Here is a 121896-nt window from a genome sequence, read left to right as displayed (position 1 = left end):
GCCGGGGGGCCGCGTCCGGGACGGTGGCGGCGCAGGAGGAGGGCGCTAGCGCGGGGCCGGCTACCAACCCGGAGAAAGCGGGCGGTGAGGGGAGGGCTGGCCCGGGCCCTCTCCGCCCCACATCCGGTTACGGCGCGGCCGCGGGACGTCCGCGCTCGGGCCGCCGGGAGGGCAGGACCCGCCCCGAGCCGCCGCGCCTCCTCCCGCGCGCCGCCAGCCTTAAGCGCCTCCGCGCCCCCCGCCGCCCGCGCCCCCCGCCCCGCCCGCTCGGCCATGGGCGCCGCCGGCTCGTCGGCTCTGCGCAGCCTCGGCCTCCCCGCGCCGCGCCTCCCCGCGCCGTCCCGGCCCGCCTGGCTCGGGGCGGCCGCGCTGGGACTGGCCGCCGTGGCGCTGGGGACGGTGGCCTGGCGCCGCGCGCGCTCCAGGCGGCGCCGGCGGCTGCAACAGGTGGGCACCGTGGCGCAGCTCTGGATCTACCCGGTCAAGTCGTGCAAGGGGGTGCCGGTGAGCGCGGCGGAGTGCACGGCCTTGGGGCTGCGCTGCGGCCACCTGCGGGACAGGTAGGGCCGGGCCGGGCCGCGGCTGCGCAGGACCTGCCCGGGACGGGGTGGGGCGGGGGCCGCTCGCGGGAAGCGATCTAGAGGTTTGCCTCTTGCGTTTCCTGGGTTGTTGGTTGGATGCTTTGCCTTTGATCCTTTAGCTGGGAAGGTCAGTTCATGTCTGGTTCAGGTTTGGAAAATTAGGTAGGGGCAAACCCTACTTAAAACCTCTAGATGAGACTTTCCTCCTCTGTAGAAGGACGGGGTCTGACCTGGTTATCTTCAAGTCTCCTGCTAGTTCTAAACTTTCTGATTCTATCTTAGTCTACGGCACAGTAGTAGAAAATAAAATGCTGTGAGCACACGTGGGCAGAGAGCGGCAACGCTGAAAGCAAGTCTCGTTCGAGGACACTGGCTTTGGTCTTGCTGGAGTTTGCTCCTTCCACGTCTCTCTCCAGTCCTGGAGCAGGTGCCTAGGAGACTCGGGGTGAGGGGGGCGGAGACTTGATCCACTTTCATAAGTAATGAGCAGGGTGAAGTTTTGTGTTGGGAAGAGGGGATATCTGGGGCACTGCAAATGTAATATTTGCCATTAAGAGAATAGTGTGTCCCCTCTCCCCAGAAGCAGAGTGGTCCTTAATGAAGAATTCTGGGGAAAGTCTCTACCCACATAAGTCCCCGCATATGTAAATTCCATTCATCTCCCTCAGAAAAGAAAAGGTGTCCTGTCATTTAACTCATCCCAAAGGTCAGGCTACAGACATATATTCACGGACACAGAATTATGCAGCTGGATATCTGGAAGACTCACTTGATGGTGAAGAATGCAACATTCTAGAAAGAGTGAACAAGGAAGAACAGAATCCCCTTCTTTGGTTCGTTAGGGTTAAGATGCCTTCCTATCTGTCTGGGGTGGTTTTGTTGTGGTTCTTTGTATTCAGAGGGAGGGGACGTTTGCCAGGTGGTCATTCAAAGAATCTTCTAGCAGAGACTATCTGCTGCCCCGAGTTACTCCAGGACACATGTATTCACTCTTCTCAGCTGTCTTCTTTAAAAAATGTGGACTCTCACAGCTTTGAAAAACTTCAACTTGTTTTAGAGAAATGTTGTGTATGCAGACCATGTAACTCTTGGGCATTTTCCATCCTCCGCTCCAGATATCTAATCCTGGACGGATTTTTGTGTTTTGTTTTTGCTTTTAGTAATCTCTGCCCCCAACGTGGGGCTAGAACTCAGGACCCTGACATCAAGGTCACATGCTCTACCAATTGAGCCAGCCAGGCGCCCCTAATCCTGGAGAGGTTTTTATTATTTATTTATTTATTTATTTATTTAAATCTATACTTTATTCAGATTTTCTTGGTTTTCCCCTAATGTCCTTTTTCTATCCTAAGACCCTAACCAGGGTACATTTGTAATTATATTTGGATGTTGTGACTCCTTGGGCTTCTCTAGACTATAATGCTTTCTCAAGCTTGTATTGTTTTTTGATGATCTTGAGAGTTTTGAGGAATCCTGAGTGGACATTTTGTAAAGTGTCCTTCAGTTTGGGTTTGTCTGATGTCTTCCTTATGGTTGACAGGGATTATGGGTTTTTAGGAAGAAGAGCACAGAAGTAAAGTTCCATTATTCTTGTATCATATCAGGGGTACACAACTTATCAACAGAACTTTTTTTTAAAGTTTTTATTTAAATTCCAGTTAGTTAACATACAGTGCAGTATTAGTTTCAGGCTTACAATACAGTGATTCAGCACTTCCATACAACACCCGGTGCTCATCATGACAAGTGCCCTCTTTAATCCCGATCACCTATTTAACCCATCCCCCCACACCCTCCCCTCTGGTGACTGTCAGTTCTCTATAGTTAAGAGTCATTGTTTCTGAGAAACAAACTGAGGGTTCTAGAGGGGAGGGAGGTGGGGGGATAGGCTAGCCTGGTGATGGGTATTAAGGAGGGCACGTATTGAATGGAGCACTGGGTGTTATATACAAACAATGAATCACGGAACACTACATCAAAGAATAAATAGGAAAAAATATTAGGATTTTTAGGGGAAAAAATTTAAAAAACAGACATTATGTATATAGAAAATTAAGATGTCATTTCAAATTAGATGTCTTTAAAAAAAGGGTGTATAGTGATATGTTACCCATTTCTTAAAATATCAAGTTAGATCTCTATTTCAAAACTTCAGATGGATTAAAAGCCTAAATGTAAAAAATAAAGCTATAAAATTAAAAAAAAAAAAAAGAGTCATTGTTTCTTGGGATGCCCGGGTGGCTCAGTTGGTTAGGTATCTGCCTTCGGCTCAGGTCATGATCCCAGGGTCCTGGGATCCAGCCCCGCATCAGGCTCCCCCTGCTCTGTGGGGAGTCTGCTTCTCCTTCTCCCTCTGCCTGCCACTCCGCCTTCCTTTGCTCTCTCTCTCTCTCTGTCAAATGAATAAATAAATTCTTAAAAAAAAAGTCTTTCTTGATTTGTCTGTTTCTTTTTCCCTTTGCTCCTTTGTTTTGTTTCTTAAATCCCACCTATGAGTGAAATCATGTGGAATGTGTCTTCCTCTGAATGACTTATTTCAGGAGAGGAGTGAGTGACCAGAGGAACTGTAACATTTAATGAGCCACTGATTTTTAAAACTTGAATTTCCTGAGAGTCCCATCCCAGACCTATGGAATCAGAATCACCCAGAGTGAAGCCACCTTGTGTAGTATTAAAATCTCCCCAGGTGAGTCTGTTGCTATAATTAAAGGGTGGTATCTGGGGCCATTAAGAATGAGAAGAGCATGTTTAGAGCTTATTCAAGTATGAAGGATTAGAAAAGTCTTCCTACTGCTGGGAAAACTTTAGGCACAGGGGTACTGGACACCCTCCAAAAACTGGGGGAAGCAAATTCTCATGGTGCACATCTAGAGAAAGTCACCTTGTGCTACTTCCTTCCCCACTTGAAGGATTGAAGTTATTTCTCAGAGAGATTTCCAGTTTTTTTTTTTTAAAGATTTTATTTTTTTTATTTGAGAGAGAGAGAATGAGAGATAGAGAGCATGAGAGGGAAGAGGGTCAGAGGGGAAGCAGACTCCCTGCTGAGCAGGGAGCCCAATGTGGGACTCCATCCCAGGACTCCAGGATCATGACCTGAGCTGAAGGCAGTCGCTTAACCAGCTGAGCCACCCAGGCGCCCAAGATTTCCAGTTCTTATCTGTGTCTCTTCTGATCATCTGAATGACTATTTTTCCACTTCTCATTGTCACTACTTTGCTGTGATTATTGCTTTTGTGGAAAGAAAGGATTTGTCCTTTGCTTTTCTGCTTCCATGGGTATCTTAAAATAAATGGAACTATATCCAGTAACCCTTGTTTTGAACACTAAATGCTTGGGATGGGGTGGTGGGGCATGGAGATTGGAAGGAGGCCGGGCAAGGCCGTGGGATGAACACGGATTCGGTGCCTCCTGTGCCTCGGGCACTGAGCGGAATCCTGTCACGTGGATGACCTTACACAAGCCTCAGCCCCGTCCTGTGGGCTAGATGTTATCTCCACTCTGCAAGTAAAAAACAGCAGGATCAGAAAGGGTGAGTGTCTCACCCAAAGCAGTTATATGCTGGAGGGGCGTGAACTCAGATCTCTGTGGGTACAGCAGTCATGCACTTTTTATGAAGCCAGGGTGATTTAGAAGAGTGAGGATTGCACGGAGGATCAGGAGACCCACGCACAGTCATCGAAACTTTCTGAGCCTCATTTTTTTTCATTTACAAAAGAAAGGGCTTGGACTTGATCTCAGAGACCCTATTTCATCTAGGTTTTATTTATTAAAGGATAATTGAAACTCGGAAGCAAGCTAGAAAGAACTCTGCTAAATGACTGCTATTCTCTCAACTTAATAATGAAACTACAAACAGCCTGGAATGCAGGAAAAGGCCCCTCGGATTTAACTCCATGTCGAACCATTCTTTGGAACCATTCTAAGAAGCTGGGCTCTTTCTTCATAAGGGCTCTGTCCTCAGATTTCTAGAACTATTTTGTCTAAAGCTCTTAACAAATTTGTGAATGTTTGGCTTGGGCACCCTGGACTTTGAGCTGGTTCAGAGTCCTCCTGGCAGAATGCTGTATCGCCTGATTGGCACAGAAGGTGGGAGGGTTGGCTGCCCTCCTTGACCTTGTAAATCCTGCTCTTCTTAGTGGGTATATATTTGACTCCATGGGTCCTAAATCTGCCCTATCCCTTCCAAAGGCAGCCCTTGATGTTTTCTGCACCGACTATGATCTCCTGGAGAAATGAGTTCTCTAAGTTTATCATCCTGAGCACATTACCTCTGGCTGTCTGTGGTGGGTTCCCTGCTCCCCTCTCCCCTTTTCAGGCTCCAGCACTTCTGCTTCCCAGACCAATTTCTGAGTTTAAACATGAGGTTTTCCAGCTGTCCTGGGCTCTGCTCCCCCACCCCCGTGATCACTCGGAGCACTGTTTTTCTTTTGGAGGACCTGAGCCCTGGCCTCTGCACTGATTCTCACACCGCACACTCCTGCTTTAGGGGTAAAAGAAAGTTTGGGGACTACTTGGTCGTGAAAAATCCACACTCCAGACTTACTTTCTTTCAGATCTGGCAGAACAGAGATAATTATTCATTCACTGGGCATCATTTGTATGCAAGAGATGGAAATGCCATGACCCCATTGGGCAAGGTAATGACAGTGGTCGGGGTCTATTATAGGCAGCAACTTTTTATCTTTTTTTTTTTTTAAAGATTTTATTCATTTATTCATGAGAGAGACAGAGGGAGAGAGAGAGGGAGAGAGAAGCAGAGGGAGAAGCAGGCTCCCAAGGAGCAGGGAGCCCGATGCGGGACTCGATCCCAGGACCCTGGGATCATGACCTGAGCCGAAGGCAGACGCTTAACCATCTGAGCCACCCAGGCACCCAACTTTTTATCTTTCATTGGTGTCTCTGTCCTATCCCAGTGTTAGACCACCTGCAAGCTGCCACTTGACTTTCCACTTGTAGCAGCTAGCACAAAACATCCAGCCCCCTCCCCTTCTCGCTGTTAAGGCCCAGGGGTTAACCCCTATGCTATTAAACAGCAGACTGGAGCTCAGGGCAGGGCGTGTAAGCCCCAGTGAAGGGCTGAGGTGGAGGTGGATGGGGACAAGGAGACTCAGCCCAGGGAGGGACTCAAGGTCAGAAATAACATGCAGATTCCTTTTGGGACATGTGTCTGGCTGGGTGCAGATCTCTGAGGGAGTCCTGTTGGGTACTAGGGCATGTTGGAAGTTTAGGGTGCAGGCTTTGGGAGGATGAAGCAGAGCAGGGTCATCCGGAACTCTACCCAGGGATGAGGCTGAAAATAGGAACAGGGCCCAGCCCCGAGGGAATGGGGCAGTAACAAAGTTACAGGAATGCCCTTGGTCACAGAACCCCGTAGGCAAGCGGGCCAGACAACCCTGGGAGGCAAAGGTGGCTTCTCAGAGAGATGGGGGCCTGCCACTGCCCAGCATCACCAGCCCTGGGGTGGGAAAAACCAAGACGATGCCCGAGGTGCCTTTGTACTGCCATACCTCCACCGCCATCCCCTGACACCAACACACCTACCGGTTAGCGGGCCCGGTGGCAGGGACGGGACACCTCCCAGGGTATGGTGAAGGCCGAGACAGAGCTGCCTGTCCTCTGGAATCAGACAGCCTCATCAGCTTAGGGCAGGCGTTCCCACCTGGTTCCAGTCGTAGTTGGCAACTTCTCCCCTAGAGGAGGCGCCCCTCCTTCAGGAAGGGCCTGCGGTCGGTCCCTTCCATCCTGCTCCCGTTTGGGAAGCCCGGGCTTTCGGCAGCCTCTCGTAAGCCAACGCCTACAGCCTTTGTCACGCGCCGCTCGTGTCCTGTCTCAGATGGTGGCATCGAAACTTACTTTCTCCAGGGGGAACAGCGCTTTTTAAATATCTTTTAGTCGTCAAATCGTGCTACGCTCCGCTGTAGATAAAAGCGTAACCGACCTACCCCGGCCAGGCTCCTTCCCCTTCCCGGGAAAGCTCAGCCCTTCCCCCCTCGGGATAGGATGCAGCGTGACAGCTGAGCCTGGAACAGCGGGCTCTCTAGAAGTAAGCGGAGTTCTGATCTAACTCATGGTGTGTGGGCATCTTCGTTCTCTGAGTCAGAGCATGCGCACGAAGAGGGGAGGCTGTGTCGGGGTCTCCTGATGTCAGACCTGCGAGCCACAGCAGGTTAGATGGAGTGGAGGCCTGTTCGCATCCTCCGGCCTCCCGAACATCACAAGACCCCGTCCAGGGTTCTAGTGCCCTTGGGCCGGGAGTTCGGGCCCCATCTTGTTCCACAGCAAAAAGACCTGGAAGACGTTTTGCTGTGGGTTTAACAGGCGCGGGGAAATTTCTGACCGCAACAAAGCCGCACACTAAGCATCAGGATTCCCTAAGCAGCGAGGGAAGGTCCTTTAAACCAGCCTCATTTTCCGCATTTTCGGAACTGGGGATTTTCATACATTGGCCAGATGTTTTCTCCGAGGGCTGTTTCTTCCAAAGAAGCTGCTTTTAGGGGCACCAACTTTTGGATCCGAAGAATTTGACCAGATCGGGGTAATTGTCTAGAAAAATATTGTTGGATCCCGAGTCTGGGCAGGGGAGAGGGTCTGATGAAATAGGAAGCTAGAGGGAAGCCTTTGAGAGGGTGGAAGAGGCTTTTCTGAGCATGTTCGTGTTTGTTCCTCGGCAGGTTTTGGCTGGTGATTAAGGAAGATGGACACATGGTCACCGCCCGGCAGGAGCCTCGCCTGGTGCTGGTGTCCATCACCTGTGAGGGTGACCGCCTGATCCTCCGGGCTCCGGGCATGGGCCAGCTGGCTTTGCCCAGCAAGCTGCCTTTCTCAAACAAGCTCCGTGATTGCAGGTGCTCTGCTTGGGGCCCCTGGGGACCTGACGTGATTTTCCTGTAGGCTTCTCCCTGCACCTGTCTTGCTCCAGTGTGTATAGTAGGTGATGCGTTTGGTAAAGGAAGTAATTCAGAGAAGTCTCGCCAGGGCTGGGATCGATCCAGTGGTGGGGGGTGAGTGGGTGAGGCAGAGTACTGTTTTAAGGGTCCCTGGGATTTGTTTTACTCAGGTATGGTTAAGGCATGCAGAGGGGCAAATGACCGTGATGAAGAAAGACGGACGTTTTCTATATTCACGGGTCCCTGGGAACAGGAGGCTTGGCGTGTCATGTGGGGCCACACAGAGGAGCAGCAGGGGTGGGCTGGGGTGGGGTGCGGGGTTGGGGAGACGTGGAGGGGGGAACGAGAGCCTTTTTTTTTTTTAAAGATTTTATTAGAGAGAGAGAGACCGTGCACATGAGCAGTGAGGGAGGGGCAGAGGGAAAGGGAGAAGCAGACTCCCTGCTGAGTTGAGCAGGAAGCCCGGTGGAGGCTCAATCCCAGGACCCCAAGATAATGACCTGAGCCGAAGGCAAATGCTTAACTGACTGAACCACCCAGGTGCCCCTACAAGAGCCTTTATTGTGGTTTCCACAGGAAGTCCCAGGCAGGGCGGTTAAACAGCTTCAGGGTTGGCTAGTTTGAGTAATTTCAGTGGGCTCTGGGGCATAGAGGCTGTCTCTGGGTGCCTGGTACCTGGCCCTGGGCGATTAGGGCCGGGGACAGTGGCCTGGCATGACAGAGCCCAGAGAGGAGGTGGTGGAGGGTGGGGGCTCTGGATTGGTTGTCGTGCTGTCTAAAGGTGGGTGGTTTCCTACCTGTAGGAATTGATTAGCCCTGGGAGGGGCAGTTCCTTCCACATCAGCAAGGCCCCAGGATGCCAAAGCATCAAGAATACAGGAAACGCAAAAGCATGATTAATACCTATAGAGAGAGGGGGTGCCAAGGGCCAATCTTTAGTTTGTCTCTGTTTATTCAAGTTGGATGGACTTCTATTCAGCATTGCCAGCCCCCAAGCCAGGCAGACAAGGCAGTTAGTGGAGACTACCAGCCATATCTCAGGGTTGTGTGAGAAGGCCCTAGAACTTTTCAAGGTGACTGCAGCCTCTCAGGTCTCTGGCCCAAGGCAGATTTAGGAGATTCCCACCTCTGGCCTGGATATGCCTCAGTGCTGGGCTTCCTTTCAGTCTGTAGGACCCCTGCAGGGCCGTCAAATTCTCTGGCTCCCTGGGGGTCTTGTCCTGTGCTATGGGGAAGTCCTAGAGGCCTGGGTACCTGTCTTGGGGTGCCCTGGATCCCTCTGTAACACCTGAGCATTCTCAGCTTGTGGAGATTGGAGTTGTCCGCTGGTCCCAAGGCTCAGAGGAAGGCCACAGATTGTTCCCTGTGCCCTGATTGTATGCTTTTTTAAGCAGAGTGTCTGAGCTGAAATCCGTCATTCAAGGTTCTGAAATTTCAAAAGCCTGAAATAATAATTCATCGAATATAATATTTTAGCTAATTATCTCCTCAAGCTCATGAGGTGGATATCATTAATTCTACTTCACACCAGGAAAACAGGACTCGTATCATGTCATGCAAGGCAGAGCTGGGATTTGAACCCTCCTGCCTCCCAGTGTTCGCTCTTAATGCCTTTGCGCAGGGAGAGGAAAAGCTTTGCTGTATAGGATTTGATTAATATTTATTCTTTGAGAACTTTCCAGCAAAACTGGATTTTCTTTGTAAAAATCCATTCAAAGGGGCGCCTGGGGGGCTCAGTCAGTTAAGTGTGGGACTCTTGGTTTCCGCTCAGGTCGTGGTCTCAGGGTGGCATTGGGCTCTGTGCTCAGCGGGAGTTTGCTTCTCTCCCTCTCCCTCTGCCCCCCTCTCTCTCTCAAAATAAATCAGTAAATCTTTAAAAAAAATCCATTCCAGGCTTTATGTCTTAAGTATCTTAAATTTTAAACAAAATTTTACTTTTTATGCTTAGTAATTATCAAAACTTATAACTCATTTTGTTGTGACCCATTGTACACAAATAAAAATTGTCATGATAACTCAGTCCTGAAAAAATTTCTTCTCCTTTAGAGCCTTAAGAAACAGAAAATTTAATTGGTTAAAAAGTGATCAATAACCATAAAATTATGTAAGAGAAATAACGTGTACATCTGTATTCAAGAATAAAAAGAGGAATGACATAAAAATGTGGGCTATTAAAGTAGACCTTAACCGTAACCATATATTTTATTTATTTTTATTTTTTCATTTTCTAAAGATTTTATTTATTTACTTGAGTGAGAGAGAGAGAGACCATGAGTGGGGGGAAGAGCAGAGGGAGAAGGAGAAGCAGACACCCTGATGAGCGGGGAGCCTGATGTGGGCCTTGATCCCAGGACCCTGAGATCATGACCTGAGCTGAAGTCAGATGCTTAACCCACTGAGCCATCCAGGCACCTTTTAACCATATATTTTATTTTATTTTTATTTATTTACTTTTTAAAAGATTTTATTTATTTGAGAGAGTGAGAGAGAGAGCATGAGCATGGGGAGGAACAGAGGGAGAGGGAGAAGCAGACTCCCTGCTGGGCAGGCAGCCCAATGTGGGGCTCGATCCCAGGATCCCAGGATCATGACCTGAGCTGAAGGCAGACGCTTAACCGACTGAGCCACGCAGGTGCCCCTTAACCATATATTTTAAGAAATGAAGAGGAGTGGGTGTCAAACCACCATGGCATTTAGATTCCATTGCATACTTAAAAAAGTATAATTTTATATATTTGTATATTAACATACATAATATACTTTATAATTATATTTTAAATGTTAATATTTATAATTCAATGGAAATTATATCTTTTACAATAAATTAAACTTATGATAAAAATAGTTTACATGTCAACTTGCCATTCTGTGAGGGGTACATAGCTTTTAAACATTTTTTTTAGTGGTATTCAAGCAGAAAGACTGCTGTGTTATCTGACTGACTCTGTGCCTACCTTGTGGGTAGCTACCATACTACACTGTCCAGTTTACAACCGGAGACACAAGGTCAGGGGAGTTCAGTGGTTTGTATAAGGTCACAGTCTTTATAGAGAATGGTGGAGTTCCAGTTTGAACCAGTTCTGCCAGACTCCAAGCTTAGGCTGCATTGACCACACCATAGTCCCTGTCCCCTTCGAAAAGTATCATGAATCCTTGCTACTCAAAGTGTGGTCTGCAGACCAGCAGCTTAGGCATCCCGGAGCTTGTCAGGCAGGCAGAATCTCAGGCTCCAACCAGACCTTCTGAAGCAGAGTCTGCATTTGCAGGCATGTTAGGGGTTGAGAAGCTCTTCCCTGGAACGTTCTACTGCCTCCCTTCTGTTTCTGTCCGGCTTTGGCCCTTGGCCCGAAGACCACTTCCTGGCGCTCCGGGATAGTCAGGTCCCAGCGGTCTAGCTGTCCTGTCTTTGTCCCGTCTCTCAGCGTGTTGAGGCAGGACAGTAACTTGGCGCTCTCTTGTGACCCTTCCAGGCTCTTTGGTATGGACATCGAGGGCAGGGACTGTGGCGACCAGGCAGCTCAGTGGTTCACCAGCTTCTTGAAAACAGAGGCTTTCAGGCTGGTTCAGTTTGAGAAGCACATGAAGGGAAGACCATCGAGGGAAATTTTCTCTACTTCAGTACCGAATTACCAGGTGTGCTTCCAGAGAGCTGCCCTTCACTTCTGCCAATCACCCCTCTGTCTCCAGCTTCCTTCCTGACCCACAAAGGAGGTCCCCAGTTAGGAGAGTGTAGGAACGGCCCAGGTGAGGGGGTTTGAGGGCATGTCCCGGGCAGGTGTGGGGGATGGAGAGGGAAGTGGCTCGGAGTGGAGCAGGCTCTCCAGCATGCGTGGTGGATAGATCGTGTCTGGACTGTGGAGGGAGAGGCCGGGGGTGACCCCCAGTGAGATGGGGACTCAGGAGACACTCACGTTGGGAAGTGAGAAGTTCATTTGGAACTGAACCAAGGCTCTTAAAATTACCGAAGCTGACTTTCTCCTGGGGCTTCCTTGGCCATCAGGCTGACTTGGCTATTTCAGGCACCAAAAAGTCACCTTCTCAGGAAGACCGCCCTGTGGGGCAGCTACAGCGCAAAGCCTTCGATTCTGCAGCGAGTTAGGGTTTAAAATGCCAGCACCTCCCTGAACCACAAGCTGTTTGAATGCAGGGATTTTCACACTGCCTTTTGCCCACCTAGTACAGTGCCTGGTACAGAGTAGGTGCTTCATACATAGAGTGAATGGGTGCCATGTGGAGAAATTGGGACCAGAGCATAGCTGATTGGCATCAGGTCCTTCCCCTGTGTGACAATGATGTTGTGGGAAGGGGGTCAGGGCTGGGCGCTGGAGTGAGGCCCAGGGAGAGTCCCAGAAAGTGATGTTGGCCCCTCAGCCCTCGCTGCTGTCTTTTCCGAGTGGCGGGAGAGCCCCTGCGAGGCTCAGCGGCAGGAACCGGCCCGGCCCTGACCTGGCCGGATGCAAGACCACCGTGTCCCCTCCCCTCCCCGAACACCACTGGCCCTCCCTGCACAACTCTTCTGGCCTTTGCTTCGCTTTCAGCTGGGCTAGGGCATTTCACGGGGCAGGGAGGCCTGAGGGTGCCATGTCCCTGGCACAGGTGGCCTACCCAGACTGCTGCCCCATCATGATCCTCTCGGAAGCCTCCCTGGCGGATCTGAATACCAGGCTGGAGAAGAAAGTGAAAATGGACCAGTTCAGACCCAATATCGTGGTGACAGGCTGCGATGCTTTCGAGGAGGTAAGAGGTTCACCGCTTTTGTGCATGAAGCTCAGATGTGCTGTTCAAGATGCCCACAGGATGGTTGTCCCCTTTACCTAGCCCCAGCTCAGACCCTCCATGGTCAGCTGTGAGGGAGACTCTCCTCCCCCAAGAGTCATCTTAATCTGATAGAGCCGGCCACTTACTGCTACCCCTGTCACCCTGGCCTCAGGAGGACGCCGCTCACCCGTTCATGCGTGGGCCCCAAAGCAAGCAGTCAGAACTCCAAACTAGATCGAGTCAGGAACTAGACAAGAATGTATCCTTATGGCTCAGACATAACTAAAGGGAAATGAAAATGAAGAGAACAGCCAGGAGTGCTCAAGGATTTGAGACTCCTGGAAGGCCCAGACCCTAAAGCGGAGGCCGAGAGGATACAGGAGATCTGCCTGTGAACAGGGCCCTCGGGAGGGTCCACGCTGTGGCCGAGTTCTGTCCCAGAGGACCCACGTGCTCTCCTGTGTGGCTGATGGCAGGAATTTCTACCCTCTCCAGCCACAGCCCCTTGTAGCCCTAATAGGACACCCACATCAAAACCCAGTTGTCCTGCGATCTGTACAGAAATACGCAACTGGGTGTTGCTTTGTGCTGAGAAACATCGAGAGTCCTGTTAAACATTGGTGGTGGGCTAAACTTTATGAGCCTGGAAGTGACCAAGGCAAATCCATTCATTGCATGTTTACTGGGCACCAGACACAGAACTAATGTATTACTTCATACAAATTATTCTATTTGATCCCGATGACAACCCTATGAAGTCTGTATTACCGTCTCCTTTTGATAAGGAAATTGAAGCTGGGGGACCTTACGCACTTGTTGGACATGTGATTGGCAGTTCTGGGATTAGAACCTCAGACTTGCACCTCTGGCTCCTGAGGGGGTGAGGGCATGCTTCCAATTTAGAAATCCCAAGTAGCTAACTCTTGAGGGGAGAGGCTCTCCATTCTTTGCTCCCTTGGGTGGCCACCTTTCCTTTTGTGTGAGTAAAATGTGCCCTTATTTGCTGATAAGTGTCGTCCTTTAGAATAAACCTTTGCACAGGCACCTGGGTGGCTCAGTCAGTTAAGCATCTGACTCTTGGTTTCAGCTCAGGTCGTGACCTTGGGGTCGTGGAATTGAGCCCAGTGTGCCGGTGTCTATGGAGGAGGCAGCACCGGAAGGGGCCCCGACGTTCTGGGGCAGTCAGCACCTTGAGGGAAGAGACTTGATTTTTCTCCCCAGGAATAAATTCCAGATTTGGTGGGACTTAATATAGTGTGGGGAGGCCTCCTTCAGAAAAGACAATAACGCAGGTGCAGGGCCTAGAAGGGCTCAGGTGCAAGAGAGGGGACTAGCCTGCCCATCCCCCCGCCCCTCCCCACCCCTGTGGTCTACTGGTGTGCATAAGCATGGAATCCTTAGATGCTTGCTAAACACAAATAAAATCGGTGCTCGATGTTGTTGATGCAAGTGGCTGAGATTTGGATTAGAAATTAGTCCATGAAGCAAAAACACCTTCACAGGAATCCTGTAATTGCTCCACTATTTTCTGAGAAATTTTCTTTTAGGGAATACAATTTTTCTTGATTTGTCTCCACTGAAGGTCCTAATTTTAGTAAGATTTTGAGCCAAGAGGAATAAGAAGAAAAGCTATTCTGTAGCCAGATTCCTGTCGAAAGAATTTTTGCTTTCTTGGAATTTGCCAGCTAAGAGTTTTTGCTCTCCTGTAACTTGTCAAAGTAAACCTAAGGCTAAAACCTCACATTAGTGAGGCATTGGCATTGGCATTGTTCATTTAGGCAATTTGAGTGGGTGGAGTCTTTTTTTGTTTTGTTTTGTTTTTTAATTAAAAAAAGTTCAGTCATCTTGAGCTCTGTGTTTTAATTCCTGCATCATGATGGGCTTACTGAAATAGTAACATAAGTAAGGCAGAATACTCTTATTTTTCCAGAAAAGTCCTCTGGTTGTATACTTTAAAAAAAAAAATCCTTTGTATAAAATGATGCTGATGTTGCATCAATTTATCCTCCCTGATATTAGGAAGGCCAATAGTTAGGGGCCTGATGCATTAACCTGTCTACCAGGCACTGTTGTACAACTATAGCCTTTTCAATTAGTGGGACTCTATTAAATATTGATGTAAAATGTGAATGTATGTAAATATTTAGTAGACCAACTAATAATAAAAAAATAGCGTATCTAAGCATGGTGCAGAGTCTGGCCATTTTTTTTATTGCAAAAATATAGAGCAATAGTAGAATGCATTGTGCAACATTTGCTCTTCATGACCCAAAGTACTTGGTACTTTTTCCATGTAACTCAGAATGTTAAGCAAGTTTTTAAAGGTGGCTTCCCGGGCGCCTGGGTGGCTCAGTTGGTTAAGCGACTGCCTTCAGCTCAGGTCATGATCCTGGAGTCCCGGGATCGAGTCCCACATCGGGCTCCCTGCTCAGCAGGGAGTCTGCTTCTCCCTCTGACCCTCTCCCCTCTCATGCTCTCTATCTCTCATTCTCTCTCTCTCAAATAAATAAATAAAATCTTAAAAAAAAAAAATAAAGGTGGCTTCCCTTGGGCCAGTGTAGTGTGTGTGCATTCGGGGAATGCAGAGCAGTGGAGTTTAAAAATAATACAGTTGACCAATGCTTCTTGTCTGTGTGCTTGGCCATTGCAGGAGTCAGGGATCAGGTGTTTCCCGAACTTTGCTCAGTTTCCTGGTATGCAGGACTTTTTTGTCTTGACTTTTTTTTTTTTTTGGAATATCTTGTTTGTATCATTTCTCACTCTGCAGTATGAAAGAACTGTGGAGAAGCTTGCAGAAAACCTTGAGTGTGTTATTTGTCACTCAGGAAGTGATTCTTCAAGAAGCTTCTAGAGAGGGTAGATCTTAAAGCCAGGCAGCTGTGGTTGGACTCCCAGGCCCCTCACTGGCTGTGTGCACTGGGTCCTCTCAGTCCGATCCTTTGCAGCTGTTGAGAAAGAAATGTTTTGCAAACCATTATGACCAAACTCTCAGTCCCCCAAATCGGAGTGGGGTCGAGTTCGGATTTTACTTGGGTGCATACATGCGTACATTAGAAGTCTCTGTCCTGGAATAAGAACATCATCTCTGCCTGGGCTTCAGGGATTTCTGAAGAAGCAATGCCAACGACAGCATATAAAACAATAACAAAGTAACAGTAACAGCCAAAGCTCCCAGTTGTCAAATGTGCATTATGTCCCAGGCACTGTGCCAGGCATTTTGGTGCAGGATCTGACTTCATCTTTCTCCTTAACCTTTCCAAACTGCAGGTCATAACCCATTATTGGGTTAGAATTTCAGTTCTATGGGTCCTGACCAGCACTACAAAAACCAAAAACAGAAACAAAAAACAAAAAAAGCAAACTAGAATAAAAGGTATCAGAGTTACATACATAAAAGGTATGTAGTAAGGTGAAGACTTGTTCTGTGGGCTCCTGGGGCTGCAGCAGTCCTCGGCATCCTCCGTGCTCAGTGAAGTCACCATCTGTCACCATATGGCATTATGACCATCTTTTTTTTTTTTTTAACGATTTTATTTATTTGAGAGAGAGAGAGAGAAAGAGTATGAGTAGGGGGAGCGGCAGAGGGAGAAGCAGACTGCCCGCTGAGCAGGGAGCCTGATGTGGGGCTCGATCCCAGGACCCTGGGATCTTGACCTGAGCGGAAGACAGATGCTTAACCAACTGAGCCACCCAGGCGTCCCTAAAAGTAATTTTTTAAAGTACCACTTCCTTTGTGTAAAGAAAAACTTGAAGGAATAAAAATCCTTCCCCATCCTACCATCAAAAAGTAGCCTATGATAACATTTTATTGTGTTTCCAATATTATTTATGTGATATTGTACAAGTAGTATTGAATTCCCCCATTTTCACTTAATGGTAGATGGCTCACAGCTCTGTCTTTACAAATTCTTCGTTAGCATAGTTTTTGTGGTTCCATATTAGTCCATCTTTGAACTCTGCCGTCACTTACTTAGCCATTCCCTTATAATTGAGCATGTAGGCTGTCTTCTGTTTTCCCTTACATAAATAATGAACAGCTTTGTAAAGCAGTCTTTATCTGCATTTCTCAACTTATTCTTAAGAAATGCAAAGTCAGAATTTTGTGGGCTTTTCATGTATATTGCCAAATGGATTTGCAGAAACCTCATGCCAATTTATGTTCCCACAAGTTGAGCAGAAACGCGCCCTTTGTCTGGTCCTTGGCCAGCACTGATGCCTAGCATCTTTACTAAATCCAGTAAGTGAAAAGTCCTGTCTCCTGTAAATTGGTAATTCTTAGTGTAAGGAATCTTGTGTTAGTCAGTCTGTGAAGGAAGTTTGGCCTTGAGGCAGAGTTTTACTTCAGCTAAGGAAACTTAATTTCAATGTATAAAGTGAAAGTTTATATACTGGCCAAGGTTCTAGAACACTCATGCTTGCAACAGACGTTTATTGAGAGTTTGCTGGGTCCTAATCTCTGAGATAGATGCTAAACTTACAGAAATGAATTCACTGTGTCTGCCTGCAAGGGTCTGAGGGTGAAGCAGGTTTGAGGGCTCAGTAGCTGGAGGGTTGAGAGACGTAACCTCACTCATGGGAGCCCAGAGAAAGGAACGCTTAGCACAGGGTATGTATGTGTTTGTGGGAAGAATGCCACAGGGTTTGTTGAAACAGAGAGCATTTCAATTTTGGAATAGGGATTAAAGAATAGTGTTTTGCATGTATATCTTAAAAACAGAAAAACAATTTTTGGCTTTGAGATAGTTGAACTGTGTGGTGTAATGGGAAATACATATTTGGCACTTGTCCCCTATTACAGCCCCTAAAACCCTTGGAATTTCCTGAGTGATAGGAGTACTTTCTATTATTAACAGACTCCTATCAATCATACCTGAGTTATGCTAATGAGGTGAGTGGTAGGGGTGGGGGGTAAGTAGGTTCAGGTTGGAAGTAGGTCACCAGTAAGACCAAGCCTTGACTGGAAATTTGGAACTTTCAGCCCCTCCAGGCCTCCAGGGAGGGGAGAGGGGCTGGAGGTTGAATTCAATTGCAAATAGACAGTGATGTGATCATCGTGCCTAAGTAATAAAACCTCCATAAAAACCCTTAAAATTAAAAAGACTGGTTTTGGAGTGCTGCCTGGTTGGTGAAGAAGTCAAGGTCCTGGGAGCTGGGACCATGGCTTGGAAGCTCTGTGCTCCTTCCCTCATACCTTGTTCCCCGAATTTCTTCCGTCTGATCCATCTGACTGCTCCTGAGTTATATCCTTTATAATGAACTGGTCATAGTAAAGCACTTTCCTGAGTTCTGTGAGCTCTCCTGGCAGAATATCCAACCTGAGGGGGGGGTTCCTGGGAATCCTCGATTTATAGCTGGTTGACCAGAAGTACGGCAGAGCTGTACACTTGGCATCTGAAGTGAGGGGTGGGGGGAAGTCTGTGGGACCGAGCCCTTAACCCAACATAGGGAGTGTGTAACTCCAGGTGGTCAGAAAGGGGTGAAATCACAGGACCTCTCTTGGTGTCAGGGAATTGCAGAATTGGTGTTGGAAACACACCATGTGTTTGGTGTTGGAAAGAATCTGAGAAACTTCCTAGATCAAAATGATTTTAAAAATGTGTTGTCGGGATGATAATGCTTCTGATAAAAAAAAAAAAACACAGAAAAGGAAAACAAAAAATAAAACAAAATTTATAAAAATACTGTTTAAACTTGAGGAGACTTCCAAATATATTGCTATAAATATATACACATAGCTGTACGTACAGGTTGTTTTTTTTATATAAACAGACTTATTCTCCATATAGTGTGTATATATATGTGTGTGTGTGTTTTCTTCACTCAGCAACATCTTGAACATTATTCAGTTGATAAGGAAAGACTCACATCCTCCTTTCTGCTGCCCAAACAGTAATCACTCTCCAAATGGGCCACATATAGTTAGCCAGCCCATAGTTCATGGCTTCCCAAGCCCACGGTAATCATGTGGCCTCCTTGATACCAAGGATTTCTAAGCAACAAACTTGTTTATTTACTTATTCATCCCCTCAGTTTATCCCAACATGGCTTAAATAATCATTGAATGTGTGACATAATCTATTAAACTTAGGAGTAGCAATTAGAGAATCCAGAGCAGGGTACGGGGAGGCACGGATCTTGGGACTGAGGTTCAGGCCGTCGAAGGACTCCAAGGATGGCAGGAGACCCTGGCCCAAGGTGCAGGTGCCCAGAAGCTCTGTAGCTGTTGGTAGGGTAGGACTGCTGATCCAGTCTGTGTTCTTCAGGATAATTCCTTTGATAGCCCATGGCAACAGCAGAGAGCTCCTGGTTTTTGTCTTCTGTCTTACGCTCAGATGTCTTCTTGTCCATCTGTGGTGCATGGGCATTCAGGAGCGTACCTTGGCCTCCCTTCTCACCTGGTGCTCTCCCACCATGTTTGTGTATATATTATTATATGTATATAATATGTATAATATGAAATATATGTATGCACACATATACAACATATATAGAATATATATACAAAGATGGAATATATTCTATTCTCTCTCTTTAAATATATGTGTACAGACTATATGTGTGTGGTGTGTGTGTGTGTGTGTGTGTGTGTGTGTGTGTGTGTGTGTGTGTGTGTATACAGAGAGAGAGGGAAAGGGAGGGGGAGAGAGAGACTTGAGAGGGTAGAATCTCCTGTCATACATTTAATTTATTGCTTGGCAGGTGCCTGTCTGGACTCTAGTGAAGGTCTCAAAGAAGCAAACACCCTCATCTGCACTATTCTGTGTGCTCCACAATAATTGCCCCAGACTCTTAATTAATTAATTAGTTAATTATTTTTTCCAGACCCTTAATTTATGTCTTTCTTTGGATGCTACTTGTCATGGGAAACCATGTAATCTTAATGTAGTGTTTGCCAACGTAAATGGCAAATTCATAGTAATTTCTTAGGGTGATTCCACGGAGCTGAGCCCATTGTGTACCGTGATCCCTCCTTTCTCACTGCCTTTCTTTCTTCCTTTCCTTTCTTCTTGCCCCTCAAAAACTCCCTGGCTTTACCCCTTCACCGTAAATAAATGTCTTAGGGGCCTGGATTTTGCCAGACTGCAGAGAGGTTGCTCGGCATCAGGGGGAGCAGTCAGCTCTTCTAGCTGTTTTCTGTGTTTAGGGAAGGCACTGGAACCTTGCGTGTGTCTGGTGGAACCTAATGGAAAATTGAATTTCATGCATTTTTAATTAAAATGAACTTTTAATAACTTAAGGTATTTTATTATCTTCCTCTAATAACTGAATTAATAATTACATTTAAACTTAATTCGCGTAGTGTTTTTTACTGCAAATAACGCTCTGCGCCAAAATGCCAACTGTGATCAGATTAGGGTGAGTGACGTTATTATATAAAGTGATTAATACTTTTGGAGGTTGTTAGAGCTGCAGTTTGGGGAGCTTCAGACAGTTTCTATGAATGCAGACAATTTGTTACTCTAAACGGTACTCCCGTTCCCTGAGAGCGGAAGAGCAGATTACCTCTGTTTTATTGAGCTAGGACACCTAATCGAACTTTTCAGACTTTCCTGCTTCATGCCACAGTCACAAGGCAGAGTTTCCGCAGATCTGTGGCTTTGAAATGTGAAATTCATGATCATTTGTGCAGACATTGAAAGGCAGGTAGTTGGAGAGCTCTGGGGCGCGGATGGGCTCGCATTCCTGTGTCCGCAGCGCCCTCGTGTGGCAAAATGCATCCAGCCTTTGCCGCCGCCCCCAGGCCAAGGCTGCACGGGACCCATCACTTCCCCCTGCGGGATCCCTATTACTGGTCACGCTCGGGGGAGGTCCCATTCCGCCGGCTGAGCCACCTGCTCTGGTTGTGCTGCATATTTTTGCCGTTTGCACAGGGCTTGTAGTAAGTCCTGACTGGGATATAGAAATTTCGTTTGTTACATGGGGGTCCTTGACTTTTACAGGGGCAACACAGTCCGTCCAACAACCGGTTTGGAACACAGATTTTATTTCCACACAGCAGCGGTTTCATAAATGGTTGTTGGGAACCCAGCGCGTCCACAGAGACCTTTACCGCGGTTGTGCTCCTGTTCCGTAGGAGATTTGTGAGCTGGGAAGACCCAGTTAGGGACCGGAGTATCTTTCCTGTGTTGGCTAAATCACCCCTGTAGGCCCTGGGGGCTTCGTGTACCCCTGGGAGAGAAGCAGGTCATCAGAGGTGGAAGGAAAAACATTATGTGTTAGCTCCCCCCCCCCCCCCCCCCCCGGTCCCCCGCTCTGTCTGGCCTCTCCTGTCCCTGGGGGTGGGGGGGGTCAATAGATGGCTCATTTCCTCGCTTGCGGACTGACTTCTCACCAAATCGCTTAGACCCGCTCCAAACCTCATTTGGGTTGAGATCAGGAAACAATTTTTCAAGGGACACTTTTATTGCACCTGATTATAGGTACTGTTGTCGGTTTCTGAAGCCTGGAGTGAGGACCCTCCCCCACTACCTCTCACTTCTCCCCCTGAGGCCTGGATGGGGGTTGTCCTGGGAAATGCAGATCCCACAGAGGGCTTCCCTATTAGCAAGAGAGTCCTATAACATACCCTCCCTCCTTATATATGTGTGTGCATGTCTGTGTGCGTAGGTGTATGAATATGTATATCTAGGCCTATGTAATGTAATCTATATAATCTCCATATATGTGTGTATGTTTATATATATGTGTGTGTAGACAGATAAATAGAGACAGAGATAGATTTAAAAGCTGGGTGGTTAGAAGTCCTGCCTTCAGAATCTGAAGTTTTCAAACCTGCTATGACCCTGAGAAAATTTTGTAACCTCTCCAGGTCTTGGTTTCTTTGTGCAAAACAGGGATCGTCATAGTACCTTCTAAAGAGTTGTGAGGATTTATTGAAGCCCCAAGGTGGATGTTGGCAGTGCCCACCGTTTGAGGGTGGGAACCCAAAGCACGGCCAGGAGCTGTGGAATGCCAGCCCCCCCCCGCCCCCCCGCCAGGGCAGGCTACCAGTCGTGGCGGTGGGAGTGTTGAATGTGTGAATCTCCTACCTGACTTCCTGTGGGTGATGTCCCATTCATCAAAGAACTATCAGATTTTAACTTGGCTTCCATTGTAGCTTAGGTATAAGAACAAAGTGGGCTTGTCTTGCAAGCTATACATTTTTCATTATATATCAGTAAATTGGCCTTGTAGTTAGTGTATGATTCGTACGGCAAACTGCCCGGCGGAGAAGGTCTGTTCTTGCTTTGCTGACAGAGTCGGGTTTCTGAGACAGTGAGTCAAGAGGTGGATGGATCCTGGACTCACCCATATGCCGTCTCCCTTTGTGTCCCTTTGGGAGATACTTCTTGGGGTCTGGCTGTCCTTTCTTCTGCTAGCCTCATTGTTAGGACCAGCTAAAGAGTAACCTGCTTTCAAGACTAATGAAGCCTTGATTCAAAAGATAACTTTTCCTTTCCTCCTAGGATACTTGGGATGAACTCCGAATTGGCAACGTAGAAATGAAAAAGGTTTTGTCTTGCCCCAGGTAAGGATTCTCTCAGAGTCAACCTCTGAGGGGTGGTGGTGTGTTCCTTGGCCCCTAACCACCACCTAATCATTGGTTCTTGAATGGCAGGTGCATTTTGACCACTGTAGACCCAGATACTGGAGTGATAGACAGGAAGGAGCCACTGGAAACCCTGAAGAGGTAAACAGCAATGTGTCCACTGTGTTTTTAATACTATCCCCATCCCAGAGCTACCTGTGGGGGTAGGTGCCCCGTCCGAGCACCTTTCACTCTGCCTTCTGGTTGGCGTGTGTCTGGGGGTAAGTTGCTTCCTCTTTTTTTAAGGATGGATCTTCGAGTGCTTTTGACAGATTTTTCATTGTCTAATACTGTGTTTTGAAGTTTTCAGATCTCTCACATCAATTTTTAATAACATTCATGTGTGTATGTCCAAATTAAGACCTCAAATACTGTAATTATTATTGCACCTCAGATTTCTTTATTAGACTCAACATCAAGGATTATGAGACTAATTGAAGTTGCATAATGAAATATTAGAAAAATGGAAATGTAGCCAGTTGTCAAGAGTTTATTTGTTTGGGAGCTTCCTTTGGGCCCAGGTGTTTTGTTTTGTTGCTAGCTGACTTTAGTTATCCATAGAGAATGTGTTTTTAAAACTAAGTCAACATTTTTGGGAGATATATTCTATTTTATTTTCTTTTTCTCTGTTTTGCTATTTGTTTCCAATCCTTTTGAGTTTTAGAGAAGAGGTTATTTTTTGATAACCTTCGGATATGCAAATATGTTTTGTTTTTTGATTTTTGAGATGCAGTGAAGTTAATTTTTTTCTCTTTAGACAGGCCTTTTGAAAAACATTAACTTCATCAGTAGTTCAGCCCCATGCCAGCTGCATCTCTGTCTTCATTTTTGTTCATCAAGAGCCTCAGCTTTGGGCTTGTAAACCGGGGGGAGGGGGGAAGCGTATTACTTACATGGTTTGGACAGAGGGTTTGGAGGGGCGCCTGGGTGGTTTAATGGGTGAAGCATATGACTCGATTTCAGCTCAGGTCATGATCTCAGCATCCTGGGATTGAGTCCTGCATAGGCTCTGCGCTCAGCCTGTCTCTCAGATAAATAAATTAATTGATTAAAAAAAAAGAACTTGGTGAGTTCAGGCAGTTCCATTTTGAGATTGTATGAGCATTTGTTTCAGGGAGTTGTGAAGTTAGAGGTATACATGCAAACATATACCACTTACTATTTTTTTTAACATACCACTTATTTTTGTTATTTTTTAAGTTTTTATTTATTTTTATTTTTTGAGTAACACAGTTTTTTCAAACTGAAGCCATGGAAAATTGTTCAGACTCTCAGGATGCTCCTAGAAAAACCAGGATTATGTATAGTTTGCCTACTTGCGCACAGATTTCTCTGTCCACGTTGTAGAAGAGGCTTGCTATTTATGATAGGTCATCTGAGAATGAAAACTTGAATTCTCTTGAGAGCCCTTAAGTTCTTATTTCCCGTTTGTGCCTGATGATGAATTTTTGCTTCTTTCAGCTACCGCCTGTGTGATCCTTCCGAGAAGGCAGTATACAAGTCGTCCCCACTTTTTGGGATCTATTATTCAGTGGAGAAAATTGGCAGCCTGAAAGTTGGTGACCCGGTGTATCGGCTGGTTCAGTGACGTGGTACGGTGAAGGGCAGGCTTTGCTGCTGGAATGCATTGCTTCAAGGCCACTGCCACGTTTTCTTGCTTTGAGATGTTTTTATGTTTTGCTGCTTTAACTCCTGGGAGAATGAGCGGTTTGTGTTCTGCTCTTTGGAGTTGGAAAATGCCTTTTATTTTTCTTTCCTCCACAATCTGATTTATTTCACCTAGGCTTCTCTCCCACTTCCCATTCAGTTATAAAAGGCATCTGATGCAGGAGCCCCAGCAAAAGACAGGTAGATGTTCTCAGTTCATTAAGAAATAAGGAAATGAAGGTGAGCAGGTCTCAAGAGTTCTACATTGATTTTTTCTGTCTCTGATAGAAAAGTGAGGGGAAATGTTTAAATTATTCAAAATCAACTTGAGAAAAACATTAAATACTTTTTATAAAATTTATTTTTAAAATATGATTTAAAGTTTAAGAAATATTAGTGTATCAAGGTGCCAGGATTCTGAATCATAAGGTAGAAAATAATGCTCTCACCTTGATTTCATCAGCCCAGAGACAACCCTGACGCCTGTAGCATAATGCCCAACCCCCAAATTATAGAAATAAAATCATTTGGAAGACTTCGAAGTGAGGTTTATTAAACAACTCTTTTCATAAAATCTATAACCCCAGTTCTGAAAGTCACCTCATGTCTGTAACTCTTGACCATTGTTCTTTCTGATCCTGGGCTGACCTTCTCACCTTCCCGCTTGATCAGCCTTGAGGACAACATGGGATACTGGTCCAGACTGTCTAGATCCAGCATCAGATAGACTTGGGTTCATGATCCTAGCAGCTCCTTTTCCTAACTTGGTTGAATTATTTAACCTCTGAGCCTTACTACCCTTATCTGCAAAGTGTTGGAATACGGGGGTACTCAACCAAACAATCATCACAGTTATTTTGAGGATTAATTTATATAAAGTTGCAGCATTGCAACAGAAATGTGAGGTGTCCCTATTGGGTGGGGGTGGGAACCATGGGCAGTGAAAGAATTCACCCAGGGCGGAGCAAAGGAGGGAGTTTATTGAATACACCGCAGGGGAGCTGTACGGCAGGACAGAAAAGAGACAGTCAGCTAGGAGGCGGTGGTGAGGGACTATAGTAGTTATAGGGCAGGGTGAGGAGGTATGGAGACATCGGGAATTTTACCATTTTTGGTAATATTAGCAACTGTGCCTGGTTGTAAGTAGCCCATTGGTTAGGTAGGGCCTGTGGGTTAATGAGCCTGCCTGCATTCAGTTTTCTTGTCACTGGGGCCCTTTTGTCGTACTCAAGCTTCCATAGCTCAAGCCTGCTGCCAAAGAACAGCCTGTACAAGGAACACAGAAAATGCTCAATAAATATTAGCCATGATTTTTATTGTTGTCATTGTAGAGGGGCTCCTAGGAAAACTACGCGGAAGCCAGCAAAGGGTAAACAGTTCTTACGAGAATAAGCTCTTGTTAATCTCTGGCTATAGTGCCCAGTTGAGAGAGAAAACTAAAAGTTCACGTTGTCCCTTCCTTTCCAAATCCAAACGCATTGTTTATGGATCTTTTCTCTCCCAGAGGAGCTATTACCTCTCTGCTTGTCTCGTTTTGCGTAACTGGGCTTGGCTTTCTGCCTGTTTGGGACTTGCAGGTTGTTGGTTCTTTCTTTTGTCTGTCTTTGGGAGTGACTCCAGCTTTGGGGAACTTAATAGCCTCTGCACCCTCTTTGAGGACCTGTCATGCCCAAGTGGAGGTTATTCAGTACTGTCAAAAACCTTTAAAATCTGGCGCGCCTGGGTGGCTCAGTTGGTTGAGCGTCCGACTGTTGATTTTGGCTCAGGTCATGATCTCAGGGTCCTGGGAAAGGGCTCTGCGGTGAGCGCAGAGTCGGCTTGAGATTCTCTCTCCCTCTGCTTCTCCACACACCCCCCAGCCCCCTCATGCTTTCTCTCTCTAAAATAAAATAAATAAAATCTTAAAAAAAATATTTAAAATTTGAACTATATACGAGGAGGGAAAGAAGCAAATTGAGGCTAATGTAGTTGGATGGGTGGATCAACCCATAATGTCATATAAGTTACAATCCAAATTCCTTAAAGAATTAAGAACAACTGTCCTTATCTGACAGATCTTTTGCAAAATAAAAGTCAGCTCTAGAGGCAATTAAAAATTCATCCCGGGCGCCTGGGTGGCTCAGTTGGTTGAGCGACTGCCTTCGGCTCAGGTCATGATCCTGGAGTCCCGGGATCGAGTCCCGCATCGGGCTCCCTGCTCGGCAGGGAGTCTGCTTCTCCCTCTGACCCTCTCCCCTCTCGTGCTCTCTATCTCATTCTCTCTCTCAAATAAATAAGTAAAATCTTTAAAAAAAAAAAATTCATCCCGCTCCTTTTCCAATCCCCAAACTTCCCTTATCTGTCTCAAAAGGCTTGGAAAATTATTTGCCTTAGGGAAATAAAAGTCCTTCTTGGAAGAACTTCCATTCCTTCTGTGTCCCTTAGTTATACATCTTATCATGTCTTTGAAATTTAAATACAGCTCACAATCAGATATCTGAGACTAAGGGAGAAGAAGAAAAAGGAAGAGTCCTTTTTGAAAATATGAACTACTTGTAAGGGCACTTGTGCCTGAGCTCCAGCAAGCCTCCTTAATTCCAGAGACAGAATATTACTCAGTAATATTGTAAGGTTTTTATATCTGTGTGTTTATGTGTTTGTTATAAATGTGAGGCATTTTTTTACCTCTGGATGGTATTGCTAAAAGTAATTTGTGAAAGAGCTCTATTTTATTTAATTTATTATGATGATGATGTTATGTTAATCACCATACATTACATCATTAGTTTTGGATGTAGTGTTCCATGATTCATCGTTTGCGCATAACACCCAGTGCTCCACGCAGAACGTGCCCTCTTTCATACGCATCACCAGGCTAACCCATCCCCCCACGCCCCTCCCTTCTAGAACCCTCAGTTTGTTTCTCAGAGTCCATCGTATCTCGTGGCTCATCTCCCCCTCCGATTTCCCCCCCTTCATTCTTCCCCTCCTGCTATCTTCTTCTTCTTCTTTTTTTTTTTAACATATAATGTATTATTTGTTTCAGAGGTAGAGATCTGTGATTCAGCAGTCTTACACAATTCACAGCTAAAGAGCTCTATTTAGTTGGTTGGAAGACAAGCATTTGTAAAGCTTGGACATTCTAGAACTCTGAAAAAGATAGAAACTAACCGAAATGTTTTCCAGCTTCATGAGATCTGAGAAAATGTTTGGTATTAAAGCTAATTTAAGTTTGTTGGTTTAGGGTGCCCTGGTGGCTCAGTGGGTTAAGCGCCTGCATTCTGCTCAGGTCATGATCGTGGGGTTCTGGGATTGAGCCCCATATCGGGCTCCCTGCTCAGTGGGGAGTTTGGTTCTCTCTCTGCATCTGCACTTCCTCCCTGCTTGTGCTCTCTCTTTTGCTTGCTCTCTCAAGTAATAAATAAAATCTTAAAAAAAAATAAAGTCATAGAAGGTTTGTAGAAAAGGAATCCTTGAAAAGGAATTTTAATATGTAGTCAAGCTGGCTAAGATTAAGATGAATAGATTTTAAAATAAGGTTTTTTTTAAAAAAGACTTTATTTATTTGAGAGTAAGAGCTAGAGAGAGAGAGCACAAGCAGGGAGGGGAGGGAGAAGCAGGCTCCCCTCTGAGCAGGGAGCCCTATGCAGGGCTTGATTCCCAGACCCCGGGATCATGATCTGAGCCAAAGGCAGACACTCAACTGACCGAGCCACCCAGGTGCCCCTAAAAATAAGTTTTAATATCAAAAGTAAGCTGGTGCAAAATTAGAATTTGGGCTTTTGGTCTGCTTAAAAGTCTTTTTGACCTGGAACATTCCAAAAGATATGCTCAACTCGTTAGGCTTATTTGATATATCAAATTACATGAGAAGCATTGTCAAATAAGAGGTAATACTAAGGGCGCCTGGTTGGCTCAGTCGTTAACCATCTGCCTTTGGCTCAGGTCATGATCCCAGGGGCCTGGGATGGAGCCCCGTGTCAGGCTCCCTGCTCAGCGGGAGGCCTGCTTCTCCCTCTCCCACTCCCCCTGCTTGTGTTCCCTCTCCCACTGTGTCTCTCTCTGTCAAATAAATAAATAAAATCTTTAAAAAAAAAGAAAAAAAGAGGTAATACTAAACCTTCTTCATGTTGCATTGTAAAATTGTGGCAAGTGGATTAAGTCCATTGTTCTTCTGAGGAAACAAAAAAGGAAGGCTGCCCGTTGCCAGGCTTTTGCCATACGGATGTCCTTACAATGTGACCACAGTCTGCTCCTGACTTACAAAAATTCAGGTGGGCAAACAACGCCTGTAAATGAACAGTCGGGGTTATAGGAACCCCAAGAAGGCTACTTGGTTCTCCCTGGCTCCCTGGCAAACCCCATTTTTCAGGTTTTGCATTCTTTCACCCACCACAGTACATTTAAGATATCTCACTCAAGTTATGAACAGACATCAGTGGAGAGACATTTATAAAATTGCAGAACAATCTACCAGGGATGCCTGACCTGTTAGGTCCATAATCCTGAAACAAAATGAAACAAAATAAAACTGTTTTTATTCCCAGAGGCCTCAGACCTCCCTCTCTCTAGACCCTTCGAACGCCTGCACCTGGACTTCATTCAACGGCCAGTTAGTAGGGGTTATCAATATGTTCTTGTTCTTGTTTGCATATTTTCTGGATGGGCTGAAGCCTTTCCCTACTGCAAAGCTGAGGTCCCCATAGTAGCAAAGAAACTGTTAAAAAGTGTGTTTCCCACTTGGGGTCTACTTCCCATGATTTCCAGGGATCGAAGCGCCATGTCACTAGACAGATTATAGGAGCCTTAACAATAACCTTGCAACATTTTTAGAATTCCAGCAGCATAGAGTGAAGCAACCTTCGGATCGTCATGAGGTTGAAGAAGCTTCCCAGATCCCCGTTCAAAGGATCCTGACAGTCGTACTTTAGAGCCTGGTGACTAGGTATTCTGGAAGCGTCATCAGTGAAAGACAGCCCTTCTAGCTCCATTAAAAAGAGACCTTTCCTGGTGCACCTGACCGCTGACACTGCTGCAAATCTAGAAGGTGTTAAGTCCTGGGTACACATCACAAAGCAGAAGAAGGCTCTATGTGACACCTGGTCCTATTCAGACCCTGAAGACCTAGAAATTAAATTGAGGAGGAAGAGAAATCGCTGACATTGCAGTAGACTGCGTCCACCCAAGACCAAGATCAAGACTTCATATTTGAACATAAAACCCTTCTTTTCCTTTCCTTTAGTCTGGCCTTAGCTTGGAAAGATAACACACTCGTTCTGTCTCACAGGCCATTGCTAAGGCTACATTTACATTGTTGAGTTAAAAGGGACCTACCAGTGGGGTTTCATAGTTCAGGATTCACTCCTTTTGACAGGCCCCTGTTTCCCTAGTTAGGATTAAATGTAAATGAGGCTAATTTTCGGGGTGCCTGGGTGGCTCAGTTAAGCATCTGACTCTTGATTTCAGCTCAGGTCATGATCTCAGGGTTGTAAGATTGAGCCCTGCATCCAGCTCCTCATTGAGGGTGGAGCTTGCTTAAGATTCTCTCCCTCTTCCTCTGCACCCCCCCCCCACCCCGGTTCGCACACTCATGTGAGCACACTTTCTCTCAAAAAAAATGGGGCTGATTTCTTAATTCTTAAAATTATTACAGAATCTGCTGCTAAAGCAATGCTGCCCAACGAAGATCCTTAGACTCTGCCAAAGTAGTTTTGATAATAATAGGACAGCTCTTGATTATCTTTGAACTGAGCAAGGACGTGTCTGTGCTGTGGCCAACACCACTTGCTGTACCTGGATTGACACTTCTGGGGAAACTAAAACTCATTTACCTGAGATCACTGAGCAAGCCACTTGGCTTAAAGGATGACCCCTTCAGTGGGGTCTGTGATCTGATTTTGATTGGTTTGGGTCTTGGGCACCAAGGCTTCAAAGTGAACTCTAAATATCGGGGATTATCCTGCTTATGTGATTATAATCTTCCTGGTACATTGTATCCTCTCAAAACCTTTTTCTTTTTCTTCTTCTTTAGATTTTTATTTGAGAGAGAGAGAGTGTGTGCACGAGTGTGGGGAGAGGGAGAGGGAGAAGCAGACTCCCCACGGAGCAGGGAGCCTGATGCGGGGCTCCGTCCCTGGGACCCCGGGCATCATGACTGAGCCAAAGGCAGACGCTTAACTGACTGAGCCACCCAGGTGCCCCTGTATCCTTTCAAAAACTTTGACTGTCTGATCACAACCACTAACCACCAAGCACATGATCTCCTTAAGCCTACAATGGCAGAAAAGGAACAGAGAACAACAGACTTAAGGAACGCAGACCTTGTCGTAACCCGTGAATTTCACAGAGATAAAGCAAAAACACCATGAACGGTGAATGCCACACAGAGGATCAACAGAAGCTTCAAGCACCACAGAACCAAGCTGAGCGTGACGCTGATGGCTTAAATTTTGAGCACAACTCTCAGTTCAGCTGAGAGTCTGATCAAAAGGGGGTAATGTTAACCAGAAAACCACAGCCCTAAAATGGCCTAAGTTAAGGCTTCGAGTGAGTAAACCAAGACTTAAAACCTAACCTGACTGCAGTTTCGATTCCCCAGGGATGTAAGCTTTAACCAGGCAACATGGAACTTCTTGGTCAAAACTAGGAAATTGACTGGTAGACCATTCTCCAGAGGAGGGCAACCTTGCCTAAACAGTGCATTCCTTGCCAATCAAGTCCGTTCTTTTTATGTCTTTTCTCTGCCTTTAAAACCTTTTGTTCAGCTCAGTGGAGCTCCCCTCTCCTTGCTAGATGGGATGCTGGGTGATTCATGAATCATTTAATAAAGTCAATTAGATCTTTCAATTTACTCAGTTAAATTTTGCTCTTTTAACACATGTGTGGTGGGATGGACTGGAGCTGGGAGGGGACGTGAAAAGCCAGTCAGGGGTGACAACATGTATCTTAAGCAAGGTGCAAACGGTGGGCATGGCGAGGGACGTGGCAGTGCCCAGATCGTGCACCCGGCCGAGATGCTGTTGGCCGCTGGGCCCTGAGCAGTCCCCCACACAAACCCAGGGCGCTTGTCCTGCTGCCCGCGCCCTAGAAGCATGGAGAAAGTTCCTCTCTGGTGGGCGTTGCTGCTGGGCTTTAAAAATCACGGTAATATTACTCATCTACTTGGTGAGCCTGGTCTGGTTTCTGCGTCCTGGATTCTTTATATGGCAGGTTGGTTAAAGCTGTGCAAAGGTAGCAGTTAATATTTGCATGGGGTTACCTATTCATTTAAAATTCAATTATGTAAAAGTTCATCTGTTCCATTGTAGATGCAGCACATGTTCCTCATGGTGAATTTAGAAAATACCGGCCACGTTGGGGAAAGCAATCACCCATTGTCACTGTTTAAAAATTTTATTCTGGTTGGTTTTTTGTTTGCTTAATGTAGCCATAGTCTGTATGATATAGATAACATATACATATATATAATCATATATACTATATACAGATATATGTTGTATATCATATGATATATATACAGATATATATCTGTGTATCATATGGTAAATATATGCAGAAGTATGTATCACATATACTTTCATAGACCTCCAGTCTTTGCAAAGGTCTTCTTTTTTTTTTAATTTTTTTATTGTTATGTTAATCACCATATATTACATCATTATGCAAAGGTCATTTCTGATGGCTTCATAACATTACATGTAGAAATATACACCGTGTTCTAAACAACATTTTATAGTATTTGACACTTGGAACATATCCAATTTTGTTGCAAATAATAATACAGTGTATATCTTCGTGTGCAGAATCATTTTATTATTTTTTTAAAAGATTTTATTTATTCATTTGAGAGAGAGAGAGAGTGCACAAGAAGGGGATGGAGCAGAGGGACAGGAACAAGCCGACTCCCTGCCAAGCGGGGAGCATTTTGCGGGGTTCGATCCCCGGACCCCGAGATCACAACCCCAGCTGAAGTTAGACGTTTAACCAGCTGAGCCACCCAGGCGCCCCCAGGGCCATTTTACAATTGAGTGTTCTTCTGAAACTAGATTGCTAAAGTGGAGTTATTGACTCGCAGGATACAGGCATATATTACGGCATCCTGGCCAGTGGCCTTCAAAAGCGCTCCTCCCCTGTGCACCCCCTTGTGCCGCGTGGGGGAGATCCTGGCTCTGGGCTCTTGCCCAGACCTGGGTGGGCCTCTCAGTCTTAACAGGCTGCCTTTTCCCATGGAGGTAATTTGGCACAGGACATAGTTTATGTTTCCTGCATTTTAACCTCATCGAGGGACTGTTTTGTGAGTGTTTGAGCTATTTATGGCCTGTAGGAGAAATAACCAAATAATCAGAAGTCCTTGTCATTTATTCAGTTTCCAGAGTCCGGGAGGCTTTCTTTAGGATTTTTCCCACAGCAGCAACACCACCACCTCAGCGCATCCTTGCTAACCAGCCTGTGGCCATCTTCACCCTGGGAATGAATCTCCATTTTTAACTTTTTGAAGTTATGCATGCTCCGGGGTTAATGCAGGAAAAGCATTAGAGGCGATTCAGAAATAAGATAAATAGATTTTAGGTATTGAGGACTTTTGAAATAAATAAAACCGTCTATGAAATTGTTTTGAATGTTACTATAGCAGTTACACTTCTCAATCCCTGATGTTAATATTGACGCGTAAAGAAAGCTTAAAGAATGAGTTAAAAAGCTACAAAACTTTTTCTAAGTGTTGACATTTTATTACCTATCCTTCGTCTTTTGGGAGGAATAGGAAATGAGATCACTGTTTTCTGATGTGCCTTTTACATGTTAACACAAATTCCTGTTCTTGGTCTTTACATGGCTGTTGAATCCTGTCAACTTTGTGCTCATGGGTTTTGGAATCAGGTTGTACGTGAGTATGGAAGTTATTTTATAGATCTTGTTTTTATATTCGATTAAGCCTCCATGAAGCCATATGGAAGTAATCTGTGTGTAACTGCCAGATACATCGCCTGGAATTCCAAGTATGATGAAGAAAAGATGGGATTTTAAAAAGATTGGAATTTTGAGAGCCGGAGGGAGGAGGAGGAAAGCATGAGCACATTTTTTTTAGGCGCAAATAATTTTTTTTGTAACGAAGAGAAATGAACTATTTTGGTATGACTAAACAAATCCTCGCTGAAGAAATATGTGGATGAATTAACCCCCTTATAATTTTGTGTTTTTTTTAATATTAATAAATGTAAATCTCAGTTGTACTTTTTCTTTGGTATTTATGAGTCTGCTTCAGGGCTTCTCTCATTTTATATTAGAACTTCGGTCGGTATTCATTTTTCTTTACTCTTTTCTAGTAACCTAGCAGAGGGTTTCCCTCCAGAGATAGGAGTGGACTCCGCAAACATTACCTCCCGTGGTGGGTGGGCGATGGGGGGCATCAGGAACTACACAGATGGCCCACTGAGGCAGGATGACCCAGTGACTGTGAGGAGATTGTCAAAGGAGACTTTAAAGTCAGCCATTGAAATAGAGAAGCAGATTTTTTCCTTTTAAAATTTCTGAAGACATGGGGGCTCCCGGGTGGCTCAGTTGTTAAGCATCTGCCTTCGGCTCAGGTCATGGTCCCAGGGTCCGGGGATCAAGCCCCGCATCGGGCTCCCTGCTCCGTGGGAAGCCTGCTTCTCCCTCTCCCACTCCCCTGCTTGTGTTCCCTCTCTCACTGTGTCTCTCTTTGTCAAATAAATAAAATCTTAAAAATAAAATAAAGTAAAATAAAATAAAATTTCTGAAGACAGCAGCACCCGGCTGGCTCAGTCAGCAGAGCATGCGACTCTTGATCTCGGGATCTCGAGTTCAAGTCCCACGTTGGGTGTTGAGATGACTTGAATAAATAAAAACTAAACTAAACTAAATTTCTGAAGAGAAATTAGAGGAGATGAACAGAAATACACAAAATGGAGTGCCCATGAGCTGGCTTTCTGTGGAGAACATGGAGAATATGGAGCTCGAGTCCTGTGTCCTGCTGAGGTTTGTGCTCTCTGCTCTATTCCAGTGGCTCACATCACCATCCATCAACATTTCTCTGTGGAAAGCTAGATTTACCCAAGCCCCTTCTCCCTCCAGCTCATTCCTGGAAGAGGCGGTCATTGATGCACCATAACAGTGGAAGTAACTTTGACCCCTGTACTCTGAACACAGTTCCTGGCTTTCACAGGAGTAGGGCAGGGAAAGGGGGACCTGGGGTTGAACAAGCACATAGAACAGATACAATCCAGATAGACCTAAATATCTATGGTGAAGAACAATGTTCAAAGACAGATCTTCCCTGAGCACTAAAGGGCCCCGATGTGTGTTGCCAGCTGGTGAAAAAGGATTTGCTCTGCTTCGGAGACTTTCCCTTTACTGATTTAAGACATTCTCCATTTGTGTGGACAGTTCTGGTGGGGTCTTGAATTGCACTGTTCTAGGCTGTCTCTCTCCTTGACCAAACTAGTTAGGCTCCTCTGAAGCCTCTTCTCCACCAGGCCGCAACCTTGACTCTGGCCTTGCCAGGCCTGCCTAGCTCAGTTTAGCAAGAATCCGGCTAAATCAGTTTGAGAGTGCCCTCACCCTGGCTATCTGATCACTCATATTATAGAATTCACTTCCTCATCTCTCCCTTCGATGTGTAAGACCTTGGCCTCCCTTCAGCAAGAATCCTGTTAAGTCAGTTTAACAAGAGTCCTCCTACCCTTGATGTTTTCCCCGAAGTAATTTGCCATCCACTAACCCTGTCTCTCTGCATCTTGGCTACAAATCCCCACTTATCTTTGCTGTGTTCAGAATTGAGCCCTATCGTAATATCTCTATTGCAATTGTCTTATTTTTTTATTGACCTATAACATTGTATTCATTTAAGGTATATAATGGAATGATTTGGTGTATGTGTATATTATGAAATGGTCACAATAAGTCTAGTTAATGTCCATTACTTTACACAGTTGTAATTTTTTTCTTGGGATGAGAACTTTTAAGATGAAGTCTCTTAGCAACTTTTAAATTCACAACACAGCATTGTTTTGATTTTTTAAGATTTTATTTATTTATTTGCCAGAGAGAGAGAGAGAGAGAGTGCACAAGCAGGGGGAACGGCAGGCAGAGGGAGAAGCAGGCTCCCCACCAAGCAAAGAGCCCAATGCGGGACTCAATCCCAGAACCCTGGGATCATGACCTGAGCTGAAGGCAGAGGCTTAACTGACTGAGCCCCCCAGGCGCCCCACAAACACAGCATTGTTAACTATAATCAACATGCTGTACATTATATCCCCAGAACCTATTTCTCTTACAACCAGAAATTTGGGTCTTTTGACCACCTTCATTTATTTTGCCCACCGCCTAACCCCCACCCTTGGCAACCACCAGTCTTGTCTCTCTATCTATGAGTTGTTTTTATTTTTGTTTTTGTTTTAGATTCCACATATAAATGAGATCATATGGTATTTGTCTTTCTCTATCTGATTTATTTCACTTAGCATAATGCCTTCAAGGTCTATCCACTTTGTCCCGAAGGGCAGGATTTCATTTTTTTTAAATAAGACTGAAATAATATTCCATTATAGGTATATACCACATTTCCTTTATCTGTTCATCTGTCCAGTGGACACTTAGGTTGTTTCCATGTCTTGGCTATTAGAAATAATGCTGCAATGAACATGGGGGTGCATAAATCTTTTCAAGTGAGTGTTTTCTCTTTCTTTGGATAAATACCCAGAAGTGGAATTGCTGGATCCTATGACAGTTCTGTTTTTAAATTTTTTTTTTTAAGATTTTATTTATTTATTTGACAGAGACAGTGAGAGAGGGAACACAAGCAGGGGGAGTGGGAAAGGGAGAAGCAGGCTTCCCGCCGAGCGGGGAGCCCGATACGGGGCTCGATCCCAGGACCCTGAGATCATGACCTGAGCCGAAGGCAGTCGCCTAACCAACTGAGCCACCCAGGCACCCTGTTTTTAAATTTTTGAGGAAACTTCATACTGTTTTCCATTAGTGGCTGCACCAATTTATATTTCCACCAACAGTGCACAAGGATTCCCTTTTCTGCACATCCCCCCCAGCACTTGTTATCTCTTCTTGATAATAGCCATTCTAACACATGTAAGGTGGTAGCTCATTGTGGTTTTGATCTGCATTTCCCTGATGGTGAGTGATGGTGAGCACCTTTTCACCTACCTCTTGTCTTCTGTGGAAAAATGTCGGCTTAGTTCTGCTGTTCATTTTTATTTTTATTGTTATTTATTTTTTGAGATTTTATTTATTTGTCAGAGAGAGCACGCCCAAGCGGGGGCGGGGGGGGGGTGCAGCAGGCAGAGAGAGAAGCAGGATCCTCTCCAAGCAAGGAGCCTGATGTGGGACTTGATCCCAGGACCCTGGGATCATGACCTGAGCCGAAGGCAGACGCTTAACTGACTGAGCCACCCAGGTGCCCTGAGCTGACTTTTTTGTATGGTATAAGATAGTGGTCCAGTTTCATTCTTTTGCATGTAACAGTTTGGCCCCTGCCATTTATTGAAGAGACCATCATTTCCCCTTTGTATATTCTTGGCTCCTTTGTCATAAATTAATTGACCATATATGCATATATATAAATTTCTGTTCCATTGATCCACATGTCTGTTTTTATGCTGATACTATATTGTTTTGGTCACTATAGCTTTTGTCATATAGTTTGAAAACAGGAAATATGATGCCTTCAGCTTTCTTTTTTCTCAAGATTACTTTGGCTATTCAGGGTCTTTTGTGGTTCCATACAAATTTTAGGATTTTTTTTAAAAAAATATTTTATTTGTTTATTTGACAGAAAGACAGCATGCACAGCGGGGGCGCAGGAGAGGGAGAAGCAGGCTCCCCACTGAGCAGGGAGCCCGACAAACGGCCCGATCCCAGGACCCTGGGATCGTGACCCCAGCTGAAGGCAGACACCTAACCCACTGAGCCACCCAGGCGCCCCTCTTTTTTTTTGTTTTTAAGATTTTGTTTTTAAGTGATCTCCACACCCAATATGGGCTTGAACTCACAACCCCAAGATCGAGAGTCACTCATTCCACCGACTGAGCCGGCCAGTCACCCTAAGATTGTTTTTTTTTTTTTTCCTATTTCTTTGAAAAATGCCATTGGAATTTTGATAGAAATTTTATTGACTCTGTAGCTTGCTTTGTGTTTTATGGATATTTTAACAAACTTAATTCTTCCAACCCATGAGCACTGAACAATTTTGCTTTTATTTATGTCTTCTTTAATTCCTTTGATTAATATTTTATGATTTTCAGTGTACTGATCCTTCACCTCCGTGGTTAAACTTATTCCTAGATATTTTATTCTTTTTGATATAAATGGTATTACTTTTCTTAATTTCTCTTTCTGATGGCTTGTTGTTATATATAGAAATGCAACCGATTTTTGTATATTGTTTTTTACTGAATTCAGCTATTCTAATAGTTTTTGGTGGTGTCTTTTAGGTTTTCTATATATAGGATCATGTTATCTGCAACACAGATTTCCATCTTCCTTCCTGATTTGGATGGCTTTTATTTTCTTTCCTAATTGCTCTGCTAGGACTTCCAGTACTCTGTTGAATAAAGTGAGAAGAGTGGACATCCTTGTCTTGTTCCTGGTCTTAGATCAGCAATAGTCTCAAAAGAAGTCTTCCTTAGGTTTTAACAAGTGTCAGAATAATTTTTTCTTTAACAGTCTGGCACATCAAACAGGACCCTAAGACTCTTAAACCACCCTGATCCTGATGGCTGACCTTGTTGTTTGAAACATGACCTGATTTGAAAGTGCCTGCAGCATTGGTGGACATTCCCTTCTGCCCTGAGAAAACCTCAGGATCTTGGGCCAGTACGAACCTTCCAAACTACGACCCCTGGGAACGCTGCCAGGAGCGCACCGTCCCCTAAGCCCTGTAGAGGGCGCTCCAGGCCGCCCAGGGCTGCTCTGACCTGCGCTGGGAGAGCCCGGGCGTCCGCCAGCTCGCTCCTCGCCAGCCTCGGTTCGCGGGCCCTGGGCGCCCAGCGGCATCCGTCCGCGCTGATTCCCACTCTCGCAAGCTCCCTCGTTCCGCGTGGCCGGCGGGGAGGGTGGCGGAGGGCAGCGGGACGCTCCGTGCCGGCCACGTTGTGCCCACCGGCGCCCCATTATCCCCAAGGCAGGGATCTCCCGGCCGCCGGATTTCGAATTTAGAAATCACGCTTTAGTCCTGCAAGTTTGGTATCTGTGACCACTTTAGGTTTAATAAAAACCCATAAATTCGTAAAGAAAGGCGATCTTGAGGGAGGGCGCACGGCCTTGCAGCCGCAGGCCGCGGAAGGCGGAGGAGGCTGTGCGGCGAGGACCAGGCCGCAGCGGAGTCACCACCTCCCACCGCCGGCGCCCCGGGGGGCCACCCCTCAGCTAAAGGCCGCGGTACTGGGAGCGGCCTGCCCTTTGGGCTCCTGGCCAAGGGCCGCACCTCCCCCGCAGCCCCAGCGGCCGCCGCGCTCCCGCCGGGTGACGGCTGGGCGTCCGTGGAGGGCCCCGCCGGAGCTGCCGCCGCCGCCCGCGCCCCCGCCCGCTCGGCCATGGGCGCCGCCGGCTCGTCGGCTCTGGGCAGCCTCGGCCTCCCCGCGCCGCGCCTCCCCGCGCCGTCCCGGCTCTCCTGGCTCGGGGCGGCAGCGCTGGGACTGGCCGCCGTGGCGCTAGGGACAGTGGCCTGGCGCCGCGCGCGCTCCAGGCGGCGCCGGCGGCTCCAGCAGGTGGGCACCGTGGCGCAGCTCTGGATCTACCCGGTCAAGTCGTGCAAGGGGGTGCCGGTGAGCGCGGCGGAGTGCACGGCCTTGGGGCTGCGCTGCGGCCACCTGCGGGACAGGTAGGGCCGGGCCGGGCGGCGGCTGCGCGGGGTGGGCTCCGGCCGCGGGCGGGAGCGGGGTGGTCTGCGGAGCCCGCCATCAGGTCCTTCCTTCCCTTACAGTGGGGCAAGGACAAAGAGAACGAGGGGCCATTACCTCCCGACAGCGGACCCCAGGGGCCCGGGACCCTGGGGCTCTGTGTCCTGACCCAATTCCGGAGACAGCTGTATTCTCACCTCCCACGGCCCCTTTCACCTCTGCGCTCCTGCCGGGGAGTGGTTTTGGCGTCCAGGTGTCTGCCAGTGTGCAAACGGATTTCTTCAACTCCGGCTAGCGGAGGCGACAAGCGCCCAGGGATTGGTCCCCAGCACATTAGTTTTATTAATTGTCTCTGGAGAACTTGGGGAGACTTGGGGCCGCGGAGCCTAGCCCTCAAGGAGCGCACCAAGGTGGAGCGCATAATCATAATGACAGCTATTGAAGCTTAAAACTTCTTGCCGCTGAGGAAGTCCTATTGCACGTGCTCTTTCCCCTAATTCTCGCAAGCCCTCTTGCATGGATAAAGAAACCGGGGTCCCGCGCCACCCAGCGAGGGGACCAGGACTCTCATTTTCTTTAGCACGCGGGTGCTTTGTGAAGTCCTGTTATTAAGGCACTATCTGGGTAGTCACGATCTGCGTAAACGCTTGGGGTTCAGGGAAGGCACAAGAGGCCCTGAGCGAGCGGCTTTGTTCTCCTCTGCGTCTGGCGTCAGGCCAGCCCAGAACCTCATTGTAAGGCTGCACTTTAAGCTCTTTCCTCCCAGACCAGCCCTCACAGCTTCTGCAGGGAACCCAGAACTCGGGGGTGGGGGTGGGGGGTAGGGGAGGGGCTGTAGTTTTTCCTCCTTGCAGCTCTCCGGACAGAGGGCAACTCACAGCATTAATGAAGGGTGAGCTATGCATCTTTGCTTCAGGAAGGAAGCCAAGAGTCCTAGATATTTCATGGATTGTACGGAGTTTGCTGACTCTGCAAGATGGTAGAATTTATTGAATTCATTTTGTAGGCCCCAGAGGCAAGGGGCGTTATCATTTTACTGTATGGATTGGGAATATTTCCCGAGCTCATATATTAGTAAATAACAATCAGAGCAGACACTATTTTTGTCCACCCACTACCACGAAGTGTGATTGGGAGAAGCAAACAAAGGCTTACTGGACTCAGTGTGACAAGTACCAGGGAGCACAGAGAAGGAGCACCAGAAACCGCCTGGGTGGGCAGGAATAATATTATAGCTTGAACTGAATATTAAAAAATAATTATGAACTTTCCAGGCAAGTAAATTGGGAGAGGAACATTCTAAAGAGAGAGAGAGAGAGAGAGAGAGAGAGAGACATGGAGTAAGCTGGGTAAAGACCCTGGACTTGGAGGGGAGGTATGCTGGGGAAAAGGTGAGTGTACTCTTAGGGAATTGGCGGAAGGAATTGAAACCAGGCAGATACGTCTACACCAGTGATCGCTGCAGCATTACTCACAGTGGCCAAAAGATGGAATCAACCCAAATATCCACCCACAGATGAATGGTAAACAACATCTATACACAATGGAATATTGTTTGGCCACAAAAAGGAACGGAGTTCTGATACACACTACAGCATAGATAAATCTTGAAAGCATTATGTTAAGTGAAATAAGTCAGGCACAAAAGGACAAATATGTGATCCTAATTATATGAAATAGCTGCATTGGCAAATTCGTGGAGACAGGAAGTGGATTAGAGTTTACCAGGGGCTCGGGGAGAGGGGGAACGGGGAGTTATTGCTTAATAGGTTCAAAGTTTCTATTTGGGATGATAAAAAAGTTTTGGAAATTGATACTGGTGATGGTTGCATAACATTGTGAAGGTACTTAATGCCACTGAATTGTGCACCTAAAATGATTAAAAACACATTGAAAAAATATCCATTCTTTGTAGATGTTTCCATGTTTTGGTGTTGTGAATATTGCTGCTATGAACATCAGTGTGCAAGTATCTGTGTGAGGCCCTGTTTTCAATCCTTTTGGAGATACCTAAGAGCATGCCAGGCACTTGATGTTGTATATATTTTACCACAATAAAAAAATTAAGAAAGAGGCTGGCCTGCGTGAGGGCACACGGAGTTGTGAATGGCTGGGAGGGTAGCGGGGTTATGTAGGGCCTTGCCTGCCTTGTCGAAGAGTTAGGGTTTTATCCTGAAAGCAGGAGCCATGAAGGGATTTTTCATGAGGGGGTGACATGATTAGATTGGTGATTTAGAAAGATCAGACTGCCAGGATGCCCAGCTGGCTCAGGGGGAGGAGCCTGAGACTTTTGATCTTGGGGTCGTGAGTTCGAGCCCCCTGTTGGGCATAGAGATTACTTTGAAGTATTAAAAAGAAAGGCAAGATCAAACTTCCATCATTATCTGGAAGAATTATTACATGAAGAAGAATATTCCTGTGCTGGTACAAAAGATTTGGAGCAGGGAAGCGCTCTGTCTGGGTCAAGAATGAGGACTGATAAACGGGCAGTTCAGGAAAGGGCTCCCACTAACCTTGTTTTTCTAGTGTAGCTGAAACATTTCAACCATGATGACCTGCTGGAGGTGATGCAAGGAAGCTCTTTCACAACCTCACATATTCACTGGCATGTTATGTTTATAGACTCCAAAAGCACAAGTTCACTTCTATAACTGTAATCACTTGATCCAGTGTGAATTGAAATTACCAACATGTCAATATGTTTTGCTTCCTCAGTAGCTGAGAAATAACCTATACAAATGATTCCCTACCTCCCACCCCTGAAACCATTTTCAACTGCTCTTATTTCTCCATTTATCTTTCTTTTTTTTTTTTTTCTGAGAAGTGCCTCTGGATCAGGAGTGTTGTGCCAGAAAAATTTTTGGCCATAGTAACGATTAGACCTTTGAGCAAATTGCAGAATTCACCGCCCTGAATACGAAACAGTAATTTTTTAAAAAGGTAGGGGTGGATTTGACAAGGTCTAAGTGGCATCCTATGCTGTCCCACTGAGCTCCATGCTCTGAGAACAACAGAGCAACAATCTTGTTATTTCACTGCAGGAGCCCAGGGCCTACTGTGTGCCAGGCATGGTGCTTCCTTGTGCTCTTAACGTCTTTCCAGGAAATAGTTTCTTGTCATCTTTTTGGGGCATGTTAAATGAAAGTGGTCAGGATTTCTGGCAGCTGAGATGAAAATATAATAACATCTTTGATTTCTGTGCCATCCAGGAGCTCAAAATGTTCTGAAGATATTATATATATATTGGATGCTTGACCGGTTCCTAAACCCTTTGAAATTAACGGACAGCCTCAGTCTTGCTGTGCTGCTGAGTTGATGTTTAAGGATAGACAGGCAGACACATACACACAGACACACAAACTCACACACACCAAGCTGACAGGGAGGAAATCAAAGAGTGCATTTATATGCCTGAAGCTCCCACAGAGACTGACCGCCCGTCATGGTGGGCCACGTGTATCTTGTGTTTTGAACGTGGCAGGTTTTGGCTGGTGATCAATGAGAAGGGGAACATGGTTACAGCTCGACAGGAGCCTCGTCTGGTCCTGATTTCCCTGACTTGTGAGGGTGATGCCCTGACTCTCAGTGCAGCCTACACGAAGGACCTGCAGTTGCCCCTCAAGACACCGGCCACAAATGCAGTTTACAAGTGCAGGTAAGGCAGGGGTAGAGAAAATAACACCACCAGAGGATGAAGGACAGAGGTGAGGTGGGAGTGATGGTGGACAATGTCCAGGAAGGGGTGAGATGCGATCTAGGTATTACCATCGGACTTGCCCTATTACGCCTGGAGAGACTGGGAACCTTCCATATCTGAGTTAGGAAGGGAGTCACAAATATTTTTGTGAACTGTGATATTTAGCACTAATGAAAGGACGTTCTAAGATAGAAAAGACAGCTGCAATCAGGAGAGTGATCTGACTTGCATGTGCCCAGGGGTCTGTCTGCGTGATAGCGAGGGTGGAGATTTCAGCCGGGAAGGGACTTTGTACAGAGGCTCTTTCCCTGACATTAGAAGGGCTGTAAGGAAACAGTTAGTCTAAGAAAACTAGCTTTGCTTCTGAGACCTGATGTCTCGAGGTGATTTTTTATCCCATCATGGGGAAATTAGAATTTGGTCTAATTATACTTTGTCATCGTTTCTGCATCTTGAGTTAAAATGCGTTGTGAAGGCTGAATGGAGTCCATAGCCTATCATAGAAAATAACATCACATCAAAAAATGTAGATCCCAGTTAGCTGAAAAATATCTAAAGATCCCCAGAAGTTTATAAGATGCGATACCCATCTAATTTCTGTAATATTTTAGAGTTTCAGACATAATATGTTCTTATTTTAATTTGATGTTTTTTTTTAAATTATAAATGTAATACATATTCGTAGTTGAAAGACTGGAAAATACTAAAAAAAAAGTAAAGAAAAATCTGTGAGGTAACTAACTATAAGTAATATTCTGATGTTTTCTGTCTTTGTAGTTAATACTTTAAAAGAAATAATATAAAAATCAGTCTTTTTTTTTTTTAAAGATATTTTATTTATTTATTTGAGAGACAGAGAGAATGAGAGAGAAAGCACATGAGATGGGGGGAGGGTCAGAGGGAGAAGCAGACTCCCTGCTGAGCAGGGAGCCTGATGCGGGACTCGATCCAGGGACTCCAGGATCATGACCTGAGCCGAAGGCAGTCGCTTAACCAACTGAGCCACCCAGGCGCCCTAAAAATCAGAGTCTTGAATACTGCCATATACTTGATATGTTGAGTACCTTTTCATATATTTTTTAAAGATTTTATTTATTTATTTAATGGAGAGACAGCAAGAGAGGGAACACAAGCAGGGGGAGTTGGAGAGGGAGAAGCAGGCTTCCCGCTGAGCAGGGAGCCTGATGCGGGGCTTGATCCCAGGACCCCGGGATCATGAGCTGAGCTGAAGGCAGATGCTTAGTGACTGAGCCACCCAGACACCCCACCTTTTCATATTGTTCACAATCTTCAAAAATAACAATCTTCATGTCGGCCTACTATTTCATTCTGAGGGTGTGTCTTATAATGCATTTTAACATGTTCCCACAATTAAATATTTGGATTGTGTTCTATTATTTCCAGGTGTGAAGAAGAATGTGAAAAAATCTTGGTATAAATCTTTGTTCAAAATGCTTAGTATTTCCTTAGGGAAAAATTTTTAGCAGTGGTTTTGCTAGAAACAAGAAACTATAGACTTTTGATATACGTTGCTGAATAGTTTTGCAGAATGCTTATACCAACTGTATAGCTACCAGTATTTTATGGGCATCTCTGTCTAATTGCATTCTGACCACTGTGTGCAAAAATATTTGGCCATTTTTATAGGAAAAAGATGGCAGTTTCTTGTTACTTTAATTTGCATTTAATTTACTGTCCAAGGCAAACTTTTTATTTTTACTTTTTTTTTAAAGTAGGCTCTATACCCAACATGGGGCTTGAACTCACAACCCCAAGATCAAAGAGTTGCATCCTCCATGGACTGAGCCAGCCAGGTGTCCCTGAGGCAAATTTTTTAATATGTCTGTTGCAATTTGTATTATATATTTGTTCACATCCTGGCTCCTGTTTCTTTGCCATGACTGGGTATCTGCCCATACTTTCTTGTGGTTATTTTTTTCCACTTAATTATTAATTCATTTGGAATTATGTGGAAACTTTTTTCATGGTCCTGTACAGGCTCTCTGGTCCACACTCAAAAGACTAAACAAGAGCATGTTTGGAAATTGCAAAATGAGAAGGTTTAAACATGTTACAATAGTTTACAGACTCTTAGGGTGAAGATGTCAAGGACCTTTTGGACCTGGGTTTCTTTGGCAGCACAGGCCATTCTCTTGTGAAGGAGTTGTAACTTCAGCCCACAGTCTCCTAAAGATTTCTGACGAGTCTTGGGATGCAGGGGTCACTTTCAAAAGGTCATGATCATAGCCAGTACACCTGTTTTTACTGTTGAGGTTGTTGCTTGATTTTCTTACAAGTCATGCCAGCCACTAACAGGATACAGAGAATTAGGGCCTTATATGGATTATTCAGGCATATAGCCTCAAACCATGCCTACATTATCTTTGTTGAAAGTTTTAGGAACATTTGGACTTTTTTTTTTTTTTGGCTTGGATTTTTTGGGACAGTGTGTCAGTGGAATGTTGGACCCAATGACACAGCTGAGGCTGCTCAGAACATAGGAGAAATGTGGGAAGAGAAAGAAAAAAGGCAGAGAACAAATTGTGCTAATATGAGGGCCTCATATTGTAGGTATTTATGAATCTTCTCTACTGAAGGCGGTTAGTAAAGACTGGAGGAGGTAATTCCCACTCAAATATGAAAACGGCAATACAAAACCCCAAGGAAAATGAAAAGTCAATGAAACATGACATCACCAAGAGAGCATAGGAACCTAGTAACCTATTTCAAGGACATGGAGGTGTATGATTTACCCAATAAAGCACTCAGATAGCTGTTTTTTTCTTTTAAGATTTTATTTATTTGACAGAGAGAGACACAGCTAGAGAGGGAACGCAAACAGGGGGAGAGGGAGAGGGAGAAGCGGGCTTCCCGCGGAGCAGGGGAGCCCGATGAGGGGCTCGATCCCAGGACCTGGGGATCATGACCTGAGCCGAAGGCAGACGCTTAACGACTGAGCCACCCAGCCGCTCTCAGATAGCTGTTTTAAGGAAACTCCATGAGATGCAAGAAGACATGGAGAGACAATTCAGTGAAAACAGGAAAATAATAAATGGGCAAAGTGAGAAGCAAAACAAAGAGATAGAAATGATTTAAAAAAAAAAAGAGCCAAAGAGAAATTCTGGAGCTGAAGAATAAAATGAATAAAATGAAAAATGCACTAGAGTGTTATAACAGCAACATGGGTCAAGCAAACAGAGGAATCTTTGGGACCGAAGACCAGATCTTCCAATTATCCAGTCAGAGGAGAACAAATTAAAGAGAATGAAAAAGAGTGAAAAAAGCCAATGTGCTCTATGGATTACCATTAAAAGAAACGATTGGTGAATTCTTGTAGTTCCCGAAGAAGAAAAAAGTAGGAGTGGCAGAAAATTTAGTTAAAGAAGTAATGGCGGAGAACTTTCTAAATCTGGGGAGACCTTTGCATCGCCAAGTTCATGAATCAAAGGAAAAGAATCTTAAAAGCAGCAAGAGACAAGAAGCTTGTAACTTACAAGGGCACCCCCCTAAGGCTATCAGCCAACTTCTTAGCAGAAACCTTACAGGCTAGGAGAGAGTGGGATGATCAAGAATATTGCCAATCAAGAATACTCTCTCCGGCAAAGTTAGCCTCTAGAAGTGAAGGACAGATAAGGACTTTCCAAGACAAACACACGCTGAGGGAGTTCATCACCACTGCATCTGCCTCACGAGAAATGCTAAAAGAAGTTCTTCAAGCTGAAAGGAAAAGATGCTAATATGAGAACATATGAAAATATACAACACACTGATGAAGGTAAACACAGAATTGGGGCACCTGGCTGGCTCAGTTGGTAGAGTATGTGACTCTTGATCTTGGGGTCATGCATTTGAGCCCCATGTTGGGTGTAGAGATTACTAAAAGAATTAAATAAAAAATAAACACAAAATCAAATTCAGAATACTCAAATACTGTAATATGTGGTGCGTTAATCACTTAAGTCTTGCATAATGGTTAAATGACAAGTATTATGACTATAGCTACAATAATTTGTTAATAAATATGTGATATAAAAACAGGTAAATTGTGACATCAGAAACATGAAGTGGGAAGTAGAAGAGTAGAGTTTTTGTATGAGATCAAAATTAAATTGTCAGCATAAAATAGACTGCTGTATCTATAAGATGTTTTAATTAAACCTTATGATAATCACAGAGCAAAAAATCCTCTGTGGAATCATAAAAGATAAAGGGAAGGGAATCAAAGCATTTCACTATGGAAAACCATCAATTTACAAGGGAAGATAGAAAAAGAGGAAGAAGAGAACAAGGGAATTACAAATCAGCTAGAAAATAATAAGATGGCATTAATTGGTCCTTAGTTATCAATAATTTTTTTTTAGAGACAGTGCACAAGTGCACTCAATGGCTGTTGGGGGGAGGGGCAGAAGGAGAGGGCAAGAGAGAATCTTAAGCAGTCTCCACACCAAGCATGGAGCCCGACGTGGGGGTTTAATCTCATGGCTCTGAGATCACGACCTGAGCCGAAATCAAGAGTTGGATGCTTAACTGACTGTGCCACCCAGGAGCCCCTTGTTATTAATAATTTATGGAAATGGATTAAATTCTCCAGTCAAAGGCACAGAGGCTGGATGGATAAACAAGACCCATATATATGCTGCCTCATAGAGACTCACTTCAACTTTAGGGACACACATAGGCTCTGAGTGAAGGGTTAAGAAAAGATATTTACACACATGGAAACCAAAAACCAAAAGAGAGCAAGGGTTTCTGTATTTAATCAAACAAAATAGACTTTCAGCCAAAGAATGTAATAAGAGACAAAAAAGGACATTATATTATGTAAAGGGATAAATTCTTTTTTTTTAAGATTTTATTTATTTGAGAGAGAGAGAGAGCACAAGCTGCAGGGGGGGGTGAGATAGGGAAGGTGGGGGAGGGAGAAGCAGGCTCCCCGCTGAGCAAGGAGCCCGACGCGGGACTCGATCCCAGGACCCTGGGGTCATGACCTGAGCCGAAGGCAGACGCTCAACCGACTGAGCCACCAGGTGCCCCCAAAAGAGATAAATTCATCAAGAATATGTACCAATCGTAAATATATATGCCCCCCCCCCCCACCTTGGAGTTCCTAAATATATTAAGCAAATACTAACAGAAGTGGACAAGACAGCAATAGTCCGGACTTTGGTATCCCACTTTCAACGATGGATAGATCATGTGGAGAGAAAAGTCACTAATGAAATGTTGGCCTTGAGCCATACTTCACACCGAGTGGACCTAACAGACATTTACAGAACATTCTCTCCAACAGCAACAGAATACATGTTCTGCTCAAGCACACAAGAAGGCTTCTCCAGCGTAGATCCTGTGACAAGTCATGAAACAAAGTCAGTAAACCTAAGAAGACTGAAATCATATCACATATTTTTTTACATCCACAATGGTATGAAATTGGAAACCAAAATAGGAGGGAAGCTGAAAAGTTTACAAACATACAGAAGTTGAACAATACGCTTCTGAACAACCAGTGAGTCAAAGAAGAAATCGAAAGGGAAATGTAAGAAAACATCTTGAAACAAACGAAAATGGAAACACAACTTACCAAAACCTATGGGATGCAGCAAAAGCAGTTTTCAGGGAGAAGTTTATAGTGATACATGCCGGCATTAGAAAAAAAGAAAGATCTCAAATAAACAGCTGAATTTTATACCTCAAGGAGTTAGAGAAAGAACACACTAAGCCCGAAGTTAACGTAAGGAAGGAAATAACAAAGATCAGAGCGGATCTTTGATAAGATAAATGGAACAGAGGCCAGAACAATAACAGAAACGATGAACAAAATGGAGAGCTGGTTTATTTTTATTTAAACATTTTTTTTAACTTTAAAAAACGTATTTATTCGACAGAGAGAGACACAGCGAGAGAGGGACCACAAGGGGGGTGGGTGGGAGAGGGAGAAACAGGCCTCCTGCTGAGCAGGGAGCCCGATGTGGGGCTCGATCCCAGGACCCTGGGATCATGACCTGAGCCAAAGGCAGCCGCTTAATGACTGAGCCACCCAGGTGCCCCTATTTTTTAAAAAATTGAGGACAGTTGGCACACATAAGAGCTGGTTTTCTGAAAAGATAAAATTGACAAACTTTTAGCTAGATTAAGAGAAATGAGAGCAGACTCAGATAAAATCAGAAATGAAAGAGGAAGCATTAGAACTGATACCACAGAAATGCAAAGGATCATAAGAGACTGCTATGAAGAAAGCTCACTTGAAATAACTGGGAAAAAAAACCCCAAAACTAGAATAATTACTACCATCTACTGAGCACATCCGAAACCTCAGAATTGTTTGGGGGACTTTGTATAGATGATCCCTGATCCTCATAAGAAGGTTGTGATTTTATCCCCATTATATAGATGAAGAAACTAAGGCACCAAGTAAGAGATAAAACCAAGGTCATGGAGCTAGTCATTTGTGGGAACAGGATGCACCCCCGAGTAGGTCTACCTGACTCTCTCCTCTTTCCCAAACTTAAGGCATTGGTACAACTCAGCCATGCTTTATGCTGGGTCTCGGGCATCCAATTGAGCCTTGAGCAACAGAGGTTTGAACTCTGTGGATTTGAACATGCAGATTTTTTTCAATAAATACAGTGCAGTCTTATACATTTCTTTCCTTTTCTTTATGATTCTCTTAATAACATTTTCTTTTCTTTAGCTTTATTGTAAGAATACAATAGATAATACACATAGCATACAAAATATGTGTTCATCACCAGTTTATATGTTACCCATAAGGCTTCTGGTCAACAGTAGGCTATAAGTAGTTAAATTTTGGGGAGGTCAACAGTTATATGTGGATTTTCCACTGCATGGAGGGTTGACACTCCTAACCTCCACGTGGTTCAAGAGTCAACTGTACTTATTTGATGTTTTCCTTCAAATTGATTTAGCTTTTAAAAAAGACCTTAAAGGCATTTATTTATTTTTCTTATTCTTAGTATTTTCTTATTGTACAGGATGTGTAGTGAGTTCATTTACGTACATCTTCAGTAATAAAATATCAATGTATTATAATTCCATAAGAAATGTGTATCTCAGGACATCTGGGTGGCTCAGTCAGTTAAGCGTCTGCCTTTGGCTCAGGTCATGATCCCAGGGTGCTGGGATAGAGCCCCACATCGGGCTCCCTGCTCAGCGGGGAGTCTGCTTCTCCCTCTGCCCTTCCCCTGCTTGTGCGTGCGCTCTCTCTCTCTCTCAAATGGATAGATAAAATCTTTAAAAAATATATGCTATAAGTGGAATGTTACCTAATTCTAGCTAGAAATATTGCCTGCAGAAGTCTCTGGACCTGAGGTCCGTTCTTTCTTTTTAAAAAAGAGATGATTATCACATGTTGCTAGAAGTTAAAGCCTTACTATCGTGAAACTGAACAGAATCATGTTCTCTCTCTGCCACTCACCATTCTTTCCTGTTGTACCCAAGTGTAAGTCTTATCTTGAATACCCATAATAGTGATGGTCCTACACCTGGGAAACACCAGCCTATAACTGTTTCTTTCCTCTCTGAGCTGTGAGACACATACAGCTGCCATGCAGTTCTGCATCCTGTATGTCTGGGGCAGGGGAGACTTCAAATCCAACGCTTACTGCTAGCAACCAAATCAAATCAGATTATTGTTGTCTATAATGTTTTAGATTTTATAGAACATTTTCACATACATTGCTGCATCTAGTTTCATTATCATCATACTGGTAATGTTTAGCTGGCCTATTAGTAAAGATTTGTGGTTGCTATCTAGCTGGGTGAACCAGATTTTGCAGTAATTGTTAGTTTACTTTATATTGATGTATTCATTTTCTTCTGGAGAACTCTGTATCTTTTCAAACCTATAATCTTATTTTGTTCTCCCATGCATCCAGATAGGGAGGCACAGGTATGCATCACTCTGTTATAAAACTGGGGAAAACAAGGTTTGAAACTGACTTCATTGAGCCTTACACAGGGGTTGGGAGGCAGGACCAGGCTAAAATGGTATTTCCTGATAATTCAGGAATCGCAGTGACATCCCAGCTTTTCGGATATGTGTGGGACATGCTAGGGTATCCAGATTTTCAAAGCCACGGCCATTCTTTGCTCCTGCCACCCCCTGCAGAGTGCATGGCCTGGAGATCGAGGGCAGGGACTGTGGGGAGGCGGCGGCCCAGTGGATAACTAGCTTCCTGAAGACGCAGCCCTATCGCCTGGTGTACTTTGAGCCTCACCTGCAACCGAGAAATTCTCACCAAATATTGGACGTGTTCCGGCCCACCGACCAGGTCAGAGGAGCACCCCTGGGCTTTGGCCTTTGGTGTGTCCTGTGGAAGACTGGCTTCCTCAGGGGTGCAGAGCCCATCAGGCGGGGCAGCCTGTCTGCTGAGCTCCGCCCTGTCATTTTTGCCAGGAAGCTTGGCCTGAGCAGTGGCTGGGGATTATAAAAAATAGGCAAAAAAATAAAAGCCCTTCCTTTGGAAACTTCATCTGTGTTTCTTGATTTGGGGGACTGTTGCATTTTTCCCATGGGCATCTACCTTCCTACTTATGTAAGCCTTCCAGTGCCGACAGGGTTTCAAAACTGTTCTACGTCCAGATCTTTTCCATTCTATTCTGTAGTTGTATGTGGAGTCCAACCTTTTTTACAGTGTGATTGCAATTGGCAGATCACAATTGGCAAATGAGTGTGGGAGTATGGAGATCCACAGACTTAAAGTGACCAGGTTGGCCCTTTCAGGAATAAGGCTGTAAGGATTCATCATGAAAGGAGGGTTGGTAGCACAATTATTATGGCTGTTAAAAAAAAACTATATAAATGGTCAGTAAACGAATTTGATGTTGATTTGCATGTTGCATTAAATAATAGGTATCCAGGGAAGCAGTGAGTATTTTTATCACCTGTATTGAGGTCATCAAGCCCATCAACATTGGGGAAGTTGAGGCTTGGAAAGGTGGAGTGACTTCCTTAAGGGCACTTGACCAGTGGCAGCTCTTGATCCCAAGGCCAAGTTCTCTTCATTCCATCATGTAATTCCTGTTATCTGCAAGGCTATTTAAGACTTCTGAACCACTATGACTTTTCTATATAAAGAACTAAAAGAAATATTTAGAAACAGTGTGTGTGTGTGTTTGTGTGTGTGTTTGTGCGTGCGTGTGCACATGGGGGTGGGGCCGGGGAAGAGAGGGTTCCAGGAACTAGACACATGTGACCTCTGTGTACCACATTCTAACCATTTCTATTTCCTTACCAGATTGTGTACTCAGATACCAGCCCATACTTGATCCTTTCTGAGGCATCGTTGGCAGATCTCAATTCCAGGCTGGAGAAGAAAGTTAAAATGACTAACTTCAGGCCCAATATTGTAATTTCAGGGTGTGGTGTCTATGCAGAGGTAACTTGATGCCTTCCTTGTCCTTTTTCTTGGATTTAACTTTTTTTTTTTTAAGGTATAAGAGCCTCTGATGTTGCATTAGATTATTCTGAAGAATTCACTAGTTATTGGTTGTATGCTAGACAATTCAGAGTTTTGATTTCTTAACCATCTAATCAATGCGGACTTCTGCACGGAGGGCGCAAATATAAATGACATGCTGGTGATGGGCGGTTCTGGGTCTGAGACTTCTAAGGACAGTTCTCAGTAGGTAGAGTACTTTTTGAGCCAAATTTATATAGCATAAAATACATGATGTGTGTGGGCCATGGATCAAACTCAGGGTGTGCTCATGTCTTGTTGAAGTTGGTTTTCCTATTCAACCGATGTCCCCAGGAGAAGACAGGCTGTTGATGTATGGCTGTTGGGGTGTGGGAGTGGAGTCCCCAAGCTAGATGGAACTACCCTAAAATTCTTCCAGTGTCACCTTTGATCTGCACTCAGATGTCTGCGCTGTGGCTTAGCATGAGGGCCACATGATTCTGGTGGCAGATTTACCTTTGTCATTGTCTTTGGATGTTTTGTTTGGTTCTGTCCCTTGTCAACCATGAAGGCAGAGATTGGTGGCCTGGGGGCTTGGTGAAGCAGTCTAGGGGCCTGGGTGGCTCAGTCGTTAAGTGTCTGCCTTTGGCTCAGGTCATGATCCCAGGGTCCTGGGATCGAGCCCCACATCGGGCTCCCTGCTCCATGGGAAGCCTGCTTCTCCCTCTCCCACTCCCCCTGCTTGTGTTCCCTCTCTCGCTGTGTCTCTCTCTGTCAAATAAATAAATAAAATCTTAAAAAAAAAAAAAAAGCAGTCCAGAGGTTTGAAGCCCACACTCAAACCCAAGGCTCCGCGGTTGGCTGTCGGCTTCCTTGCTGGCCCCTGTAGGACTCTGTGTGCTCCCTCTCAGGCTCCTTTACCTGCCTGGAGAATGGGGTGGTCCTTTCTGCCTAGGATTACCTTACAGGCTTGTTAAAGGATCAGTTTGGCTGAGGTAACTTATGAAAAGTATAAATGCAGTGTCAGTCAGTGAAGGGCAACAGAAGTAACTCCAAATCCACCTCTGACATTTTATGTGAACCGCTCCGAGCGTATCATGTCTTTCAAAGATGGCAGGTCAGCTCCTACCGTGAGGTGGGAAATGTGCTCTCTCCCCGACAGCCTGGACTGGGCTCTCTCCGTGTTCCACAGTGACAAGGGAGCTCGTCTGCCCTTGCTCACATCCTGCGCAGTTCAGTCGGACTCAGACAAGAGGGAAAAATCAGTGTGGGTTGCCTTTGACCATCTCATTGATATTCGTCTCGCACCAGTTGTGGCCAGGAAAGCAGTTTCTCTGGAGGGTTTTCCTTCTCAGGGAAAGAGAAAGGAGGGGGAGGGTTTCCATTTAATGCTCACATTGTGCTTTGCAGCCCAGGGAGATGAAAGTCATCATTCCCCTTTTATAAGGGGGAGAGGAGAGGCCTGGGGCGGGGATGACCTGGCTCGCCCCAGGCTACCCCATGGCAAGAAGTGGAGGACCTGGGTCTTGAACCCAGACTGTACCAGGGGCCAAAGGGGCTCTGAGCATCGTAGGGGGCGTGCATGAGGTTGGGGCACCGGATTTGAATCCACCTGCTTCACTAAGTGGCTGTGTGACCCTGGACAGGTCCTTGCACCCCTCGAGGCCCTTGCTTCCTGCACCTGTAGATGATTTCAGCCGGCCCCTCCCTTGAGGGTAGCTGTCAGAATCAAGGTGGATAATCTGCGGAAAAGCTCCCTGAGGTGGAAAGTGTCAGACAGAGGTGGGGGAGGGTTTCTGTCCTACAATCAGAGTGAAGGTGCCTGGCTCAGGCATTCCCCCAGCTATGACCGACTTAAGCTTCCTTCCGCCCGCAGTCCTTGAGCCCTGGGTCTTGTTGATGACGTTTGCTACCCCAGAGTTGGGAGGTGGTCAGATGTAGATGAAATTGAGTGCAGAGGAGACAGCCCAGAGTAGGACCTCAGATTTTGATTTGTTTGAACGGAATCTTGTTCCGGAAGTCTTCATTTCCATCTAACTCTGAGCGCTCCCTAACTGGGAATATTTTACATTTTAAGTCAGATGTTAATACAACATTTTGGCTGAGCTCACTTTGTCATAGCGTGTCACTCATCCCACTGTGAGTTGGTGCCCCTGTGTCCCCTGCACTGTGGGTGACACGTGGAAAAACAGGATTGAAGAAGAATGGCTGCTTCTCCCAAGGAGATCACAGCCCCAGGTGATCAGACTGTGACCAGGCCAGCGCGACAGGCCAGGAAGGGGGTGAGCGCAGGCGGTTAGGTGACCCCAGGGGTGTTATCAACCCAGACTGGACGGCAGCTGGCGGCCCTTAAGGGTCCGCTCAGGCTCAGAGTATCCCAGCGCTCAGGCCTTAGACCCGTTTACATCTCTGGCTTTCCTTATGGTGGAATTTTTTACCTTATATATCTGTGACTCAACCCCTAACCTAAAAGGGGCTCTGGAAATACTTCTTTAATGAATAATAAATTAATTTCCTACCCAGAACCACCCACGTTTCTCCTTTTGCATCTTTTATGTTTTTTTTTTATGACCACAGTGCCCCCTGGTGGGAAGATGCACACAGAACAGGCTGGGGCTGCTCTAGTCTGGCGGCCCAAGCTTTTTGGGATCCTTGTGACACCTGCAGTTAAGAGACCCATTTTATAATTAAAAACTACAATACGTATTAGCAAGAATGAGACACACTCTCAGAGGTAAAATTCTGAGTCTGCAGGTCTCTTTCTGGCTTGTGACCAACAAAGGACTGGGCAGGTTGGTTTTAACTCAAGAAATTTTGTCTTCAGCCCTCGGGCAGTGGCACTTCCCCTCCCTGGGTGGGAAGTTTAGGACTGTGATCACATGTCCTTTGTCTCCTCAGTGTCTTCCTTCTAATCATTCCCTGAGCCTCCTCACCCTTCTATTCTACTGTGCCTTCCAAAGTCTCTGTTCTGGAAGTTTCCATTCCAATCCTATCTTTTCCATAAAACCTCCCCTGAGCAGAGCAATCCGAGGCTTTGTTCCCCTCAACCTCCAGATCAGTTCTTGCCTGTGCACTTAGACCCACGCACAGTGTACGACCGCACAGTGCTTTTGCTCAAAGTTTTTGGAACTTTAAAAAATAAATCGATCGTTAACTTTTCCTATCTCCCCTGCTGGATCTGAGGGGGCGCCACGTCCATTGATTTGATTTGTCCTGAAAAGGAGGCACCACTGACCCAGGCTGTGGGCCAATGCCTGAGGAGCCTGTTGGGCTGGAGTGCTGTGCTCACACGCCAGGGGAGATGCAGACATAAGGACGTTGGGCACCCTCTTGATCTGTTCGGATCCACCTGGGGAGATGCGAGGTAAACCTACCAATGCCCTCAGGGTCTAAATCCACCTGAGGCTGCACAATTTAGAGTGATTCCCCCTCCACGCCCTTTCTCTCTGTCCCCCACGCCCTCTGGGGGCCCCAAGCCTTCCATTCCCCACTTCTTGAGCCCAGTGGCCTCTGTCCGAGGGGAGTTCCAACCACAGAGAGCAGAGAGAGACTTTCACTTCGGGAAGATGAACAGACATGTCATAGGCAGAGAGGGGGCAGGAGGGTGTGTGGCTTCTCAGGGCTGATGTAAATGTCCGCCATCTTGGGCGTAAGTGGCTTTGCTAGGCGGCACCTCATGTGAAGTCCCTACACAGGTGTGTCCGGGCAAGGGCTCAGAAGGGCTCACAGGAATTTTGTGCTTTGTTTCCTAGGATTCGTGGGATGAGCTGCTTATTGGCGACGTGATAATGAAAAGAATAATGGCTTGTTCCAGGTAAGGCTCCTCCACCCCTGGCAGGGAGAAGGAGGGGAGGGCTAAGGCCATTCTGCTTTGTCCCTTGTATGATGCTGTGTGTGTGTCCAGGTGCATTTTAACCATGGTGGACCCAGACACCGGCGTCATGAGCAGGAAGGAGCCGCTGGAGACCCTGAAGAGGTAGGACTAGGCAGCCTGATCTCTCTAGAAGCAGTGAAAATACCATGAACATACAGTCTTAATGCTGCAGGGGGTCCCAGTGACTGCGTAACTTGGGCAGTATTCCTGGGGGCCGTGGTTCCCAGAATGCCTGTTTGCACAAATAATTTTATTTCTCATTTAGAGTTCATGATTCAAACAAACCAATGTAAGAAATGCATTGTTTAGATATTTAGGCAAACTATATTATGAAGTGAGTATTAGATGATACCAAAAATGTATTAGGTGTGATAATGGCATCGTGATGTAAGAATTTCTCCATGTATTTTGGGGAAAGGTGCTGAAGTAAGTAGGGGAATTGACACGATGTCTGGGAAGTGCTGTATATTATTTTAGCAAAAAAAAAAAGGTCACATGGAAAAATGTGTCAAAGCCTTGATTAATAGAATATGAGTGATAATTACATGGGGATTCATTGCAGCATTTCTACTTTTATGTTTACTCTAAAATATAATAAAAAATAAAAAAATTTTAAGTGAAAGATAGAATAAGTTTAAATTGAATAGATAGTTAAAATAACATGGATTTTTTTAAAAGCTGATTACAGAATAGCAGATAGAGTATTTTTTTATTTGATTTTACTTTTTATTTTATTAAAGATTTATTTATTTGAGAGAGAGAGAAAGAGCAGAGGGAGAGGGAGAGGGAATCTCAAGCAGGCTCCATGCCCAGCACGAGGCCGGACTCGGGACTACATCCCAGGACCCTGAGATCATGACCTGAACCTAAACCAAGAGTCAGACGCTCAACTGACTGAGCCACCCAGGCGCCCCGATTTTACTTTTTTTTTAAATATATAAATGCACATGAGTGATAAAGGGCTGGAAGTTTATAAACCAAAATGTTAATGGAGGTGCTCTTGTAGTAATGGAATTATGGGCAAATAGATATATTCTTATATGTAGTCTTTAAACTTTCTGTGATCAACCTGCGTTACTTTTGCTAAAATGACAGTTGAAGACCTGAGCAACTTCAGTGGTGGTATCTGCCCCGTGTAAGGTTGGAGGGGGGCTGTCAGGTCTCATCTCTGCAGCTCCCGAGCCCTTCAGCTTTGACCCTGGCTTGTGTCCCCAGGTGGCTCTAATAGAGGGGGAAGGGAAGGCATGGAGCACCACCGTGACAGCTTCTTGGGGCAAAGCCCCAGAAGACTTGGGGCAGGAGCGCAGTTGGTGCCATCCGGCTCCAAAACCATCGTGGGAGAGCACAGTGAGGGGTTTGTGTGACCAGACTCACTGCCCTGGAATGTGACTCCTGCTGCCTGCCATCCTTCCCTCTCTCACAAACCTGTGGCCTTCTTTAGGCCAACCGGTTAGCCTCCTTTGATCAACACCAATCTTACTCTGCTGATCTTGCTGTTCCAGAAGCTACTATCCGGCTGTTGCTGGGCCTGCTGAAGCCCTGGGGTAGAGGGCTGTTATCCCAGCTGGCAAATCACCCTCAGGCATGAGGCTCTGGGCCTGCCCTCGGTGGCCAGCACCTGTAGTCCGAGAAGACAGGTGTCCTTCATAAGGGCCAGGCCACAAGGCAGAGAGATGGATCAGGAGTGAAGTCAGACAAGCTGGGTTGAGGGGGATTAAGGAGAGGCAATTCTTGAACTGAAGAGCAAACTGCTTTCCATCTGGGTCCCCACCACTGAGCGTGGATTTGCGGGAACATTCCATGAGAAGGTACAGACCAGCCGAAGGCAAATCTCATCATTTTGAGGGGGCACTGTGTATTTCTCAATGCTGAAAACAAAGTTAATTCACTTTCTCATTTTAACTTAATATTTATTACTTAATGTTAAGAACTTAATACGATAAAATACTTGAGATTTATGTATTCCACACCTTGTACATCCCCCCCCCAAAAAAAGCAAAGAAAATTTTAACTCTAGGGCATGATGTGCCAGCTGAACTGTTTAGAGGTGGAGTCCACTGATGTCTGTGAGTTATTTGGAAATGCCAAAAAATTATAATGCATTGATGGATGGATAAAAATGTGATCAAGGAAGTTGTCTGTAGGGGCGCCTGGGGGGCTCAGTCATTAAGCGCCTGCCTTTGGCTCAGGTCGTGATCCCAGGGTCCTGGGATCGAGCCCCGCATCGGGCTCCCTGCTCGGCGGGAGGCCTGCTTCTCCCTCCCCCACTCCCCCTGCTTGTGTTCCCTCTCTCCCTGTGTCTCTCTCTGTCAAATAAATAAATAAAATCTTAAAAAAAAAAAAAAGGAAGTGTCTGTAAAGTGTTATAGGTAGAGTCCAGGGGGTTGGTAAATGTGTGTTTGCTATAAAATTCTCTTAACTTGTTTGCATGTCTGGGGATTGTAATAATACTGTGTGTGTTGGAACATTAGTAAGGAGAGTGGGGTTTTGAGAAGCAGTGACGACAGACTAGCTATTCTTCAAAATGCCCTCACTCACCATCAGAACAAAGCGGAGTCTGGTCTTCCTACCTCCTGTGGCCGCAGAGTCGCTGCAGGGAGAAGGACAGGTGGTGGGGGGTGTGGCGGCGGTGGCGGGGGGAGCCCCGTCCTGGGAGTCAGGAACCCTGTGCTTATCAGCCGCTCCCCCTCCCGCGCAGGCCGGCGTGTTCTTCCCTCCGAAATAAGCCGGGTAGGACAGACCTGGATGAGTCTCGGTGCAAACCCGCTGAGTGGTTTTGGGGACCCTTCGTCACCCTTTTTTATACATCTTGTCCTGTCTCTCTCCCCAACATGTTGCTTGGTCACCCTGGACTTAGTGTCTCTGCAGCGCTGAAAGCACTCAGGTGTTTAGACCCATCCTCTGAATATTTCGTGCTCGCCTCCATTGGGAAGCTGTGTTTACAGAACAAGGATCATTGACCCAGACACAGAGCGAGGGCAAGCCGGCGGGGGTCCCAGGATCCAGCACAGCCCCCTGATCCTCCACAGGCTTTCTGCGGTCCGGCAGTCACACCCTAATGGCTCCTAATACCCCGGGAGACAAAGCAGCCAGCCTAGGTGTCTCCCATCTCTTACGGAGATTGAAATGGCCATAGATGTAGTAATTTATGCTCTCCCTGGGACAGGTAGTCATAAATCTGGAGAAAGAGAAAGGCCGGGCTTCGCGACATAAATCATGGGAAGCAGAGCAAACAGCGGTGTCCAGAACAGCTTCTCCACTCTCAGGCAGGTGGCTCGGAGCCAGGCTGCTTTCCATTTTCCTCTGTCCTCAGGTGCCCAGGGGCTGTGTTGCTTTGAGGACACAGGGGAGACCTCTGCCAGCCTTACCCACTGAAGCCTGTCGCCCACAGGCAGAGTGCGGGGTGGCAGAGCAATGAGAGAAAAAGAAATATGTCTGGCACTGCTGAACGTCTGTAAGATCCTCGTAGTGGGTGGTGCAGAGGAGGCTGCTGGCTAGTGGGAAAATAGGAAGATGGAATTCCTTCCTTCCTTTCCTTCCTTCCTTCCTTCCTTCCTTCCTTCCTTCCTTCCTTCCTTCCCTCCTTCCTTCCCTCCTTCCCTCCTTCCTTCCCTCCTTCCCTCCTTCCTTCCTTCCAGATTTTATTGAGGGGGGAGACAGAGGGACAGGGAGAGAGAGTCCTAAGCAGATTCCAAGCTGAATGCAGAGCCTGACGTGGGACTTGATCCCATGACCTAGAGATCATGACCTGAGCTGAAACCAAAAGTTGGACACTCAATGGACTGAGCCACCCAGGCACCCCCTACTCTTTTCTTTCTTAAAGGAGAGTGACTTCCGCACTGATCCCTAGGGCTTAAGGTGTGGTGGGAGTCTGTCATTGCTGCTTCCAGAACATCTGGCTCCTAATTAATAGAAAGAGGAAAGCACGTTTGCTTCATAGATGCAAAAGTTTTGTTGGACACATGAATACTTTGACATTAAGGACATTTGCCACTTGTGTTAGGCTATGTTGAGCTAAAGACAGAAGGATATAGTGGTAATACCATGAGAGAAGACAGACACCCCCAGCCCCATCTGGCTCTATCACTGGCTGATTGTATGACTTTGGCAAGTCAATTAGCTTCTCGATGCTTCAGTTTCCTTATTGGTAAACACTGGACTAATAATACCTGTCCTGGTTGATCAGAATAAGGCAATACATATGATTTTAAAAAATAGATGATAAAATATTGTACACAATGACTGTGTAGGCTCTGATTGTTGATAGTCTCAGTCTATGAACTTGACACCTTCTGGGAGAAGAAGTCTGAAGACACTTCTCTCTGTTCTCTGAAGCTGCCTTAAATAAAACCCAACCCAGATCTGCTCAGTCTGTAGGGCTCCCCTCCTCCAAGCTGCCTTCACAGTGCTATTTCATTCTTTTTTTTTTTTTTGAAGATTTTATTTATTTATTTGACAGAGAAAGACACAGCAAGAGAGGGAACACAAGCAGGGGGAGCGGGAGAGGGAGAAACAGGCTTCCTGCAGAGCAGGGAGTCCCATGAGGGGCTCAATCCCAGGACCCTGGGATCATGACCTGAGCCGAAGGCAGATGCTTAATGACTGAGCCACCCAGGCGCCCCTGTGCTGTTTCATTCTTAACCTGGCCATCGGGTTAGTGGGTTGTGAGGCCTCAGAAGTGGCCTGTCCCCCAAGGTGGGGATCCAGTGGTGACCAGGGAGAGACCCTGCTTTTCGTCACAGCCTGGGCACTGACCAGTAAACGAGCAGACCAGGCAGAGTAAATGATGAGCAGCCCTCATGGTGCACATGGTGCACAAAACCTTTACAGGTTTCCACTCACACCACACCCTTCCAGTTTAGAGACCTCTGTTGAAGTTAAAAGTGTCTTGAACCTCCTGCTCATTAGAGTAGTTGTATGTTTCCTATTCATTGAAAAAGAAAATGCATTAACAAAGGAACTTTTAAATGAGTTTGTAGTTTATTAACCCCAACAACAACAAAAATATATCTTTGAACAAAATCATAGATGGTCCCGGGAAGATACAGTACTGTTTGCAGTCTGTGGAACGAAGCTTGGTGTGCATGTGCATTTGCAGACCGCTCGCAGTACCCGCTCATGCCCACAAGGGGTCGCCGATGATCTCGTTAATGGGGGCTTCCTGCGTCCCTGCAGGGGCCTGCGGTGTTAGGGGGAGCTGCAGGTGGGGTGAGAGTTGGGAAGGGTTGTAGGGAAGGCAGGCCCGCACACAGCCAGCTCTCCAATGCCACAGCGCTCCCCGTTTCTATTCCTAGGCGACGAAATGGATGGCCACCTGCGAACCAGGTGACCAAACCTGTGCTCGCATGAACCAAATTTCTTGCCCCACTTTGCGCTGTTTAAGGGGGCTGGGCTGGAAGGGGCCCTCTCCTCTCAGTTACCTGGTCGGGGAGTCTATGTGAGTGGTTGATGGGAACAGGCAGGTGGAACCCACGAGCGGCCAGTCCTCTGTGTACAAGAATTAGTATTAACCCGCTCAGTTTTTCTCAGGTCTGTGTGTGTACCCAGATGCGGTATAGATGACCAGGGGTCAATCACATACTGGGTAGGAAGCATGGCGACTGTGGGTGGAGTGGCCAGACCCCGCCTGACCACTGAGATCTGTGCTCTGGGGCACGTTGGTTACTCCTGAGACTTAGCTGTAGAGTGGAGAGAACTCACATTCTCCCCTAGGCTTGTTGTAAGGATTAAGAGATTGCTGTGTGAGGTGTTCTTTAGAACTTTCAGTGTCCCCCCCGCACCCCCACGAAATAATCTGAGTCGAGGACCCAGGCTACAGAACTCCAATCCTGAAGAAGCCACTCTCTGATAGACACAGATCCTAAAATGTCGCTGGTATTGCATGCTGATGGGAGAGGTAGATGAGGAGAGGGTCCAAGGTCATTGCGGGGACCTGACTGCCGAGCTGGGGAGTACTGGGGGCGAGGCAGGGCCGCCTGGGGCCGCAGCTCATGGCCTTCATCCACCCGCTGATTGCTCATTTGTTTGCTCAGCAAGCCTTGTTGGATAGGCCCCAGTGTGCCAGGCTCTGTAGCAGGCTCAGGGATGCAGCAGGGACCGGGACAGGCAGGGGGCGCCTGCAGTCTGGTGAGGAGCTGAGGGTCCCGGAAGGAACCCCTGGATTTGATCTGCTCCGGTTGCTCATCAGCCATTTCTGAAGTGAAGGACAAAATAAGGACCAGCTTGCCACAAAAGTTCCCCCCCCCCCACTTTTAAAGCACTGTAGAATGAAATGAAGACATTCTATAAAAATGTTTGAAATAGGGCGCCTGGGTGGCTCAGTCGTTAAGCGTCTACCTTCGGCTCAGGTCATGATCCCAGGGTCCTGGGATCGAGCCCCGCATCGGGCTCCCTGCTCAGCGGGAGGCCTGCTTCTCCCTCTGCCACTCCCCCTGCTTGAGGTCCCTCTCTCGCTGTGTCTCTCTCTGTTGAAAAATAAATACAATCTTAAAAAAAGTTTGAAATATAAAGATGATATAAAATTGGAGCTAGCTTCAGTGAGAAACTGAAGGAAAACTTTCTCCCGGGGGGTGGGGGGAGAATGTCGCCATGTTGTTCCCACACACTCTACCTGGGACTGCTTGTGTTTTCTGCCGGACAAAGATGTTCATGCTGATTCTAATAGAGGCTTTTCATTCATCCATTCAACGATGATTGTGGGTCACTGGGGACGGGTGGGGCCCAGCACTGGGTGTGAGCAGTACAAGGGAGTTCGTCACAGCTGCTCTTCTGCAGGGACCCTCTGTCTTGCAGAGAGACAGACATGTGCCCTGACTACAGAACAAGGCATGGGAGTGTTCCAAGGGCAGGCAGGGAAACACTGAGGCTGGGAAAATTACTCCTGGCTGGGGGCTTCTGGGCTTCCTTCCTAGGAGATGGGGCATTTGAGTTGGGCCTTGAGGGGAAGGTAGAATTTTAACGCATGGGGAAGCAGAAGAGGGGCATCTCACAGGAGTCTCGGAGCTGGTGAAGTGCAAAGCAAGATAAAAGGACATTGAGGGATCCAGTAGAGAGCGACGCAGGTGCAGGTAAGGGGCAGAGGGTGACAGGTTTGAAAAAGCTTCTGGGGCCAGGTGGACAGCCTCACGTGCCCCGCTGAAGAGCTGGAATGTTATTCTGTAGGCACATTGAGAGTGCCTGAGCCTGGCATGGTTAAGACCGGAGCAGAATTAAGAAAGTAATACAGTGTAGCACCAACAATGAATTGGAAGCCGGGGAGCGGAGAGTGAGAAGAGGTCAGTTATGAAGTTGTCACAATGGTCTGAGCATGCTGAAAGCAAGGGGGTGGCTGTGGGGGAAACCGCGAGCAAATCCTGTGATGCGGGGCAGGAAGAACCTCAGGACTTGGCAACTATGGAGAAGCGGTGGAGAGTGAGGGGAGGAGGGCACTGGAGGCCCCCAGGGCTCCAAGCCTGAGGCACTGGTGGTTCTAGTGAGGAGAGACGCCTAGAGAAAAGGAAGGTGGGAACGTATGTCGAAACATCTCAAGTACCTCATCGCTTAATGCTGCGAATGGGAACGCTCCATGGAAGGAAGATATGGGCGTCTGGCCACCGTGGGCTCTTCTGTAGTTTATGCCCTGGGCAGGCCGCTCATTGCACAACTCCAGGAGGCCCTCTTCTGTTAGACTTTGGTGGGAATGGTGGCCCCTGGCGGCCCTGTGTAGGGTGGACATTTACTTCAGCCGAGAAGGAAGCATATGCTCTTTGAGCTCTTGCTTCTGTTCGGCTGTGACTCATGGTGATCTTTCTCCTGTTGCAGTTATCGTCTGTGTGACCCTTCTGAGCAGAAGCTGTATGGAAAATCACCTCTCTTCGGGCAGTATTTTGTCCTGGAAAGCACAGGGACCATCAAAGTGGGGGACCCTGTGTACCTGCTGGGCCAGTAGTAGGAATCATGTCCTAGAATGTCAAGTACCTTTGAAGAAATGTCCTCAAAAATGCCCACACTGGAAGCAAAGTTCTGGAACTGGTACCTCAGCATTTCCTTCAGGTCTGTGACTTCCAAGCATTTTGTCTTTTGGACTTCCTGGTGCCTCAGTGCCCCCTAGTGCCTTTGTGCAAGGCAAAGAAATACAGTTGTGGTAACTTAAGAGGACTTCGGTAAGTCACTTAAATGACAAGGTAGAATTCTGAAAACCCCTTGTGTAACTGTGATGGTGGGATTCCTGCTCCTTCTTTTACATTTGCCCGTCCAGAGGGCTAACCTCTATAATCTCATCACCACCCTGTAGGGAAAGAACAAGAGGAAGAGTGGGCAAGTGAGGAGAATGTTCTGGAAGAATGTGATGGAAACAAACTAGCTCCCCAGATAAGGCTGGAGGGTCACACCACTTTTCTTCTCAAGCCCTAGACTAGCTTTTGAGAAGGCAGAAAGAGCCTGACCTTCGGGAAACGCCTGAGACGTTAATTTTCCATAGGTCATCTTGGCTCTGGCACTGTTGCTCCTCAGACAATGTCCGTGAGTGTTTGATGGAACCTTTGTAGCATGCGGTGTCTGTGGGCTGGAGAACTGCATACATGCCAGGGTAGAAAATCAACTCATGAGAGCAGCCTTGCTGTCAGACTCTGATGTGGAACATGTGAAAAGCAAGACAAAAGCTTCCTCGCCTTGAAACAAAACACCAAATACATCTCATTAGTAATCCCAAAGTTTTCCCCACATAGGAGAGTGGGCAGTAGGACTAGGGAGGGGAAGACCCCTAGTTTGATGTTGTTTGAGAGACTGTTTAATGTTGCCCAGGGAAATGATGGTGTCCCTCTTGGCAGAAGAGCAAAAAGAAGGGGAAAGGAGAGTGGTGGTGAATGGCAGCTCAGCCCATGCTGTGGAAAAGATTGATGAAAATACCTGTAGATGGGTTTTAATTTTCCATCCCTGAACTTTTTTTTTTTTCCAAGGAAGTGGGGGTATCCTCCAGGTGCTCTCTGCTTCTCGGTTGTAAGTATTTGATTCCCTAAAAGCTCTCAGGAGGGTGGCTGTTCTGTCACAAAGCCCTCCGGGATCCTTGCTGGTCTCATCAACTCATGACCGGGTCCACCTCCTCAAATTCAGGGTGAGAAAGTTCTGGAGTCCATGGATGAGAAGAAATTTGATTTTGTGATTTGAAATAAACCATTGAAAACCTTTCAAAGGAGAAAAAGAAAGCATGTTCTAGTTCATTAAAAACCAAGATCTAATCTTTCTACTGATCCAATGATTTAACTCTGTTGATGAACCATTTCTTTCACTGGCATTTTGTCCCTAGGAAGCTGACCAAATCATGAAAAAATGTTCCCAAACTGTAAGTAAATGGAAGCTACTTTGACTAGTTTCAGATCTTACTAACTTCTTGGCACAGAAATCAGACTTTGAAGCTGACTGATGTGAATGGGCAAAGCCAATAATTCTGACGCCTGACCAGACCCGGGTCTCTTACAAATGGACCTGCTCACACACGGCTTCCCCAGGCAAACACCCATCTTTGACGGGCTGTCAAGTGAACATGCTTTTTACGAAAAGCTGTGCATTTTCCATGTCAGTTTTATAAAAGAGGTTAGTAATCATTGGAATCTAGCCTAGCTCTGAGGTAACATTAGAAGTGAACAGGTGCATATGTATATGTTTTCTGGTTGGCGAATTCTAGCAATTTGTGTTCTGTACACTCGGCGTGAAGTGGAGAATGAAAACAATCCATCAGGTAATCTGGCCCACCACCTTCCCCGATAAATCCACTGTATGCTAAAACTACAGATTGAGGCAAAAATAAGAGTTCAGCAAGTCACGTTCCTAATGGGACCTTAGGACCCCACGGCAGAATGCACACAGGATTTAAGAAACCAGGTGAATATGGACTCTGAGGGCAGCCAAGAGTTAGGCACTGGTGAGAAACTCAGGGTTGGTTTGGTGGCTGTTCCTAGAGATTTGTAATCAGTGGCAAGCTGAATGCCTTCGACCTGAATTTCTAACCCTTTGTAAATAGTGACATCTAATGCCTCAGTGACCCATTCTGTGTCAGAGGCCACCCTTCCTGCTGACCCTGTCATTGTCTGCAGTGCAGAGCAATCCTCAAATGGGGGGGGGGTACCCGGACACCATAATTTGTCGGGAGTCCCCTTCTGCCCCTCAGTGTGTGAGGAAGATTCCTGTCTGGAGAGAGAAGTTCCAATGACCTCTAGAATCTCAGAGTGGTTGCCAAGCTTTCTGTCAGTGAGATTTAAAAGCCATTTACTTGTGTTTATTTTATATTTAATGAGCTAGTTCATGCCAAAGGCCGGGCTGATGTCTCGTTTATTTTGGATACTGAACATTTGCACACAATTCCACTTGAAATATAGGATCGGGAATATAGACGATCACAGACCCGCAGAAAGGTCTTACAGCTGTGGGTGATGGACATTTGAGGTCAGGCCAAAATATCCACTCTTGGTGGGTGTTGTGTTTCATTCTGGGTGGTGACTTTGTGCTGTAATCACAGCAGAGAGTTACCAACCAAGAGCTGGAGATCCTGAAGAGAAGAGTGTGGGGAAGGCTCTACTGGGCAGACTGCTCGAAGGCTCACTTTCGTGGCTGTTCAGAGAAAAAGTTGGAGTTTCATAACCAGGAGACAGAGCAGTGACTTAGACACACAGGGCAGAAAAAAATCAGGTTAGGCCTGATGGAAATCAGGCAGTTGTCTGGCAATGAGAGATCCTCCTGTCTTTCTGCCCTTGGGGATGTGGGGGGCAGGGTGAGGAGGTGTGCTTGTTGGGGGCTGCCCATTTGGTAGTACCATGTGGAGGCCAGGCCAGCTTGTGTCTTTGGGAAACTATCTGTGAGGCTGTCACCAACAGCGATGGCAGGCTGGAGCTCCTGGCATGTGTCCCCAGAACTCTGATAGTGTGACAAATTGGAGTGGTCCATGATGGCAGAGAGCAGATGGTCAAGAGTCACTCAAACATGCTGGAGGGGCTCTCACACCAGCCTTCGACTGTAGGTCCAACCAGGCCGTTGGGGCCATACCCTAACACTATACTTCCCTAGGTTTTTTTGGTCCATGAAATTCTGGAACTTTGCCTGGAGGGATGCTCCTAAAAAAGAATTCCATGGACCTGTAACTCTGGCAAGTCCTGTGTGCCTCCCTTTAGATTTCTTCAAAGGCCTGGCAACTCATTGGAGGCTTGGGACCTGCATCGAGGAATTCTGTTTAACGCTGCCCTCCTCCAAACTCCTATCTGACCCCCTCCTGAGAAACCTGTCCTGACCTCCAGATCTCTCGAGGGGGCACCAGCCAGGGGCAGGGAATCACGATTAGCAAGAATGGTGCACTCATGAGAAGGCTGAGGAAGTTAAAAGAGCCCCCAACCACATGAAGGAGGCCTCTCTTGGGATGCTTCCTCTTGTCGTCTCCCTCGTCCCTGGACTGAGGCTTAAAAGGATAAAGGAGGTGTGGAGAGAATGTCTTAGACCAGCTCTCCTAAAATGGGCCTTGGGGAGATGCATTCCTTTTCTTTGGACTCGTTTTCCAAACCTGCATTCATGGATGGATAGGGTGGACCAGGGTTGAGGGGGTGGACACAGAATCTAGTCTTGGCCTTACAACAATACCACACCAGTTCTCCAGGATGCTTTATGCACCAGGGAGGGGCACTATCTTCCCATCTGTTAGCTTTACCTTTCCCATGCAACTTGTCAACTAGAGTTGCCTCCCGCTACATTAAGCAGAACTACCCCAGGGGTCCTATTGCCTCCGACCATACATATATACTCACTTTATCCCATGATCTTATATTTGCAAGAACATTGTTTGCTTCTACCACTTTCTTAGAAATGGACAAGTGAGTTATGGTAGTGTCTGAAGTTGCCCAATTTTAAGCAAGGGGAAGAATCTGGTTGAAGGATTCAACAAAGTCTCTTGGAATTGGGATAATAGAAGTATACCTGAGGTATCCCTTTGTTTGCTTTGACTGCACTGTCTTCGGAGGAAGAGGCCCAGACAACAGCTTTGACTATGATCCTGTTCTCCCTCAAAACACAGCTGATAGGGGACTGGTGGGGCCATCTGGTCCCATCTTTTTCGGCCTAGCTCAGAAAGAGGAGTTGCCCTAATCACATTATTAGTCTTCCTGGACAGGCTGTAGTAACAAAAGGGGCTGAGAAGTGTCTTCTCATCTAATTTCTTCCAAGGCTGATTTTGATGGCTGGGTCAAGTTCACTCATGTTTGGCTATTGACCAACCTAATCTATTCGTTCTTGGTGGTCCTCAGTCATGCTCCCTTACCTTCACAGAGCATTCTAGACTGCTCTTCCTCCTACCTCCCTTCTGAAGCCCACAGCCTCTGATTCTTTCCCTTCATTTCCTGCTCTATGCTCTCTACCAATCCCTGACCTATAACTTCAGTAGTCCAGACTCCAGTCCTGGTGGAGCCCTGTGGGATGTAAGTCAAGGCTAACTTCCCTCTCTCTCTTTGGGATTTGCTGGGAGTATTGTAAATATAGTGTTGTCATAATTATTTCTGATTAATATTTTTACACCTAATAAAGTTTCAAAGGGATGGTGTTTACTTGGTCTAGGGGAGGGGCACCTTCCAGATGACTTGCCCAGCAATTAAAGCGGCTCGTTAGTTGGAGGCCCGGGATGGCCGAGGACAGCTGGAGAGCTCTTCTTTGCAAGCAGCTCTGGTTAACATCAACCAGGAAAGCTCTTTGTAAACACATGAATAATTGATCGTCCAGCGCTCACATAGCTACTGAGGATCTGAGCCTGTATGACTCATTTGCAAGCCATCCCTGTCGTCTGGATGCCATAACATTGGAGGAATGATGATTGTTTCTTGGAGATTCTTCTGTGGCCAGAGTTGCCAAGACCAAGGCTGTAATGGTTTGTTATGATGACCTTTGTTATTCCATTAGACTCAATTGCTTTAAAAAATGATGTGTGCATACTTTAGGAACGTTTTTACCCTTTACGTTGACCTGACATCATAGTTTATATTACAAAATGTATTAATGACAGAGGAGTGTTTTCATGTCCCAAGGACAAATTTTAACAACCATAATCTGCCCTTAGTCATCATAAATATAAATGTATTGGTCAAACAGATCTCGTTAATGTGGCCAAGATAAATGCAAGTCTATATTTTAAGGCAGTTGAAGTTCTAGAGAATATTTGGAGCTTTTTGTGGGGCTAAGAGATCTTGTATATGTGCTATCAAAGGGCTGAGAAAATTAACATGTTTCCCCCTCTGGTTTTTCGTTGGACAGATATAAACGTCTTGGGGATGTCAAGTAAGATTGTTCACATAGTTTCTGGACTCCGTTAATGCCTGGTGGGGTGAAGCTTAGTTCTTAAAGCTGTATTCTTTTCATTATGCTCACAGTGCTTCTGAAAGGAAAATAAAGATTTCAAGACTTAGCAATGTGTTGCTCAACCCCATTTTCCTGTATTACACTGTGCCTTGAAGTTTTAATTTTATGAGTGTCCCCTGCCCCACCATCGTGCTTCCTGTAGGAGGAGCCCCTTTTCAACAGATGCACAGCTGACATTTTGCAATCTATATGCTGGGCATGGGCTGGGTCGGACACTTTGTCTTCCTCTCCGTTACGCCACACTCAGAAGTGTTGGCCGTTGCTGGTTGTGTCCACATTTTAAGTTTCTCAGGCAGAAAATAAATCCTTATTTAGAATCCTTTTTAATCGTGTTCTTAGTCTGAACCATGAAAATGTGTTTAAGGCAGGGATGTCTCAAATGCCACTCACTGAGAGAGCAGACTGTTTACAGGGGGAGTTCGTCTCCCCTCAATATGGCAAACATGGCGCCAGGATTAAACTCTGTGTGGATTATGGTCACCTGGCAATGACTGATGAGCACTTCAAATAAAACCATTTACCCCTTGTCCCTTAGAAGAATCTTCTAAGAGGAATCTTCCCTTCTGCGTCAGCTGTTGTCTTTGGTAGCACCACCTATTGGGTTTTGGAATCATGATTTTGCCTGGATACCCTCTCTGGAGTTGGGGGTTGACTTATTTTCTAAATCTGACAATGTGGCGATAGTTCTGTGATAATTTCCTGTGTGGTTTAAACCTTTTGATCTGTTTAGAGAGTGAGGCACATACACCTAGGTTCATATCAACACTATTCACTCTAGCCAACAGGTGGGAGCAACCCAAGTGTCTGATGAGAGATGAACGGAATAAAGAAAATGTAGCATATGTATAGAATGGAATGTTATTCAGCCTTAAAAAGGAAGGGAATTCTGGCACATGCTACAACACAGATGAAGCTTGAAGACATGATGCTGAGTGAAATGCATCAGTCGCAAAGGGACAAATACTGTATGATTCCAGTCATAAGAGATATGTAGCGTAGTCAGACTCAGAAGCAGACAGTAGAATGGTGACTGCTGGGAACTGGGCGAGGATGAATGGGAGTTAGTTACTGTTTACCGGGGACAGAGTTTTAGTTTTGTAGGATGCAAACAGTTCTGGAGATGGATGGTGGTGATGGTTGCACAGCAGTGTGAATGTATTTAATACCACTGAACTGTAGGGGCGCCTGGGTGGCTCAGTCAGTTAAGCGTCTGCCTTCAGCTCAGGCAATGATCCCAGGGTCCTGGAATCGAGCCCTGTGTCGGGCTCCCTGCTCAGCGGGGGAGTCTGCTTCTCCCTCTGCCTGCTGCTCTGCCTACTGATCCTCTCTCTCCCACTCTCTCTCTGACAAATAAATAAACAAAATCTTTAAAAAAATACCACGGAACTGTACACTTCAAAGTGGCTAAGAGTAAATTTTAAGTGATGTGTATTTTGCCAGAATTAAAAAATAGTAATAAAAAAGAAAAAAAAGTGGGGCACATCAGAGACTTGGAATTGACTTAATCCAAACTCCAAGGCCCCCTTTCTGGAAACAGCCTGACTCTAGCCCCTGAGAGAACCCCACCCCCATCCAGAACGCCAAGAACACCTCTTGCTGAGACTAAAGAGAATAAGAAATTGAAATGTAATGACTTTAAACTTAACCTTGATCACAGATGAGATAACTTTAGACTTTAATTTTTTATTTTAACTTCTTTGGACCTTAACTTTTTTTTTTTTTTAAAGATTTTATTTACTTATTTAGAGAGAGCGCAAGTGTGGAGAGGGGCAGAGGGAGAGGGATAGAAAGAATCCCTCTGAGACTCCACTGAGCACAAAGCGTGAAGCAGGGCTCGATCTCACGACCCTGAGGTCATGACCTGAGCTGAAATCCAGAGTTGGATGCTCAACCGACTGAGCCACCCGGGCGCCCCTGGACCTTAACTTTTAAGGGGATTTTGAGCTTTGGAGTCCCTGGTAATTTGATATTTTGAGAGGAGTTAAGTTCAAATGTAGAAAATCTTACTGTTGGCCTTTTATTATTGGGGTGCCTCTATGATATCACTGGGTCTCACTGCCTAATTTCTAATAGGTTATGTTGGTCGATGAGGCTGGAAATAGATGGAGATGGGAAATAGAAGAGAATCTACATTTTCTGTCTTGACTACAGAAAGGTCTTGAAGAACATAATGTACTGTATGGACCCACCTCAGAAACTTCTGGGGCAAAAATCTACACTGCCTTCCCAGGCAGATCACTAATGGAAGATCTCTAATGGTGTTAAGGATGTCCAAGATACTGTCCCACTTCTGGTTGACCACAGGCATGGGTAAACACAGTGGGTCCAAAGAACAAAAAAAAATGTGGCAGAGGCAGAGATGGTAACTTCCCTGCAATAAACTGCTTCAGGATTAAGATGGCGCGTATCCCTAATGTACCCACATGAAGGGATGTTAATTAGTCTTGAGCCTTCTCTGTCTCCTCACACTCTCCTGCTCAGGGGAGACCTGATTGGTAAATTTGGGGTCAGCAACTGAGCTCTGCCCCACCTTTCTTCTTGGGCTCTGCTCATCTTCGAGCTGCAGGATCCCAGGTCTCTTTGAGCCAAGTGGTGAGCTTGGCAGAAAAACTCTGCCCTTGTTGGGAGAAGCCTGCAGTTTTGTGTCATGCTGCCCGAGGCTGGGTGGATAATTTCAGCGCTGGGATTCAGCATGAGAAATTCCATTGCTTCTCTATTTCTAAACCACATCCTCCAAGCTAACCTTTATCAGTAATAAAATAGGTATTTTGATCTAAAACAAGAGGATTTTTCTTTGATCTAAAACCACATCCACATTCTCATTATGCTTTCACATTTGTAGCATGTCATGAAGTCGGCAGAGCACTGTTGCCTGCACATGCTGTTTGATCTTCTGGCAATCCAGTGAGCTCAGATGGATGGGAAAGCTTTTTGTAGCTGCTGCAGTGTTATAACTACACTTATCCCTGATTGCCTAAGTCCCGTTGGTGAGGTTTGAAGAGATTACCTAACTTGCCTATGTTGTAGGTGATGGGCTAGAATGAGAACTCGAGACTTCTGGCTTCGGGTCAGGTTCTCCTAAAGAATCAGTTAGCAAGAGTTATCTCATAGAGTGGTAATATCTTCAACTGGAAACTGGTTTAATCCTACAGTTTTGTTTTGAAACATCTGCTTATGACTTCAGGAAGGGACCTTTAGGATCGGTGTCCGTAAGCTCTAGTGTGTATGTGACTCACGTGGGAACCTTGAGTAGAGTGGATATTCCTGTATCCGACGCCCAGCTATGCCGATGGGGGATTGAGTTGGGGTTCGGAATTCTCATTTTTATAAAAACCCAACTGTTCTAAACTCTTACCCGATTTTCTGTAGACCAAGTTCTCACAATGCTCACCCCGCTGTAATGTGGGCATGCTCCTTCATGGTGGGTAAAGAGTGACAAATCCTGGCTTTCTTTGAAAAAGGGAACTCAGAAATACATCATGGTTAACCACGGAGGCACACATTTTGGATGATGGGTTTACACTGATGCAAAAACACACAGAGGCCCCTGCGGCCCTCAGGGGACCACAGTACCCCCTTCTGGAAGCAGGGGTCCTGAAAGACAGCGGAGTTCTGAAGGCAGCAAACCCACCACCTGAACCTCCACACAACTGAGTTAACGGCCACATCATTAACTAATCCTGAATTAATTCACCAGGAAGGGGCAATGCCTGGGGCTTAAGCATTGCCTGTGTGTGCACGTTTGTGTGGGGAATAAATGAGAAAGTGTTTTGTAAAAATATTTGCTTCTTTTTTTAATCAATTAGTGCCTTTCAATGAATCAACAAATAAGAAGGAAGCCCCAAACACAGTGTTAACAACATAAAGAGTATAGGAGTCGATGGTATGGTTTAAAAAATATTTAAAGACAAGGTAAGGATTAGGAATGCTGATGAGTAATTGCTACATTCTCTTAGGGCTCAGGGAGATGCTGTGAGCCTACTGGTTTTTCTCTCTTTCTACCTCCCAGCCAAGCTTAAGAGGTAACTCCTTCCACGTGAACTGGAAAAGATGAATTTCAAGCTTCATTGAGAGCTCTAAAACCTTAAATCCTTCTTGAAAATAACCTGCCTCTCAGGAATTTTTGGTTCCCCCAAATTATAAAGCTTTTCCTTGGGCTGTGGAATGGCTGCATTATTAACTGTGATTACTTAAGTCTCTGAATAGAAGGATGCAATAAATCTGAAAGTACTTGTTCTGGTTTGTGACTAAGCAAAACTGTATAATATTAAATCAGATGTTGTTATAAACATATGAAATAGCACATTTTTTTCCCAACTTGGGGCATTGTGGCATGAAGCTTCTGGGAATCTAAAAAAAATGTTTTTACATTCTTGGATCCTGAGACTGGTTTCTGCTAGGTTTTCTTCTTTCTGAGCATGGATGCTAAACAAAAGTGCTTCTGTTTAGATCTCTGTGTTTTCCCAGTGAGTTAGCAAGGTTGAGCAGAGGTGTTCTTACTTCTTTGCAGGCTGTTCTCTGGGGTGGAACTGGTGACCCAGGCCATGTGTGTGTATGTGTGTGTGTGTGTCCGTGTGTGCCTGTCGAGTGGGGAAGATGAATGGCATCTGAGTACCCTGGAATGTTTGGGTTGGAAGGGCTCTTAGACACAAACTAGTTCACCAACCTCCTCATTGCCCAGGTCATGTTTTCAAACTTAGGTTCGAATGTGTGGGAGAGAGAAAGGCACACAAATCTGGAGGTGGGGAGGAATTTTGAAATTCAAGGCCAAGTTTCTAGGTTAGGCCTCTGTGGCCTCTGGCTTGGTTAGAGGAACAGGAGGGTTGTCAGTCATGTGACAAGCCTGCCGCTGTCCTTGGGGGTCACACCCCCAGGCCTGGGTAATGACAGATAATCATGACCCTGGGAAAAGCTTCATGTCTGCCTCTGGTCAGTGGGCAGGTTGGCTTCATTTTCCTCCTCAAAGGAGTGGTAATGCCTATGCATGGTGTACACATTCGCGAGCAAAGAGCCACAAAGAAGTCAACAGAGGGAGTGTTAAAAAGTGATTACAGTTTTTCTTGTGTTGGCACTTAATGAGCAATTTTTCTTCCTATAGTCTCCCAGTATATTATTTGTTTATCATTAAGATAATATATTTATATTAAAAATAAAACTATAGCCTCAGAATACCTGTGTATTTAATAATCGCCTTTTACAAAGATGATTTAGGATATTAATAGCATTCCACAAATTATTTAGAGCTGTGCTGTCCAAGATGGTAGCCATTCAGGGTTATTGACATGCGGCTGATCCAAATGGAGATACGCTGTACGTGTGAACTACATAACGAAATCTCAAAGATTCAGTAAAAATGAAAGAGTGTAAGGTATTTCTGTAGTCATTCTTATGATTATGTGTTGAAATGATAATTTGGATAAACAGGGTTAAGTGATCAGAATTAATTTCATCTCTTTCTTTTTAATTGGCTACTAGAAAATTAATTAACTAATTAATTTATTTATTTATTTTTATTTCCTTAAGTTATATCTATGCCCAGCTTGGGGCTTGAACTCACAACCCCGAGATCAAGAGATGAATGCTCTGCTGACTGAGCCAGCCAGGCACCCTGCTACTAGAAAACTTAAAATTACACATGTAGATGCTATATGAAGGAGAGGTTAGCCTTCCCCTTGACAAGGACAGAGGAGGCCCTCGGGCCTGTACAGCAGTGTCACCTACTTGGTGGCTTCTAAACATTGTTATGAAGATGAAGAGTGACTGCTGAATGGGTACAAGGTATCCCCTTTGGGTAATGAACATGTTCTGGGTAGACAGTGGTGATGGTGGCAGAACATTGTGAATGTACTAAATGTCAATAATGATACATTTTATGTTATGTATATCTTACCACTATAAAAACATTGTGGGGGCACCTAGGTGGCTCAGTCAGTTGAGCATCCCGGTCTTGATTTTGGCTCAGGTCACGATCTCAGGGTTGTGGGATGGAGCCCTGCGTTAGGCTCCATGCTCAGTGTAGAGTCTGCTTGAGATTCTCTCTCTCCCTCTCCTTCTGCCCCTCCCCTGGCTCATGCTCTCTCTCTCTCTTTCTCAAATAATAAATAAATAAATCTTTAAAAAATTGCATATGTGGCTCACGTTATACTTCTGTTTTCAATGCTTGTTTCAAGTAAAGAGGTGGTGGGTGTGGCTTTGCTGAAAACGGTGTCTCTAGAAACAGAGGAAAAGGTTGGAAGAGGCAAAGTCAGGCTGAAGGCTGGCGGGAGAGGTCAGAACACTTTTTTCCTGGGGCCCCTATCTCTTCATAATGCCTTCCTCTTATCTCGTTCCACTGTCCGCCCTGCTTGGCCTCTGCCCGCTGCTTAGGTTGCTCATGAAGATTACTTTTTCCCTAAAATTCCTCCCAGTTTATGTGGTGTTAAGGAGTTAGGAGTCTTGAGGGTTCGAAATAAAATACAAACCCCAGATCAGGTTCGACAAGCCCCTCCACCTCCCAGGTAGTGTTGATTAAGAAAAAATAAAATCTTTTCTGCACATCTCTGGAATCCAGCTTCTTCAAAGTAAACTCCATGAGGCAAACTGATGTGTGGTTTTGGTAAGTCAGGTCAGCGGTTGGGGGGCTCAAGGTCGGGAGGAGGTGGGGGGTGGCCGGGTTGGGGCCTCAGAAAGGGCTGTGGGGGATACTCTGGTATAGATCTGGTGGCTGATGATCTCAGTGTATCCGTTTGGTGAAACTCTATGGAGTTTGTGACTTGTGTACTTTTCTGAATGCCCTTTACACATCAATAAAAAGTTAAAAAAAAAAAATCCCAAACCATCCTGTGAGGTGCATACTTTTTTAAGTGGAAAGGTCCGCCCGCCTGCTAGAAGGCAATGCTCCAGGTTCCAACAGTTCTGGAGTGAGTGAATGCAGAGGGGCGGGCGCATGTTCCGTGAACATGGATACAAATGGACACTGTATCCCCTTCCTTATGGGACCTGGACTGGCCTAGCAGGTCACGGAGGCCCAGATGGGGTGGCCTTTGGCAGTCCTTCCCCAGACTAGTGATCTGTGAGTGACCTACCTCGGAAAATTCGCCTTGTACCTCATCTCATGTCTCTCCATCTGGGGCATCCACACACTCGAGACCAGGGAGGAAAGGGTGTCAAGAGTGACCTGTTGCTTACCACGAGGCTGGCTCAACTATTGGTGTAGGTGAGTTAGCTAAGGACAGTCACATCCTTGCGGGAGACTAGAGTTTCTTCCCGGCTTACTCAGCGAACCAAAAGGATGAAATCTTGCCATTTGCAACAACATGGATGGAACTAGGGGGTATTCTGCTGAGCGAAATAAGTCAGTCAGAGAAAGACAAATGCCGTATGATTTCACTCATATGTGAAATTTAAGAAACAAAATAGATGAACATAGGGGAAGAGAAGAAAAAATAAAATAAGATGAAAATTGAGAGGGAAGCAAACCACAAAAGACTCTTAGCTCTAGGAGACAAACAGGGTCACTGGAGGGGGGTGCTGGTGTAACTGGGGGATGGGCATTAAGGAGGCACATGACGTGATGAGCTCTGGGTGTTGTATGCAATGGATGAATCGCTAAATTCTATCTCTGAAACTAATAATACAGTACATGTGAATTAAATTGAATTTAAATAAAAAATGAAAAAAAAAGAAAAGAAAAGAATTCTTCCCCCACTGTGAACAGTCGCCTACAAGGACAATAGGAACCCCCATGGAGTGAGCAGGCCCTGGCTGCAGTTATCACCTAAGGAAATCCTGTGTGCTGGTAAGTTCCCCCCTCAGCAAAGCCTGGAGAAGGGATGACAGGGAGCAGAGGGGCCAGGAATGTTCCTGGGGAACTTGTTAGCCAGATAGCGGCTGGGGAGAAGCATGGGGGACACGGGTAGGAGGAGCATAAGTGGAAACAGGGAAGGGAAAATAAATAAATGAGATAAGCAACTTCATTTGCTTCCTCTCTTATGACTCCTTTAATTTTGTGCTGGGGACTGTGGTCTCCCCTGGATCTCCTTTTCTGGGAACAACAGCCTGGCGACTGATTTTGAAGACCAGGCCCGGCCCCTCCCTCCTTGCCCTGTGCCTACCCCACCGCAGTGAACTTCAACACCACTGGCTGGATGGGTTTCCCAGAAGCACCCCCCCAGCACACCCGCCCTGCCCAGAGCAGGGTGTCCACCACAAGCCCAGACACTGGCCCGCACCTCTGCAGTGCAAAGAGCGCAAGGCTACATGGTCAGCAGGGCCCCCTCAGCACTCCCCCAGAGAGACCAAATGCTGGGGTCACTATGAGGTAGCCAGGTCAAGAGAGCTTAACAACAATGTTGTTGGCCTTGTGGAGAGGTTTCTCTTTCGTTGGAGCGCAACTGGAAACGGTCAGATTGGCCCCATGCTAAAGTGCTAAGGTCCAGGTCCGCCCACCTGCTAGAAGGCAATGCTCCAGGTTTCAACATCAACATCGACTGGTTCCCTCAGAAAAACTTTGGACCTCATGTGATGGGCAAAAGGGAACAGGCAAGGGGCTGGGAGAGCAGCCTGTCCACGCCTGTCCACCGCTCTGATTCCACTGACCGGATGACCCGGGCTTTGTCAACCTCGGTCTGGACATCCATAGCATAGATATGACACCTCACATGTATATAAGGACCTGATAACACGTATGTAAAAAGCACTTTGCAAACTGCAGAGTGCCTAAATGTTGGCTCTCTGGCAGGGGCTGTCAGGCAGCATGCTATGAGGTGTGTGGGGAGTGAGTTGTTGCCAAGAACTCAAAGAACTCCAGTTTGCAAATGGTTAACTTTTACTTTACAGAATCTTTAAGGGAGAATCATGATTCCAATTGAATCAGTTAAGCCCTACTCCTCAACAAGGGCTCAGGCTGTCTAGTGACCCAAGAGAGAAACTGTTCAACGGAAGAGCAAGTCATGTAATTCTGAGGAACTGTCCTTGGGACGGCACTTTGGGGTTCTCATCCGAAATCACTGTTTTCTCAGTCCGCCTCCGGCCATTTCTATCCTGCTTACCTTACCTCCACTCCAGGGAGGGGGATCCCTGCCCCTGCAGCTGACACCTTTAGAAGTTTTTCTACATTGCTTGTTTAAGCCCAGGCCAATGGACTCCCCGTCTGCCAGACCTGCCTCCTCAAGCACACCCCTCAGTTTGGAGATGAGATGTGCCAGGGTCGAGTTGAGAGGGAGGGGAGGCCAGGAGTTGCCATGTTGAAAGTCTGTGTACTGCTTGGCTGCCCTCTGAATGTTCTCCATAAAGACTGTGAGGTCCTAGAGGCAGGGAAGAGATCTTAAAGCCATTCACTAAATGCTTACGGAGCACCTACTATGGGCTAGGCAACATTTGTCATGAACAAAACAGACACACACAGTGCAATCATTAACAGAGCTTACTATGCGGTAGGGGAGCCTGGCTTTACGCAACTAATGACACAAATAATTGTAAGCGTGTTGAGTGCTCCGAAGGGGAAGTGTGGGTGTCAAGGGAATGTTTCAGTTGAACCCTGAAGAGTAATGGCCTCATCCCAGTGAAGGGTGTAGTGGTGATAGGGTCAGAAGTGGGTCAAGCCTTCCCAGCAAAGGGAACATATATATGCACATATTCCTCCATGAGAAGGGGCATAACGCCATATATAGTCTGCCTCTCCCCAGCCCACTCCTAGCCTCTCACCTCAACACCTTCTGGAACTCCGCAAATGTCATTTCTTGACTAGACACAGAGAGGCTATGCTTAGCTACGACACCAACCCAATTTGTACATTTTCATATTACACGCGTAAAACTTGCTACTCTTTTTTGCTGCCCCCTCCCTGCCCCTTACATAACTGACCAAAAGAGAAACCCGAAGAAAACACACACTCCCAGAGTTTATTATAGTTATTATGACTCAGACAGATTTGAAGACTAGAATTTAATGGAGTTTTTTCTAACATTCCTTTGGGACTTGAAGGACTTTTTTTCCCACCAGCCATTGAAGTAAGATTCTAAAAACACATTTCTTTCTTAAAAGAAAAGAAAAAACCTTCTGAATTCAAAGTCAATTAACCTAGAAGCAGAGCACTTGCTCCATATTTTTGCATCCCTCCACACCTGCCCCTGCCCTCTCCTTCCCTCTTTCTTTATTTCTCTGGTGTGGTAATAAGCGAAATAGAGAAGCTGCTTTCAGTCTTGGCTCTTGACCTTGCTGTGTGACTTTGGCTAACTCACTTCCCCTGTCTCAACCTCAGCTTCTTCAAATGTACAACACGGGGATGGATGGTAGGACTCAGAACCCTAACATTCCTTGTTTCTCCTGGGAGAACCTCAACAGAGAGACGCTTCATCCAGCAGCCACAAACCCCATATTGAAAATCCAGCATCGACTAAAGATCTCCTTTCTCGGGAGGGAAACTGGAGGCAAGGCCTTCCTCGTCTTCAACTATCACTTTGGTAGAGCCAATGTAAGTAGGGTTTCCTCTCATCCAGTCCAGACACTCTCTCTCCAGCTTGCCTTGTCCCCACATCCATCTGTCTGCACTTCTACAGGCCTTGAGAACGCCAGAAATCTTTCCTTAGTTTTCCCAGCTACACCTACTGTTCCCCACACGGATCTCCACCCCTGAGACTGTCCAGACCAAGAATTAAATGCCTCCAGGATCCTGGTCTGTAACACAAATGGGAGATGTCCGGGTGAGGTGCATAAGCCCACACATTATGATTGGCAGGGACACGACCACCTCTGGTCTCACGCTCGATTGAAGGGGATCTAAGTTCCACTTAGCTCTGACCATTTGGCATCATTCTGGAATAAGTGTGCAGCATTGCCAGATATTCTGCTGATCTTTCAAGAGAACCAGAATTTTTAAGTCAAATGTGGCTCGATTTCTACAAATCATGACATGGGCCAAAGACAAAAGTCTATGGATCAGATTTAACCTGTGGCTGCTGGTTTGCTACTTGTGTGTGTAGACACAGTATTGGGTCTTTTATACGTTCTACCTGATATTTACAAAACCCGTAATACTTATCTGTGCATTCATTCATGTAGTAAATATTTGCCACCTACCATGAGCTGGTCCTATGTAGGAAGCTAGGGAGCATAGGTAACTGAGATGCAACACACTGGAAATTAGGAATGCCAATGTGGCCTTGAGCTTGAGCTGGGCCCAAGCTAGCCCACTGATTGTATGTCACTCAGGGCTGTGAAAGCAAGGGAAGGTCTTCTTGTACCCTACCTCTCTCTCTCAACCTTGGCTTTAGAAACACTTTTGTCCAAAAAAAAAAAAAGACTAATGCAAATTGTTTCAAATCAGGTTACTTTATTTCTACCCTTTACCCACCCCCTGTACCAACCCCCCCATATGAAGAAGCAAAAACCATAGAAACAAATACAAACAACAGTTTTATCTCTGAAAGCCAAGGTCATTCATTCATTCAGGATGAGAAACCTAACCATCTAACAGATGAGCACTTTAAAGGGCAGATTTTAACAATCAGTATTAGTGGAGAAACCATTGGTTAGGAGTCAGATCACCCGGCCTCCAGTCCACCGCTGCAACCGTGAGATCTGGAACATACTACTGACTTCATCTAGCCTCAGTTCCTCCCCCTCCCCCTCCCCCTGGGGTTAAATGAAAGGTGATTAGAGGATTTCTGACCTGAGTTCTTTCTGACCTGAGTCCTGGCAACTTAGCGGAAGGAAAACATAAAGAAATATGAGCAGGGGCACCTGGGTGCCTCAGTTGGTGTAAGTGTCCAACTCTTGATTTTGGCTCAGGTCATGATCTCAGGGTGGTGAAACAGAGCTCCACGTCAGGCTCTGTGTTAGGGATGGAGACTGCTTGAGATTCTCCCTCTCCCTCAGCCCCTTCTCCCTTTTCTTTCTCTCTCTCCCCCTCTAAAAAAAAAAAAGAAAAGAAATATGAGCAAACCTAAGCATGCCTCTCTCTACGAGAGTGGCCAGAGCCCTGCTCTGCACAGGACAGAACGAGGGATGGAGCCGTCGAAATCTCACCTCCTCCCCTCTTCCTCAAGAACTAAGAGCTAGTTAAAAGCATATTGAAATGCAGCAGAAAACACAGACCACACCAGAGTCCAGGTCAAGGTTTTAACAGCACTCTGATACTTGGCATATTTACTTGGATTTCATGTTTTTTAGGCCAAAGCTCTGCACCTCTCCATTTACCTGGCAGCAAAGCATTCTCTAAATGGGGCTTTGGAGATATCCATTAGGAAAAGGAGCATGGGGGAGTAACAGGAAGTTTGGATGAAGAGCCGGGAAATGCTTCCTTGGGGGAAAGGGAAATCTGGCACCATCAATAAGGTTGAGTCTATAAAATCATTTTCCTCTGAGATTAAAAGCCTGCTAGATGTACTATATTTATCAGTCAGCGAATCTCATTCACTGCCTTATTCAGAAATTCCACTTCCTACAGCTGACTTCTTTTGGCCCCTGACCTGTCCTATTTCTTACATGGCTAGTATATTGAATTTCAACTATCAGAACTCGCTAAAAACAAAGCACAAAAACCCAGCCAAAAAAACTTAGTTAAGAGCAAGTTTCTTAAACATCAGAGAAGTGTTAAGAAAGTTGCTCTTGAGGCTTTCGCACCTTTTAAAGAAATGCCTTAGAGCAGACCCACAATCAGGGGTTTCTAAATAAGGTGGAAATTAAACACTTTGAGAGCTTCCTGTTCCACAGAAGATGGTAAACTAGCACAGGGTGCTGGCTTCCTCCCAGAGCCCAGTCTTGGAGAAGAGAGAGGGAGTTGCTGGGTCCTGGAACCTAAGAGAAAAACTCTAGGGATTGTGGTGAGGGTGGGAGACGGGAATGCACAGCAGGAGGGGACCAGGGGTCACAGACAGGGCATGACGATTACCTTTAGGGGTCAACTTGATCGGGCCATGGGGTGCCTAGACATTTGGTCAAACATTGTTCTGAGCATGTCTGTGAGGATATCTGGAGGAGATTAATATCTGAATCTGTAGACTGACTAAAGCAGATTGCCCTCCCTAATTGAATGGGCCCCAATCAATCGAAGACCTGAACAGAACAAAAAAGTCTGAATTAGAGGACACCCGGACACCCCTTCTGCCTTACTGCTGAGCTGGGACATCAGTCTTTTCTGGCTTTCAGACTTGAACTAAAATATAGCTCTCCTCAGGTCTTGAGCCTGCCCACTTTTGGAATGAAGCTTACACCATTAGCTCTCCTGGTTCTCAGGCCTTCAGACTTGGGCTAGATTGACACATTGTCTCTCCTGGATCCCCATCTTGTTGACTATAGGTCTTGGGACTTATTAGCTTCCATAATTGCACGAGCCAATTCCTTATAATCTATCAATCAATCAATTGATCTTAATCCTATTGGTTCTGTTTCTCTGGAGAGCCCTGACTCAGGCACAGGGGTTGTGCCTGGAAAGTCCTTTCCAGTTGGATTATTTTCTCTCCTTCATATTTACTTAGATGAATCACATCCACCACATGGACTTTATAGAAAAACAAAAAAAGTTGTGCATTCCAAAGGCAGCAGAATATGATCCTAGATTTTTGCCTAGGATGGTAAGTGGAGGCTAGCTAGCCTCCTCTGAGTACTCCCTCACCAAAACATTCCTGCTGATGATTTGGGTTTGGTGATTACCGCAGAGAATGATCATCTCTGAAAAAGAGCAGTGCCAGGATAGAGCTTCTAGGCATTTCCTCGAGGGTGGTTACATAGGTAGTGATTATAGTGAAATTATAACATCATCCTGAAGTGCCTGGAGAGATTCTCCCTCTCCCAACTAACTTGGAAGTCATGAAAACTAGGGCTTTTGGAGTGTCCGGTGGATTTAAATTCAGAAGAAAAAAAAAATGAGACCTCCAAGGAACACAAACATCATGAAAGAAAGGCCCCAAACTGAAAAACATATACCAGAGGAAGCAGAATTAATGAACTGGGAAGAATAGGAATGTAAAATAAACTTAATGAATATCTTCAAAGCCCTAATGAAGAATATTGAAAACATGAAGTAGGAATAAGAACTTATGAATATGAGCCATATTTCCATTTGGCAATATCAACCATGAAAATAATAATAGTTGAAATAAAGAACTTGGTGGTTAAGTTGAAAGTACCCCTTTTTTCTCTTAATTTCATGAAAACATATGACTGTAGAAAGCAAAAATTATAGTATTGTATTTGGGGATTTATAATATATAGGACGTAGTATGTATATAACAATAGCACAAAGGCTGGGGGTAGGTAAATGGAACCCTACAGTTATACTGTTCTTATATTTCATGTTATATTTTATATTAACTTATATTTTCATAATAACTCTAAGTGATTAGTTGAGGATGTCTAAAAACAACAACTGAACAAAAAACAAACAAAAAAATAAATGCAAGGAGGCAAAGTTTAATAGCCAGTAGAGGAATGGAATGTTAAAAAGATATTCAATCAACCAAAAAGAGGACAGAAAAAGAAAAACAGAGAAATAAAAGACAAATGGGAGAAATAAAAAACAAAGAGCAAATGGTAGACCTGGATCCAAGACATCAATAATTAAATTGAACGTAAATGGATCAATTTCATGGGCAGGCTTTGTAGGAATGGATAAAAAAGCAAGACTGAATTATCTTCCGTCTACAAGAGAGGTACCTTAAAGATAAGAACACAGGTAGATTGAAAGTAAAAGAACAGGTAGTGAAATACAATGTAAACAGTAGGCATAAGAAAGTTTGAATGACTATTAATATCAGGCACAACAGACTTCAAAGCAAGGCATAGTGTCAGAGATAAGAGAGGCATTTCATAATCATAAAATGGTGAATTCATCAGGAAAACCTAACAACCAGAAACATGTATGTGTGTAATAACAGACCTACAAAATACATTGAGCAAAAATTGATTGAACTAAAGGGAGAAAGAATCCCACAATCACAATTAAAGATACTCTTACCTCTCTCTCCAAAACTGATAGAACAACTATACAAAAAGATCATTAAGGAGATGGAAGATCTGAATAATATTATCAACACACCTTGATTTAAATGACATTTATAGAACATTATAACCAACATCTGTAGATTACACATCCTTTGCAAGTGCATACAGAGCATTTACTAAGATAGACTATATGCTGGACTATATAATAAGTCAGAATACATTTTCAAAAGATTGAAATCTGGGGCGCTGGGTGGCTCAGTCATTAAGCGTCTGCCTTTGGCTCAGGTCATGGTCCTAGGGTCCTGGGATCGAGCCCCGCAATAGCTCTTCCCGCCGAGCAGGAAGCCTGCTTCTCCCTCTCCCACTTCCCCTGCTTGTGTTCCTGCTCTCGCTATTTCTCTCTCTGTCAAATAAATCAGTAAAAAATCTTTAAAAAAATGACTGAAATCTTAAAGAGTATGTTTTCTATAATTAGATTACAAATCATTGTCAGTTATATAATATATATATATGTATATATATATATATATATATGTATAAAGATATACATAGGACTCCTTAGAAGGAAAGGCTGATTCCAGGCCTGAGTCAGGAAACATCTAAGATGAGTCCAGAGCGTCTTATTGTCACAGAAATTCAGGAAGTGTTCAAGACCCAGTAATGGGGATACATCAAAATGATATTGACACTGGTTTGAAGCGGTTGTCACTAACCAAATCTGTGACAATTTTATAATCAAAATCAAGAATAACAGTAAAGGGTTGAACTCATTAAACAAAATGAGAATCCACCAATCCATATTGATACAAACAAACAAACAAATAAATAAATAAATACATATAGATAGAGAGCGAGCTCTTTCTTACCATGGAAGGAACAATGGAATTAGAAAATACTCAATGGCTGCTAAAACTAATGAGTGAAATTTCGGAGAGGAACAGAATATTTACATGGTCTCAAAGGATCTTCCAATATATTCCTTATTATTTATGAAGGAAAAAATACTACTGTTACAGTGGAGAAATACGGCAGGCACCACTTCATATCAAGAAACCTCAGACAAGCCCAGATTGAAGAACATTCTACAAAATAACTCTTCTTCTATTGAAGAGTCTGCAGTGTTCAAAAATGTGAAGGTTGAGAAAAAGGCTGAAGAAATATTCCACATAAAAGGAGATTAAAGAGGGGGTGCTTGGCTGACTCCATTGGTGGATCATGCAACTCTTGATCTTGTGGTTGTTGAGTTTGAGCCCCAGGTTGGGTGTAGAGTTGACTTAAAAAAAAAAAAGGAGGAGTGCCTGGGTTGCATAGTCGGTTAAGTGACTGGCTTTTGGTTTTGGCTTAGGTTGTGATCTCAGGGTAACGGGATTGAGCTCCTTCCTCCTCCCCAGCTCCTCGAATAGTGCAGAGTCTGCTTGGGACTTTCTCTCCCTCTCCCTCTGCCCCTCCACCCCACACTCGCGTGCACATTCTCTCTCTCTCTCAAATAAAATAAATAAATTTTGTTTTTAAAAAAGGAAATTAAAAAGACACAAAATGCATCACCCTGGATTGGGTACTGGATTGGGAAAGCACAATAGCTCCATGCCATTAATGGAACAACTGATGAAATTTTGAATATGCACCCTGAATTAGATAACGGCATGATATCAATGTTAATATCCTGATTTTGATCACAGAACTGTGATACCTAAAAGTGTGTTCTTGCTCTTAAGTAAAAAGACACTAAAATATTTAGGGATAATGTGCCTGATGACATCTCCAAACTTACTCTTAAATGCTTAAAAAAGCCCACACATATAGAGATAATAGATAAAGTAAATGGGGCAAAATGTAAATAACTGGTGAATCTGGGTGGACTATCTGGGAGTGCCTTGTGCTCTTCTTTCAATTTTTCTATAAGTTTGAAATTATATCAAAATTAGAAATTATCAGTAAAACCAATGGAGAAAGAGTTGTTTAGTACGAGTAACTAAAATAGTGGAGAGCTAAATGCAATCATCTGTCCATTCTTTTTTTTTCTTTATGTTATGTTAATCACCATACATTACATCATTAGTTTTTGAGGTAGTGTTCCATGATTCATTGTTAGCGTATAACAGCCAGGTGCTCCGTGCAGTATACACCCTCTTTAATACCCATCACCAGGCTAACCCATCCCCCCACCCCCTCCCCTCTAGAACCCTCAGTTTGTTTCTCAGTGTCCATTCTTAAGGGAACGGGTAAGTCTAAGATGGTATGTATATACAAATAATGAAATACAATGTGGCAGTCAGAATTAAGAATCCATATATACGTATAACAACATGACTAGATCTTTATCACACACTATCGTCCGACAGGAGAAATAGAATGAGATCCACAGCGAAATACTATCCACTTTTGGCTGAGTGTGCACTAGACATTCTGCTTCTGTGAATGGATGACAAGAATCAACCTTATCATTCCCTCTCAACTTAACACTTCCTTGCCATCTGCAGTATTTTCTCTTAGTTCTCGGTGTCTACAGTGTATTGTCAGTTTTGTTTTGATTAATTTGATCTGTGAAACCAGCCCCATGTATGTTAAGAATGATCTATAGAATTGTGAGGCCCAAGTTGGGTCTAAAATCCTCTTGAACGTCACACTCTGTGTCCATACCATTCATCGCCCCTGTTATTGTTACTCTAGAGTCTGGTGGACACATCAGGCCCCTCCCCTGAGAATCTAAGCTCTTTCTACTCTCCTCACACCAAACATAACACTCAGTTACACTGAATTAATAATTAAACAAAGATGTTCTAACATGAAGTCTGGAATAATTTATGTGCGACCTCCGACCCTTGGTTTCTACCGATGCCCTCAGTGAGGTCTAATCAGTGCTATTGTACGTTACAGTAGAAGAAAAAAGACTTTAAAACCTTTTGACAAATCTTAGCATGAATTACTATATCGTTTTGTCAGTCATAGCAGCTCAGGATGCAACTAATGAGAATTACATTTTCCCACAGACGGTCTGGGATGCAAAACACATTGTTCATACTTCTGGAAAAAAAAAAGAAGAAATAATAAAAATAAGATCTTGTGAGAGCTTTGAAGTGCCTGGGGCACAATGGCAGGTTCCTTTGTTGAACAGCGGATTTTCCTAATGCCACTCAGGGAGATTCTTATCGAACATTTCTGAGCAGGAGACAATGAGAATGAGCCAGCGTGAATAAAAGAACAGATGAGGAATGTATAAAGGCAGATAAAGGCAGAAAGGAGGTGGGCAAGCGCCTGGGTCCTCATTGAAAACAAATACCTCAAGGTGGGGAGAGAGGCACACTTTATCTTTGGCATTCTTTTTATAGCTCTGATCCAGAACTGTTTTGCCTTGAAAATGAATGGAGTGCTGGGGAGAGTCGCTCGGCCTTGTTCTTTGGCCTCTGTGTTGCACCACGCAGCCATTTTAATGAGTTATTTCTCCGAGTCGCCCTACCAGGCAGGTCATCATCAATATTCCTGCTTTCGAAGCAGAGCTTAAGTGATGCAAGGGTTGAGGAGTGACTCAGTAATGGGCCTTAAATATGTGAGGGTCATGTGGCTGAGGATGGGGAGCAGCTGTCCTGAGAGTCTCTCCTGAGTTCAGAGGAGAAGGTGTGAGCAGAGCATTCGCAGGGAGGGAGGGATAGAGACGGAAAGAGTTTCCGGTCTAGGGGGAAGTGTTTTCTGTCACATCAAGAAGCTTTCTGGGGGCAGGGATCTGTCTCCTACCTCTGGGTTTGCACCATCACAGCATCTCCTAGATATATATTCCCAGAGACAAATGCTTGGGTATGGACAACTACTTATGTAGGGATCTTTCAACCAAGACTAGAAACACATTAATCTTGGCTGACTTGATCTACCAAGAAGGAAGAACCAGATGATCCTACAAGGTCACCACTGTTTCTTGGGTTCCATAATTAGCTCCTATCTGATACTGGCTCTGTTCAATTCAATTGAAAATTCGATTGAGTCACTATTTCTTGATCATCTGCTATGTGGAAGGCCATGGGCAAACTGTGTGTGCATTGCAGAAATGAATTAGTCATGGCCCCTGCCCTCAAAAAAAGCAAAAGGTAGAATGGGAGAGAAAGAAATGCATATAGCTTATTACATTACAGGTGTTGCAGAATATGAAAAGTGCTAGCTTAGCCATCAATCAGAATTCTTGAGATCATGGAGTAGGAAATGGTGCACTCCAGTTTGGGAACTGGGAGAAAAGTGTTAGTGAGAACCCAAACTAACATTACTGTGTGTCGGGCAAGTGATAAGTTCTTTCCTTGGATTATTTTCTTGAATCCTTACAATAACCACGTACAATATGTACTAATGTTATTTTCATTTTGCTCATGATAATCTGGAAGCAGGAAGTTAATTGACTTACCAGCAGGCAGCAGAGACAGGATCAAAGCTGGCAGTCCACCAGAGCTCAAGCTGAGTCTTGGAGAAAATTAACATGTTTAGCACATGTGGGAGTCCAGTCTCTGGGCCAGGTGTTTCATATAGATAATTCATTTACTGCTCATGATAACCCTGGAAATTATATTATCATCTCCATGTTACAAGTCTGAGACTCAACGAGATTAAATGCCTTGACCAAGTTACATGGCTAATAAATACCAGACGGGGCATTTAAACCCAGGCGAGTGTGATCTCACAATATGCCATTTCCCCCCACTAGCCACAGTGCTGCCTTGAGGAAAAAAAAGTGGCCAATAGTCCCTCAGGGCCTCAAGGACTCCAGGAAGGCAGTCATGTGCCACTGAAGGCAACCGAGAGATCTTAGGCATAGACCTGAGATCCTACCCATCCATGTCTCCTGCTCACTACAGGTGCATCCCCATAGAGGAACTGCCACTGGTAGGACTGTAGCAATAGCAGATTTTAGGTAGAGCTTCTATCATTTTAAGAACTGGTCAAGTTGTCCACAGGGCAGTTGTATTAGTCATCTATTGCTCCGGAACAAATTATCACAAATTTAGTGGCTTAAAGCAATACCCATTACTATCTCACAGCTGCTGTGTGTCAGGAGTTTGGACATGGGTTAGCTGGGTTTTCTGCTTAGGGTCTCACAAGGCTACAGTCAAAGTATTGGCCTATTGTGTTATCATCTGGAGCTGAGGCTCCCTCCTTTTTCGAGCTCGTTCAGATTTTTGGCAGAATTCTGTTCGTTGTAGTCATAGGATGCCTCAGCTCCTAGATGCTGCCCCTCTCCATAGGCAGTTCACAGCATAACGTTTTGCTTCTTCAAGGCCAGTAGGAGAGTACCTCTCTTCTGAGGAAGGAGGAAGCTTCCTTTTAAAAGGTGTTCTCTTGATAAGTCATATCCACTTAAGACAATCTCCCTTTTGATTGACTTGAAACTGACTGATTTGAGATTTCAATTAGATTTGCAAAATCTCTTCATCTTTGCTAATATAATTACCTTAATCGTAAGAGTGACACCCCATCCTCCATACAGGTTCTGTCCACACTCAAGGGGAGGGGATTATATTGGACACGTACACCCAGGAAGTGAAGTTTAGGGGCCATCTGAGAATTCTGCCTGGTGCGTGGAACTCACTCCTGGTGCCTGTGGATGTGTTGGCCTCCTTCAAGTTAAAACAGGACCCCATTCCATTATGTAGGCAGGGCCACAGCAGAGTCTGTTGGTGAGCTGCATGTGCTTTGGAATTCTTCGTGTCCATTTCCTCTTGTGCAGGGCTCACCTACCACCCATCACTCAGCTTTGGTCACGGGTCAGCATTTCCAATGAAAGATTTCTTGGGAAAACAGCGACATATATGTCTAAAGTTGATTTGGTGATTAGCCTGGGTGATTATCTTGTAATTATTTCTGTTTCCCCTCTCCCTCATCATTGTCAACAGTCAAGACTTAGTTGTACATATTATTTATTGAAAGAGCTGAAGAGGAAAAGGCCAAGGCTAAGGCCAAATAATTGAAAGGAAGCAACATGCCTGAGGACATCTAAATGTCAATTGATGGAATCAGCTTCTAGAGTTGAAGATTTTATCTTTAAACAGTCTTGGGAAACTGCTATTCAGCCAAGGAACTCTTATAAATGAAATTGGATTGCCTTTTCAAGGGTTGTCTATTGAGACCCCACCTTAAGGTTGGTTTGTTTTGTTTTGGTTTTATCTTGTTTTGTTCTGTTTACCATTTTCACGTATACACGCTCAGTCTAAAAAGGATTGGACAATGAAAAAAGGCCAAGACTGTGACACTAAGCAAATATGTAAGAAAGAAATTTAGGGATTTCAATCTCATTTAAAAATGTCCACAGCTTCGATAGCCTTAGACAGTTCGCGCAATAGTACTGCCAAAATAGAGAAGGTTTTTGCTCCAAAGTCAACTCTGGTGGTGAGCCTGCTTTTACTGAACAAAAGCAAAGACAAAAACCCAACGAAACCCCCACCATTCTGATCAAAGGCGGATCCTTCCAAGGTCCTCAAGACTGAAGAGGAGTTTATTCCTACCCACGCTCCATGGCTTCAGGGATTAAGTCCGCTCAGAACACAACCAGCTCACAAAGGCCCAGCTCCTACAGCTGGGTGAGAATAGCAGGGCAGAGGGAATTTTGGACTTGACATCTGGGCCCAGACTAGGACCAGGTTGAGCCTGGAATCGGTTTTCAGGCCCCATCTCCTCCTCATCACCCACCCATTCCAAATTCAGCCTTGAAGGCCTTGGTGACTTTAAATATCTTTCTGGGTCTGTAATGAAGATGCTTATAAATATTACAAGAGATTTATCACTTCAGTGTGAAATTCTCTGATACCAGCAGGGAGTTTTTAAACACAACTGGCAACAAGAAGCATATGGTCAGAGATTCAAGTTACAGCTTTTTTTTTTTTTTTAATTGTTGTCTGCCAAGGACAATATATTTTTTTCCCTTCTTCAAAATAAACATTGTGCAGGAATGTGCCTCAGCAAATGGCTGGGGTTCTATTATATTTCATGCAGCTTTCTAAACAATTTCCAACCCTGGGCTGGCCTGGTGTCAAACAGAAGGCAACCAACAATAGCAAAATCCCATTAAAGCTGAGAAGGTTCCTTCCTGAGGTGAGCCTGGCCAGAAATAGTCATCTTGGCTCATTCTCCACTTTGGCACCAGGGACTAATAATGCACGGTCTCCTAATGGAAATTATCTAATTTCATCCAAAAGCTCCTCCAGAGAGAGCCGGGCTGACGCACTAACAGTCAATATAACAACATTCTTCTTGAAGTGCTGAACAATGGGCCTTTGGAGAGACTGTGATAAACCACGTCAGACTCCGGACAAACATGAGTGTAAAAATAGGCATCAGAGGCATTGACCCAGCCACCTAATTTCTCAAGAGGGAGGCCCACGGAGGAGGGTTTGTTCAGAGGGCTTGCTGGGAACACATCAGACCTGATGGGAGAAGGATAGTACGGAAAGAAAGGAAAGGCGTGGGAGCGAGAGAACGAAAAGATAGAACAAGATTGAGAACGGAAGGGGGGAATTAAGAAAGTGGTAAATGAACGAGAGAAGAGTTCATTGCCCATCTGTGTCCAAAGGACCAGCCACTGTATATGGTCGGTTAATATAAATCATGCTTTGGGTGTGATCCCCATAAAAATCAGAGAGCTGTTTCTCAAATGCTCTGTGCAAGGAACAGACAGCAGGAAATAATGCTCCTTTTGAAGATATATATTGGAGTCCTGTGAAATATATCTCTATATATGTCTATATATATAGGTCTGTATCTATATCTACACACACATAGGAGTTCTATAACACTATATAATATATATTATATATAGAATGTACCTATAATTACGTGTAATTAACTATATCTAAATCTGTTTGCCTATCTATCATCGATCTATCTCAATCATCTACCCATCATTTTTGTAAACTATCCTGATAACACTTTTCTCAAACCAATAGGATCATCCTGAGGCATAGAGCTGGTTTTATGTTTTCCATGTTATTACTTGTTTTTGTGAATATTTTTAGTTCCATGTAAATTTTAAGCTCTCCAAGGGTAGGAACTAGTTTGTGTCTATAATGGTAATTTACATTAAAACAATAAGCATCAGTCAAAACTGGTGGTTGATTGATCAGTTAATTAATGGAGTCCCATAGTCTTGAAATGTCAGAAAGTCTCTCATGTGTGAGCATTTCAAGAAAAACTGGAAAATTTCTTCAAGATGAATTAAGTCAAAGCTAAAACCTAGGTCAACATTTCCACACCCACTATCCCTTCCTCTCTCTCTTCCCACCAACAAATTAAAAAACAGTCTAGGTCCTGGAATAAGGAAAGAGTGCCCTGGACCAAAAAGCCCTGAAGTGGAGAGATCACAAGAAATTCTCTTTGGATCTGATGTGAGAATTTGTAATTCTAGACTGATGCAAGATTATACTCTGGCTGCATTCACAACGCTGGAATTATACTCAGAGACTGAATCAAAATAGCAGCTTGAGCTTGCGAGTCGGCCTTTTCTGCTTCTTCCCAAATCTGGATATATATTTAATACACTGATAACACTTGTGTCTGGGGAGGGAAACTCTGTGGCTGGGGAAAACCAGAGTGAAAACGCAACTTCTTTGAATATGCTTTTATTTCTTTTCAAGTTTGAAATATGTGATTATAACACTATCAATTTTTTTTTTTTTAGAGTGAGAGCATGAGCTGGGGCAGGGAGAGGTGGAGAGAGAGAGAGAGAGAATCTTAAGCAAGCTCCACACACAGCATGGAGCCTGACTCGGAGCTCTGTCTCACAACCCTGAGATCATGATCTGAGCTGAAATCAAGAGTTGGATGCTCAACTGACTGAGCGACCCAGGTGCACCTACACTCTAAAAATTTTAAAATTAAATTTAAATTAGAGTATTTCTATGAGATAAAATGGAATTTAGGACCAAAGGTTAAAAGGAAAAGGAAATGGATTTATATTGATTAAAAGTAGTCTACCAAGAAGTTGTTAACCTCAGCATCTAACAGCAACTTCAAAAAAAATACAAAATAAAACCAATAGAAAAACAAGGAGAAACTCATGAAGATACAGAAAAAAAATCAGTTTAAATACACAAAATAAGTAATGATATAATAATAGCTTTTGAATAACATGTATATACCTGATAGGTATGTGTAAAACTTGGCAGTTCACCAGGGATGACAACAGATTATTTTTTAAAACATTACAAAAATGAGATCATATGTTGAGCCACAGAAAAGATACCAACACATCCTCAAATAAATGGAATCATACAGGTTGCATTTGCTGTGTGTAATGCAATAAAGATAAAAATAAACAAAAATGACCATCACACACACATATTAATCTTTCCACGTGGAAATTTTTTTTCCACTTGGAAATTTTTAAATGTCTTCCTAAGTTTTTGGGGTTAAAACTATATCAAAACTATTTAGAAATAAATGTTAAGAAGAAAAGTTATCAAAAAAATTTTATGGCTGAAGCAATACTCAGGAAGTTTTGGAGTTTTAAAATGTGTATCTTTTAGGAGATAAAAGTTTAAAAAATGAAGCATTCAACTTGGGAATAATAATCACAAAGTTAAATATAAAAGAAGAAAGTAATAAAATAGAAAAATATTAGTGTGCATATACATATTTGACCATTTTAAAAGGAAACTATTGTGTTTTGAGGGGATTTCTTCTGTTGAATATATTAAAATGGACACTGTCAAATATCTATTTAAAGAAAGTATCCATGATTTCTACTGAGAAATCAGTTGTTTATCCTGAGAATTCCTTATGTGTGTTGAATATTTCTCTCTTGCTGCTTTCCAAGTTTTTTCTTTTTTTTTTGTCTTTCAACAGTCTTACTATGATTGGTCTGGGCGTAGATCTCTTAACATTTATCCTACTTGGAATTGGGTGTTTTTTTGGGTGTGTAGGTAAATGTGTGTGGTCTTTTTTTAAAGCAAATTTGGGAGTTTTCAGACATTATTTCTTCAAATATCTTTCTTGCTGTTCCCTCTTCTCCTTCTCAGACTCTCATTATGCGTATGTTGGTGCAGTTGGTTGGGTGATGTCCCACGAGTCTCTGAATTTCTGTTCATCTTCCTTCATTCATTTTTGTTTCTGTCCCTCAGACAGGTAACCTCATCGACCTATTGTCAAGTTCACTATTTCTTTATTTTGCAACTCAAATCTACTGTTGAAAGTCTGTAGTGAATTTTATTTTTTATTATTTATTTATTTTAATTATTATTTTTTTTTGAGAGAGAGAGAGAGAGAGAGTGAGTGCTAGTGAGTGGGGGAGGGGGCAGAGGGAGAGGGAGAGAAAGAATCCCAAGCAGGCTTCACACTCAGCTTGGAGCCCAAGTTGGGCTCAGTCCCACGACCCTGAGATCATGGCCTGAGTTGAAATCAAGAGTTGGATACCTAACCGACTGAGGCACCCAGGTGTCCTATGAAACTCTGTGGTGAATTAAAAATAATGTCAGTTCTTTTATTTTTCAACTCCAGAATGTCCATTCAACTCTTTTTTATTTTTAAGATTTTATTTATTTATTTGAGAGAGAGAGAGAGCACAGCAGAGGGAGTAGCAGAGGGAAAGGGAAAAGCTGAGCAGGGAGCCTGACATGGAACTCGATCCCAGGACCCTGAGATCATGACCTGAGCCACACAGGCACCCCTCCATTCAACTCTTTAAAATAATTTCTATTTTTTTATTGACATTCCTTATTTGGTGACATTCCATTCTCATATTTTCCTTCTGTCCTTTTTTTTTTTTTAAGATTTTATTTATTTGAGAGAAAGAGAGTGAAAGAGAGAGAGTGCACAGAGAGAGAGGGAGAAGCAGATTCCCCACTGAGCAGGGAGCCTGATGCGGGGCTTGATCCCAGGACCCTGACACTATGACCTGAGCTGAAGGCAGATGCTTAACTGACTGAGTCACCCAGGCACCCCATGAAACTCTGTAGTGAATTTTTAAAAATGTCAGTTATTTTATTTTTCAACTCCAGAATTTCCATTCAACTCTTTAAAATAATTTCTATTTTTAAATTGACATTCCTTATTTGGTGACACCCATCTCATATTTTCCTTCTGTCCTTTAAACATGATTTCTTTTCGTTCTTTGAACACATTCATAATAGCCAATTTTGCGTCTTTGTCTAGTAAGTCCAAAGTATGAAGCTTCCCTGAGGTAGTTTTTCTTGACTGCTTGTTCTGCTTGGGTATGAGACATACTTTTCTCTTTCTTCACATGTCTTGTAAGTTTTTGTAACTTCACATTTTAAAAAACATAATGCTGCCACTCTGGATTTTAGATTCCACTCCTCAACAGGCTTTGCTGTTTTTTTATGTTTGTTGTTGTAGTTGTTAGTATTTAGTGACTTTCCTGACGAATTATGTAGTCTTTATTCTTCATCACATATAGTCCCTGAAGTTTCTGCTTGGTTAGCTTAGTGGTCAACTAACGATTGGACAGAGATTTCCTTATATACATTAGGCCAGTAAGTCTTCCTGCCTTTGCCAAGAGGCTCTGTGTATGTATTGGGGATGCATCTTTAATGCCGCGGCAGGTAATTCACAATCATATCTTAGCTTTTATTTCCTGCTTTTGCACATCCTCAGGTTCAGCCAGAGATGAGAGACTAAGGCCTCAGATTTTCCAGAGCGTGTGCCAGCCCTGGTGTGTGTGCATGACCTTACGTGGATTCTCAGGAATAGGTTAGAGTTTTACAAACCTCCCGCCCATAAACATCTCATTCCCCAAAGTTTCTGAAGCATTTTTTGATCAGGTTCTTGTTTTCCCTATTATTACAGGCTCAGGTAGCTGTGATGTTAAACAATTGTTGCTGACTGTTTTGATAAATGCTCCCAGGAAAAGGTTGTTCATACTGAATAGACTCTGAGTCAGGTGAAATAAAGGTTATCCCTGTAAGTGGAAGTTTCTAGTGAACTGCCAGAGAGGTCAAATAGTGACAATTCTCTGGGGGTGGGACTTTTGAGCAGTTGCAAATTTGATCAGCTTGCTGTAATGACTGTTAGGCTACTATAATTGTGAAGTTGTCAGTTTCCGTGGCTACTCCATAACTGAGGAGAGGGGGATCACAATGGGGCAAGCTGAAGTGTGATAAAGCTCACTGTTACTAACAAGATTCAGCCATTTTATTTTATTTTATTTTATTTTAATTCCAGTACAGTTAACATGCAGTGTTACATTAGTTTCAGATGTAAAATGTAGTGATTCAACAATTCCATACATCAGCCAGTGCTCATCATGACAAATGCACTCCTTAATCTCCGATACCTATTTCACTCATCCCCCGCCACCCGCCTCCCCTCTGGAAACAAACCATCAGTTTGTTCTCTATAGTTAAGAGTCCGCTTTCTTGGTTTGTCTCTCCTTTTTTTCTTTCCTTTGCTCATTTGTTTTGTTTCTTAAATTGTACATATGAGTGAAATCATACAGTATTTGTCTTTCTCTGACTGACTTATTTCACTTAGCATAATACTCTCTAGCTCCACCCAAGACTCAAGTCAGTTTTATCAAATAAATACTTCTCAAATTGTTGTGAGGTTTTGGTTAATTTCTAGAGTTCTGTAAAAAATTGATTTTGACCATTTTTGCCAATGTTCTTGTTGTTTTTATAAAGGGGTGGATTTGGGAGCACCTGCATGGCTCAGTCAGTTAAATAGCCGAATCTTGATTTTGGCACAAGTCATGATCTCAGGTCCTGGGATTGAGCCCCGCATTGGGCTCCACACTCAGCACGAGTCTGCTTGAGGATTCTTTCTCTCCCTCTGCCCCTCCCGCAGCTTGAGTGTGCTCTCTCTCTCTCTCAAATAAATAAAATAAATCTTTAAAAAATAAAGGGTAGATTTTCAGAGGTCCTTATACCATCATTTTGCCCTTTTTTGGTTTTCCATTGGTTTCGTCTGATTGTTCTTTTTAGCTTTTTTGCACTGCATATTTGGTAAGATGCCTTCTACATCTCCATCTAAATCATAGATACTGGTATGGATCAGGACTGGGCTAGAAACAGTCTGAGGCATATTCCTCAACCAACCTGTCTGTATCTATGTCAATTACTGGATGTCAGGGTTGGAGAATTCAGTCAACTAGCATCACATCAGTAGTTCACATTTCACTGTCTTGTCCTAAAGTATATTATGCAGCTGCTGCTGAATGTTCTGCTTATATCAAAATGTAGTTTTTCAGTGTTATTCCTCTTATTTATTATCCCTTTATCCTGCTTTATCTTTCTCCACAGCATTTATCATCATTAACATACTTACTATTCTATTCACTTTTTGCCAGTTTCACCCCCACAATGTGTATTTCTAGAAAGCAAGGACATGGGACTCTTGGATGGCACAGTTAAGCATCTGCCTTTGGCTCAGGTCATGATCCCAGGGTCCTGGAATCGAGCCCCGCATCGGGCTCCCTGCTCATCGGGGGGCCTGCTTCCCCCTCTGCCTGCCCCTCCCCCAGCTTGTGCTCTCTCTCTCTCTGACAAATAAATAATTAAAATCTTAAAAAAAATAGAAAGCAAGGACATGTCTATTTTATTCTGCTAGGTTGTCTACTAAAGTTATCTAGTTGTCTAGCAGAATTCCTGACACATAGTATCTGACTCAATAAATATTTGTGAAAGAATTGAATTAAGTATTTATCAACTTAGGAAAGATAAATGTCATTAGTTTGACACACTAGTTTGTTCTTTAAAAAAAATCCATTTGCAAATCTTGCCATTTGCAACAACGTGGATGGAACTAGAGGGTATTATGCTAAGCAAAATAAGTCAGTCAGAGAAAGACAAATACCATATGATCTCACTCATATGTGGAATTTAAGAAACAAAACAGATGAACATAGCAGAAGGGAAGGAATAATAAAATATGAAAATTGAGACGGAGGCAAACCATAAGAGATGCTTAACTCTAGGAAACAAACTGAGGGCTGCTGGACGGGAGGTGGGTGGGGAATAGGGTAACTGGGTGATGGGCATTAAGGAGGGCACTTGATGTAATGAACATTGGGTGTTATATACAACTGATGAATCACTAAATTCTACCTCTGAAACTAATAATACAGTATATATTAACTAAATTGAATTTAAATAAAGAATTTTTTAAAAACCCATTTGCTTCAAAGGAATCCTATATGCTTTTCAAAAAATCAGACAAATTATCTCCCTAACATTCCAGTCCAGGATTTCTAGAGAATAATATCACATTTAATAGTCTGAAGTTTAAAAATCCTTTACAATTTGGTATAGTTTTTGCCTCTTGGGTTTGACACCTCTGCCATTCCTCACAAATTCCCAAAAATATCTTTAACAATTAATCTAAGATTATACCTGAATGCTTTTCAACACTTTGGGACACAGGGAATCTGAGCTCAAGGACTGAATTTATTTAAAGTAGCTACATTTTATTTTAGTATCTTCAATATTAAAGGGGATATAGAGGAGTGTATGGTATTGGAACTCCAAATTTGCATTAGCTGTCTAAAAATTATTTGCCATTTGAAATCCATTCTTGCTTAGAAGACTTGAATAAAACATTGGATAACTCTGACTTGTCTGGTATCGGCTGATATTACACAATTTTCACTGAAGCCTCGTGTTTTTCCAGCCTTCTTTTCAAACATAGACTTAGAAGTCTTATTTGTTACCAATCACGCATTTTAGAAAGTTTCTGTGGGCTCTAGGTATTCTGCAGCTACACTTAGAGGTTCCTGCCACTCTCTTGGATTTGATCTTGGTGACCTGATGTGATTTTTTAAAAAATTAAGGCCTATTGAAGAGCCCTCACCTTCCTGTACAGTCAGGCTGGCTTCTTCGGATACCTTCTTTTCTTCCACTGGGGTTAAGTCTGGAGTTTGCTTTGAGAATCTTCTATCCTCTCTGAGACATATTCTTTTTTACAGTCTCTGTCCATATGATGGAAGTTGCATTGCTCACACGATAGTTCCATGGACACCTACATGTTTTTCTAGTTATTAAGTAATGTCCAAGTTAACAAAGCACCGAGATATTTCTGCTTCAAACAAAGAAACAGATAGCCCTCATTATGGAGCTTATATTGAGAGTATTAAGAAGAGGAATTTCTTGAAACAAAATTAAGAATAACGTTACAACCAGAGAGGGAGACAAACCATAAAAGACTCTTAATCTCAGGAACCAAACTGAGGGTTGCTGGAGTGGAGGGGGGTGGGAGGGATGGGGTGGCTGGGTGATAGACATTGGGGAGGGTATGTGCTATGGTGAGTGCTGTGAATTGTGTAAGACTGTTGAATCACAGACCTGTACCCCTGAAACAAATAATACATTATATGTTAATGAAAAAATTTAAAAGAATAACATTACAACCAAATTCCCTACACAATTATATCAAACATATATTTCAAAGCAAACTCTAGTGAGTTGTGACTCATCCTGCTCATCCCTGCTCATCATAGGATTGGCTGTAGAGGGGCGCCTGGGTGGCTCAATTGGTGAAGAGTCTGCCTTCGGCTCAGGTCATGATCTCCAGGTCCTGAGATTGAGCCCCACATCGGGGTCCCTGCGCAGTGGGGCATTTGCTTCTCCCTCTCTCTCTGCCACTCCCCCTGCTTGTGCTCTCTCGCTCCCAAATAAATAAAATCTTAAAAAAAAAAAAGGATTGACTGTAGCTTTTTGATTGGATACACGTTAAGTATCTCTGCCTGCTCTCCCTTTTTCACATTCTTGGTGTGTTTAGCCTTGAGAGGGTTAACTGAAGAAAGCTGAACAGAAAGTAAGCAGTTTCAACTGCCAGGAAAGCTAGATGGGCAAGTAGACAGGCCGCTGTTGCTGCACGCAGAAGCTGTGGCCTCAGACTCCAGGTGGCAGCACAGGAAGTCAGACATCATTGGAGACAAGCTGACATGGGGGGGAGGGGGCTGTCCCCCAAGTGAAGGGAGTCCAACAATGGCTGTAAGTCGGATGCAGCACTTGGACATCCAGGTCTATATCACAAGGCTCCAAGTTCTCCTGGAAGTTTAGGGACAGAGCCCAAACAAGTCAAGGCAAGCCACCAACTGAGAAAAAAGAAACATGACCCAAAGTCATGATACATCTTCAATATATAAAAGTTCACAGCCAATAATAAGGAAAGCATGGAAATCTCCTCAGAAAGAAATGAGTGAGGACCAAGAAAAGGTAATTTTGATAAAGGGAGTTAAAAACAACCTAAACCATATGAACATGTCAATTGTACGCAGGGCCAAATACGGAATAAAATAGTGGCCTTGAGAAACATCTTTACCCTAATAAGACATGTTGTGTTTTAAACCACTAAATTTGTGGTAATTTTTTACTCAGTATTGAGAACTAATACACTGTAGATTCATGGCAAATCTCAAGTAGGTTCTGGGCAAATATAGGGAGAAACCAGATCTGACTTCATTAGTTCATATTTATGATCTAATAAATAACCATACCAAGTTGAGAAGTACACTGATAAGACCTATAAAGTGATTCTTCTGTTGACACTGAGCCTGAGTATCTGTTGATACTAAGTTCAGTGTAACCTTTTGCCCAATTACCCCTCATTCTCGGCTCTATACTTACAGATTTCCTCCAGGAAGTACTGAGAGTTCATTTAGCTATTGAATATTTCTTGGTAAAATAACAAAGCTGGTTAGGGGAGCACAGCTGTCTCCCCTGTGTCTTGCTACCTCAACATAATCCCTTAGATTTTGGAATCACCTGCTATTGACATTGGTTACCATGTAGGACCAGTGACACTGGGGCCTTCTGCATGTCCTGAACATCCTCTATCAAAGACTGAGAATCACAGACTTAGTAGGAACTGGGGGCAGGGCAGGGCCATTAGGATCAACTAATATCGTGTCACTCTCATTTATCAAATAAAGGACTAAGGCTGACAGTGTTTCTTGGAGTTTGGATTCAAAGCTGTGGACAAACTGCTTTGATGACCACACTTAATATTTTTCTTTTAAACCACCTGATATGACTCATCTTGGAATACTGGAGAAAGAGCACACACAGAAATAGAATGCATGAGACAAACAATGGCATATATGGAATGCCATCAGAAAAGCAATGACATGTGAGGAAAGTAGTAAATGTGAAATGAGTGACTTTCTGCAGATTTTCAGAAAAGGGACACTGGGGGTGCCTGGGTGGCTCAGTCGGTTAGGTGTCCAACTCCTGATTTTGGCTCAGATCATGATCTCAGGGTCCCGGGATGGATCCCGGATCAGGCTCCATGCTTCCTGCAGAGTCTGCTTGTCCCTCCACCTCTGCTCCCACTCCCTTCTTTCTCGCTCGCAAATAAATAAATAAATAAATAAATAAATAAATAAATAAATAAAACCTTTAAAAAAAGGGGAAAAAAAAAGAAAAGGAACACTGAACAAATATCACTAGGAGGAACTCATTGAGACGACCTTCGTGGCATAAGTGAGCTCAGTTTGAATTGTGAAAGAAATGGCAGATGTGGATTTGTCAGGATAGAGCTATTTCAGCAGGGATGACAAAAGAGACAACACGCTAAGATGCATTCTGGTTCTCCATCAAACCAATAAATAGTGAACATTTACTATGTGCCTGGTGCACTTTATGGGAGAGACGGTGGTGAACCTGCAGATAAAGACTTGATCTCAGAGACTTCCTAGTCTGGTGGGGACAGACAGAAAATAAACACATGTGAAAAATGAATCCCATAGTTCCAGATATCTATAAACGCTCTGAAGAAAGTAAAATAGGGTGGTGATATAGAGAATAACGAGTGGGTTTCAGGGATGGCCTCTTTTTGAAAAAGAACATTTGAGTTGAACGCTGAGTGACCCAAAGTAGATAGCCATACAAAACTCAGGGAAGTGTGCTCTAAGCAGAAGGAACAGCAAATGCAAAACCACTGAGCTCAGTATGTGGTAGGGACAGGAAGAAGGCCAGGGAGGCTGAAGTGCAATGAATGGTAGAGAATGAAGGGAAATGAAATCAGAGTGCCAGGCAGGAGGGAGTGGAGCAGAGAACAGACTTGATTCGGTAGAGGGAATCTGGCTGAGTCAATGAAGATGGAGGATTTCAGATACAAAAGGCTGGACAAGACAGTCTCTTGATCTCAGGATATTACTGTTCAAGGGGCATTGGTGGCTGGGAGAGAAAATTCTGGCTCCTTCTCTAAAGAAAGAATAAGAGCAAGGGATCACTGGAAAAACGATCAGCCAGGGCCGCAGTGACCAAAAAAGCAGTTTCGAATCCAGGGTGCACCACTTACTAACTGTGACTTTAGGCAAGTTACTTGGCTGTTTAAAAACTCCGCTTTTCCAAGTAAATGGAAATACTAAGGAAAGTTTCTTTCTAAGGTTGTTTTTGAAATCAAGTGTGCTAATGTCATTCAGAGCTTAGCAGAGTGTGGGGCCCTCATACTCACTATTTTTATCTACCTAGGCATGAAGCAAGGAGCCTCTGAACCAAGGACGTTGGCAATATGTTTGGAAACTTTCAAGAGAAATTTCAGAAGAGTCTCCAGGACCTTAATGACTAAATTGTATGTGTTACTGGGGATGGAAAAGAAGGGCAAGGGAAAGAAGAGGGTAGCTAAGACATTTTTACCTCCCAGCAGATTGGGATCATGGGCCAGGCCATGTGTGCGCGGAGCCTCCCTGCTGTCCAGGACACCTGCTGGAAACCAAAATCGACTCCACTCCCAAGCTGCGAAGGACAAAGTTGACCTGGATGCTGGGATTGAGGGCAAGAGTAGAGGGTGAGCCAGTTTGGATAAATGCCTTCCCTGGCCTGTTTTCCAAACCGCACTTCATCAGTTGAATATTTTTAAATATTCAGGGTGATTCACTTTTTGTAATGCACAGACCCTGACTATAAACGAAGGGATTTCTTTTCATCTGCACATGTCAGTTGGACAGTCTTGTGTGGCTCATTGAATTCCGATCTCAGAGAGCCTGATACAAAGGTGGGGGGCAAGGTGTGCCTTGTGAAATAGGTTTCAGGCTAGTGCGGAGGGCTCCTGGAGTCGGACATCCTCCTGACAAGGAGGAGCTGAAAACAGGGGACATTTGAAGAGTTACTGTGTTTTTATCACATAGAGTGGCAAACGTTCAAGACTACAAACATCCACTGTGTGAGAGAGTGGGATAATTGTGCGCTCTTGCCAGAAGTCTGGGAAATGTAAGTTGAAATAATAATGAGATATCAATTTATGTCCATCAGGGAGGCAGGAGTTAAAAGGACCAATAGGATCATTGCTGGTGGGAATGTGGGGAAGATTAATGTCATAATTGGCAGCAGAATGTGATGTTACTGCCTTTTTAGAAAACAATCTGACAACATCTACTTCAATTTTTATGCATGTATATACATATATAACTATATTATATATATATCGAAATTTACATGAACACACTCCCTCCCCATGTATATAGATATATATAGAGAGAAACTAATATATATATGTATATTGAAAAGTGAATCACACAAGGGTGCATATTGCAAAAAATATCACTGAAAATGATGGAAAAAACCTAAAAACCCAATAAATGCCCATCAATATAGGAAAGATATACTATCAAACATTCACATTATGGACTATTATGCAAATAAAAGCAATGAGCAATGAACAATGAAGGAAAAATTAAGTTAGAGCCCATAATTTTCAACATGGAGGAGCAAAGCCCTAGAAATAAATGGAAGAGTAGTGAAGTTTGCAAAGGAGGCCATGGGCCTCAGCAACACACAGAATGCCAGATGTTGATATCAAGACTTTCTCTCTCTCTCTCTCTCTCTCTCAGTTCTTCTTGGCTCCTCTCTTAGGCTTTGTCCTCTTTTTTTTTGTAATTAAACAAAAATTTTTTTGAAAGATTCTACTTATTTGAGAGAGAGAGAGAGAGAAAGCAGAGCAAGAGAGAAAGAGAGATACAGAGAGAGAGAACCAGTGGGGGGAGGGGGAAGGGGCAGAGGGAGAGGGAGAAGCAGGCTCCCACGGAGCAAGATGCCAGATGACACCGGGCTCGATCCCAGGACCCTGGGATCATGACCTGAGCCCAAGGCAGACGTTTAACCAACAGAGCCAGCCAGGCACCCCAGGCTTTGTCCTCTTGAGGGCAAGATGGGCATCTAGCCATATGTTTTCCTCAGAAGCAGTAATTCCAGAGAGAGGGAGAGATCATTCACCTTCTCTACCAATCTTGGAAAAGGAGTCTGATTGGTTTCAAAGATCATTCACCTTCTCTACCAATCTTGGAAAAAGAGTCTCATGCCTCTGGTTGCATGTCTGCTTGGGGCATACTCATCCTGTGCAGGGTCCCATGATTTACCACCTGCAGCTCTTGGGAAGCAGGTGGGCAGTTCCCAAAAGGAAAAGGTGCTGGGCAGATCAAAAAGATAACAGGTGTCCACAATATCTGCCTAATCTTTTCTCTATGCATATTTATGTATAAACATAATTCAGCTTACCTTGTTAATGAAAAGATTCTAACATGTAAAGCATATTCCTATACTATTCATAAAACTTCTCATAACCTTCTATTTTTCATGATACTGATTGCATAGAAAAAAGGGGACCTTACTTATTGCTTTCCATTTTTCTGCTTTATATTGATATATATCGATACTATATTTATATATTACTATATAAAGCCAGACATCTCAAAGAAGGGGAAGACGCATGTGTGAGAAAGCAGGCTCTCCCTGTAAATAAACAGCCCCATTCAGTGGCTGGAATTAAGGAAATTGTCAAATTACAAGTAAAAGGAGTGGAGGGAACATTGTTCCCCATTTATCTATTGATTTAATTGTTTATGTGGCCCGTGGAAGATAGGCAGGATAATATGAAGACATCAGATGGGAGATCCTAAAACAAATCAATCTAGATAGGAAAGCAATGAGCCAATCCGTTATGCAAACCATTAATTACTCTGCACATGTTTCCTGAGACCCTAATATGTATCCGGTGCTTTACTAGCTTCACAAACATAGGCCCCGTCCTCATAAAGTTTAGAGTATGTTGGGGATAGGCTGAGGACAGGTAGTAAACAAATGATGGCAAACGTGATGGGGACTAATTCAAAAAGGTGCTTAGAACTACAGGGGGCAGCATAGATGGTGCAGACCTCACTTAGCTGGAATCAAGAGGGGCTTCTTTATTTTTTTTTAAAATTTTTAAAGATTTTATTTATTTATTTGAGAGAGAGACAATGAGAGAGCATGAGATGGGGGAGGGTCAGAGGGAGAAGCAGACTCCCTGCCGAGCAGGGAACCTGATGCGGGACTCGAACCTGGGACTTCAGGATCATAACCTGAGCCAAAGTCAGTTGCTTAACCAACTGAGCCACCCAGGTGCCCTAGAGGGCCTTCCTTAGAACGTGTGGTGTAAATCTGACAGCTGGAAGAGAAGTGAGAATTGGCTAGACAGAAGGGGAATGGGAAGGAAGGCCGCCTACAAAGGCCCCACAGCAGAGAGGGCATCGTGTGCTCCCAGAGTCTAGAGAAGGCTGACTCAGCTCTCAGACGGAGAGTGTAGACCATGGAGTCAGATGGGGGTGGGCAAGGGGACAGGGTCTTATTCATGTGGAACATTGTAGGTGATGTGTAGGGTTAGGGCCTGTGTGCTGAGGCTGGTGGGAAGCCACTGCAGGATTTGGGATAGAGGAGTGTTATGATTGTAAGGGAGTTGTTAAGAGAACATTGGGTTTGTAGAATATGGAATAGATGGAAGGGAGGCAGGGGCAGCTGCGGGGAAGCCAGTGGGGAGGCTGCCATGGTAGTTCAAAGGAGGAATGATGGTGGTCTGGGCTGAGGTGGTGGTCAGGCGATAGAGAGACATGGAGGGGGGCAGTTTAATGTCCTTGAGGGTTGGAAGGCTGGTAAGATGTACGGAATGAGAGAAAGAGTCCAAGATGATGATCAGGTTTTGGTTTGAAAAAACAAATCATACCAAGCCAAAAAAAAAAAAAAAAAATGCCTTTGAGGTACCTAGATGGCTCAGTTGGTTAAGCGTCCAATTCTTTTTTTATTTTTAAAGATTTTATTTTATTTGACAGAGAGACAGAGAGCACAAGGAGGCAGAGGGGCAGGCAGAGGGAGAGGGAGAAGCAGGTTTCCCGCCGAGCAGGGAGCCAGACGCAGGGCTCGGTCCCAGGCCCCTGGGATCATGACCTGAGCCAAAGGCAGACGCTTAACCGATTGAGCTGCCCAGGCGCCCCATAAGCAACCCACTCTTGATTTTGGTTCAGGTCATAATCTCAGGGTTGTGAGATGGAGCCCTGAGTTGGGCTCTGAGCTCAGTGGAGTGTGGACTTCTCTCCCTCTCCCCCCTCCCCCTGCACGTGCACACTCGCGCGCTCTCTCTTTCTCTCTCAAATAAATAAATAAATAAATAATAAATCTTTTTAAAAAGTGCCTTTACCAAGAACCCTGGGGGAGAAGCAGTTTGGAGTGGTAAATGGTGAGCTCAGTTTGGGATAAGTTGAGTGTGAGGTACAAACGAGACAAACAGGTAGAATTTTGAATAGGTAGCTAGATATACATGAAGAAGTCAGGGTATCAAACCAGCTTATTCTGAGAGTTTGGGCTTGAATTACATGGATATTGTCAAACCATTCATCCTATTCCATGTGTGAAGAAAGAGTCACCTGCTTAATTTTTGCTTCCTGCTCACATGATTTCATAGCCAAGATAAGTCTTCACTTAACAATGTAAGTCCTTTTCTGAAATGTTAGTATTCTTGAAATAAAACTTTTTTCTTTTGGAGATTTTGAAAGACACAATGAGCAAACAATCCAGCGAGGCCCATTAGGGGATTGAAGGGAAGGAGCTAATGTCCTAAAATGGCTGCTGGTTCTGTGATGGTTTTATTTATTTATTTTCATTATTATTTTTAAAAATAATTTTGTTTTTCTTTTTTAAGATTTTATTTATTTGAGAGAGAGAGAGAGGGAAGGGGAGCACAAGCAGGGGGAGGGGCAGAGGGAGAAGCAGACTCCTCACTGAGCAGGGAGCCCAAGGTAGGACTCGATCCCAGGACCCTGGATCCCAGGACCCTGACACTATGACCTGAGCAGAACGCAGATGCTTAACAGACTGAGCCACCCAGGCACCCCTCTGTGATGTTTTGTTTTAAATATACCTGACTTGTGTTTTGTTTTCTAAAAAGTGAGGGTCTTGAAATACTATTATGTGCCAAACTTTGCCTTCCTTAACAGCCTAATGGCCTTCCCAACTCACCAAACCAGGCTTTTGTAAATATTTCTGTTTCGTAAATACTTTCTCTGTTTTGTAAATACTTCTGAACCTAGTAGCTTCTTTAAGTGTGTCTAATTACAAGTAAACACAACAATCGGCCCTGAGCTCAAAAGGACAAACACACACAACTGATCACTTTGAAGAATCATGCATATTTTGTTGGCATCTCCCAATAAAGGAAGCAGCCCTGCAAGAGAAAAACCATAAAGCTGGGTGTTCAATTAGCATCAGGTTCTTCATCTACGAATTTATGATTGAACATGGTTATATTTGTGTTCTAATGCAATATGTTCTTTAACAGGAACTGATTAAAGATGGTCTTTTCTACCTCCTAAGCATCTTTAAATTCTCCCCCTAATCTCTATCGATACCTATCACCTCCGCTTTAGTTTAGGCTATCTCTATGTGTGGTGGGACCAAAGTTCTGTAGCCAAGCTGAGCTAGGTCGACACTGGTTAGTAGGAGGATCCCAGTTCCAATGAAGTCTTGAAAACCCAGGCTTGCCTTTCTGCTTCTTTAAGATCCTGATTCTCTTTCAAGACCCCTGAAGTTTAGTATTATAAGCCTTTGTAATGCCTATGACTCAGACAAAAGAGCTTCCAGCCAGAAATACCTGTATCTAAAAGAAATAACTGTATAATGCATTTATACTCTTTATATAACTATGAGCTTCAAAAGTGAAAGATTATTCTTATTGTGTAGTTTAACAGGGCATGGAAATCCTACAAAACTATTTGGTGCTGGTGGGAGGAAGTGAGTGGCAGAGCTCCAGCGTGTGGAGTACCCATTTAAAGCACTTGTAGACAGAGGACAGACCCAAGAAAAACTGAAATGCCATCCTCCCATCTCCCTTTTTAGTGCCCAGCAAGGAGCCTGTGTCCAATGTTCCCACGCTGCTCCCTGGGCACACCCCCAAAGGCCTGTGTCCTTGCTTGAATCTCATGCTTCTCCTGGCTTCTCCCGGTCAAAATGGCTCCTTGCCCTCAGGTATTAGCACCATGAGAATGGTCAGACACATGAATTCATAGTACGATGCCTCCTCTCCAAAGAAGGAATCCTCCAGGAGCTGAATTTCAGCTACCTTGAGAGGAAGGGGAGAAAAACATTGTGAACCCAGGGTTTTCCTGATACGCGTGGTCACAGATTCATGATGCAGTCACCAATCTGCCCTTTCTTGACAGTGTTCCGGTGCCAGGCTCTGGGTTAAACCCAGTTCTATCCTTTAGCCTCTGCCTGAAGCCAATCCACATTCTGCTTGAGGGCAAGAGTTTTTCCTCTGAATGAACCGTTTCCCCTGAAGAAATTGGCCGAGTGGTATGGCTCCAGCTGATGAGTCAGAGAATGTAGTGTCTGCTCCCTGCAACACCATTTCCCAACTACGTAACCTCGGGCAAGCCACTTAACCTCGCGGAGGGGCAACATCCTAGACTCAAATCAGGATTCTGCATCCTTACGACTGGTTATTTTAAAGAACGAGTGAGATAATAAATGGGAACTGGCCTTGAGATCTGTAAAATTAAGATATTAGTACTGAAGGGTGACAGCTTCCCTCACCCGGTCCGGTTATTTTAAACGCCTAATACAAGATCTTTCCATATTGCTGGCAATATGGAAGGAAACAGCTGCGGGTCCAAGCCAATTTTAGAAACCCGTGTTTTTGCAAAAGCAGGAGTCAACTTTCATCACAACAGCGTTGCTGGCACAAGACGGGCACTGCCAGACAACAGTGTAGAGATGGCCCAGCAGGTGTCAGCAGAGAACCAAGTTTCGGTACTCCGCAGGCTCACCAAGGGGTGGAGCGGACGTTGGGGCCGCTGGCGAAGACAGGGTTGGCAAGAGTCTGACGGTCCAATTCTGCTGGGCTGCAGGTGGGCAGACTGGGACGAAGAGGTGGAGACAACCCTCCAGCTCTACCTATGGAACTCTCATTGGCTCCAGGATCCTCTCCCTTCCAAGGGTCCCTCCCATTCCTGAATTGGACAATTCCGTGTCCCTCTCTGTCTTCAGGACCTGTGCTATTACTTGGAAGACTCATCTCAAAGGAAAGAAAGGTTTTGTTTTTTGTTTAGAGAAACATAACTTTGGGAGTGATTTCCTCTTTCCCTCTCAACACCAGAGTTGCTTTGAATGCATGATTTTTCACCTACACCTTCTTCTCCTACCTTAACATTGGGCTCACTCACGAGAGACCAAACCCCAGCTATTCAGGTATAGTTCAGCTAACCAAACCAGCTTCCACAAGGCTAATGCATTGAGAGCGGGCAGGTGCTGTGTCAGAAACCAAACAGAACCTGTTGAATGAAGTACCAAATCTTATGTGTTAAAGATGGCCTCTCATAGTTCACTGTTATGGGGATATGATTTCACTGCAAATATATGTTGAGTCTATGTTGCGGTGCGCCATGTTGAAATGGGTTCTACTATTAGGTTTTATGAGGTCTGAGGTCTTTCCTGGCTGGGGGTGAAGGAGAAGGTGACTTGGAGAGACAGAGAAGTAGCTCTTTGCAACAGGAGCAAACCCCAAACTGCTTGCTTGCCCTTCTGCCCAGTCTCTAAGACCCCCAGTGAGCACATGAATGTGTGTATATGTGTGTGTTTTGGGGGGGTTGGTACACATGTGTGCAGTGGTACATCCTAGTAATGGAAGGAAGGACATGTGTGAGAAACTCTGTGAGAGGAAAGAGCAAATGGGATCGGACCCAGAAGGTTTTCTGAGGCTCTGAAGCCAGATCTGTGGGTCAAGGGCATGGCCATGATCTCATAAAGAGTTGGCTACCTACCAGTCTGCTACACCTGGAGAATGAGAAAAAGGCAAAGGAAGAAATCAGTGACTATGGAATTTGTGGTCCTATCACATTGTTATTTGCCTTTTCTTCCCCATATCAAAGTCTAACTATCTTCAGAAAAACTCTGGAACTCTATTTAGTTCTAGAAGAACTAAAGTCTCCAGGAAAAGGGAGTTGGGGCCTGCTTAGAATAATCCAGGGTGTGTGTGTGTGTGTGTGTGTGTGTGTGTGTAGCCTCTAGAGTCCTAAACTCCAGTATCTAGCATCCAAAAGGAACAGAGTTCCCATACCCACCACTAAATGTGAGCGCTGAGCCCCACAGTCTATAAATCTTGAACTGGCAGGATGACAGCAGAATATATGCAAATTCCTGCATTACTGCAAATCTCTCATATCCTCAGCTGGGTAAGCTATGTTTCCTTTTCTTTCTGACTGTGAATATTTAATTATTTCCTTCTTTTTCTTTGAAACCAGGAGGTACCGAGATTGAAATAACATTCAAAATAAAGGAGGAGGGGAGTCCCAAGTCCACAAAGCAACTGCTTTGCACATTATTTTGTCCAACATGTAAAAGGAAAAACAAAAGCAGATAGCAGATCTGGACATCTTAAACCCTTGCGGAGTTACGTCACTGCAATAAACAAAGGTCAGCAGTCACTCTCTTTGAGGTTATATGCTCAGTTGGTGTGTATCTGTGTCTCTGGGTTTAGGACAAGAATTTGCACTGGTGATTTCAGTATGGGGGCTCTAAAGACAGGGACAACCTAAGGGTAAGGGGACCCATCTCTTGCTCCGATCAATGCATTAACCTCTGATTTAGGCCCCTTCTTTCAATCCTAGATCCCCATAAGCAAAATTGTTCCATTATAAAAGGGACCTTACCTGGCATTGTCCATTCCCAGTATGGTGAAATAGATTTTGGCTGTGTCTACCCAGCAAAAGAGAAGGGGAGAGTTGAATGTGTTAAAGACAGCCATGAGAATTGATCAGAAACCCCTATCTCTGCTGCTCTCTATTTTCAATTGTAATCTGCCAGCACAGCTTGGCGGCCTCAGACGAAATTGTCTTTACAGATGAGGTTCCTCAAAGACCGCACAGCCACATTTAAGCTCAAGTTAATTCGGTTAAGTGAGGCCCTCTCCACTCCTGCCGGAGCCGGGAGCCTCATGGCTACCAGGCCCCGGGAAGCCCTCTCCTCTGCCCCCAGGGCCTCCCCGCCCGTCTCAATTGCTCTGGACCAGTTCATTTCGCCACAGCTCGGAGCCGCTCGGAAAGCAAAGATTAAAGGGGAAAGTCGCAGCTGTATATTTATATTTTCATTGCTAGAAGGGAATTGATTTCCGCGAATTTATTTTGGTAGTTGTAATACACAAGGGCGGATTTGCGTCACCCGAGCAACTTGTCGGTGGAGATAAAGTTGCACAAATATTGAAAGGGGAAGTGCTAGGAGTCATTATAGAGTTTTTCTCCGGAAGAAATAAGGATTTCTGCAGTATCCTAAAATACTAAGGCCGCTTCTATTTTGAGACCAATCTCGCAGGCACATCCGCTCATTTAGTACGAGTTTGAGCCCATCAAAAAACAGGAGATGACCTGAACTCCGGCGAGCCCGGGGTTTCCTGCTGCTTTCTTGGTTCTGAGGGGTGGGCAGTAAGGACGAGGAGAGTCAGCGGGCTCAGAAGAGGGCGAGGGGCCCGCAGCGGCGAGACCTGATCCCGAGGAAGAGGGTGTGTGTTGGGGGGCGGTGGGGGAAGCAGGGCGTCGCTTCACAGGTTTCCTTTTTTGCTTTTCCCTCCAGGAGCTCGGGGTAGGCCCGGGTGGCGCAGACGCGGTTGCAATGGAGCCGACGGCCCGGAAGAGCAGGGGGCGCGCGCGAAGTTGCAATTTAGAACCAAGCCGCGGGCCTTTTCGGGGACACAGAAGAGCGCGCGGCGGGGCTAGGAGTCCGCAGGAAAACCCCGATCCCGGGCCTCGTCTCCGCCCCGGCCTTGAAATGCTGCAGATGCGGGTCGTGGACGCCTCGGGACACCCGGAGTGCCAGCGTTCCTTCTAGTTTGCATCCCGCGCCCACTCCCCCCCCCCCAGGAACGTGTCTTATTTGGGGGCGAGAGGCAGGGGTGAGGCCTAAAGACATCGCCTTTAGAACCTTGAGTTTGAACTTAGGCGCCACTATTTAAATGTTTGCAGTCAAATTGGAATTAGAAGTGACACTAGAAAAGAGAAGAAAAGGGGATTTATGGCCGTCCCCACACACACTCGCGCTGATGACTGTCCCTGGGGGCTGTGAAGGCCGCGTCCTTCCAGCCGAGTCTCGCCATAGTCCCCGGCCCCTGCCTGCAACACCTCCACTGGTGCACTTCAAGGAGGGTCCAATGCCCCATGTGGCCTTACACCCGTCACTCCTTTGCCTCTGTCTAGAAACCGGACTGGTCTTCCTGGATCTCTTGCCCCAGATGCCCGTATCCTCAGGCGATCCAACAACTCCATTCCATCTCTGGAAATAACACCTCTGTCCTTGCAGCAAGGAGCAAGGCTCGAAAACCCTTTAGTAAAAGAGCGATCTAGAGAGGGAGAGAGAAAGAGAGCGGATGGAGGCATTGGGCAGGAGACAGGCAGGAGAGAATGTCCCAGTGCTGCATGGCCGGAAGTGATTGATCAGTGATTACTTTCCAGGAGAAAGTCAAAAGCTTAAAATGACAGCATCTGTAACAAGAGGCCAGAAACCACTAGAAATAAATTTAATTAGCCCCAAACCTGAATTTGACCCAGGCCTGGCAAGTTGCCCTTCTGGGTTGATTTGGTAAGACCTCTTAGTGCTGAAGTGAAATAAAAAAAAAGAAGTCACAGAAACTTTAATGCAACTGTATTAAAAGTTTTTTTTTTTTTTTTTTGCCGGGAGGGAGACATGCCTCAGAAGCACAGAAGATCAATTAGGAGATGCTTATTAGGGCAATCGAAAACAAAAGATTTCGTGGTTTCATTATTGTTATTATTTTATTTTCTTCCTGAAAATGTGCAAGAAGAGCTCATCTGGGTGGCCTGTGGTTTGTTTGGGAGAGGGGTGGGGAAATCCATTCTGACTGTAATTTAAAAGAGAAGGAATTCTTAAAATAGAGATGTTGATGTTGCAGAAAACCCCCACTACACCCACCCTGCGCTCTAAAGACCCAAAGCACGAATGGAAGGCGTCGGCCTCCACTGCAGCTTCTTTTGCGACCAGGCCCAAGGGGTTCCTGGGGAAACAGTCACTGAATTGAAAGTAGTGTTTAACCCCAAGGAAATGTGCTCTTGTGGGCACTTGCAAAACAATGGACCCCACGTGATCTGGGGTTGTGGTGGAGCTGGGAGGGCGACATTTCCTACAAGGTGCGGCAGCGGAGGGGACGCGCGTGCCGCTTTCCCGGGTTTCGGACGGCGGCCTGTTTGGTTGTCGTCTGAGGCTCGGGGGAGGGTTTGGCTGCGTCCAAGGGAGACGTTCGGAGACATCCATCTTATTTTGTTTGAAAAGTTGCTCGTCCAAGTTGTCACTGGGTGACAGCTTGGACTAAAGCTAATTTGCGAACCGCGCCTCCTCTCTTCCCTGAGGATCTCGGAGGCAGCGCCACGGACGCGGTGCTAAATTGGGCGGTGACTTTGGACCCCAGCTTTCTCGAGCCAGAGCTCAGAGCTGAGCAGCTTGGCAACGGGAGCCCACGAAGGATGAGGACACCAACTTTCGGGATAAAGGCCGAGTGAAGAAAAATCAGGCCCAAGTGAAGTCAGGAGGAGGGAACCTAGGGGGTCGCCCCCGTGTTCCAAGAGGCGGGCTTTGCACCCGTGAAAATACACAGGAGCACCAGCTTCTCTGGGCAAGCGCCGGCGCTGGGACCAACTCTCTATGTCCGATGTCGGTTTGGAGCTGCACAAGTTAGGGGAGAGTCAGAATTCCCTGGAGCCGCCGCCCCGGCCCCTACGCAGGGGACCCCGCTCAGCCCACGCGGCAGCAGCAAACACTTTGGCGTGGCCGGGGCGTGGCCCACCTCCTCGGCCACGCCCCTCTTTCCCAATTCCCCTCTACTCCCTGCTCCCATTGGTGAAGAGGATGGCCAATGAGCACTCGGATCGAGGTCCTACCCTGGATCTGACTCCGAAGCTCCTGCCAAAACTTTGGGAGTTTTTAGAGAGGAGTTTTTTTTTTTTTTTTTCCTCCTATTACTTTTTTTTTTTTAAACTAACGGATTATTATTGTTGTTGTTTTAAATTTAGCTCTTAGGGCTTAGCTGTTTGGGTTTCCTTTCGGTGCCCAGCCCCTGTCTCCCCGGCTTCCCTGGCGTGTGCGGAGCGGCGGCCCCCGCCCGCCCAGCAGCTTCAGCGCCCCTCGCTCGCCTCCAGCACGGGGGAGCGCGGGCGCCGCGCCGCCTTTAAAGTGAGGCCAGGGGCCGAGGCTGTGACCGGCCGGGATCTGGGCCTCGCCTCTTCCCTCGGTGGCGCTAGGGCTCCCTGTCCTGTTCTCAGTGCGGACGGAGAAGCGAAAGCGGATCGTTCTCGGCTGGGCTGCCGCTGCCTCCGGGACTCATCGCGCTCCTCCCTGCGCACCCACCCACCCACTGGGCCCGGCCCGGCCGGGCCGCGGCGGCAGCTCGGCTCACCCAGCCAGAATGTTCGCCGCCGGGCTGGCTCCTTTCTACGCCTCCAACTTCAGCCTCTGGTCGGCCGCCTACTGCTCCTCGGCCGGCCCGGGCGGCTGCTCCTTCCCCCTGGACCCCGCCGCGGTCAAGAAACCCTCCTTCTGCATCGCAGACATCCTGCACGCCGGCGTGGGGGAGCAGGGGGCGGCCGCGGAGGGTCTGGCGGGGGCCTCGGCCGCCGCCCTCACCGCTCACTTGGGCTCGGCTCACCCGCACGCCTCTTTCCAAGCTGCCGCCAGATCCCCGCTTCGACCCACCCCGGTGGTGGCGCCCTCCGAAGTCCCGGCTGGCTTCCCGCAGCGGCTGTCTCCGCTCTCAGCCGCCTACCACCACCATCACCCACAGCCACAGCAGCCGCAACAGCCTCCGCAGCAGCCGCAGCCTCCGCCTGCGCCCCGGGCTGGCGCCTTGCAGCCCCCTGTCTCCGGGGCGCGGGTGGTCCCGAACCCCCCGCATAGTGGCTCGGCCCCGGCCCCATCTAGCAAGGACCTCAAATTTGGAATTGACCGCATTTTGTCTGCAGAATTTGACCCCAAAGTCAAGGAAGGCAACACGCTGAGAGGTAGGTCTTGGGCGAGAGGCTGCAGGCCTCTGGCCACGGCCCTGGCGCACTCCCCGGTCCCAGGGCCATTTGGAATGCCTTTGAGTATTTGCACAATTAAGGACAAACCGGTAAAATGAGGGAGAAGAGAGTGAATTGTAAGAAGACTGTGAAACGTTAGGTTTAAAACTCACCTGCTCTGCGTTAAAAAAAAAAAAAAAAGATTCCAGGGATGCTTGAAAAACACACGTCACAGAATCATTATTCATAAAAATCGTTGGTGTAAATATTTGCTGAAATGACTATCATCTGCCTCTTGAATCATGTATCTAGAGGGAGAACTATATTAATTTGACAGGGAAAGCCCTTTTGGGGAACACTTTCCCTTCCATTTATCTGATTTCTAGTGAAATTCCACTCAAGGAATGTAGGTAAACAAAACAGACCCCGGGCTCCCAAGAGAAAGCGGAGTTGGGGCTCCTTCACTGGGGCGGAGGTAGGTCTGTGGAATTCTAGTCAAGCACCTGGAAGTGACTTCCTTTTGGCCATTTTATATAAAGCCCTTCCTTGCTGTATGTGTAGACGTGGACCTGTGGGCTACACGCAGGAACATTTTGCGCATCGCCCCTTGGCCACTGTGGGGAGAGTGGGGTTTTGGCGCCGAGACAAGGGTCTCTCGTGACTTCGCTCCGGGAAAACCGAATCGAGGGGGAGGGGAGGAACAACTCAGTCCGAGAGAGTGTGGCTTTGCCCGAGGTGTAATCAGCTCTTCTTTTCCCTCGCCTCCAGACCTCACATCCCTGCTAACCAGCGGGCGGCCCGCAGGGGTGCACCTCCCCGGCCTGCAGCCCTCCGCCGGCCAGTTCTTCGCGTCTCTAGATCCCATTAACGAGGCTTCTGCCATCCTGAGCCCCTTAAGCTCGAACCCGAGGAATTCAGTTCAGCATCAGTTTCAAGACACGTTTCCAGGTACAGAAACCCTCCCGAGCGACGGCCTAACGGGGCAGGTCGACTGGCCCAAAACTGAGTACTGACGGCTCACGTGGCCATCGCGGTGCAGCAATCCCGGAGTTGGTGCAGGAGGCTACCAAGTCCAGAGACAGAAACCGAAAGAGTTCTCAGATAGCTAGCTCACTCTTTGGTCGGCTCCCGGGGGGGCGGGGGTGGGAGCGGTGGGGGACCTGGGGGTGCCGAGAAAGTGTGTACGTGGGCGGGCGGGGCGAGGTGGGGTGAAGGGGCTTTCCCTAGTCTTTTCTCCAGAGAGTGGCTTGAAAATGCAGCAAGAGGTGTTAACACAACACAGAGTTAGGAATGACCTTGCCCAAGGGGGTTCCGTTTGCTCGCACGTTTGCAAGAACGTGCACATACACACACGTACACACACGTACGCATACGAGAGTCAAAGCTGTCATCTCTCCATCCTTCAGGCCCAAGGGACAGTGTCGCCTACTTTTCGCATGCCCCAAAGGCCACGCGTTAGGTTTATGTTTTTTCTTTGGAATTAATCGACGAAGCGCAGGGCTTCTCCACGCCACACTCGCTTTAGGCCTTAAGCCTGAAGTCTTAAGAGCTGTAGGATCCCTCCGTAGGGAGGCCGTTGCGCGTCTGCGTGAAGGGCTTTCTGAATGGGGGCCCAAATGTTTAACGCAAAACACTTAGAAGCAGCACGGTGAGTCCCGGGCGCGCAGGCCGCGGACCGGGGGGCACTGACGTGGCCCTCCTGTCTTTCTCTCGCTCCCGCTCCCGCCCGGTGGCAGGTCCCTACGCCGTGCTCACGAAGGACACCATGCCGCAGACCTACAAGAGGAAGCGCTCCTGGTCGCGGGCGGTCTTCTCCAACCTGCAGAGGAAAGGCCTGGAGAAGAGGTTTGAGATTCAGAAATACGTGACCAAACCCGACCGAAAACAACTGGCCGCGATGCTAGGCCTCACCGACGCGCAGGTAAGCCGGCTCTGGCTCCCGCGCGCAGCTCCCTCGCGGGGTGGGGGGCAGCAGCGCGGCCTAGCCCCAGGCCTCCCTCCACCCCGGCCCACTCGGCCTTTGCCGCGGAGACGCAAGGTCTTGAATTTCAAGAGACAGTGTAGGCGTCGAAACTTGAGTCTGGGGGGAGGGAAATGGGGGGGGGGAGAGAAGGACGGAAAGGATAGCCCATCCCCAAAGATGTATGTCAACAAGCACTGCATGTTTATTTTGGCCAACAGGCGAAAGAACCGCGGAGAAAGCAAATAGGCCGCAGGAGATAATAATTATGTACCCCACTGCAGTGCAGTTCCCTGTAGGAGGCAGTTTATTTCAGAAGAGATAAAAATCCAAAGTCAAGAGATTGTTGTTGGGTTTTTTTTTTCCTTCCCTCCTCCCGTCCTTCCTCCCTCCTCCTCCTTCTGCTGCAGCTGGATTGTGAAATCCCCGTTTGTGAGGAAGTGAAAACATCATTTCAAACGGAATGACTTAGCCCCAGCAGGGCGAGGAGTGCACTCCTCAGCAGCCAGTCAGTCCGATTTTCTAACGGCAGAAGCTCCTAAGAAAATCTCGGGGGGGGGGGGAGGGGTGGGGAGTGAGAGAGAGAAAGGAAAAAAGATTTTCTTAGAATACCCAAGAGCATTTCAGCAGGTTCTGCCTACTTGGTTTTTTTTTTTTTTCCCCAAGACAATGGCCAATCTATCGTGTTTGAATTCAATTTCTGAGTCCAATTTTTTTTTCTTTCCTCCAATTCAAGAACTGGACTTTTTGGGGGGTTTTGGAAATAGAAGAGTTAACCGTTCTTCCATACCCCACAGCAGTGGGGCCTTTGCTCCCTGGGTGCTCAGTGTTCTGAGTAGGGCAGAAGTCAAAGGCAAGCACCTTCTCATAGCTCCTTTAAGGGCCCCCCTCACCCCCCCTTGTCTTTCTGTCCTCCATTACACAACTCCCCTCCCCAACACCCACTGGAAGAGCCCAGCCGTTTTCCACCAGCTGTGGATGTTATTTTTAAAAGGGAAGCTGGAACTTGTGTGAACAGCATTGGGTCCCCAGGGGATTGTATATATTTATATAGATTCTCCACCCCATCCCTACCCCCTTCCTCCACTTTGCACAGGTTTAATTCCAGCATTTTCTAAGCCTGCAGAAGGATTAGTTTATCCCGGGCAGGGGCAGGGTCCTTATCAGCTTCTGAGTACACACATGCCAAGGAAATGCTCTTCAACTGAAGGTCCAGCAGTGCCCCCACCCCACTGGGATTAACTCTTTGAACCCTCTTTCCCCTCTGTGCTTCCCACGGTTTCTCCTTAAGAAGAACTGCTTTTGTAGAAACTTGCCTTGGGTGGTGGCAGTCGAGGAGAGGACCCGCTTAGCAGGAATTCTTAACATTGGTTCACCAAACCCTTGAAATCCTGGGTATATTTTTTTCTGAGCCAGGGGTCCATAATTTAATCAGATTCTTGGGGAGTCCTGGCTCAAGTGGGGTTAAGAAGCATTGATTTAGAGCAGAAATTGCCCTTAGTTTGAGGCCGAGGCGCAGGACTCCGCCTTTCAACAAGCATCCAGGTCATTTCAGGATCAGGTCTGGAGGGCCACATTTTGAGAAACAGCCCTCGCGGGTTCCTTAGGCGAGGGTCCCCGGCGATGTCGTTGTTTCCCTGGGCTGCCCCTCGGCCCCTGAGCCGAGCTCAGTGCCTGGTCCATGGTAGAGGCGCGGGGGACCGGAGCTCCAGGCTGCACGCGAGTCGAGCGCCGAGAGCCCACGTCTCATGTCGGTGTCCCTTCCTGTCTCCCCGCGTGCTGCGGCGCAGGTGAAGGTGTGGTTCCAGAACCGGCGGATGAAGTGGCGGCACTCCAAGGAGGCCCAGGCCCAGAAGGACAAGGACAAGGAGGCGGGCGAGAAGTCGTCGGGCGGAGGCGCGGCTGCCGACGGCGAGCAGGAGGAGCGGAGCCTCAGCCGCTCGGAGGGCGAGGCCGAGAGCGAGAGCAGCGACTCCGAGTCTCTGGACATGGCCCCGAGCGACACGGAGCGGACTGAGGGGGCCGAGCGGTCTCTGCACCAGACCACGGTCATCAAGGCCTCGGCCGCGGGCGCCCTCCTCCCGGCCAGCGGCGGCGGGAGCGCGGGAAGCGGCGGCGGCAGTTTCAGCTTCGCCAGCCTTGGCGGCGGCGGCGGCGGCGGCGGCGCGGGGAGTGGGGGCGGCGGCGCCTCGGACCTGCTGCCGGCGCCCCAGCCCACCCTCAGCGGCGCTCCGCAGAGCCCCGAGCCCGCCCAGGCACAGCTGGGCGGCCTGTAGACTGCACGAGGCCGGGGCCCCGGGGCCCGCGTGCCGCCCCCAGCCTCCCAGGGTGGGCTGGATTTTGCGCCTGCTTTGTGTTGGCAGCGGGGCCGGGGCCTGAGACGCCGCGGCGGCCTTGCCCACGGTCCCACCTGCCCGTCGCTGCCGCGCTGGTGCCCAGAGCCCGGGGCGGGGTGGGGGGGGGGAGCTCAGTGCCCCCGCCTGAGAACCGCGCGCCGGCCAAACACTTCTCCCGGGCCGCGAGCAGTTCACACTGTGAAGTGTTGGACGCAACAGTTCCTCCCCGCACTCGGGGTCGTGGCGCAAAGACAAGCTGCACTTAGGGCGCCACAAACTTGTAAATAAAATGTTTACTACGGTTTGTAAAGGCCGCTTGGCTTGCTGGGGCGGTGTGGTCGTTAAGATCGGGGATCTCCCATCCGGACCTCAGCCTCGGGGCACTGTAGGTTACAGCAGCTGGAGGTGGGGGACAAGTGCTTTTGGAGGGGGGAGTGCTGCAACCTCGGAGCCGCCTTGCTGCAAAGACTGGCGTCGGGCTTAGAATTCATAGGCTTCCTTGGCCAGCCTGCGCTCCCCCACCACTGAACTGGTGCTCCACGACCCTGAGGGTGGCCAGAGGGCCACTGTGGCCACAGAATCTATTAGGCCTCTGGGGCAGATGGCCTCTCCACCCTGAGTCAGGGCACTGTGAGTGGGCCCGTGGCCTTTTCTTTGCTGGTGAGTATCCAGAGTTGGAGTGGACAAGTTGTTGATGCCTTGGGTGAATTTAGCCACATTTGGTACTTACAAGGTGGCCACTCCAAGTCTGCAGTGGAGCTTTGGGGCAATTCTAACACAAGCCGCCCCTTGCTCCAGGATGGCTAAGGGGAGGAGGTAGCATCCTGGAGGAAAAGATAGACAAATCACAGTGGTTAGGGTTGAAAAGGCTGGGCCTGAGAAAGTTTTAAAGGTGCCCAAACAACCACAGGGCAGGGAGCTGACTTGTTCAAGGTCACACCCAGGCAATAGCCCAAACCAGAGTTCAGACCTCCTGGCTCTCATTTGGCCAGTGATGGGTCTACAAAACTGCATCTCAACCCCACCCACGCATACATAATCTTCCTTGCAGTTAGGCCCTGCAGGCGCCCAGTGAGTCCCTCTGCAGCCCCCACCCCCAAGTTGAGAGGCTGCAGCTGAAATACCTGTTTTGCCTCCACGCTGCAACTGGGATGGGCCTTTAAAGTTTTTTGTTTTGTTTTGTTTTTGTTTTTGAAAGGCTGAAGAGTCAAACCTCTCTCCAAGACCTGTCCTCTCTTGGCTCCCCTTTCCTCAAAACGAAATGTCCAGAGTTTGTATATAAATCTCTTTTGGGAGATTCAAAAACAGACTGCTGACAAACCTGGCCACGCGGGGCTGTTTGGCACTGAACCCTGGCCAGGGCACGAAGCTTTTTACAGGCCCACCACCCATGTCAAGAATGGGATGCTCTGTAGAGAGTGGTGCTCCCCCAGAGATGCTCAGGTCAGCTAGCCCAGGACACATCCCAGTCCCCTGATTGGAGTTGAGGGGGCTCCTAGCAGCTCCCTGATCTGGCTTAGCTTCTTCCCCATTTTGACTCATTGACTTGAGCACATTAAAAGACCGCTGTTCTAGAGCGGAGACCCCAGATTTAGCCTCTGCTGGCCTAGCGCAGCACAGGGGTGCAAAGTTGACCATTGCCTGCCCCAGTCAAACTCCCAGCCTCCTAAAGGAGCTGAACTCCTAGAGGAATGTGCATAGTGGGGAGGGGAGTGGGAGCGACCAGGGTGGTCCAGTGTAGGAATGAGAAGAGAGAGGTAGAGGGCTCTAGGAGGGACCTCAAGTTTAATGGGAATGTGAACCAGCCATTATCTTTAAATGTGCCCAGAGTTTCCTGGCACAGCAGCCTCCACACCTGCTTGGGTTTTAGCTCTGGGGGGGAGTGATTCCTCCACCATTCCACAAGCTCTGCCACCCAAACGGCAGGATTCTCCCTGTACCTCAGTTTTGCCTTCACTATCAAGATTAGTTTCCTCTGACCCCTGAAATATTGAAATTCTGTAACTGGGACATCCCAAGGACATGGAATTTTGAGGCACTTAAATCCGGTGCTGGCATTCAGGAGAATAACGTGGCAGCATATAGATCTAGTAGAGGAGCTCAGCTGGGGAGGAGTTGGTGCTTTAGGCACGAGGCAGCTACTCTGCCTCTCATAAGGCTCTCGAGGTGCCGGCTGCCCCAATCCCCTCTCGCATTTCTCTTCCTCGGGCCCGGGTTTAAAAAGTAAAGGAAATAATCGCCCAGGGACCTTAATGATACGATTTTAGGTACAGTTCGGCCTTACCAAGGCCATGATCCGCTAGACCAGAGGGCGCAGCAAAGCTGGGGTACCGGGAGGGAAATGCGCTGGGCGGCACCTGGGGGTGGCACTGGGGCTGCTTCTGGAGGGTTCGCAGGAGGCGCCCTTCCTCCAACACCCTCCACCTCTCCTTCTTGAACATTTCCCCCGTGAAACTCTAGCAGGGCTTTAGCCTGGGCAGTGGAGTTCTTCCACGTTTTCATCAGGAACGGGGTATCTCAAGTCCAGGAGAAGTTTAAAGTTCATTTGGAAGAGGAGCAGTCGCAGGACGAAGAGTCCTCTCTAGGCCGGCCTGGTGGCGGGGAGCAAAAACCACATTTCGGGCCGGGTCGACTCATCCTGGGGCCGCTCGCTCGGCCCAGGGATCAGGAGTTTTCCCGGTGGCGCTCGATGCTTACAAGAGCGGCCAGGGAAGCTAGAAATTCTTGAACGAAGACCGAGATTTCTAAGGCGCCCAAGAGAAGGCCGAGCGCGCTAGATACGCACACGCCAGGCCCGCCGAGGCCCGCCGGGCTGGGGCT

The 121896-nt window shown here is 45.7% G+C and overlaps 3 protein-coding genes and 1 pseudogene across 5 annotated transcripts; all 4 read left to right on the top strand.

Moving 5' to 3' along the window:
- Positions 1 to 273: 273 nt before the first annotated feature.
- Positions 274 to 32650, top strand: MTARC2 (mitochondrial amidoxime reducing component 2). 3 transcript variants are annotated; one of them, XM_028104780.1, is made up of 8 exons: positions 274 to 560; positions 7253 to 7426; positions 10939 to 11101; positions 12065 to 12205; positions 21673 to 21734; positions 21825 to 21896; positions 23256 to 23386; positions 31786 to 32650. In XM_028104780.1, the coding sequence occupies exons 1-7, from the start codon at positions 274 to 276 to the stop codon at positions 23380 to 23382; spliced, it is 1026 nt and encodes a 341-aa protein (XP_027960581.1). In that variant the 3' UTR covers positions 23383 to 23386; positions 31786 to 32650. The 3 variants fall into 3 exon arrangements, with proteins under 3 accessions (XP_027960581.1, XP_027960582.1, XP_027960580.1); XM_028104781.2 differs by lacking the exon at positions 31786 to 32650 and adding an exon at positions 28254 to 30266; XM_028104779.1 differs by lacking the exon at positions 31786 to 32650 and having other exon boundaries at positions 23256 to 23979.
- A 5334-nt stretch (positions 32651 to 37984) lies between these two features.
- MTARC1 (mitochondrial amidoxime reducing component 1) lies at positions 37985 to 64555 on the top strand. Its single transcript, XM_028104807.1, has 7 exons — positions 37985 to 38271; positions 41772 to 41945; positions 50116 to 50278; positions 51245 to 51385; positions 55159 to 55220; positions 55311 to 55382; positions 63081 to 64555. The coding sequence occupies exons 1-7, from the start codon at positions 37985 to 37987 to the stop codon at positions 63205 to 63207; spliced, it is 1026 nt and encodes a 341-aa protein (XP_027960608.1). The 3' UTR covers positions 63208 to 64555.
- A 9728-nt stretch (positions 64556 to 74283) lies between these two features.
- LOC114210529 (U6atac minor spliceosomal RNA) lies at positions 74284 to 74387 on the top strand (annotated as a pseudogene).
- Positions 74388 to 113724: 39337 nt separating this feature from the next.
- Positions 113725 to 119389, top strand: HLX (H2.0 like homeobox). The gene is made up of 4 exons (XM_028104792.2): positions 113725 to 114780; positions 115549 to 115728; positions 116517 to 116701; positions 118531 to 119389. Exons 1-4 carry the CDS (start codon positions 114189 to 114191, stop codon positions 119014 to 119016), a joined length of 1443 nt encoding a protein of 480 aa, XP_027960593.1. The 5' UTR covers positions 113725 to 114188; the 3' UTR covers positions 119017 to 119389.
- The last annotated feature ends 2507 nt before the right edge of the window (positions 119390 to 121896 follow it).

Source organism: Eumetopias jubatus, unplaced genomic scaffold (assembly GCF_037043125.1).
Source record: "Eumetopias jubatus isolate StellerSeaLion01/CBP00866 unplaced genomic scaffold, mEumJub1_p1.0 scaffold_12, whole genome shotgun sequence".
Taxonomy (NCBI): domain Eukaryota; kingdom Metazoa; phylum Chordata; class Mammalia; order Carnivora; family Otariidae; genus Eumetopias; species Eumetopias jubatus.
This window is presented reverse-complemented; position numbering and strand designations above follow the sequence as displayed.

Coding starts and splice junctions, on each gene's coding strand:
- MTARC2 (XM_028104780.1), top strand. CDS start 274: ATGGGCGCCGCCGGCTCGTCGGCTCTGCGCAGCCTCGGCCTCCCCGCG. Junction 7,427..10,938: donor AACAAGCTCCGTGATTGCAG/GTGCTCTGCTTG, acceptor TGACCCTTCCAG/GCTCTTTGGTATGGACATCG. Junction 21,897..23,255: donor CCACTGGAAACCCTGAAGAG/GTAAACAGCAAT, acceptor TGCTTCTTTCAG/CTACCGCCTGTGTGATCCTT.
- MTARC1 (XM_028104807.1), top strand. CDS start 37,985: ATGGGCGCCGCCGGCTCGTCGGCTCTGGGCAGCCTCGGCCTCCCCGCG. Junction 38,272..41,771: donor TGCGGCCACCTGCGGGACAG/GTAGGGCCGGGC, acceptor TGAACGTGGCAG/GTTTTGGCTGGTGATCAATG. Junction 50,279..51,244: donor TGTTCCGGCCCACCGACCAG/GTCAGAGGAGCA, acceptor TTTCCTTACCAG/ATTGTGTACTCAGATACCAG.
- HLX (XM_028104792.2), top strand. CDS start 114,189: ATGTTCGCCGCCGGGCTGGCTCCTTTCTACGCCTCCAACTTCAGCCTC. Junction 114,781..115,548: donor GGAAGGCAACACGCTGAGAG/GTAGGTCTTGGG, acceptor CCTCGCCTCCAG/ACCTCACATCCCTGCTAACC. Junction 115,729..116,516: donor GTTTCAAGACACGTTTCCAG/GTACAGAAACCC, acceptor GCCCGGTGGCAG/GTCCCTACGCCGTGCTCACG.